We start from the raw sequence: 144,179 nt of genomic DNA on the forward strand, positions 1-144,179 counted from the left end.
ACCAGAAGTGCTGCCACTTCTGCCGCTTGGGCAACTCAGGCTCCGTTGGAAGAAGTCTGCAAAGCAGCCACTTGGGCCTCACCTAATTCCTTCATAAAGCACTACAAAATTGATTCATACGCATCAGCGGACGCTGCCTTCGGCAGAAGAGTACTCCAATCCGTTATCTCTCACGATAGCCATGTACTCCCGCCCTAGGGACCTATCTATTGGGTATGCCCCATGTGACTGCTGGACCCACTCCTTCAGTACGGAGAATAGGCGTTGATATGCTTACCTGAACGCCTCTTCTCGTACGGTGAGTGGGTACAGCAGTCACTTCCCTCCCTTTGTGTGGTCTTCTTCACTTTCTATTCTAACTTCTTTTAACACGGGAGTTGAACTTTAAAGAGCTTCACGACTGAGCCTAGTCTACGGATTCGCGAATTCTGGGGAAGGGGCGGATCCAGCAGTCTTTTTTAATACTAGGCTCAGTTCCACCGGATTGGACAGAGCAAACCCATGTGACTGCTGTACCCACTCACCGTACGAGAAGAGGCGTTCAGGTAAGCATATCAACGCCTATTTAGTGCTGTGTTCCCTGGAATTGTTTGGGATGCTCATAGATTTGTGATTTTTTTTTCCTGTTGCTTGTAAAGGCACAAATATGCTGCAGAAAGGAAAATCTGACACCTGGTGAACTCAAAGATTAGGAATCAGAAATATTAGAGTAAAACTGAAGATTCTCTAAGATCCTAATCAGGGATGGTATTCGCTTAACCCTCCCTACTGGTTCGCAAATGTGAGCTCCACACACGTGGCCAGCCTCCTGCACATGCGCTTTGTTCACACGTGTGCCTTCTGCACATGCGTCCAGCCTTGAAAACATGGCTAAACAGGGTGGCATTACATCCGGCTCACCTGCAGCTGCTGCTACTAGTTCACCCAAATCGATCTGAACCGGCAGAATACCACCTCTGATCCTAACCCTAACCCTTCTTGTGTCCTCCCTCTACACGGCTACATGATAGTGAGCAGAGCTATGGATATGTATGTTTGAATAATCAGCATGGACCAGAGCATAGAAAACTTTTGCCAGACCAATTTATTTATTTTTATTCATTTATTAATTGGACTTACATGCCGCCCCTCTCCATGGATTCAGGGCGGCTCAAATGTCTGGAACCTAATCCGCATTTCGGGTATAAACACTCTAGAAAATGTTCAGACATACTTTACTAGAAGTGCCATCCCCTCCACCACTCGCAACAGAATACGCAATTAGATTCATAATCCTAGGTTTAGAAAGCTTAGAACTACGTTGCCTTAAACATGACATAAGCATAGCCCATAAAATCATCTGCTACAATGTCCTTCCTGTCAATGACTACTTCAGCTCCCACCACAACAATACACAAGTACACAACAGATACAAACTTAACGTAAACCGCTCTGAACTCAACTTCAGGAAATACAACTTTAATAACCAACTAGTTGATGTATGGAACTCACTTCCAGACTCTGTAGTATCATCACCCAACCCCCAAAACTTTACCCTTAGACTATCCACTGTTGACCTCTCCCAATTCCTAAGGGGTCAGTAAGTTGCATGCATAAGTGCACCAGAGTGCCTTCCGTCCCCTGCCCTAATATTTCTTTTTTACTAGCATCATGTATATAAATATTATTGTATCTTTGTATACCACCAATACATACTTGACAAAACAAACAAATTATCCAGCCTGCACTGAGGATTGATGTGCTGATGTTATATTTTAATCCCTTTCTCTAAAATCTGTAGGTCTTTAAAGTTCTTAATTTTAGATATATCATGTCTTATAGTTAAATCAGTACAACCTTCTATGGCCACTAGTCATTAAGGAACAAAGTTCAAACCACACAAACTTGTGGTTACAGTTAATGTGAGCATGGGATTGTCTTTTATTTAGTAAACAAAAAGAGAAGGGCTTTTTAGAGATTAACTCTATGTCTGCCATAGTGAGTATACAACTTTTATTTTTATTTTTTAAGTAGTTTTTGTTGATTTTTCCCTAAAATATCAGAATCATATGCTTTTGTTATTAGATTAGACATTTCAAAAGATATATTAAAATATGTATTAGGTAACATGCATACACAATCTATTACATTTTTAGCAAGGCATTTTGGTCGATATCTTCTCAACCATCAACATTTGACAGGGAATTGGATTGATTTTACGTTTTGTTCAAGTAATTAATGAGGGGGATTTCTTTGCAGAAAATTCCAATAATTCATATTTGATTATGTGAAATTAAGTATGTGTAAGTGATTCAAATACATGAGCTTAGATGCATGTAACCTTTCCATAGATGGATCACAAGGTTGTAGATCTAAGTACACTTACTAGCCAATACACTGAGGTCAGTGGGATTTGTTCTAGAGACAGGATGCACAGGATCAAACCATAAAACTTTAAGATATAATGTTCAAAATAATTTCAATGTTTGAGCTATGGCAACTTCTCAACTGTGGGTGCATGGTAAAAGTATGTACATCTTGTATGCACATGTATATGTGTGATGTTTATTTCATACACATATACACATATTTTTACTAAAAAAAATTAAAAACCAAGAAGGCAAATGAGCAAAAAGAAAAAGAATTGAAAAAAGGAAAATTTTAAAAAGCAAGATGAAAGAGCAAAAGGGAAAAAAAGAAAAAGAATGATTTCCAACTTTCTTTGGTACAGACATAAAGTACATCAAATCTTAAATTCACAATAATGTACAGTACATTATTTCTATAATCCCAATTTCAAATTCAAGATTCCAGCAACTGATGTTGATAACTATGAACTGTAAGTTAAACTTCTGATCAACATGTAAGAGCAGAGAAAAATGTTCCTTCCTATTAATTAATCTCAAAGCCAGAAGATAACATAAAATTAAAAACTAATATTCTACTAAAACTGGTTAGATAAAAAGCACAATGCTATGCTAATTGTGGCTTAGGAAAACAGTTTTTCTATATACAGTGTTCCCTCGATTTTCTCGGGTTCGAACTTCGCGGAACGTCTATACCACGGTTTTTCAAAAATATTAATTAAAAAATACTTTGCGGGTTTTTTCCCCTATACCACAGTTTTTCCCGCCCGATGACATCATATGTCATTGCCAAACTTTCGTCTGCCTTTAAAAAACATTTTTTTTAATAAACTTTAATAAATAAACATGGTGAGTAATAATCTAAATGGTTGATAAGGGAATGGGAAATTGTAATTTAGGGGTTTAAAGTGTTAAGGGAAGGCTTGGGATACTGTTCACAGCCAAAAATAGTGTATTTACTTCCGCATCTGTACATCGCGGAAATTCGACTTTCGCGGGCAGTCTTGGAACGCATCCCCCGTGAAAATCGAGGGAACACTGTAGAGGTAGGCCTCAACTTTCAACCATAATTAAGTCTGCAATTACAAATTCAATCTTGCATAATTAAGTCTACAATTTCAATCATACATTGTGAGAGTTGTAAAGTAGACCCTAATGTAAGCACATCCAATTTTATTACCTTTTTTGTGATGGCCTATAACCAAACCCATTTTTCATTATGGGTCATTTTTTGCTAGAAATGGGAAATTACTACCAGTTCTTGGGGGGTGAGAGTTGTAAATTATAGTCATGTGACTTCAGGATATTGTAAATGGTCGTAAATAAAAGCTAGTGGCCAGGTGCCCAAACTGAGACCACTTGGCCATGGGGGAGGGCTTAGATGGGGTGTTGGTCTGAGCTCCAAACTTGGCAATTTGGTTGCAAACATTTTGTCGCCATTCAATTGAATTGAATTGACAACGCACTGACAATGTCTTCTCGAATAATTATGAAACATATCAAAACAAAACTGCCAAGTTCAGAGCTCAGACCATCAGTTCCACCACCAACTCGAGCTACATATATTCAAATACATTTCAAGGTCTTAGATGTCAAAGCTTCAAGCTTTTAAATCCCGTTTTAGGGGTCTGTTGTAACTTTTAAAAGCCACTAATGGCTGTTTGAAGTTAACGATTATTGGGAAATTCGATAAATATGGCCTCTTTAAATTTTTATACAGAGCATCTCTCAAAAATAATTAGCAATATGAATATAAGAATTGAACACAGATTGCATTCCCAGACCCATTTGTTCAACGGTATTATAGCAGACAACAAAATGCAGCTGATTTTATACTCTAAAATAGATATTTATTTATTTATTTATTTATTTATTTATTTATTTATTTATTTATTTATTTATTTATTTATTATTTGGATTTGTATGCCGCCCCTCTCCGAAGACTCGGGGCGGCTCACAAGTGCAACAAATCATAAATAATCCAATTAATTAAAATATTTAAAGATTTAAAAAACCCCATATACTAACAAACACACACACAAGCATACCATGTATAAATTAAACATGCCCAGGGGGAGATGTTTCAATTCCCCCATGCCTGACGGCAAAGGTGGGTTTTAAGGGGTTTACGGAAGGCAGGAAGAGTAGGGGCAGTTCTAATCTCCGGGGGGAGTTGGTTCCAGAGAGCCGGTGCCGCCACAGAGAAGGCTCTTTCCCTGGGGCCCGCCAACCGACATTGTTTAGTTGACGGGACCCGGAGAAGGCCCACTCTGTGGGACCTAATCGGTCGCTGGGATTCGTGCAGGAATATTCAATTAATCTAAATATATAAACCCAGATGAGAGCTCAAAATCGATACAAAAGCACATATACTCTTAGGCTGATTTACTTGAAGATACATCAAAACCTGTATAATCCTCTTTGTGTACAACACTGCTTCTTTTATTCAAACCAATGCAAGCCGGCCATTTCCACAGATTCACTGTAGACTCAGGAGATGGTAAAACGAGAAGAGTAAACAATATCTATTCATAAGTGGTAGTGAAGGGAATCTTACCCTGTCATCATCCTCCCACATGAGGATGTTTAAAGAACACCATCAGTTCTGAATTTAAAAAAGAGTTGAGAAACAATGCAAAGTTGATTATAAACTTTATAAAGGCATGTTGATTTGTATGATAATTGCAGTTTTCCAAATAGTCTGAGGAGGACTCAAGTAGCCCACGGGGGATGCATTTTGGCTCCAATGATAATTGAATTTCTAATTACAGGACTGTTTTTGCTTATGCACTATTAATATAGTGTGTAACATGATATATTGTTCAGGGACAGTTCTCATGGCAATACACCCCACCCTTCAAAATGCTTGCTTCTTAGTACAAACATTTCACAAATATTTGTACAGGAATAACTGGCTTTGCAATAACATCTATGTAACTGACCCTCGCAGGGATAGGCAAAGTTGGCTCTTCTATGACTTGTGGACTTCAACTCCCAGAATTCCTGAGCCAATCATGCTCGCTCAGGAATTCTGGGAGTTGAAGTCCCCATGTCATAGAAGAGCCAACTTTGCCTTCCCCGGTTCTGGGTGGTAGCATTTAAACATCTATCAGGGATCTACATTGAGGATTTAAATCAGGAGTGATAATTAAGATACAAATCTTAATATTTGAAAGGTAACTTAAATATTGTTAACTTTCACTTACTACTAAAACGATAAGGATTAGGCTTTCTGGTGACCAAGGTGTAAACAACTCAATGCTTAATAACTCAGCCACTAAAATCTGAAAGCCACTCCAGCCAATTGATGGCTGCTGCTCACTTTATAGCCTTGGTTGCACACAAAACGTTGTTTTGAAATTCAAACTTAGCTTAAGCAACAACATAAACACAAAAATGAAAATAAATAAATACGGTGCTACATCAAAATTAGAAGGGAATGTTTAAGAAAACAAACTTTTGAAAACTTCAGTTCAATCCAAGGGTTAAAATACTAAACAGAAATTAGAAACAAGTGAGAAACAAAGACATCCTAAATTGAATAGGATGCTATTCCCAAGAGTTGGTAACATGATTTGTGTAGTAACCTAGAAATCCGAAGGGGTGGCAAGAGGCAGCAAGTGATGAGATGCATGCCATGATGGTTTTGTGCAAATTATTATTATTTTATTCTTTTTATTTATATAAGTGTCTACATCATCCTATTTTCCAAGGACATGGGATGACTTAAAGTACAGAGTCATATAAATATAGCAATCACTAATTGTACAATCTTGGTAATACCTTTCATCCACATATAAATTATGTTTTTGTATCTTTTTTTCCTCTTCTCCTTGCTTGCTTTTTCTTTTAAAAAATAATAAATAAGAATTTAAGAATACAGAACAGAAAACAAGACAATCATGTGCTTGCATTATGATGTGATTCATAACATAATTACATTTTTTGTAAGATGACATTATGGTGCATGTGTCATCATTATGATAGCACTGTGGTTTAAACCAATGCCTTTCCCAAGGAATACAATTTTAACATTCTAGTGTTATTTTAAAGTCTAAAGATTCGGTTAAAAGATCTAAATTTATATTTTAGAAACAATAACCTGCTCTGTGAGATAGGTATCCTCCAAATTTGATAAAGTTTGATATAAATAATATAACAAGACCTGAATGATATTCAGAGTAACTATGCGGGACATGATTACAAGCACAAAACATGAGGTAAAGACAAGACAGATTATTTAAATTAAGGAATTAATTAGCTAATTTATATATTTGTTAAAATCTCATAAATGTCAAAATAAAATTATTTTCTATTCCATGGATGGCAAAATAAAATTCTAAAATAAAATTTCCTTTATTAAAATGGAGGCAAGCCTCCCCCCCCCCTCCAACATTCATGGTTATATGCTGGCTTTCTGCCTTCTTTATGATGTAACCTATATGTTTTATAATTTTCCCAGGAGACAAACCAGATATTCTGAATGGTATATCAATGGAGAACACTGCAAACATAGGTGCTCCAGGTCACTTCTATTCAGCATGACTATTAAAGATTAATAATGACCTTAGATGCCATTGTATATATCTAAATCTATGGAAAGCTATATTGCTACAACAAGATGATAGCACTGCATGGTTTTTAAGCTTATTATAATAAATTCTTATGAACGAGTTATGCCTGTTATTACTGCAAAGTTTATTAAACAAATATGCTTATTAAATAACTTAATATAATGCTATTAATTCCTAACAATATACTCCAGTCCATCCAATGATTCCTCGGTCACCATGCTTTGAAATTAACAAGCATTTTCCAAAATATAGGAATGCTATTCTATGATTGTATGATGCAATAATTAGCAGTAAATGTTGATTTGATACTATGATAGCTGTGGATATTAGCATAGGAATCAAAATATTTTTAACTTTATATTGTGCCAATGTTTCAGAATTTTATCCCATCATTTTATCAAATGTTTTAGCTTTACTGAATTCATGTATTGGATTTTATTTCTACCATATATGTTCTCAAATATAGTTATCCCTCTCCCCACATATATTAGGCCGTGAGAGAACTTATTTAACTTTTAGGATTTTTTTTTCACAATTGAAAAAAAATTCCAATTGTGAAAAAAAAATACATAATTAAGGGTTTTTTTTAAAAAAAAAAATAGAAATGGTCCCAATCTGCAATTTAAACAGTGAAAAAAAGCGCAAAAATTTCAGGGGCCAAAACAGTTAACAGTGCCAAATCAACATCTGTGAAGGCTCTGAATCACATTAGGATCTCACTTAAAAACTTTCCCTTTTTTTCAATAAATACTCTACTGTATTTATATTTTAACAAGAGCCAAGAAATAACTAATCTTGGGGCACTTTCATAACAAGCAACCTTTTTTCACTTTACAATCTCTCATAACCAAGTTTGAAGCCAAATTTTCAATTATCTTCATTTCTGCCAGCTTCAAAATACTGAGAATAGGCAGGCCACTAGAAGCCAGTTATTATTATTATTATTATTTGCATATCTAGCCATTTATCCCTTCCAAAAAAGTTGCTACAGGTAGAAATTACCATAACTTTTTTCTATTTTAAAAATATATTCTCCTGGTGACCTTTGAACGATAGCATGGTGGCATTTTCAACAGGATGCTTTTTCCAGTAGTTTCAACCATCACTGCAGGCTGAACTATAACTTTTTTTGGCAGAGCGGGGAGAGAAATGAGATTAGAAACCGGAAGAGGCAAAAGTTCAATGAGTTCACTTTTTTCTCAACAGAAAACACAAAGCCAGCAGGGTTTTCTATTACTGTTGTTATTTTACAGGGAGTATGAAACTGACCAGAAGAATTAGAACTGCCCGACTTACTAATACATTTACCTACATTTTTTTCCTAACTTAATTATGGGAAAGCAGTCACTGACCAAGAGGTCACCTGCTTTAGAGAAGCAAGGTGCAACAAGACCAAAGCCAGAAGAAAAAGAGACCCAAGCTGTGCAAAACATGAGTTTGTCTTTGCCCTGGTTTCAGGAAAATCACAGTCCATAAAATATTGACTCATATCTTAAAAGGAGAACCAATGGTGTGTGAAGATGGGATCCTGTATCTTTCCTTATGAGAATGTGATACGCAACCCAGAGCTCCTTGGAAATGCTCTAAGATCCCAGCTTATGTAAGACTACAGCATACACTAGGTGGCAGCACCATGTTAGTTCTCTTTCTTGCAGCCATCTGATTGTTTTCTATGGAGATAGATTCAGGAAGGAAGGAGGGAGGGAGGGAGGATGGATCAGCATTGCTGCATGGAAGCTAAAATCTGTAGCCAATAATACATAAATATGTAGAAGACAAAAAAGACTGAACCACACAATAAAATCATAGGTGAGGCACATTAATGGCAAAATAATTTGGAATTTAAAAATGCAGAATTTTCCTTATTGTAAATCTACTCCTGATATAATATTACACAGTCATTACCCGCACTTCTGCTACTATTCTGTCAGTAGCAGAGCCACCTCCAAAATAATTTGGAATTTTAAATTTAAATTTCAGAATGCTCCGAATAATACTAAGTGATCAGAGAACAAAGGTTAAATCTACCAGGAGTCTTTCTTGCACAGACAGGCTTTAGGAAAATAAAAGATTTGTGCACAAGAAGATCCTAGTGTTCCGATAAGAAGCCAAAACTATCCCATCTTCACGACTCAGGCACATCAAACAGAGGGATGTTTTCTTCTCCAATTTCCATGGAAGTTAAGAACTTTTCAGGGTCATGTTGATGCTTTAGAAAAAGAAAAGGAAGAGTCAGTACAATGGATTGTTATTACATACGTATCCAGGACTTCCTCTAAAGAGCAAAGGGCAGAATACACATATATCTAGCCCTAGTAATATCCTATCTGGTTAATATCCTATTTGGCCCAGGCATTACATATGATAAAATCTGAACCAACTCAAATACCATTTGAAAAAGACAAAAATTTATTTATTTATTTATTACTTAGATTTGTATGCCGCCCCTCTCCGAAGAAGAGTATGCCGTGGAAGCCTCGGGGCTCTCTGAGTTTGGTTGTTTGCTTATGGACAATTCATTACCTGACTTTTGCTTCCTGTTTATATTTTATTTATTAATCAGATTTCTATGCTGCCCTTCTCCTGGGACTCAGTGCGGCTCAGAGTATTATTATTATTATTATTTATTATTATTATTTATTGGATTTGTATGCCGCCCCTCTCCGCAGACTCGTAGCAGCTAACAACAGCAGTAAAACAGAACAGTAATATACAACAGCTTGTTCTGCCAGCATTGGTAGAGGCATACTTTTGTCCTTGGTAGTTCCTTGATTAGGGTATTATTCTCTGCTTTATTCTTTGTCTGGTGCTTATTTGGGGTGTTGACTGTCAGAGAGAATGAACCTCGGTCATTTTGTTAGCACTTTTTGTCTCTTTGGTATGTAAATGTACTTTATCTCTATGTCTATTGATGATGGCATTTACAAAAGACTCAACCCCATACACAGACAGAAAGACCAAAACCCACATTCACTAATGATAATGTTACCTAATCAGCTGATGAAACGTGTAAGAAAACAAAAGGGCTCAGAGAATCAAGAACTCACTGTTTAACCCTGAGCTACATATATCATCTTCTATTCTTCCTGTATGGTCAACAAGATTGTATCTCAGCCAGTTCTGGAGGACCTGCTAGCCAGAGTCTAATTCAAACAGTACCAAGTGATCATTTTTCAATAGATGCCTGAAAAATCCTTACAGGAAATATTTCCCAGGGTCCACTTTACCTCTGCTCTAAGCACACCTAGGAACTATCAATTAAACTTGAGAAGCTTATAGTTTGTAATTTTAACAAGAATCCCATCACTTTATCCTCCATAAAAGCTGGCTATATGGTCAGTCCAACATATCCTGAGAATCTTCTTGTTCCTGAAATATTAAATCTTCTGAAACTTAAGTGTTCATTTGTAACACAATTCTCCATTTACATTACATGATACGGAGACATGGAATGATGCACTGTAGAGCAAACATTCACAGAAAAGCTTTCTTCCTCTAGTAATAGTTACCAGTATTGCACTTTTTTATTAATGGATTAGTCCAAAGTATAATGCCATGCAATACGGTAACTGATAAAAATTATTACCAATAATAGTCAACACATTTTGATCCTCTTCTATTTTAAAGTCCCATTTTCATTTCATTAAAAGAAAAAAATAACTTTGTCAAAAATTAAAATATTATCATTATAGATTAGAATGATATTTTATAATTAATATAATATAATATAATAACTCTTTTAAGGTTCTATAATTTACAGGCCTAATTAAGTTATTAATAATCGTATAGTCATAATTAACTTTCATGACCAACCAACTCTGGACATGACCCTTAATACCTCTTAGTACCTCTTTACAAAATTGAACTGAATACACATTTTAGCATTAGAACAGAGCGGGGGTGAAATGCTCCCAGTTCATTTAAAACCTGCCTTGCTTAGTAATGGGATCTCATAGTCATGGTCCTAAGTTGAGGACTAGCTTGTACTATTCAAACCACAAAGGCAGATGAAAATGCAACTCTGTGAAAGATTTTACAGAGAATATAAAACGGTGACAGGGCAAACAAAAAAAGAAAGTTGGGTAGACTCCAGAAAGATATAGTTTAAAAAAGGTTGTTCCAGTAAAGCAAAGTTGCAAATTATATCTATTGTCTTAAATTACTAATTAAATAAGATGAAAATATTAACATATACTATTAATAGGGTTATGTCATGTGTTACTTATATAATAAAACTGGTAGCAATTTTTACCTGACTATTTTTGTCAAAAATTTAACTTTTATCTAAACTTTTTATCTGCTGGTCTAAATGGCCCATGTAAGTATTTGGATCTCAAAGGAGACTACCTGGAGTTTACCCAATTCTTCAATGTATCTTGCATAATGTTATTATGAATAACACGCATAGATAATGGCTTGTTTATGAAATTCTTACTCCTGTTGGATTGACGTTGTTTCAGGCTCATTTGAAAGACAGCTTGCTCTGAAGGCATGGGAAAATGAAAAATAATAAATACATTCTTGTTACTTATAAATGCATATTTACTTTAAAAACAATACAAAGACATTTCACAAGCAAATATTATCTTATATATATTATGATGTCTTAATAATATATCAATATTATCAATGCTAATTAAGGAATGTCTCCTCAACACAAAATTTTTAAGTTATAGAGTGCTATGAGACTTTTTTTTTTTGCTGTTCACAACAGCATACTAATTGGAATATTGGAATCAATTACTGCAAGAAGTTTCAGAAATAATGCATTTTAAGAATTTATAGTTGAAATGCTACGCCTAAGAAAATGACCTTAGATAATCCTCAAGGTACATACAGAGACTACTTGCCTTAGATAGGATGAAGCTATAAGACAGTCATATGAATACAGTTTCATCCTTAATACTGGCTGGAAAATGTATGATACAAAAATATGTGTACAAACCGTATTTTCTATAATTTAGTGAGCTGTTGCACTGATATCCCCCATTATTACAAAGCATAGCATTGGATATATGCTACAAGGCACAAAGCTTTAACCAGAGCAGTATGAGATTTTGATAGTCATGGCAACTGCTTTGAACAGCTTTGTTGATGCAATATATCAAAATCTTGCTTGTGGTCATTATCAAATGTGCTAGGATTGCAAGCAGATAGGCAGCTTACTAAAATTACTTTTGGGCATCTTTCAAAATAGATGCATCTTCACAACAGTATATTGGAGTTCAACTTCACAGCAGCAGCATATTCAAGCTTTCTGGAATGGCTACTTCGATCCATAAAGTTACCATTATAATCACATAATGAAGTAATAACGTACACATTTTTCAACGTGCTATAAAGCTCATGCAGTTGACAATTGCCAGTCTAGCAAAAGATTATTTAGGCTTGCAGTGACTCGGTAGTGATTTTTTTCTGTCAGTCAACCCCTCATTTTAATAAATTTAATTCAGTACAATTTAGTGGATGCAATGAACAAAATCAGGACTTTTGACAAGAAGAAACTTTGTCCCAAGTAATAGACGAACACTGTTATGAATGACAATTGTACATTTTGAATAGTATGTTTTTTTGCATTCTGGAGGCTTCAGGGAAGCTTTGCTGAATAAGCCATTGCCAGCTGATCAACACGAATACCTATCCAAGAAAATGTGCCTTATGTGAACCAATGTCCCTGATGACTGCCAAAGAAGGGGTGTCACGCTGTGTATTGCCAGCCCCAGAGACATTCAGAGACATTCAGTAATTAAATAGTTAACTCTGTGTATGTTAATCTAGCTCCACCCACTATGATGTAAATCCTGTCTAGATAGCCAGCATCACTTCCCTTCTTCCATCTTTCCTCTAACTCTCTAGCAATGTAGACGTACAGTAAGAGCCTGGGACCAGGCAAAGCTGATTTATTGTTTTTTATTAATAAAAGTAACTTCGTTTTGAAGCCGTTTCTGTAACTTTATCCGTCGACTCCAGATTTGATTCATTGCAGCTCACGCGGGCTGTGATTTATCTCCTATAATCTGACATCCCCAAGGCCAAAAATCATCTGGCCAGTGCATGCATGTGTGCTGGAACTGACTTCGGGCAACTTCGCATGCCCTCTGATGAGGCTTCCCCATCCCTGTCTTAGGGATTACCAATTGTGCACCATGTCTTAAAAATAATATTTTATATAGCAGTTATAATTAAACGAACTAGGATGCTGCTTAAATACAATTTCCAGGATCCCCCAGGCTACTCTGCAGAAGTGCCACTGAGAATAGTGAATACTACTCCCACATATTATGTAGCAGTAATATTCACTATTCTTAATGACACTACTGTGTAGTCCTGTATAGGATTAACATGAATTTTCTTAATGGTTAAATCCTTTTTAAGAATGAAAAAGGAATATAGTTTATTATCAGAATTCTGTCTTACTTTGCTGAGGCCTCCCTGAGCTCTTCATCCAGTCTGCATGAGTAAAGGTTATTGGTGAAGGAGGAGAAGCAAGCAGAACATAAAATAGAAGCAGGGAAAAGCAGAATGTCAATCAAGCAAGGAACGTGCTTTTGAAATTATGCACCAACAAAATATTTTTTTCTAACATGTTAACTGATTTTGATTTTATTGCTTTATAGGTGGGGTGGGTGGGTGTGTAGTCCATGTGTAGGAAGGTCTTGTAAAACTAGCAGGAGTTTGCAGCATGCATGCTGTGCAAAGCTGATAAAGTGATTGAAATTAAATCCGGAACAGGGCAAATTAAGGAAATTTATAACTGATCTCAATAGTTTATGCATGACATTCATTAAAGAGAGCGATGGGATCTTTTTAAATGTCAGCTGCTGAAATCCTCCACTGCCTCAGATATGTTCAGTCATTTTAAAAACATCAGCACAGGCTGCAGCAGAGCAAGGGTTTTACCTTACTCTTCTCTGAATGGATTGCTCTTCATCATACCTTTCAAGATAAAAGTGGGTAAAGGACAAACATATACAAGGTCAAATAATATGCAGACATATTTGTGCCAAATGTATCGCCTTCACATTACAACTATTCCCAATGTCAAGTTGAAGCATAGAGTCAGCATCAAGGCTCTTGTACAGTGGTACCTCTTCTTATGAAGTTAATTCGTTCCGTGACCAGGTTCGTAAGTAGAAAAGTTCGTAAGAAGCAGCAATTTTCCCCATAGGAATCAATGTAAAAGCAAATAATGTGTGCAACCCCATCCCAAAAGTCACCCCTTTTGCCTTGCGCCACTGGGAATCTTCGGAGAGGGGCGGCATACAAATCTAATAAATAATAATAATAATAATAAATAATAATTCCCACCTCCGGACTTCCATTGCCAGCTGAAGCACCCGTTCTTGCATTGCTGGGATTCCGAGCCTCCCCTCGCTGAGAAACCCCACCTCCGGACTTTGTTTGCCAGCCGAAGCACCCGTTCTTGCGTTGCTGGGATTTCCCTGAGCCTCCCCTCGCTGGGATTCAAAGCAGCACTGGCAAAAATGAAGGGAATCCCAGCGAGGGGAGCGTCAGGGAAATCCCAGCAATGCAAGAACGGGCGTTTTGGCTGGCAAAAGAAGTCCGGAGGCAGGGTTTCCCAGCGAGGGGAGGCTCAGGGGAATCTCAGCAACGCAAGAATGGGCGCTTCAGTTGGCAACGGAAATCCAGAGGTGGGAATTCCCAGTGAGGGGAGGCTCAGGGGAATCCCAGCGCTTCAGCTGGCAACGGAAGTCTAGAGGCGGGGTATCCCAGAGGCAGCGGCTCGGGTTTGTAAGTTGAAAATAGTTTGGAAGACGAGGCAAAAAAATCTTAAAACACCGGGTTGGTATCTCGAAAACTTCGTTAGTAGAGGCGTTCATAAGAAGAGGTACCACTGTATATGCATCTTGTGTCAATGCAAATTTAAACTACAATGTCTATTTCATTATGCATAGTATGATCCTTTGGACCTTATTCAATGGGCTCCAGACTCACTTTGATATTAGTGGGTTGGCATGTTCACACTGAGAACTACAATGCACACTGGAAGAACTGGTAACACCATCAAATGTTCTGGATTTTTCCCGCTCTTGGCACTGTCCAGCTACATTGCACTAATATCCTATCACCCTTAGCAATTCTTGAAAGTTTTGGACAGGAGAATAATTTATAAAGCATACAGTCCCCAAATCAGAAAGTGTTATGCTTCCCCAAAGCATCAGTGCTCAGAACATGAACACTTTTGAGAATGTCATCTTCACTTTCTGTGAACAAAATATATTCCCATTCTACAATATCTCATGCAATTCTCAAAAATATTTTGAAAACTATTGATTTTTTTATTCCAAACAGATGGTATGAATAAATTAGTGAGGCAACAACACATTGGAATAGATTGTTGGATCTGTCACAGAATCATAGAGTTGACAGATACCAAAGAAGCCACCAAATGCTACTTCGTTGCAGGATCTATGACAGCATCCTGATAAACAACTAGCCAGCCTCTGTTTTGGAGACTTCCAGTAAAAGGTGGTAGGTGTGGCAATCTGTTCCCTGGTTAACAACTGATGCTGTCATGAGTTTCTCCCAACTTCTAGCCTGAATTTTCTTCCTTATACTGTAGTTTTAACTAATTGGCTCCGCCACTTCTCTTTGAGGTAATTGAGAAGGAGATCACTGATTCAACCTTCAAGTATTTGAAGAATGCTTTATTAGCTTCCTTCAATCACCTCTTCTATAGGTTAAATTTATTCTGCTTTCTTAATCATTCCTTCTTTGCTTTCTTGGCTTGGCTTATATAACAACTTAAATTGTGTTTTTAAATTTTAATTAAGTAAATAAGATAAACAATTATTTCCAGCGCTGTTCAGTTTTAATCACAATGTTGAGTTACTTTGTAAATATTATATATTATTTAGATAAAATTAACCTTTCTTAAAAATAGCAATCCTTTCTTTTTCTAGTAGTAAATTATCTCCTTATTATTCTCCAAATGCTCTTCACTTACTTGACAATACTTTCTGGGACATTTACATATTCCATTGGAATTAGTTCATTAAGCTCTGCCAAAGTGTTGATGTACTGTATCTTATTACTGAATTTTGAACTGAAAGACAAAAAGCACAGTTATTCATCGTGAAATTAAACAAATATATTTATCATTTCAAAGAGCCATATCAGCTGAATCAGAAGCTGATTCTTTCCCCAACTCTTATCTCACAATCAAAGCAGTTCCTGATCATGTAAAAACTCAGCATTTTAGAAAGTCCAAAAGTGATAACGTCTGACCTTATAAATGGCCGTGTGACAGCTAGAATTGTCCTTATAAACCAAGAAGGGTGAACTATGATGAATGATTTCAAATTCTTCCTTAATCTGCGTTTAAAAAGAAAGATTACAGATTAACAGAGTTGGAAAGGGCTTGTAGGTCATCTAGTCCAACCCCCCAACCAAGCAGGAGATCCTACAACATTTCTGACTGTTGGCAGTTCAGTCTCTTCTTGAAAGCTTCCATTGATGAAGTTCCCACAACTTCTGAAGGCAAGCTTTTCCATTGGTTGACTGCTCTATCAGAAAAGTTCTTCTTATTTCCATCCATTATTCCTTGTCTAACCTTCAAGAGTTTTAGAAAATAGCTTGTCCCCCTCCTCTCGGTGGTAGCCCCTCAAACATTGGAACACTGCTATCATGCCTCCCCTGGTCCTTCTTTTCCTTAAACTAGCCATGCCCAGTTCCTGCAACCGTTCATCATATGTTTTAGCCTCCAGTCCCCTAATCATCTTGGTTGCTCTTCTCTGCACTCCTTCTACAGTCTCAACATTTTTTTTACAGTGTAGTGACCAAAACTTAGTATTCTAAGAGCGGTCTTACTAAGGCTTTACAGAATGGTATTAATATCTCCCTTGAGCTTGATTGTATCCATCTGTTAATGCAAGTTAGGATTGCACTGGCTTTTTTGGCTGCCAACGCACACTATTGGTTCATAATTATCCGCTAAGACTCCAAGATCCCTTTCACTGTCACTTTATTAAGTCTGTTTTCCACCCAGTCTATATGTGTACTTTTGATTTTTCTTACCTAAGTGTAATTTCTACATTGAATTTCAATTTGCTAGATAGTACCCAATATTCAAGTTTGTCAAGATCCATCTGGATCTTGAGCCTATCATCTAGGTATAGGGGTAGGCAAAGTTGGCTCTTCTATGACGTGGACTTCAAATTTTATTTTATTTTATTTATTTATTTATTAGATTTGTATGCCGCTCCTTTCCGTAGCTAGCATGATTCCTGAGCTAGCATGATTGGTTCAGGAATTCTGGGAGTTGAAGTCCACAAATCATAGAAGAGCCAACTTTGCCTACCCCAGATCTAGGAGGTTGGCTACTCCTGCCAGCTTAGTATCATCCACACATTTGGTAAGTTTCCCTTATATTCCCTCATCTAAGTTGTTTATCAAGATATTGAAGAGCATTGGGCCTAAAATACTTTAAGTCTTCAGCACTGGTTGAGAAAAATCATAGTCACATGTTCAACAAGTATAGCCACTATCATATACTAATTCACACACTTTGGCATGCATTCTAAAATGTATTCTTAATTTTCAGCGATAATCACACAAGCAACAGCTTGAATTTAAAAAGAATGGGGCAAGAGGATTTAAAATAGTAAACAGACTAAGAAAAATAATAATTAGAAAATATAAGTGATCCACAAACCGCCTGTCAATCATCTGATAGCATCTTTTCATCCATCCGAGTCCCGGCATTCTTCTCCTTGGGGTTGCTCCATTTAAGTAAACAATCATATAGTCTTCAGCAACCATGAGCTCCAAAGTACTTATTACATATCTCAACAAAAAGAAGGAGAAAAAAAAGAAGTGAGGAGAAACAATATTTTCACTAACTTTTTTTTTTTTTTACTTTTAAGAATCTATGCCAGTTTTTTAAGCTTAGGAACTTTAAAATATTAATTTTAAGATAGGTGGACTTCAACTGGCTGGGGAATTCTGGGAGTTGAAGCTCACAAATCTTAAAGTTGTTAAGGCTGAGAAACACTGCTCTATGTTTTAACACTTAAGTAAATACATAATTTCTAGCAACAAAATTGACAGTTGAGAAAGTTCTTTATTAAAAATGTAATTCCACCCATACACTAAGTAACCTACATAGTACAGGTCATACTGTCATTCCTTTGGGTAAGGAACCCATGCAAATTTTACTCTTCATGGCATGATAACTGCAATTTAAGTAAGTGACTACACTCACTCCATTGGCAGAGAATTTAAAAGCACTTCAGGGACACGATTCAAAGCAAGAATATAGTCTAGAAATTGAGACAGAACTCCTAACCTATGTGGTTTTCCCACAATATGAAATGATAGTTTTAAAGGTAGTCCTCAATTTACTACCATTCATTTAGTGACTGTTCAAAGTCACAACAGCACTGAAAAAAGTGACTTATGATCATTTCTCAGACTTATAATTACTGCCACGTTTCCATGGTCACATGATCAAAATCCAGATCACAGCAATTAATATTTCTGACTGTTGCAACGTCCCACCTTTTGCAACCTTCTGACAAGCAAAGTCAAAGGGGAATTCATTTGACAATTGTGTTACTAATTTAACAACTGCAGTGATTCACTTAACCGTTGTCGCAAGAAAGGTTGTAAAATGGGGCAAAAAAGGTTGTAAAATGGGGCAAAATTACTCGACAATTGTGTACCAACATAAATTTTGAGCTCAATTGTAGTAAGCTGAGGACTATCTATATTATGGAATTACATAGGACTTCAGCCATGGAAAGTTAGGAGCAGTTCAAGAAAAACTTCCTTTAAATATCAAACCTCAATTAATTCACTCTTAACGATAGCAAAACAGGAATCACTTCCCTATGGCTTCTTTCCATTGTAGTATATTTTATTTTATTTATAAAAATATTAATTTCTGTTTGCCTTAAAAGAACTAAGCAACAAAGGAACCCATTTCAACTTTACACTTATCTCTTAATGAAAATCATCTATTTCACCACATGAAAAGAGTTTTAGTACAATATTTCCACACTCACAGGAAAAGGTTTTCCATGACATATGTATAATCCACTTGACTGCTATCCGGTAAAAAACACGCAGCAAATACAATGATGGCATTCAAGCCATCACCGTAGTATCCTGTGGAGTCAAAAATATATGTCTCACAAACAGTTCTTAACACAATAGAACTGTCAGGTTTCACAAGCAATTGAAGTTCCCTATAACCAGTTGCATAATTCAGGGCCTGGGGGTATAAGTATCAAATACGCTACAGCAAGTTTGAAAGCAAACCAATTGTATAGCCCCGTGATGGGGAACCTATGGAACGCGTGCCACAAGTGGTACATGCCGCCATATCGGTGGGCATGTGATCTCAGATCCAATGCGTATGCGTGGGCCAACCAGCTGATTTTCAGGCCTTTTGGGCTGACTGAGAGTCAGGAAAGAGCCTGTTTTCAGCCTCCGGGGAGACGGGAAGCCATTTTCACTCTCCCCAGGCTAGAAAGGAGAGGAAAAAGCCAGAAGTTCAACCGGAAGTCAGCAAACAGAATTCTTCCAGAAGTGCAAAGTTATGCACATCGGGGCAAAGAATCCCAATTATACCTACCAACTGATGGGGACCAAACTTTCTGAGATAACCCAAGAAAGGGATCTTGGGGTTTTGGTGGACAGCTCAATGAAGATGTCAACTCAGTGCACAGCAGCAGTAAAAAAGGCAAATTCCATGCTTGGCATGATTAGGAAGGGAATTGAAAATAAGTCGGTAAGTGTTGTATTGGCTCTGTACAAATCGATGGTGAGACCACACTTGGAGTACTGTGTACAGTTCTGGTCACCGCACCTTAAGAAGGATATAACGGAACTAGAAAAGGTGCAAAAAAGGGCAACAAGAATGATCAAGGGAATGGAGCATCTCCCTTATGAAACCAGATTGCAATGCCTTGGTCTCTTCAGCCTTGAAAGACAGCATTTAAGGGGTGACTTGATCGAAGTGTATAAAATCATGCATGGGATAGAAAAGGTGGATAGAGAAAAATTCTTTTCTGTATCACACAATACTAGGACAAGGGGGCACTCCCTAAAGCTCATAGGTAAGAAAGTGAGGACAAATCAAGGGAAATATTTCTTCACCAAGAGGGTCGTTGGTTTATGGAATTCCCTTCCAGAAAACGTCATGACAGCTGTCAGCCTTGATAGCTTCAAGGCAGGATTAGACAGATTCATGGATGCCAAGTGTATTGGTGGTTATTGAAATGGATGTCCATGTGCCGCCTCTATGTTGGTTGAGAAAGGCAGGATTCCCTTGGGTACCATTTGTTGTGGGTCAGGGGAAAGGGAGGGTTTTGCCTTCTCTTTCTGCTCAAGATCCCCATGGACAATTGGTGGGCCACTGTGTGACGCAGAATGCTGGACTCGATGGGCTTTGGCCTAATTCAGCATGGCTCTTTTATGTTCTTATGTTCCAGCCTCTGGAAGGGTGGGGGTGGTGGTGTACCCAGGCTCCTAGAAAGGCTGTGGAGCTTGGGGAGAGCAAAAAGACGGGCTTTCCGGTCCAACTGGAATTTGGCAAATGGGCCATTTTCTGCCTTCAGAGGGCCTACGGGGGGGGGGAGGCTGTTTTCACCCTCCCCAGGCTCCTAGAAAGGCTCTGAAGCCTGGGGAGAGCGAAAAACGGACGTGCCATCACATGCTGGAAGCGGACTGAGCTTATAGAATTATGGACGTGAGCACGCACACGTGTGACACCCCCTCCCCCCCATGCTCCTTCCCTTTTGGTACAAGAACCAAAAAAGGTTCACCATCACTGGTACAGTGGCATATTTGGTAACATTTTAAAGAGAAAAACATCCTGAGAATCTCAATGCAAATAATTCAACAACACTGAACCATAGACAAAGCTAAACCTGAATGTCTCATGACATCCTCCTATTTAATAGGAAAGTGAACACAAGAACAAGGGGGCACAATGTGACGTTAGTTGGTTAGTTAGTTCTGAACAATCAGAAGCAACGTGAGAAAATATTATTTTACTGAAAGAGTAGTAGATGCTTGGAACAAACTACCAGCAGACGTGGTTGGTAAATCCACAGTAACTGAATTTAAACATGCCTGGGATAAACATAGATCCATCCTAAGATAAAATACAGGAAACAGTATAAGGGCAGACTAGATGGACCATGAGGTCTTTTTCTGCCGTCAATTTTCTATGTTTCTATGTTTAGTGTAAAAATTTCCCAGGTGGTTTCTCATTTGGATAATTGATTGCTGCATCTGTTATGAAAGTCCCAGTTCAAAATAATTCTCGAAATTACCAACTCTAATGAGTAGAGTAAATGAAAAAAAAATGGAAAGAACAGGTGCTACTCCTAAAAAGCTAGAACTCATGCAGTTCTGTCATACCTAGAGGGCCCTGCCAGATCCATACACCTGTTGCTTCATTAGGCAAACCACAAGAATTCCCTAAACCTGGATGAAATTATTAGCAGGCTGGCCTAGAGATACTGCTGACAGGAACCATTACTACAGATCCCATCTCTGGCCTAAATTGCAGCAGTTAAGCATTGAAAAAAATAACTTTTCTCTTTCAAGACATGTGTTTTGCTACAAAATAAGTACAGATCCTAGTCTAAGCACATCCATACCTGGTCACCACTATATTGTGACATAGTGGTTTAAATGACATATAGGGAGAAACTTGCAGTGATAGACATCTGTAAACCATACCTTCTAATAGCCTCAGTAAATCTGGCTATGCTTGTGATTGCACATTGTATTAAACATTTTTTTCCAACCATGAATTGTTGAACAAACCACAATGGCTAGATTCACACAACATACAGAGCAATGATAGACAGCTTTTCTAAATGAAGATTATGACTGGTGGGCATTGGATCTGGGCTGGGTTTAATGAAAAACAAATTAGTTAAATAAAATCAATATGCTATTCTCATATTTTAATCATTTCTCTTTTGGAGACAGCTTCTGCAGATTCTGAAGCTGTCCAAGTAGCTTTCAGGGGGCATTTACTGCTATGGGTGCTTACACTCCACCATAGACTATGGCAGTGATGGCGAACCTTTTTTTCTTCGAGTGCTGAAAGAGTGTGTACACGCGCTATCGCACATGTGCGAGTGCCCACACTCATAATTCAATCTTTGGAGAGGGCAAAAACAGCTTTCCCCCCCCCCCCCAGATGCCCTCTGGAGGCTGGAAGTGGCCTGTTTCCCAACTACTGGTGGGCCCAATAGAGCCGTGTTTTGCCCTTCCCAGGCTCCAAAGGCTTCTCTGAAGCCAGGGGAGGGCCCTCCCCCATCCCCCCCCCCCCGGACACTCTCTGGAACCAAAAACGCCTTGCCAGAGCCTCTGTACAAGCCAAAAATCAGCTGGCTGGCACACACATGCACATTGAAGCTGAGCAAGGGTAGCGGCTCATGTGCCAGCAGATATGGCTCCATGTGCTACCTGTGGCACCCGTGCCATAGGTTCGCTATCACTGGATTATGGTATGTAAACCATGGCTGGTTTCACACCACATATTAATTTCAAAGCAAACATTCAATATAATGAAATGTTCCTGTAACACACAGGCCTGGAGTTGTGCCATGAACACTGAATATATTGTGTTTTCATCTCTTATTTTTTTCTTTTTTAAGTTCTCTTTTTGCTTTGAAAGTGTGAATCAGAGAACTGGAAACTGGAGCATATCATACCCAGAATAAAATGATTTAATGACTCATAAACTCACATATTTCACATCAAAAGTATTCCGTTGTAACAGATACATTATAGAGTTTTCAGCAGTGAAGGAATTCATTCAATAATTCACAAATTCAGTTTTATTCAAAGGAAACATATACTAAATGTATGTCCGATGTGCAAGACTATTTACAATTAGGATACTTTCAAATGTTTCCTAATTACTCTACACTAGTATAATTAATAAAACATATATTTTTTCTGTACCTCCGTGAGAAATAACCCTTTTAAAAGGTTCAATTGCTTTCATATCAATCCTCTGCTCCTGGTCTCCAATAACAACAGTTCTCCATAATCTGTTGTCTTCCCGCTCCTCTTCAGCAGTATATTCTGGGATGGATTCAGATTCTTCTTGAGAAGGTTCTTTAACAGCTGGTTGCTCTTCTGAAAGTACAAGAATAGAGGATTTAATGTTCAGCCATTAATATAAGAAAAGCCTGTTTCATCCAGTAACAAAACTGAATTTCTAAGTTTAACTCTGAAATCAACTGTACAATTAATTGCATGACATTTTTCTCAAAAGTTCCATGATTAATTGTTCTTTTCAAATTTTATTAAAGCATATCATTTTCTATGTTGATAGATTTGTGTATGTGTGTTGTTTTCTGATATTTCCCATTCATTTTCTGAATATAAAGTTAACTTATATATGGTGGGAAAATTAATTTCTAATGAGAGACCCAGAATGAGTGGGTGGCGGGGTGAAAGAGAGAGCTGGGGTGGCGCAGCAGGTAGAGTGTTATACCGCAGGCCACTGAAGCTGACTGTAGAGCTGTAGGTCAGCAGTTCAAATTTCATCACTGGCTCAAGGTTGACTCAGCCTTCCATCCTTCCGAGGTGGGTAAAATGAGGACCTGGATTGTAGGGGCAATATGCTGGCTCTGTTAAAAAGTGCTATTGCTAACATGTTGTAAGCCGCCCTGAGTCTAAGGAGAAGGGTGGGATAAAAATTGAATAATAATAATAATTAATAATAATTTATTAGATTTGTATGCCGCCCCTCTCCGAAGACTCGGGGCGGCTCACAACAATAATAAAAACAATATAATAGTGAAACAAATCTAATGTTAAAAGAAAAGCTATATAAAACCCCAGCAATTAAAACCATACAACACATACATACCAAACATAAAACATAAAAGCCTGGGGGACGTGTCTCAGTTCCCCCATGCCTGGCGATATAGGTGGGTCTTGAGTAATGAATGAATGAATGAATGAATGAATGAATGAATGAATGAATGAATGAATGAATGAACGAACAAACAAACAAACAAACAAACAAACAAACAAACAAATAAATAATGCATTGTTAAACCTGACCACATAAAGTAATATTCAGTAGTTCTTCCATTACAATGATAGCAAGATCATAAGCAGTAAACATGGTCTTGAATATTTGTGTTTAACTTTATATTCATAAAATGAATGGGAAATATCAGAAAACAACACACATACACAAATCTACCAACACAGAAAATGATGTGCTACAATAAAATTTGAAAAGAACATTTAATCATGGTATGTGATTTGGTTTATTTGTGGTTCAAGACAATAAATCTGGAATAACCCTAACTTTCTATCAATTGGAAATTTTTGCACTTTTTTGTGCTCTAAAGACTGAGGAATTCATTACTCATTATATAACAACAATTAAATGTCAAGTTTTTGGTTGCTGTAATAAACTTAGTTACATTATAACAATAATCTTAAAGATATTAAATCTAAATTAAGTGTCTTCCATTTAATCCTTCTAACATAATGAAGTTAATAATCAATAGACAGGTTGGATTATTTATAGAAACAATGTAATATGTGAAAAAATAATTATTGTAATGTATTTCAAGATTGACGGTATGTTTATTTGCATATGTGATTGGAGTGAAAAATTTTAAAAATCTTGCCTCAAAAAAAGCTGTTCATTCTTTTACTACATATATATCTTCATGAGCTGACAGAGAAAATTGTAAAATTTCATGCCAAAGTGTTCAACCCTGCCCACACACACAGATAATCACTAACAATTCACTTTTACCATATTGAATTTATTACCATGTCCAGCATATTCTAAAGAATCTGCTTCGTCCGGCGTGTCAAGATCATCTACATTAATATCAATTTCATCTGGAGTGTCCAAGTTATCATCAGAAAGGACAGATCCTTCACTTTGGTCCAAAGAGAGATTGATATTTGGAGCAGTGAGCTTTATCCTTCTAGGATGAGCGCCATTAAGGTCTAGCGAATTGGGAGGTTCTAAATAGGCATGAAAAGAGAAGAATTTCTGTTTTAGATTAAAACTATTACTTTAAATAGCATTTAAATTAATTCAACTTTTGAAAAATTACTCAACCTCTCTAATAATTGTATGTGACTTCAGAAAACAAGAAAAAGGCCTAGGTCTGGGGTAGACAAAGTTGGCTCTTCTATGACTTGTGGACTTCAACTCCCAGAATTCCTGAGCCAATCATGCTAGCTCAGGAATACTGGGAGTTGAAGTCCACATGTCATAGAAGAGCCAACTTTGCCTACTCCTGGCCTAGCTGAAGTGGGCCTGGGTTTAACTAAATGAAGAGCTTCATGATATGGAAGGAATGAGGTACCAATCTGAGCTACCTATCTTGCTATGCCAAGGATCTTCTCCCCATTATCAGGATATAGCGTTCCTTCGATTTTCGAGGGGGATGAGTTCCGAGACCACCCGCAAAAATTGAATTTCCGCGAAATAGAGATGCGGAAGTAAATACACCATTTTTGGCTATGAACAGTATCACAAGCCATCCCTTAACACTTTAAACCCCTAAATTACCATTTCCCATTCCCTTAACAACCATTTACTCATCATTACTACTGGTACTCACCATTGAATAAGACACTTAGTTATCCTGATATTTATAAACATAATTATTTATTAACAATATTTTTTTTTTGCGATAACAGCACTGATTGGTCGAGATTTCAGCCAATCAGCAATGACAGACAAAAGTTTGGCGATGACGTATGATGTCATTGGGTGGGAAAAACTGTGGTATAGAAAAAAAACACCAAAGTATTTTTTAATTAATATTTTTTGAAAAATCGTGGTATAGGATATTCGTAAAGTTCGAACCCATGAAAAGCGAGGGAACACTGTGAATTGCACCATTTGTTCTAATGGATGAACCCATTTCAGAGAGAAGAGGAACAAGATTCCTTTTGTCAGCACAAAAAGGCAATGTACAGTATTAGGTGCTTCTCACAGCTATATCTCCCTTGATGGGTATTTGTCTTGAAGCCCCCATCCGCTACAGCTGAAGCGGTGAAGGACCAAAGTGAAATAACACAGCCACTTCATCCTTAGAAATGCATGGTCTGCTTCCCTGAAGCCCTCATTATCGCAAAGCATTCTTATGAAGACCTGGACCTAATATTTAATAGCAGATACAGAAAATACTGTACAGTATTTACAATTCAAGTAAGGATAACATTTCAATTGGAGCAGAATACTGTTGCCAGCCAACCTATGTCTATTTTTGTCACTTCTGAGAAGACATCAGTTCCCCTCTAATTAACAGAACAAATATGAAGATTTTATACACAGCTGTAAGATGTCCCTTCCCCAGTGCTGATGGTATCCTTTTTCTGAAACATGGATTATTCAAATCCTAGGCATTTGCCATTTGTATCTTCCTTGGTCTTGGATGTAATGCAATAGCTGAGGAATAATCTAATATGTCAAAGACTTCTTTTCTAACTGATGACACCTTAGGCAGCTATTTTAATTGTGTTGTTTTCACTGGCAAATAGAAGCTAAATCTGTACAGGCTGAAGTGAGGAAAGTGCAGTGTAGCTAATTATCATATGCAGCAACTTCATTTGCAGCCTAATGAAATTAGGCACGATAGAAAGTGGATGAGAGCTGCAAATGATGATCAAGGGAACCATGAAATTAATTAAATATCAAAATTGAACCATTTTTATTCCAAATAAATAAATAATATTATCACAGTACAGAAATAGTTTAGTCGGTGAATAATTAAATGCCCCAGGAGAGAATGAAACTTTTAAAAAGACAATTAAAATGTAGACTCACCAGGTCTCATCTCTATTGCGGTGGAATCTAGCATGGCCTCATTTAGGATATCCATCCCTACATCCTCTGGTACCAATCTAAAACATCAAGACAAAGACATATGTTGTCGTTTTCCATATTTGAAGAATCAAAGCTTTGTAAGTAAAGATTTAACTCATCTCAGTCTGGCCTAAGGGCAAACAGATGCAGAAACCCGAAGAAGTTTAAAGAGAATTTGGCTTTGCTAAAGAATAGACACTTTTTGAGATGATTAAGGTTCAAAAGATATCATGCTGTCTCCAAACTTCAGTATTTGCATGCAAAATCAATTATAATTTTTCTGACAATGAAGACTGTATGAGAAAATTCTTCCACAAATGAGAATAGTGTTTTGTTCTGAGCTTACAAAATACCCCTGCGGGTTGTTTCTTCCCCCAGGGACTATTTAAAAGCAAATGATATATAATGGGTGAAAAAATTACCTGTCTAAAAAACTTTTTAAAAATCTTATCTATCGTAACACATTTTTTCCACTAACCATCTAAAGCAATTGTGAGTCTTTATTTAATTTTCGCAAAGCTTTTCCAAAGACAAGGTGAACAGAGTAAAAATAAAATAAGCCTTGCTCCCAATCAGATTATTGTAAGGTTCCTTATTTATGAATTCTAGTGTGACTCCCTTCTCTTTTCTATAGAAGATCAAGATGACACCATGTCATAATCATCCACCTGAAAGAAGAAAGCGAAAAGCTAAAGCAAAAAGACAACTTGAATTGTGCAAGTAGCAAGATGCTTTAGAGAACTAAATGTAATTGTTACACAGAAAAAGGAAAGCACCGGGGCGCCCCTGCATGTCCACGCATGATTTTGCTACCTGCCCAGGTGCAGTACCATAATTGCACTGGACTCCACCAACACTCAGAGCCACGGGGACGAGCACACATCACCGTTCCACCTTAGCAGCCCATCTCTGGTCTTTCTCTGTCTTTTAGACCAGTGTTTCCCAACCTTGGCAACTTGAAGATATTTGGACCTCAATTCCCAGAATTCCCCAGCCAGCATTAGCTGGCTGGGGAATTCTGGGAGTTGAAGTCCAAATATCTTCAAGTTGCCAAGGTTGGGAAACACTGTTTTAGACCATTTACTTCCTTTGTGCATTTAATTTTACACTGTGGATCTCATTCATACTCTCTGTACGACCAACCTCTTCTATTTACAGGGAGGCATCAGTTAATGATCATAATCAGGACTGGCAGCTTTGTTGCTATGCTGCACAGTTGTAAAGTCAAAAACCACATGACCAGGCTGACGTATTACAGCAATTCTGTTTGTGATCATTAAGCAAATTATGAACAGTTGTTAAGTGTGATATCACAGGACTGTGACTTGTGATTCCCTACGAGCTTCTCCTCTTGACTCGGAAGTCAACGGTGAAGATCACAAACTGCAATTGCATGACCACAGATACTGAGACCATCACAACTGTACAAGAACCCAAATCTAAATCAGCTGAGTACAGAGACGAGTGATAGCTACAACTCTGAGGACCACTTATAAGTGTCCTTGATCATCACTGGCATAACTTTAGGTGGTCACTGAACAAAGTAGTTGCTAAGAAAGGTTCGCCTTTCATAATGATCTTTCATAATTGTAGTAAATGCAGAGAAACTTTCAGACACTGAAAATGTTAAGCAGCTTAATTCATCCAGATGAAACTGAAGAGCCAATCACAAAGCAGGAGGATTTTTATAAGACGCAATAATCTATGAGCCTAGCTAAATTGAGATATGTGAAGAGTTTTGAATTGGAGAGCCCAATAGCTTTATTGCTCAATTCCATCAGTATGGGAGAAGCTTATGATTTAACTCAGTGGTTCCCAAAGTGGGCAGTACTGCATGGCAAACTACCTTCCGCTCTCTTGGCCCCTCTTAGCACCCCCTGCTGCCAGCCTGCCAGTACTGTATGGCAAACTACCTTCTGCTCTTTTTGGCCCCTCTTAGCACCCCCTGCTGCCAGCCTGCCAGTACTGTATGGCAAACTACCTTCTGCTCTTTTTGGCCCCTCTTAGCACCCCCTGCTGCCAGCCTGCCAGTACTGTATGGCAAACTACCTTCTGCTCTTTTTGGCCCCTCTTAGCACCCCCTGCTGCCAGCCTTGCCTCTTAGTGCTCCCCTAAGTCATCCCACTACCCTGGGGGGTAGTAGGATGACTTAGGGGAGCACTAAGAGGCAAGGCTGGCAGCAGGGGGTGCTAAGAGGGGCCAAGAGAGCGGCAGATAGTTTGCCATAGAGGTAGCAACAGGTGGCTGGCCACGCTCCCAAACCGGTCCTGTCCACACGCCTCCACCACCCATGTACACCCAATCGCCTACTCGCTGCTTTTCTTGCCATGTAGCTCTTCCTGTACACCCATCCCTGGCCTATATAAGTTGTTACCCTCTGCACACAGGCACTTGTTTCGCTGACTCCTCGACTTGCCTACGCCTTGCCTCACCAATGTCCTGGTTGCTGCTTGCTCACGCTGCCCTGCCCAGTCTCTCCTCTGCAGCTTGCCTATCTGAAACGCTGCGCCCCTGATCTGCCTGCCAGATAAACCTGCGAAGTCACTGCCTACCTAGCTGCCCCTGCAACCCTCCACCGTCCTAGCCTGTCTTTCCTACTCTTCCCGTAGGCCCCACCAGCTGGCACTGCTTAGCTGACAGGACCTGGAGAAGGCCAACTCTATGGCACCTGACGGGCTGCTGGTACACTTGGCACAAGATGGTCCCGTAAGTAATATGGTCCTAAGCCATGCACAAATGCTCTACCTATTGAATCTATCTAGCCTCTTGTTAGAATTTAGAGTATTAATAGCCACCTCTATCACATAGGCCTCAATATAAAAGTATTCTAAGATATTTTAGTTCCTGTGTCCACAAGTGAAGCCCAGAACTGGATATCTGTTTCCTGAAAAGAATGCACTGATAACAAGGGTCAGTGCATCATAGCATTTTTAGATGCCTGCATGCATTAGACCTTCTTCCTTTCATATTTACTCCAGAGTCTGACTGTCAAAAAAATTTCTTCTCTCAGCTCAAAGTTAGGTTTGCATTCAGATAGATTTTTCCTGCTTTCTTACAATTAAGAAAGTTTAAGATAAACATAATTATATTTATTTTATTAATGCTACAAAAATTCAGATGACTATTGGATAGCAGCAAAAGGATTAAGGTGAATAAAATATATTCCAACTTTATGTGTTTATCCAGCTTATTGCAGGACAGATAGAATAGGCCTAAACACTATGATCTAGATCAGGGGTGTCAAACTCAAGGCCTGTAGCCGCCTCCTGTGGGGTTGCCCTGAAAACAGCAAAATATCAGCTTTCTGCCAGCAAAAACAAGCTTAGGATGGCCACACACAGCCTTTCCGGGCTCCATTTTCACTGGCAGAGGGCTGCAGGCCATCAAGGCCAAAAACGGAGCCTTGATGAGTGACGTCGAGCTGGCCACGCTCAACCTGGCCATGACCTCATGGCCCCCCGAGGTAAAATCCAACCCTGATGCAGTTCTCAATTAAATCAAGCTTGACACTCCAGATCTAGATAATGCAATACAATTCAGGTTTTCTTTATTATTATTCATTTACAATCCAAGGCTGTAAAATTTTAAAAGCATAACAATATCAGATATCAAATATAAAAGGCAATAAACATGTATAGGAAAGCCTGAAATAATGCAAAAAATCATCAGGTGGATTCCATAAGCCATGACTACCTATTATTAATTTGGGAAATAGCTTTTTTGGGAAACAGCTGAGGCTTGATCTTGCTGAAGGAAAAAAGAATCTCCCTCTCAGAAGAACAATTAACATTTCTTACAATTGAAACTGTGAGTTCTAGCCTCCATTGAGTAAAGAGCAAGCACTCTAACATAGTGAAAAAAACAGGCAATCATTATACATGAACATATTCAAATATGGCTTTCATAGGGAATGTAAAGTATTGCCACCCTAATAGATTAATTCGGCCAAGGAGGACAGCCTCCAATGTGAAATGCATAGGATGCTTAAGTGGAATCTAAAAATGGAACAAAAATTAGTGATATTTGAATTATAATTATTACCTATAAAGCCCTACATGGCTTAGGATCAGATTACCTATGGGACCGTCTCCTGCATCATGTATCCTAGCGGCCGGTCAGGTCTCACAGAGTTGGCCTTCTCCAGGTCCCATCAGACGGGGTCGAGGAGAAAGGCCTTCTCTGTGGCGGCTCCGCTCCTATAGCATCAACTCCCCCCAGGGATTTGCACTGCCCCCACCCTCCTGGCTTTCAAAAGATTTTAAAAACACACCTTTGCCAGCAGACATGGGGCTGTTGAGTGCTAACACTCTGCTCTGGCTGATAGTATGTTAGTGGTATTGGATGAATTTTGGATGAGTGGTTTTTTAATGTTTGGAGTTTTTAAGATTTTATATTTGTTTTATCTTGTACGCCACCCTGAGTCCACTGGAGAAGGGCGGCTTACAAATTTGAGTAAATACATAAATAAATAATTGAAATTTAAAAATCTGGTTCTCTCTTTGAAGATCTAGGTTCTAAACTTTAGACTTATTTTTATTTTTGTCAGGAAAAAACAGCTAGCATCAGGAAAGTGAGCTGAATTAAGATTGGCTTGTTTTCTTAAGAACAACTAAATCCTGATAATGTAAAGAGAACCAAGGATGTTTTCCAAAGTTGTTTCAACCAGGACCTATGACAACATAGAGTCCTTACATCCTGAAGAAGATACTGCAAATTCAATTTGAATCAGAAAGATAACAGTGCAATGTAAAAAGCAGGTTATTGCCTTTAAGAATTTATATTGAATAATGTCTAAGCTGGAAGTATCCCTATATAGATACTCATCTGTGTTCTATATAGAACCTGAATGATTATTAGGATAGATACTGGCTACATACAAACAAGATACTGGCTACAAACACATACACACACACACACACACACACACACTAAGCCCAGTCATTGTGATTCACAAAACATATTTTATGACAGGCATTATAGGTGAATCTAGTTAAAACTGGGTAACAAGTCTTGGCTTATTAAGATGTGTTAACCTAGATACAATTTCATGCTAAACAATATTGTTTCTAAATATGGATGGGTTCATATTGTACTTTGACAAAACCAAACAATTTAGGAGTTAACAGCACAATATGCCTCTAGCCCATTAAAGAACAAATCTTATGTGAATATTTTACAATGAGTAGAATCTCAGAATATCCTTTCAGTGAGACTTACTCCAAGGTTAAAACTTTTATCTTCATTGCCGGCAAAAAAAATTCCCTATGAAGCTTTTCTCTCAAGCTGAAATCCTGGATATATTTAGTGAAATGAAAGTACAGTAGACTTCACTTCTGCACGAACATGCATAGATCTGTTATTCACTCAAAAACAGATTTGCACAACATGCTAGATTAGACTAATGGGGTTATATAACTTTTTCAGAATAATATAGAAACTCAAGCATAGTTTTAATATGTTGTGTAAACTAAAGCATTGTGCTATCTAGTTTGTTTTATGCATAATATATACATAAAATACATGATATTTTATGTACACATATGTATATGTGAGTGTGCACATATTATGAATGTATAGGGCAGTTGAGAGTGAACACTATGCTCCGTCTGCTAGTATGTTTAGTGTTCAGGGTTTTAAATTTTGTAATTGTTTTTATCTTGTACACCGCCCTGAGTCCATTGGATAAGGGCGGCTTATAAATGTAGACAAACAAAGTACAGTATAATATATATAACGTATATACAATATACACAATGCTTAAAAATAATTTAAAAGTAATATCTAAACAAGATTTAACATAATATTGCTACATTCACATTACATGTTATGCACAAACGAGATAGTATTTTTTATTTATATATTTATTTGTCTAACATGTATTAATACAGTACATGAAATGGATATGAATAAAAAGAGGACATTAGGACAGGGACGGTAGGCACATTGGTGCACCTATGCATGCCCCTTATAGTTCTTAATGTCTTAGTATATAGAATTCTTTATTGGCCAAGTGTGATTGGACACACAAGGAATTTGTCTTTGGTACGTATGTTCTCAGAGAACATAAAAGAAAAAAATACATTCATCAAGAATCATAAGATACAACACTTAGTTATAGTCATAGGTTACTAATAAGCAATCAAATCATATTAGGAAACAAATAAAATAACATAAGTCGTAGAGATACAAGCAACAAGGTTATAGTCGGAAGTGGGAGGAGATAGGTAAAAGGAAGGATGAGAAGAATAATAGTAATACGATTCAAAGTGTTGGTTATGACCTATAAAGCCCTACATGGCATGGGACTAGATTACTTATAGGCCTACCTTCTGCCGCATGAAGCCCAGCATCCAGTTAGGTCCCACAGAGTCGGCCTTCTCCAGCTCCCGTCAACTAGACCAGTGATTTTCAACCTTTTTTGAGCCGCGGCACATTTTTTACATTTACAAAATCCTGGGGCACATCACCAACCAAAATGACACAAAATGACACTCTAACGCAGTACATATTATACATATAGTTAATAATACAGTTTATAAATGTATTTATACTCACTAGTGTGAAACCTGGGCCTGTTTCAATGAACACAAAAGAGATATTCTGGCAGGAATGGTAGTTTGGGGACCCATGTTTAATTTCCCCACGGCACACCTGACCATGTCTCACGGCACACTAGTGTGCCACGGCACACTGGTTGAAAAAAACTGAACTAGACAATATCACTTGGCAGGTCCTAGGGGAAGGGCCTTCTCTATGGGGGGCCCTGCCCTCTGGGATCAGCTCTCCCCAGAGATTCACACTGCCTCCACCCTTCTTGCCTTTCATAAGAATCTGAAAACTTATCTATGCCGCCAGGCTTGGGATCATTAGATCCCAGCCTCTGCCCAGCGAATGTGTAGGGTGTTTGCAGTGTGTTTTTGAATGATTGATTTTTAAATGTTTAGCTCTTTAGAATATTTTAACTAATTATTTATGTTAATTGGATTTAGATGTGTTTTATGTATGGTGTTTTATTGATATATTGTGAGCAACCCCGACTCCGAGTCCACGGAGAGGTGCGGCACATAAGTCCAATCAATCAATCAATCTATCTAAATAAATAAATAATCACTTAGTAAATAATTTGAAAGTGTTGTGGGAATTAGTTGTAGCGTTGTTTTGAGGGTATTAATTTATGTCCAGGATGTGAGGGGTCTGTAGATATTTTCACAGCCCTCTTTTTGACTCGTGCAGAATACACAAATCATATGAGTATGGACAAAGATATATATATTATATATTCAATATGATTCAAGTCCCAGTGAGGGTATGGCTAGCTGATGAGGCCAAAATAAGGCCGAAATAGATCTATCCTAGTCTCCCTTAATTTTCAAATTCAGCAAAAAAACATGTGACACATACAGATAGAATTGTCGGCTATCAATAAAATTAACTGCCTTGGAAATGGCCCTGGGTTGGGCCGAGAGGCAAAAAAGGAGCTGTGAGGTTCCTTCAATACATCAGGGTGATTCGACACAAAAATATGTAACCCTTCCCTGATGCAGAGCTGAAAGGATTGGATACTGTAGCCTAGAGGTTAATTCTCTGCCTTACAAGGAAAAGGTTTGCAGGTTCAAGTCCCAGTGAGGGTATGGCTAGCTGATGAGGCCAAAATAAGGCCGAAATGGATCTATCCTAGTCTCCCTTAATTTTCAAATTCAGCAAAAAAAACATGTGACACATACAGATAGAATTGTCGGCTATCAATAAAATTAACTGCCTTGGAAATGGCCCTGGGTTGGGCCGAGAGGCAAAAAAGGAGCTGTGAGGTTCCTTCAATACATCAGGGTGATTCGACACAAAAATATGTAACCCTTCCCTGATGCAGAGCTGAAAGGATTGGATACTGTAGCCTAGAGGTTAATTCTCTGCCTTACAAGGAAAAGGTTTGCAGGTTCAAGTCCCAGTGAGGATATGGCTAGCTGATGAGGCCAAAATAAGGCCGAAATAGATCTATCCTAGTCTCCCTTAATTTTCAAATTCAGCAAAAAAACATGTGATATATATATGATATATATTATACAGGGCATCTATAAAAAGCATAGCCAGTTTAGATTTTACAACAGTCACTCTCTGTTAGCCCTAGGAAAAAAGAAATGACAAACATTTCTAAAAATGCTGCGAGAAAACTTCAGAGACTAGTCCAGACAACAATAACTACATGGGTCAACAAAAAATAAACCCCGTCTTTTACTTACAACTTACATTACAATCATGTGAGAAGACCTAATTAATCTGATAACCTACAGGGAGATATAATTTACTAGCTACTATCTATTTAATTTGATGAATTTGCCACAAACCAATGTAGATACATACACACACACACTATTTAATTAACAAATTATAATTAAAGTATTCCATGTAAAGAATAAGAGCCAATTTGGTGTAGGGGTTAAGGAGCCAGACTAGAAACTGAGAGACTGAGAGAAACTGAGAGACTGTAACTTCTGAGTCCTACCATAAGCATGAAACCAACTGGATATCTTTGGCCTGGCCACTCTTTATCAGCCCTAGGAAAATAAATTAATGGCAAACACTTCCGAATAATTTGACAAGAAAATTTCAGGTATTACTCCAAGGTATCCTGACTTGAATCTGTCCCCTCCCCAAATTGTAAAAAATGCTTTACCTTGGACATATTTCTTAACATGGACATTTTAAATCATGTGTCAGTATCCACAATCAATTGCTGTATTAGGAAATTGCTCTGTAAGCACATATTTATATATGCGGTACAATATGGGGTTATAAATATTGTCTGCTAATGTTTGTACTACAGCTGAATGGGGGGGAAATCATAACTAATAATGACTGCTATTTTTGACTTGCTGATCATCTAAAGGAGACTTTTCCACCAAACTTGGCATTCTGATCATATTTTGGGCTTTGGTTCCCACAATACTAAAAAATACTGCCAAACAGTCACACTGCCTGGGAAACCATGGTAGCTGTAGTTTAACAGAAGGCAAAGCTTCTGTTAAGCTTCTGTTATACTTCCTTAAGAAATCCTGTCCTCGGCTTCCTTTTTCTTAGCCACAATGATGGATGGATGGATGGATGGATGGATAGGAGGGAGGGAGGGACGGAGGGAGGAAGGAAGGTACAGTAGGTCACAGGTTTATTATGTTCAATTATTTATTCAACTTATATAACTGTCCATCTAATCCAGTGATGGTGAACTTTTTTTGTTTGGGTGCCAAAAGGGGGGTTATGGGCGAGCTACCATGCGTTCACATTCCCACCGCCTTCCATCCTTCCCATACGCTGCCCCCCCCCTTCATGCATGTGTACAGGCCTTTCTGAAGCCCCGGAGACAGTGGCGGGTTCCTACTGGTTCGGTACAGAGATCCACACTGGTAGGAACAAACTTGATGGTAGGAACGCAATTTTCCTCAATTTTTCCCCGACTTCTCCTGAGAAGGAGCTTTTCTGCTCTGTTTCAGATGAAGAATAAGGATCAGCATTAAGACAAGGGTGGGCAGGAGGGCTTCTTCCCACAGAGAGAAAAAAATTGCATTAGTTTTTGCACCTACCAGTTCAACACTCTGGATCATACCAGTAGGAACCCACCACTGCCCGGAGGTGGAAAAAAAATCACCCAACGGGCAAACCGGAAATACATTTTCCGAACTTCTGGTTTGTCCGTTGGGTAATATTTTTTGCCTCCAGGGCTTCAGGGAAGCTTTCCTGAAGCATCCGGAGAGTGAAATGGCCTTTCCCAAGGCCGAAAATCAGTTGGCCAGCGTGCACATTCACACTGGAGCTGACACAGGGCAACAACTCATGCACTCTCTTATATGGCTCCGCATGCCAGCCGTGGCACCTGTGCCATAGGTTCACCATCACGGATCTAGCCTGTGGCTTACAACTTTTAAAAAGCTGATAAAAACGTTAAAACATCAAAGGAATCAATATCTTAAAATTAACAAAGATGGAGAAAAGTAGCAAAAGGGAAGGGAAGGTGGGATCTTAGGTTAGTCTGTTAACCACCTGCAGAATGATGCACTCCCACTGGGATCTCAGGCCAGATCTTAATACCCTTTCAGAAGGCCAAAAGGGATGTGCGGCTCTCACCTTGGGGGGGGGGGGGCATAATGTTCCAGAGATCAAAAGCCATGTTGAAAAGGCTCTTCTCTGGGACCCTTTCAGCTGGAGTCCATAGCATGCCTTATCGGCCAGTATGGGTGTGTGGAAGGCCAATTTCTTTGGGGTGAGACAGTTCTTCTGATAGATGGGATCCATGCTATGAAGGGATTTAAAAGTAAGGACCAACCTTCAATTGGAGCCGGAAGGATATAGTACTACCATAACTTCTGTGGAGGGGAGATAACTTTGGGATGAATAGATAGCTAGACAGATAGATAGATGATCAATAAGCCAACATTAATTAGGCATGAAAGAAATCTTACTCAATTAACTATATTAGCTTTAGGTAAAACTCCATGGATTGATTTAAAACTCACATGGTTAATTGACTACAATGGCTCTAATTTCTCATTAAGTATAACTGTAATTTGGAAAAAGCAATAATTGACAAGAAGAAACATTTTCCTTAGTTTTCAATTGAGATATAGACCATATTTTCTCACTTCCGAAAAAAATCCATAATCTGTTCTATCTCATGAACGATCAAATGCTTCTTTGCAGAAGGGAATTTCAAGCTACCGGTATCACAAAGATTGGTGCTTTTAAAAAAAGCAAACAATTCATAATTTGCTAACAGATTAATTGTAGGCAATTTTAGCTGATTAAACTGCTTAAGCGGTACAGGTAATTATTGTTGTGTACATTTATAAAATTATTCAAAGTGTTTTAGACCTCAGTACCTCTGGGCTAATCATGAAAGCAGCCTCGCTTTATTCAGGCTTTCACTGGGTCTGAGGGGGGAAATGATGTTTTAAAGAGTCGCATTAAACTTAATGAGTGGATTACTTAAATCACTGGCATCTATTTTTCAGGCATGCACAGAAGCTTGAAAAAAGATGGGTTGTTGTAATGAACATCAGAGTAGCACTGCAATTATGCCAGAGCCAAAAAATTTCCAAACCATTTTCAAATGGTTTATTAGAACTCTTCATGCAAATCTAAAACTGTTAAATACCAAGACAGTTAAGAAACAAAAGGTAAAATACATAAAGTATACCTTAAAAAGATTTCAATGCCAGCAGTTAAATAGTACTGAATACAATATTGGAAGACTTGAAAGACCAAGTTAGAAATGGATCATTTATGGTAAAAAATCTATCTATGTGGTCACCATCAAGACAAAAAATGACTTGATCCCAACTAATAAGTTGTGGGAAGACTCCCCCCCTCCCCTCCTAGAAGAATGAAATATTTTGAGGAATATATTTTTTAAAACATAGAAACATAGAAGATTGACGGCAGAAAAAGACCTCATGGTCCAACTAGTCTGCCCTTATACTATTTCCTGTATTTTATCTTAGGATGGATATGTGTTTATCCCAGACATGTTTAAATTCAGTTACTGTGGATTTACTAACCACATCTGCTGGAAGATTGTTCCAAGCACCTACTACTCTTTCAGTAAAATAATTTTTTCTCATGTTGCTTCTGATCTTTTCCCCAACAAACCTGAGAGTGTGCCCCCATGTTCCTGTGTTCACTTTCCTATTAAAAACACTTCCCTCCTGAACCTTATTTAATCCTTTAACATATTTAAATGTTTCGATCATGTCCCCCCTTTCCCTTCTGTCCTCCAAACTATACAGATTGAGTTCATTAAGTCTTTCCTGATAAGTTTTATGCTTACACCTTCCACCATTTTTGTAGCCTGTCTTTAGACCCGTTCAATTTTGTCAATATCTTTTTTGTAGGTGAGGTCTCCAGGACTGAACACAGTTCCAAATGTGGTCTCAGCAGCACTCTATACAGAGGGATCACAATCTCCCTCTTCCTGCTTGTTATACCTCTAGCTATGCAGCCAAGCATTCTTCTTGCTTTCCCTACCGCCTGACTGCACTGTTCACCCATCTTGAGACTCTCAGAAATTACTGACAGGCAGGATAAAATATTTCCCCTAAAAGAGAAATAAAAAAATCTAAAGGGAGACAGAAACTCAGAGCCCCAGCTCCTGCCCCCAAGCAGATTTGATAATCCATTACTCCCTGTAGCAAAGTCTGAACAAAGGCACATTAGCCCTCACCCAAGAGGCTGAACAGGGCAAAGTCATTAAGTCAAAATAGGAATTACTGCATCACCTTCAAAAACTTCAATCAAACTTAGCTCAAACACCTAGAATTTGTATTTTGCCTTTAGAGCCAGCTATGATCCCTACATAACCCTTACATGGCCCCATGGGAGTCTGACCACAGCCAATAGAATACATGTTCTTGCCCAAGAACAGGAAGCTCAAGTGCAAAGCCCACACTCTCAACTCCATGTGGTCAGCTGCTCAGAATCACCCCTGGGGTTCAGCTGCATTAAGCCATCTTTCCAATCCGCCTCCAGCCTCCATCTTGTCACCAGTGCCTTTCTCCTGGTTTGGAACTGGAATTGAATATTTCTCCCCAAAAAGTCATATTTTAAAAAAAATCCACATAACTTTTTAAAATTCTGAAGCTAGAGAGAATGGCCCGGGAAAACAACCTTTTCCTGTATTATAAGCCAGCAACTGCATTGGATTGAAGGTTCTTTTTATAGAACTTCTGTAAAAAAATGTTTATTTTTAAATGTACTATCACCTTCATGAATCAACTATTAGAATTTGATGCTAAATGTTACATATTATAAAATGCCAATGGCTTATTCGTGAAACTATAATATTCAAAGATTTGGCAGCAACTGAGGCACCATAGCAGAGCTCAGAGTGCCAATCCCCCATTACAGGGTTCACTGAACTGAAGCAAAGAACATTTTGGATAAATACAATTTTAACAGGCTAGTGTAGCCTAATGAGCTTGATTTACTAATTAAATCAAGAATATTGACATTGAAATTCTCAGGTGACAAAAAATGTAAAATTATTTCTAAAGGGAGGCAGGGATCATAAAGTAAGAAATATCAGAACTGAGGACATAAGCATTAACCAGTCAGATCTTAGCAACAGAATTTCTATGGATTCTAAGTGGGTCATATTGGGATTTACAAAATCTAAAAATATGGTGGCCATGAGACAGGAATTTCAAAGAGATGGTGCAGCATCAATGGAAGGGAATTATAAGTTATACACACAATTAGCTGAATGGAATTTACAAAAGACAAGGAATTAATGATGGGAAGGCTGCTTCCAACTAACTTATTCAATATAAAACTGAATACATTTTCTAACCCCTTGATTTAATATAGAGCAAGAAGCTATACTGTAGATTCTTGGCAGCCTGGATGGGAAATAACTATAAAGGTTCCATTTTTCTCAAGCATAGAAAACACTTCGTTTTTCTTCAGAAGCAATAAAAAGTAATAAAAGGAGATGAGGAAGAGGACCCCACGAAAACAGTCAACTTCCTAAGTATTTTTTTTAACATGCAATGCTTTACAATTTTATAAGCTCCTTCTTTTTCAACCAGCCTCACGAGGCAAAGCATTACAAGTTCCATCTTACAGACTCAGGAGAATAAATGAGCTGTGCAGAGTACATGGCTGATGTGAGACTTACACTCCAACAAAGCTCCAATCACATCAACCTCTCGTGGCTTTAAGAAGACACAGCACTGATCCTCCATCCTATTCCTACATTTCTATTAAATCCTCCTCTTTAAGTGTTTTGTTTTCCGAAAGCTGTTGTGCATGCGGTTATTTCTTGAACTGCCCAAAGCATTTTCTGAAATCAAGTTTCCCACAGAAATATTTTTTTTCCTGGCAGACAAAACTAAAGAGCCACAATTCTACGTGTATTTGAAAGAAATGCTTGCTCCTTTTTTTCAAGCTTTGTGTTCTCCACACTTTGTCCACTTGAAACCCAATTCCTTCTGAACAGCCAGAGAGACACTTCAAGAAAGAAACCTTATATGCCTCTCACTGACAGAAAAGGACCTAAAACAGCACAATCGCCTCTTCTACTGCTGTTAAGATTGATAACAATCTCAAGTGCATTTAGTTGCTTCCCCTTAGTTAAGCAAGATTTTAGATAGGGCAAGTGCCTTTCTTTGCTCTTCAAAAGGCTATGCAGAGTATCCTCATACTAATGAGGATTATGCAATTAAAATACACAGTAAAAGTTCATATCGTTAATTACAAAAAATCACGTCATCTTGCACAACTCGACCTATCTCTGAAAAGAAGGTAGTTTCCTAACCAGATGTGACTGAATTTCAAGTCACAGCTGCTTAATTTCCTTACGAGACAAGCAAAGGTTTTGCAAATCCTGCTGATGCATATTCCCTTCTCCCTCGCCTCCCTCCCAATGAACTGCAACAATAGAGCTGTTTAAAATAGAAAAACCACCCATCTTTGCCGATGGCTCCGTGCAAACGGCGTACTTACCTTCCTCGGGTTTTTTTTATAAGCAGTTTTGCAATAGGACAAGTGCAAAGCTGCTTTAGGACTTCGTTTCAGGCTCTCCTTCCCATAGCAGCTTACTAGAAACGGAGATCTTCACCATTTTTCTGATCACATGACCGATCCCAGTTCTAAATAAGGAAGATGATCACCTGCTTTTTGGATACCACGCTGTGCATAGCCAATCAGCCATTCTAAATGGGCGCTCAAACCCGAACAGACTTCTATTAAGAATAATTGTTAGTGACAATAACAGAGTTCTGAAAGCCAAATAAAATAAATCTCATATAATCAGTTACAAAAAGATATTTCACCAGAAGAGCTCTTCACTCCTCCATTCGAAACAGAATACCCTACGAAAATAGACTAACAATCCTGGGTCTAGAAAGCTTAGAACTACGACGCCTAAAACAGGATTTAAGTATTGCCCACAAGATCATATGCTGCAACGTCCTACCTGTCAATGACTACTTCAGCTTCAACCACAACATAAGAGCACGCAACAGATTCAAACTTAATATTAACCGCTACAAACTTGACTGTAAAAAATATGACTTTAGCAATCGAGTTGTCGAAGCGTGGAACTCATTACCAGACTCAATAGTGTCAACCCCTAACCCCCAACATTTCTCCCTTAGACTATCCACAATTGACCTCTCCAGGTTCCTAAGAGGTCAGTAAGGGGCGTACATAAGTGCACTAGTGTGCCTTTCGTCCCCTGTCCAATTGTCTTTCCTTTATCTCATATATATTTTCTTCCTTTCATATATCTTCTCCTCTTTTATATTTTTCTTTATATATATTACCTCATGTCTATTCTCTTCTATATGTATTGTGTATTGGACAAAATAAACAAATAAATACAAATAAACAACAAGATATTGACAAAATTGAACGGGTCCAAAGACGGGCTACAAAAATGGTGGAAAGTCTTAAGCATAAAACTTATCAGGAAAGACTTCATGAACTCAATCTGTATAATCTGGACTCTGGAGGACAGAAGGGAAAGGGGGGACATGATCGAAACATTTAAATATGTTAAAGGGTTAAATAAGGTTCAGGTGGGAAGTGTTTTTAATAGGAAAATGAACCCAAGAACAAGGGGGCACAATCAGGTTAATTGGGGGAAAGATCAGAAGCAACATGAGAAAAAATTATTTTACTGAAAGAGTAGTAGATGCTTGGAACCAACTTCCAGCAGACGTGGTTGGTAAATCCACAGTAACTGAATTTAAACATGCCTGGGATAAACATATATCCATCCTAAGATAAAATATAGGAAACAGTATAAGGGCAGAGTGGATGGACCATGAGGTCTTTTTCTGCCATCAATCTTCTATGTTTCTATGTTTCTAAGTTTGAAGCTGTGCGTTGGATAGCTTCTTATAATCTTCAATCACTTAAATTGAAATTGAAGCCATATAGTGGTGGAGAAAAAACAACGCAAAAGAGGGCAGATTCAATGGGTATCTTCAGGCAGAATAGAGATTTTTTACTGGGATCTCTAGGCAAACCCCCCCCCCCTTTTTTTAAATTATTTTTAATTATCCAATTAATTAAAAGGTTATTTATTTTCCTTCTGAACAATACCATCTTGAGCAATACCATCTAGCTTCAGCTAGAAATAAAGAATGCTTAACTTCCAGGAAGTAAAAGCTGAATGCTAGATTTTCCCCCTGACCAACGAATGTCTTTAATGTGATCTATTGAGTGAATGTTAATGAATGTTTTAAAATAATAATTTTTAAGAATCTTTTAAGTATATTAATTGAGTAAACTGTATTGTTATGTCTTTTATATATGCTGTGAGCCGCCCGGAATCCTCGGAGAGGAGCGGCATACAAATCCAATTAAACCAAACTAAACTTTTATTTTAGGGATTTTACATTGTTTTTACATTGTTTTTACTTGATGTATGCTGCCCAGAGTCCAGAAGGACTTGGCCAGCTTATAAATTTAATAAATTAAATTAAATTCCTTGAAAAGTATCTTTAAATATGTGTCAGTGTGTAGAAAATAGCATTAAGAGATATGTAGTCATTTCCATACAGAGTTATATCTGTCATATCATCAAAAATAGCCTTTCCCATTTCAGAGACTTGCTAATGCTAAAATTCCTGCCAGTTGATTAAAATTGACCTATGGAGCAAGCTAGTTCCCATTCAGTTCTCAGCTTTCAAAATTAAAATCATTTTGTATATCTGGGATTTTGATTGTAACCAGTACATACAATTATATTTTGGTTCCAGGGTCACTTATAAGAAAGGACTAGTAACATAAACCCAAATAAATTCTTTGAACCTCCTGTTTCTGTGCAAGAACATGTACGCTATCGGCTGTTGTAGGGGGGCATAGCTGTCTCTGTAGATTGTCTGAGCTACATTTGGTTGGAGCTGATGCAATTAAGGGCAATTCCTATTGTGGTTGAGGGCAAACCTATCTTTGCTGCAGAGAATTTGCTTATGAATAGAGCTATCTATTTCTTTATCCTTAAGAGCTATTAAGAAAGGTGGGGGCTTCCAGCTTCTTTTAAAAAAAACCTCGTTTCTCTATTTCTCATCCAGGGAAATATTACATATACACATCACACACACACACACACACACACACAATATAGTCTGTGTATATAAGTAAAAAAAGCCATGAACAAATGAGATGTTAACTTTCATATTTTATGTGGATTGCAAAAAAATGGCTTAAATGCATAAGTTTATCTCAAATTAGTAATCTAATGTTATGAAATATTTGCTGAGATCTATAAAAGCAAGATAAGAGATAAAATTGCTTGATAAAGTTAGCTGTCTTTATATGGGGAAAACCTACTCTAATAGACCAGGTTAGGTGCAGAGATGGGTTCCTACTGGTGCGCCCTGGTGCGGTAGTCCGGTAATGGCCGGCTGATTGCGCAATTTTCACACGAAAGCTCCAGTGCTGTCTTTGTCAGTCTGTACGCAGCGCCTTTTTTTTAATACTAATTTTTGGCTTTTTTGGCTTTTGTACATGAGCAGAAGTAAAATTGCACAAGGAAACAAGCAATTTTCAGCGGGTTTTTTGCTTCTGCACATGCTCGAAATGTCACGATGCACATGCAGTGCACCAATATGGAGGTAAGGGGAACCTGCCCCTGGTTAGGTGGTGCAGTTTATGCAAAATATAAGAGGAAGGAGAAAAACCAAAAATGTTTATATGCCTCAAACATTGTGGTCATCTGCAGCTAAAAGGGACATCCTCAAGACGACAAATTAAAACATTTGCAATATACAGTGGTACCTCTACTCTACCTAAGAATGCCTCTACTTAAGAACTTTTCTAATTAAGAACCGGGTGTTCAAGATTTTTTTGCCTCTTTTTAAGAACCATTTTCTACTTAAGAACCGGAGCCTGGAAAAATTTCCCAGGAAATTTGAGAGTGGCACGAAGGCTCGGGCAGTTTCTTGCCATTCCCCCTTTAATCCCGGCCATCAGGGTTGCCAGAGGAGCCTTTCGGTGGTGGTTAAGGAAGCTTTGGCAGTCCAGAGCGAACAAAGCATTTTTCTTTCTCTGGGCAGGGAATAAACCACTGCCAGCACCCAGAGAAAAGAAACTCTCCCTTCGCTCTGGGCAATGACTCTCCTCCTCCTCCTCTTCTTCCTCCTCCTCCTCCCACCCAAATTCCAAGCTTTTATTTCTTTCCTAATGGGTTTGCACGCATTATTTGCTTTTACTTTGGTTCCTATGGGAAAAATTGCTTCTACTTACAAACTTTTCTACTTAAGACCCTGGTCACGGAACGAATTAAGTTCTTAAGTAGAGGTACCACTGTATTTTGCAAGAATTACATAGCATTCTGAGAAAAGACATCAATGAGTAATGCACGGAAGCACAGGAGTGCAGAAAAAAGTGAAATCACAATTAACTTGTTATAGCAAGCTTTCATGCTCCAGTGAAATCACTTCATGTTTAACATATCCACACAGGACTCACAGAACTGAATGAATGGATATGTAAGAGTCACATCAGCATTTCTTCCTCTGCAGTATCTCACAGGTAAGCCACATCCCAAGCTTGCCCAAATTCTACCCAAGAATCTGTGAAGGTTGAGAACAATGGTCAAGAAGTCTATACTGTAGATCAGTGATGGCGAACCCAGTGATGCGCATATGCCCACACCCATTCCCTCCCCACAACGTGTATGTGTGAGCATGCGCAAAGCACACATGCACCCATGAGGCGCGAGAGGAAACAAACCGGCAGGGAGGTAAGTTAGAATCCGCCCCTGTCTGGCACAGTGTCTATTGAATGGTTAGTTGGTTGATTGATTGATTGATTGATTCGATTGATTGATTGATTGGACTTTTATGCCACCCCTCTCCGAGGACTCGGGACGGCTGACAACATACAATAAAACAATATGAAACATCTTAATCCAATTAATCACTTTAAATTTTTTTAAAAACCCAAACCATAAAAACAGTTGTTTCATTCAATCCACTTTCTCTCAATACATCCACTGGCCAGGGGGCAAAGATATAATAGCCCCAAGACTGGTGGCATAAATGAGTCTTAAGACTCTTACGGAAGGCAAGGAGGATGGGGGCAGTACGAATCTCCGGGGGGAGCTGATTCAGAAGGCCAGGGCCCTCACAGAGAAGGCTTTTGCCCTAGGTCCCGCCAAATGACATTGTCTAGTTGATGGGACCTGGAGAAGGCCCACTCTGTGTGACCTGACCGGTCGCTGGGATTTATGCATTTGATGAAGTGAACTGAAGCTCACAACATCTTATGCCATTTAATAATACTGTTACTTAGAAAAAGTACCACCAGGCTCCATTTGATTTTGGGATACCTGTTATTTTCTTCCTACAACATGTACAACAAGACTATACAACTCTAAATGTAATTCAAAAATTGAATATCCTTTCAATAGATGCAGTCAGTACCGATCATCAATGCTTCGTTGTCAATGTCTTCATTGCATACCATCACTTGCTGAAATTGTTTATTTTATTTATTATTTTTGTCAGCCATGTATTAGATAACAGATATAAGTAGAAACATAATTATGAATACATGAAATGGATACGAATAAAGGGGAACATTAGGACTCGGACGGTTTCATAGAATTGCTTTATACTGGATTGCTGCAGAATATAGGAGAGGTTGGTAAAAGTTAGATATCTGCCTTGCATAAAAGGAAGCTCAGATACTGTACATGTGCAGCACTGCAAACTACTTCAGCTAACTGCTAGCTGTAGTTCAGCAGTTCAAGTCTCACCACCTGCTCAAGGTTGACTCAGCCTTCCAGTGTTCCTAAGTGGGTAAAATGAGGGTCCAGATTGTTGTGGGCAATATGCTGATTCCGTAAACTGCTTAGAGAGGGCTATAAAAGCACTATGAAATCTAAATGCTATTATTGCTATCCACCCCCCTTGCTTTGGCATGAGCAACCTTCTGAAATGTACAAATACATTCATCAATAATAAACTCATTAATGATATTTATAGGCCTTAACATTTATAGCTCTGTTCTTACCCTACTGTTTGATGGAGAAGTCTTTCATTGTCCGCAGATGGAATCTCATCTTCTGTTTCTTGTTCTTTAATCATGCTCTCTCCAGGAGGTTGTTGTGGATGATCACCCAGTTCAACATCAGTTGCAACCACTTGCAAGAAAGGAGCATCTGTTTTGGTATCACATGCAATCTTGTCCTCTTGTTCCCAGGCTTGGTAAGAGCTTTTATCTAGTGGGATTTCAATTTGGGTCTCAGAGGTCAGTTCCTGGCTTAAAACATGGTCTAATTCGTTAATAGATTGTCTGCAAAGTGACTCTATTGTGACTGGCTTACTACAATTCTCTTCAGATGATACCGCATGCTCTCTATTTTGGCCTACTATAGTCCACTCCTGGTCTTGTACAAGGATGCTGGGCGATTTCTTTTCACCTTCCCGTTTTTCAGGCACAACATCATAACTTTTCTCTTCTAAGTAAAAAGAGTCCCATTCATTCTCCAGACTAGACTGTCCTTCGCTTTCATTTATTATGGAAATTGACTGTAATGTATCTGCTGAAAACGTTTCAAGAGAATCCATTTGTTCAGCAACTGCTGAAGGGAAATTGCTTTCTTGTGTTACCAATAAGTCCTTTGTCAAAGATACATGTTCTTCACCACTAATAAGGACATAATCCATTTCTAAAGAAGACTGTTCTTCTGCTTCCTGTAATTGTCTATCTTCTTTTCTTGTCCTTTCTGGGAACTTGGTCTCTTTACTATCAAAATTAAACACATCACAGACAGCTTCTGAAATTAAACAAAAAAAGTTTTAGTTAAAGCAGTCAACGCCACTCTACTAAACAAATAATTCCCTCAACACTGTCAGACTTTCTAATAAATCTGCACTTCTATTCTACTAGTTTTCCTCATCATTCCTTTCACCCATTTCCTCCCATGTTGACTGTATGACTGTAACGTTGCTTATATCCTAAGATTTTTATTAATATTGCTTCTTCATTGCTTATTTGACTCCTATGCCAATCATTAAGTGTTGTACCACATGATTCTTGACAAATGTATATTTTATTTTATGTACGCTGAGAGCATATGCACCAAGACAAATTCCTTGTGTGTTCAATCATACATGGCCAATAAAATTCTATTCTATTCTTCTATTCTATTCTATTCTAAATTCTATTCTATTCTATTCTTCCTGCTAATTTTAAGCATGAAAGCAGTTATCAATTGATTTGTACAGCCTCTTATTATTTAATTTTATGTTTTACTTAGCATAGTTTTTCACTTAAAATAAGACATGCTAGACAATTCACAGGTGGAAAAGAATATTGCATCTTTAGTGTGTGAGAGTAAATGAATGTCTCTAAAAATACTTTTAATGTGTTATTGATTTTGAATATTTATTTTTAATAAAGTCTTTTTAAAATAAATAAATAAATATATATATATATATTAAAAAGTATCTCCATTTTTACATTTTACTTAGAAAAGTTTTCATAATTTATTTCTAAATCATGGTTATAATATATGCAAAAAATATTTTATTTGCCTAGAAAAAAAATCTTACATTAATAAATGTGCTAATTTTACTCACCATTGTCTATGCTTATGACCCCATCTGGTGGTGAATCGCTATGAGCTGATTTTGCTTTGTATTCACATTTACTCAAATGTGTTGACTCGGGAATTACTTCAGAGTCCAGCAATAAAGAGCCCCAGTTTTCAGAACTTTCTCCAGCCTTGCTATTTACATCATCAGCTTTCTTTTCTAAAAGATTATCTTCATCTTCCCTAGTTGGCGAATCAATACTATTTGAATATATTTCATCCATAGTTTTTTCAAAAACACACGAGGGTTGCGATTTCTCATCAGATTCTACTAAAAATGACTCCCAGCCTTGATTTTCTTGATCTTCTGCAACCTCATTTTTTGAACAGGTAACTTTAGATTCCAAAATGTCCATTTCACTACCAGCAACTGGGGATTCAATATTACTTGAATCTGTTTCAAACTCAAATGCTTTCAAAGTACATGAAGATCCAGGAGTCCCATCGGATTCTAATAACAGGGATCCCCAACCCTGTTGAGAATATTCGGCAGCAGTATCTTTTATGACAGTAGCATTAGATCCTAAAATGCTCATGCTTTCTTTTTGAAGAGTGTCCAAACCCAAAGGAGAAACACGTGCTAGTCTTAATTGTTTATGGGGTGATTCTATAAACTCTGGGCTATAGTTTTCCTGTGTATTTTGAACATTTTGTAGACTATCTGAAGAATGTTGTATTTCTGAATTATACAGGACCTCTTCCTTTTCCTCTAATGAGGCTTGTGGTGATTGTTTCTTTGTAAGTGTTGGATGAATTTCTGTTTTCTCCAATTCGTCAATGACTGTTAAAGGATTAATTTCATTCAGCATCATACATTTGTTGTTCAACATTGGTAGGTTATTCATACTGTATTCTTTTTCATTGTCATCGAGTGCAGTATGCATTGTTTTCAGCTGGTCCACTGGTCTTGTTACATGGCCAAAGGCTGAAAAATGATCATTTCCAGGAAAATTATCACACATAAAATTATCTGTGGCCAAAAGAGATTCCTGATTAATATTTTCTTTTTCAACTTCAGATAGTTTGTCCTTTGGAGATGTTCCTTGATAGATGTTCTTATTCTCATTTGAAGGACATGAGTCATTCTCTTCAGGAGATGATTCCACCCTATCAATTGCCTGTTGCTGATTAAAATGAAAATCAGTGTCTTTTAACAAAATGGGGGACATCATGTCAAGCTCCTCGTGTTCAGCTAGGACAGAGGTTTGTGCATATGTTTCTTTGCTTTCATACTGGCAAACATCAGGACTGCTTGAAGCCTGGGAACTGCTATCTTGATCAAAGTGATTTAATATATCTGGGTTTTCTCTGCTGGTTTTCAAAATGAAGGGCTGGTCTACATCAGTCCACAAATCTGGATCAATACTAAATATCTGTCCGTTTTCTGAAGTGCTGTTCTGTAATATGTCAGGAACAAATGAGTTTCCTTCGATAATTCTTTCTTCAGTTGGTGTTGAGCCCAAAGGTAGGGAAGGATCAGATGGAGATTTGTCAATAGTTTCTTGCTGCATTTCATTGTATTGATTTATTATTCTAGGGACAAATCTATTTCTAGTTATCATACTTGTATCAAGTTTTAGATCTTCCTGAGCAACAGCATTTAACAGGCTTGTCTGCCAGTGTTCTGAACCAGTTTGTTTAACAGTATTAAGAGACGGTTCTTGTTTTCTTTCTGTTTCATCAGTATGTGACCCCGGTAACCCATCATATTCTCCAATGTTTGCGCAGGCTCGATCTGATCCTTCATACCAATGAGTCAGCACAGGCTCCTCATTTTTATATTCATGTATATTGTTAGATTCTTTTTCATACGTGGAAGTACCTGTAAAACTTGGTTCTTCAACATGTTTGTTCGTTTTTGGATTCACTGCCCATGTGTTATTAGGGGTAACTCCTGCATAGTTTCTTTGTAAACCATTCCCCGAATTCAATCCCAGTGAACTCTCATTTGGTTTTTCCAAATTCCACCATTCAAATGTGTCATCTGGAAATCCAAAACATTCCTCTATGGATTTTTTATTTTCATCTAATGCACTTTTTGCATTATCTTGCAGCAGAATATCCCAGGCATCTAAATTTTTTGGATGAAACATTTCTTCATTATTTACAGTAGATGTTTGTTCAATGTGATTCTGTACATCTTCCTGATCGACTTCCTTTTCTATAAAATATTCAGATATTTCATGGGCATAGTCTTCTGTTATAATATCTTCATCTTCAGAGGTTTTATTTAATGCATCCATGTGAATATTTTCCTTCAACTCAGGTTGACCATTTGAATTTTTGGAACCAACTATAAGATTGGTTTCGTGGAAATGCGAAGATTCATTCTCTCTCGTAGCATCCTCCAATTTGTCAGAGTCTAAATCAGATTCTATTCCTCCCTGATGTATATTTGAACATTCTGAAACTTCATCTGTTCCAGGACTTGATAACGAAGATGTATCATCATCCACATGAGCATTCCAAAGAACTAAATTTTTAGGAACTTTGTGATCAGTGTTGGTTTCGAAATCTTCTTGGCTTTTATTTTCAAGGGATTCCTTTCCAGAGCCATCTATTTTGATATCATTTGGAACATCCCATACACCTTCACTTTGAGTATTACTTCCTTGAAAATTCTCCCTGGTATGTATATTAGTTGAAGAATCACTTATATCTGGGCTTGTTGGACCTGAGTATATATCATTATTAATGGACCCACCACTGCTATTATCTTCCTCACCAGTAATTTTGAAGGAAGTGTTTGCTGGGGAGTTACTTGATCCTACTGATATTTCATTCTTCATGGAGCTTAATCCAGCAAACTGCAGTTCTTCACTCATTGATGTATTCCAAGCATCAAGGATTTGGGACAATTCATGATGCAGTATAATATCAATACAGTTTTCATGAGTGAACTCATTATCACTGTCCACACTTTCAGGAGTTTCACTTAATTCACAAGAATCAAATTTATATGGTAATAAATTATTTGTTTGTGGCTTATCTGTTGCATCCAGTGGTTCAATATCTTCTGCATCTAGATTCTGTGAAATTCTTTGATATTCGTCAATTGAAGTTGTGTCTTCAATGTCAAGCATTTCTGAAATATTGTCACAACTTTCCAATTCAAATTTATCAGTATTCAAATTAGGGGTTGACTCTTCTCCTGTTGATGGTGGTTCTTCAGTGTGCAAAAGAAGATTTGATTGTCCTAGCTCTGAAGCATTCATTTCTGATCCATTAATCATGTTTTGATCTTCAACCGTCATTGGATAATGGTTCCTCTGATTAAATTCTTCTCTGGGAGAAATTGAAGAGGGACTTTCCATATCAGGAATATTTTCTTCAGACAAATCTTTTTCAAAAGGTTTAGAAACTAGTGTAGACCATCCCCCTGAATGGTAGTTTTTATATTCAATTGTGTTAAAATGATCCAGATTATCATTATCTTCTTTGGGAGATGTAACAACACATTTTGCATTACCGTCTTGGGTTACCTCATTTTTTTCCTCTGTGATAAGGTGATTCCAATTGGAAAATGGTATATTTACTTCTGGTGGTTCTGCTGCTACTTCTTCTAGGCTTCCACTAGTTATTGTTTTTTCTGGTGAACTGGGATAATCAGAAATTGTTCTGCTTTCTTCTGAACTATTAGCATATGAAAGAGGTAGTAAAAGTGACAATGGCATGTCATTTTGCATTGTTTCATTTCTAATACCATTAAGAGGGAGTGACTCTACAATAGTTTTATTTTCAATGACTTCCAATGTTGAGGAGTGAACTAAGCTGTCATCCTCCAATGTAACTTCTTGATCGTGCTGAAGATGTTGAGCCTTTTGGTCAAATTGCTTATTTGGAGGTTTATTTTCTTGATCTGATTGATTGTTTTGATAATTAACTAAAATGTCATTTTCTGTATCATTTGGTTCAAAATGAGGAGATCCTATGTCTTCAAAAATGATTTCATTATTCCTCTCACCATTTTCTTCTATTGTGCACACAATACTACTTAGAGGGGAATTATTAACTTTTTGCGCAGGGATCAACATCATTCCACTATTTTCAGAAGCACTACTGTCATCAACATCATAGTCACCTGATAAAAACTCTGCAACTTTTTGTTCTGAATCATATACAACAGCATTTGTTATATTAAGATCAGAATATTCAATTTCTACTTGTTTCTCATTATTATGGGTTAGTTTCCAAGCTTCACTGTAATCAGATGAACATATAGGAAATGTTTGTGGCAATGACTTATTATCAGATAAATCATATATTTCTGTTTCAGTTTCATCTGAATTTGAGTTTCTTATTTGGTCAAAGATTGGCTTTTTGTCAGAATATTTGTCTTCACTTTCTTTTTCATCTCCAACGCCTGTGGGTGACACACATGAATCAGATGTTGAATAGTTTGTATCTGGTGGAGAAACAATCAGATCTTCACCTGTATTTGATGTAACAAATTCTGGATCTTTGTATGACAGAAAGGGATCTTCCCAAGAACCAAGCATATCTTTCCTGATATTTGAATCACAGGGATCCCATATGGTGGTATTGTCCGACTTGGTGTTACTATGATTTTCTGTAATTAATTTAACATCTTTATGCACAATGCCAAAACTAGATTGTGCATTTTTATATGGTGTGTGATTTTCTAATGAACTATCCTGCCTGTTGTTTTGAGAATTGAAATCAATTTGGTTTTTTGGATTGTCACTTAAATTATCTACAGAGAATTCCAGCAAAGGTTTAGACATGGAATATTTATCAAAATTTTGTGAAAAGTGGTCAAAGTCCACTGGAGGAACATTCCATGGATGTTCTGTGGGTCTTGAGATATCATGATCAAACTCTGCCCAAACATTAGGCTGGTTTGTCTTTATATTTCCACTATTATTCCACTGTCCACCAACTGGTTGACTGGAATTCCACACATTAGCATATTCTTCTATTTGCTGTTCATCATCTGTCTGTTGATATTCAAATGTATTTTGGGCAGGACTAAATGGTTTTTTCCAAGCATCTGTTCTTGAAAATTCCATATGTTTTGGTTGCTTTTGTATACATGCCGAGTCCGATGCTCTTCTATCAGTTTGCGGTCTCAGCAACGTATTTACTTTATAACCTTTCCATGAATCAGGACTCTGAAATACAGATTCTGGCTCAGTTGAATTCCACGCATCAACATTTTTGGAATCTAATTCAAAACCTTCCCACCAGCTCCCATATCTAATGCGAGAATGAGGATTTTTAATGTGATCGATTTCATTAATTCTTTCAATTATATCTTGTGGATAAAATAAAGGTGGCCCACTATCTAAAGGTGATGTTTCTACAAGGCTATTCATTGGGGTTGGTGGAGTTCTTCTCTCATCATTTTTCAAGATTTCTGGACAAGAGGAAAATTCATTTTCCAAGTCAACCACATTTGATTTATTATCAGAGAAACTTCTGTGATTTTCTTCTTGGTGGCCAGATTCATCCAATGTTACTGTATCATCACCCTCATTTCTTCTTCTAAAGTCTATTGAATAACTTGCAATATCACATTCCGATAGATTTATCTTGTCATCTGCTTTTGAACTAGCTGACAACTGTTCCTCTGATGAACCACTGTCATGGGAGAAATCATCCACAGAACAGTCCACCAAATGTGAAGACAATGTCTCAACTGATGGCATAGGCACTAAATCAAAATGGAAAAGATCATAATTGTCACTGCTATTTCCAGATGGAGGTTTTTCTTCTTCAGCAACTGCTCCTTCAGGAATGGGACTGTAAGAGTCAAATCCAGAAAGAAAACTGTGATGAGATACACCCCCTTCTGCTACTGGACTATCATCACTAAGAAAAACTGAGCTCTCCTTAGATGACCTGCTGCTTCTAATAGTAGCAAGGCCACTGTCAGGACTCACAAGATCTATGTTAACATCAGCATGGGCTTGCACTGATCCATTATGATCTTGAGGGTTTTCTATAAAGTTCACAACATTTGGCTGTGGTTCAATATCCGAACCATATAGTTCCATAATGCCAGAAGATCCTTGCGAAAGTGGAGCACTTCCAGCCACAGCTTCAGTGGAAGAAGTTCTACTATTTGGTGCCATTTCAGGATGTCTTCTGCTGATAACATCTTTCATTAGCAAAAAAATTTCATCCCCATTTGCTACGTAATTCTCTTGCTGGTAAATAAGAAGTTGGTCACATCCATATTCCATAGGATCCAGTTCCAGGCATGGATTCTGACACTCTTCTAATTCACAGCAAATCTATTAAAGGGGGGAAAAACATTGAACACCAGAGTTTTGTTTGATGAACAGTATGTAATGAAAGTATGTTTGGTAAAAATTAATACTGATTTAATAAGTCTACTTCTTTTTCACTTTGTAATATTTTCCAGGTTCTAATATAATAATAATAATAATAATAATAATAATAATAATAATATAATAATAATAATAATAATTTATTAGATTTGTATGCCGCCCCTCTCCGAAGACTCGGAGCAAGTGTTTTCTGCTTAAGCAACAGGAAATAAAACTTTAGCCTATGGGTCTCAGAGAGTGTAATGTTACTGATCTTGGTCCCTAATATTCCCTTTCCCTTAGAAGAATTTTAAAAAAAAATGTTATGCAGCATTCTCAGCCCACCGTTATTTAGAAGCACTAGCATAAGAACAATAGGTTAGGTCCCACAGAGTGGGTCTTCTCCGGGTCCCGTCAACCAAACAATGTCGCTTGGCGGGACCCAGAGGAAGAGCCTTCTCTGTGGCGGCCCTGGCCGTCTGGAACCAACTACCCTCAGAGATTAGAATTGCCCTCACCCTCCTTGCCTTTCGAAAGCTGCTTAAAACCCACCTCTGCCGCCAGGCATGGAGGAACTGAAATACACTTCCCCCTAGGTCTTTACAATTTTATGCATGGTATGTCTGTATGTATGATTGTTTTTTATATAATGGGCTTTTAACTGTTTTTAGTATTGGATTTTGTTATATACTGTTTTATTGCTCTTGTTAGCCGCCCCGAGTCTGCAAGGAGGGGCGGCATACAAATCAAATCAAATCAAATCAAATCAAATCAAATCAAATCAAATCAAATCAAATCAAATCAAATCAAATCAAATCAAATCAAATCAAATCAAATCAAATCAAATAAATAAACAAACAAACAAACAAACAAACAAACAAACAAACAAACAAACAAACAAACAATAGCCTTCCACCATTCCCAGAATTCACCAGAACCTTACCATATTAGAATGGGGCAAATTCTGGGGAAGAAAGCATTGGTTTAATATATTTCTATGGTTTGATGAGGGCTGAATTCAGTTATACAGTGATCCCTCGATTAGCACGGTCTCGATTAGTGCGAAACGCTGCAACGCGGTTTTTCAAAAAATATTAATTAAAAAATACTCCACGGTTTTTTTGCTATACCACGGTTTTTCCCACCCGATGACGTCATACGTCATCACCAAGAGTCACTTCTCTGTCTCTTTCTCTTTCTTTCCTGTCACTATGCTTCAATCATTTTCTCATTTCTCTTTTTTCTCCCCTTTTTTCTATCATTTCTCTCTCTCTTTCTTCCTCTCTCACACTCTCTTCCTCCCTTCTCTCTCCCCCCCTCCACTTGCCCACGAGAAGAAAAAAAGCAACCTCTGCCGGGCAGCTCCCCTTGTGCCCCCGCTTTGTGCCTGCCTCTTTTGGGGATTTCTTTTTCTTTTCTTTTTTGCGCTGGCAGCGGGAGCTGTTGGGGAGGGCTCTGCCGGGAAGGCCTCTCAGCTGCAGAGCCGAATGGGGGCGGAGGCAACAGCGGAGCCCGGCGCTGGGGCCATGCAAGGCTGTTCATCCAGGGGGGCGTGGACTGGCAAGTCGCCCTCCTTTCTCTCTCTTTCTCAAGATCGCTTGCCGCTTGCCGCTTGCCTATTGCAGCGAAGGAGGCGAAGCAAGGCTCCAAGCTGCAAAGCGGCAAGCGGCAAGCGATCTTGGAGTTTCCCCTTTGCCTGGGCGGCAGGAAGACCAAGGGAAGGTTCCTTCAGCCGCCCAACACCTGATCCGCTCCGCAGCGCGGCAGCAGCGAGGAGCCGAAGATGGGGTTTCCCCTTTGCCTTTACCCCATCTTCGGCTCCTCGCTGCTTCCGCGCTGCGGAGCAGATCAGCTGTTGGGCGGCTGAAGGAAACTTCCCTTGGTCTTCCCCGCCACCCACACGCAAACTCCACCATCTGCGCATGTGCGGCCATGAAAAAAATGGCGCACATGCGCAGATGGTGGTTTTTACTTCCGCATCCAGTATAACGCGGAAATCGGTTAGCGCGGGAGGTCTTGGAACGTAACCCCCGCGCTAACCGAGAGATCACTGTAGCTAATCGCTGCCCAATAAACCTACGTGGGACTTGGAGGCATAGAATGCTAGATCATTTCAATGTCATTCAAAAGCAAAGGCAAATGAAATGCTTAAGAAAAAAAAACTAAATTCAATATTGGGTTTATTTAATTACTAATTAGCCCTCTAATTAATGGACCATGAAATATGTACCCTGAAGAGTACATGATGCACATATTAGTGATATTTGCATCATTGTTACATGACTTAACTATGTTATTGAAAATTTTTAATAATAATAATAATAATAATAATAATAATAATATCCTATAAAGATACAAGTCAGACCTGCTGGAACTATGAGTCCCAGGATTCCTAGGAGCATGGGCAATTTTAGACAGGCTCATCATATTCTTTCCTTAGTGTGAATAAGCATTTGATCACAGCAGCCTATAACTTTAAAATGTTAATAATAATATTTGATGTTAATTTATTCTTTAGGATACGAATAGATTTTTATATGTGATTTTTTAATATATATTTCAAAGACTGAATTACACAAAAAAGCTATATAAGTACTGTACTCCTTGTTGTGAGTGCTCCTTGTCCATCTCAAAGTCATGTCAGATTCTGAGGAGTCTGAGCCAGGCCTCTCTGGATACTCTGGGCCAGGGGGTTGACAGATGAAGCAGAGAGCGATAATGAGGGAGAAAGTGACTTGAGTGAGCCTGAGGAGCCACTAGAGGGGGCTGATGTGACACTGGGGGAGTGGTCCTAGTCGGAAGATGAGGAAGACATGAGAGTGGAAAGTCAATGGATTGACCCTTGTTATAGAAGAGTATTGAGATTATTGATTATGGATTGGCCCCAAAGATTTGCGGTAGCTAGATTAATTTTAAGGGAGATTCAGGTTAGTGTCAGGGTTCCAAATAGCATCCAAAACTAAACCAGAGTCTAATGCAAAGTATTTCTCAAAGTTCCAATTTATTAGCAAACCCATGTTAGCACATCTGGGAGACAACTGAATCTGAAGTCTCGGGGTTTATCCACCCAGTTGAAAGTTCAAGCCTTTGTCCCTACACCCCAAGTCCATCACGTTAACCAATCTTCAACTGCCATCTGGCAAGAATTCACCCATCTCCTTCCATGCAGGTGCAGCAGTGCGAAGACAAAGGATGACTGTGACTATCTTGAAAGAATTTGTTATGGCTACATACAGATAGCCTTGATGCAATTTCCCTTCTCAATTTTCCACAATGAAGAATACCTTCCTTCCTTCCTTCCTTCCTTCCTTCCTTCCTTCCTTCCTTCCTTCCTTCCTTCATTATTTATTTATTTATTTATTTTTATTTATTTAATATTTGTCAAGTTGATATTGGTAGTGTACAAAGAAATAACACTGCTTATATACATGATAATGGTACTAATGAGAGAGACGTTTAGGATAGGGATGGTAGCCATGCTGGTGCACTTACGCATGTCCCTTACTGACCTCTTAGGAATCGGGTGAGGTCAGCAGCAGATAGTCTAAGGGTAAAGTTTTGGGAGGTTGGTGATGAAACAAGAGAGACCAGTAGTGAGTTCCATGCAACTTGGTTGCTGAAGTCATATTTTCTACAGTCAAGTTTGGAGTGGTTTACTTTGAGTTTGTATCTGTTATGTGCTTGTGTATTGTTGTGGTTGAAGCTGAAGTAGTCATTGACAGGAAGGACAATGTAGCCGATGATTTTATGGGCTATGCTTAGGTCATGTTTAAGGCAACAAAGCTCCAAGCTTTCTAAGACTAGGATTTCAAGTCTGGTTGCGTATGGTATACTGTTGCGAGTAGAGGAGTGGAGGACTCTTCTCGTAAAGTATCTCTGGACATTTTCTAATGTATTTATGTCTAAAATGCGGTGTGGGTTCCAGACAGGTGAGCTGTATTTAAGGATTGGTCTGGCAAAGTTCTGTATGCTTTGGTTAGTAGAGTGTTATTACCGGAGAAGAAGCTACATAGGATTAGGTTAAAAGCTTTTGAAGTCTTTTTTGCAATGTTGTTGCAGTGGGCTTTTTAAATTAGCATAAAGTGTGGCAGACCAAAGACCCCAACTAAAATGGCTTCAGCCTGACACAGATATAGTATAGGTGATACCTGGCTCAATAGTAGTAAGTGTGTGAGGAATCTTTGAATCCTAGTAAACAATCACTTGAATATGAGCCAGCAGTGGCCAAAAAGCCAACAAAGTTCTAGCCTGCATTAACAGAGGGATAGAATCAAGATCATGTGAAGTATTAATGCCACTTTATAATTCCTTGGTAAAACTGCCCTTGGAATAGTGCATTTTTAAAAAAATGTTGAGACTTTAGAAAGAGTGCAGAAAAGAACAACAAAGATGATTAGGAGACTGGAGACTAAAACTTATAAAGAACGGTTTTGCTGGAATTTGGTATGTGTAGTTTAATGAAAAGAAGGACTAGTCTGACATGATAGCAGTGTTCCAATATCTCAGTGGTTGCCACAAAGAAGAGTGAGGTAAACTACTCTAGAAGCAATAGATGGAAACTAATTAAGAGGAAAAGCAACCTAGAAATAAAGAGAAATTTTCTGAGAGTTGGAACAATAAAACAGTGGAGCAACTTGCCCCGAAAAGTTGTGAATGCTTCAACACTGGAAGATTTAAGAAGAAATTGGACAACCATTTTTCTGAAATGATATAGGGTTATCTGCCTGAGCAGGGGGTTGGACTAAAAGACCTCCAAGGTCCCTTCAAACTCTGTTATTCTGTTATATTCATACATACAAACAATAACTTTTTCCATGTGAATTTAGAAAATTATTTTTATAACTTTATCACAAGATAGAGTGATAGCAATCAAGCAACAGTGAGTAGTATACAGTGATCCCCCGATCATTGCGAGGGTTCCGTTCCAGGACCCCTCGCAATGATCGGTTTTTCACGAAGTAGCGCTGCGGAAATAAAAACACCATCTGCGCATGCGTGTTTTTACTTCCGCCGCAGCAGCGAGGAGCCGAAGATTGGGGTTTCCCCGCCGCCCACGCAGACTTCTTGCTGCCGCTCGCCCGCCCTTCGCCCGCCCACGCCGTTCGCTCGCGCCGCTTCCCAGCTGAGTCCTGAAGCCAATTCGCTTCAGGACTCAGCTGGGAAGCGGCGCGAGCGAACGGCGTGGGCAGGCGAAGGGCGGGCGAGCGGCGGGCGCGCGGGCAGGCAGGCGGCGGACAAGCCGTTCGCTCGCGCCGCTCGCTCGCGCCGCTTCCCAGCTGAGTCCTGAAGCCAATTCGCTTCAGGACTCAGCTGGGAAGCCGCGCGGCTGTTTTAAAACATCGCCGCCGGCATGGGGGGCTTCCTAGCAGCCCCCCAAACCCGGGTTGGGGGTCCGGGGGGTGCTGTCAAGCCCCCCATGCCGGCGGCGATGTTTTAAAACAGCCGCGCGGCTTCCCAGCTGAGTCCTGAAGCGAACTTCCGTGTTTGGCTTTGGGACTCAGTTGGGAAGCCGCGCGGCTGTTTTAAAACGTCGCCGCCGGCATGGGGGGCTTGACAGCACCCCCCCGAACCCGGGTGGCCAGGCGAGCAGCGAGCGAACGGCGGGGGGCCGGGCGAAGGGCGGGCGAGCGGCGAACGGCAGGCGAGCGGGTGCTGGGGGGGCTTCTCGCCCTCCCGCCAGCAAGAGGGGGAAGACCCAGGGAAGCCGCCCAGCAGCTGATCTGCCCGGCGCCATCTACGCATGCGTGGCCATAAAAAAAAGGGCGCGCATGCGCAGATGGTGTTTTGACTTCCGGGTTGAAAAATCGCCATATAGCCGTTTCGCAATGATCGGGATCGCAATACCTGGGGGATCACTGTAATATACTGTAGAGAACCCTAGAGTAGGGGACATTCTAGGACATGGAGAAGAAGCATATCTTTTATTCAACCAAAACAATAAATACAAATATGCTTTCATTAAAAAATAGTAATTATTGTGGCATGAACTTTAGATAGCAAAAAATACAGAAACTGTGTTATTTCCAATATATTATATTTATTACTATTCTATCCAAATATGCAAATTTAAAAACTATACTGAGAAATCCATGCACATTCATGATTAGGTGTTAAATGGGAGAAAATAATGACAAACTATTAAAAGACAATTTAATTTTTAAAGTTAAGAATTGCTTTTCTTCTTTTCTTCTATCATTTAACCATCTAATGATGTTTTATTTTTTCCTCAGATCATTGTAGAACCTACTGTTCTATTCTTGCAATATTTTAAAAGAATTTAACATCCTGTATTATTACAAAAATAATAGCAAAATATGATATAATATTGCATCCTCTATGACAATGCTAGTTTTTACATTATTTCATCCCTTTTTCCAGAATACATACCTGATTTCCTAGTTCCATGTTTTCTGAATAAACTGCTATTTGCTTTTTTTCTCGTCCTTCTGATAAGTAGCTGGCCGAAATGACAAGGACATCAAAACCATATTTATCTACAAATGCTTTCAGGTCTTCATTGATATTTCTGTGAAACAGATAATCCTGTAATATGACAAATCAACTATTTATTGAAGAAATTAATCGAATTAACAACTGAGATTCTCATGTCCATACGTACAAAGTGATATTTTAAGTCATTTGAAAACCTGGAGTAATGATAGGTCTCTCAAGTTTTTATTATGTTGAGCAAAAATAAAAGCACCTTAGGCCTTACAAAGTCTTTATGAGCCGGGGTGGCGCAGCAGGTAGAGTGCTGTACTGCAGGCCACTGAAGCTGACTTGTAGATCTGAAGGTCAGCGGTTCAAATCTCATCAACGGCTCAAGGCTGACTCAGCCTTCCATCCTTCCGAGGTGGGTAAAATGAGGACCTGGATTGTGGGGGCAATATGCTGGCTCTGTTAAAAAAGCGCTATTGCTAACATGTTGTAAGCCGCCCTGAGTCTAAGAAGAAGGGCGGCATAAAAATTGAATAAATGAATGAATGAATGAATGAATGAATGAATGAATGAATGAATGATCGGGATGTGTGATATGATATGATATGATATGTTATGAAAGACTGAACTTTCAAACATTAATTAATAAGGTACAACATGAACTCAGCTGCATTATTCTGGCAATCTCTCTTCTGCACTGTCCTGTCAAACTATTCTTTGAAATCAGACACGTTGAACTATGGAAGAATTTATCTTTTTTAAAAACCTGTTTGTCTTTATAGAAATCCTCAGATTTTATTTTAATTCTTCACCCAATTTTAAAATCTTCTTTGGGTTTATTGGGCTTACAATAAATAGGAAATGCTGTCAAACATATTTCACCATAAATAATGCATGTAATAGATTTATCAAATATATAATAAAAATTACTGTTCATAATTGTTCATAATAATTGTTATTAACATAACAGCTGCAACTATTCTCATAGCAATTATGTCAAGAAAGATCTTAAAATGGGGCAAAATCATTTTAAAAAGTCTTAGTAATATAAATTTTGGGTTCAAATGTAGTCATAAGTCAAGGACTACCTCTTTGAGGCAGAGATAAGCCAATAAATAAATAAATAAATACATATATTCAAACAATCTAATATGCTAGAGCTCTTAGGGCTGAAGGTTGTTCCATATACTATTTTGACTAGTAGATATGCTAAATATAACCATTCCCATTTCATGTTTCATATTTCCAATGTATTTCATATTGTAATTTAACCTCTATCAAATTTAGAAAACAAATACCAATTAGAGAATGTCTTAAAACTGAGCTTCAATAAATTACATTTTGAATCATTCACTCACATACTGGAACCTAAATCTGTAATAAGTTACAGTCACATTTTATTTCTAGAGAGAAATCTACTTCAATTCCTTGAATCATAAATAATTTCAATTTGCTTTGCCACTCCTAAACTAATTAGGCAAACAAAATATGGAACTAATCTTACTATTAAAAAATACTGGTTGTTTCCATTCTTTTGTGTGTGACAACTTGTGCTGCCATTATTTTCATAAGAATAAGTCCTTTAAATTATGCTCAGAAGCAATATGGTAATTTGCATTTTTTGTTATTTTATCCTGTAAAACCTGAATATGTTTAAAGTACTGAAAGGACAGGAAAAAATTCTACTAACTTGCAATTCAAGTACAACACAGAGGGATATAGAAGAAAATAGGCAGTCAAATCTACAGTTACATTTCTTTTTCTGAAAGAAAGCTGTGGTAAACTTACGTAATTAATAAGCACAGGGCTAAAATGAAATTTGTTTTGCTTTTGTTCTTCTCAATAGTTAGAATACTTTCTGATTGTCGTATATGACACTTGATTGATGGTATATGACACTTGATTACTCAAGTGAGCCCTGTGTAAATGTTCATTGTTCATACATCAGACTCTCTGGAGAAACTAACTGTGTCAATATTAACCTGCCCAAATTAAAAATAAGATGTCTTTTTTTTTTTTTTGTTCTCCTTGCATAGGGAGCACAATATGGCATTTGTCAGAAGCTCTCCATCATTTTGGCTCAAAGAAACTGTCACTACAGTGTGGGGTTTGTTATTCATGGCCAGATATCCTGATGGGTCTAATGAAGCCTTTCTGCTGATAACTCATTTGCTAAAAATATCCAACGATCGCAAAATATAAATGAGGAATATATTTCTTTCCTCATTACTCTGCGTTTCCCTCACGTTGACAATTATGTCATGAACCCCAATGATCTTCAAGCTGGGATAAATTCAACTCTGCTCAGTAGCAGAAAGGTGAACAGTCCCTTCACGGCCAATGCTTCAGTTTGATCTTTTCTGTTTTATGAACTCTTGGGCAAACTTTATGACATCTTTAAATTGCAATATAATAGGGTAAACATCAGTGTTTTTGCACACATGCCGTGCCAACAGCCTGTGTACTGTTTGTTGAAAAATGTGTGCTAATTACTGCAAACCCCCTCCCGAACCCAAACATGGATGACTTTTTTTGTAGAGATAGAGGTCATGTCGAGGTTGTGTGCAGCAAACTGCCTGCCTCAAGCAGGCCTCACATACCTACATGATCTCACCCAGTTCACATTGCCAGGATGATGTAGAACACTATCCCTGGCTGGTATGTGATCTCATCTAGGTTGTATCAACAGGATGTTCTTAAGGATTGGGAGGAGAATTCATCGATAAAAATGCTGCTGCTCTTTGTTACCTTTTGCTGCTTGGAAAACAATATAAAAGCAATAAACACTGTGAAGGCAGTCAGACATCTTAACATTCCGGCAATGACTGGTCTCTAACTCCATCACTTTTTGATAAAAGTTTTCAGGTAATTACACTGATTTGTTTTGTTGTGAAAACAAAAGGAAGTTGATATTGATCTTCCCAGACTCCATTCTTCTTATCGTTGTTTTCTTTCTAAAAAGTTTTGTGTGTGCATTCTCACTGGATGCCTATTTTATCTACAGTAGTCCCTCACCTATCGCTGGTATTACGTTCCAGACCTGGCCGCGATAGGTGAAATCCGCGATGGGGAATTTATCGACTGATAGTACTTATTTAAGTATTTATATTGTAATTGTTTGGTAAGTTTTCATTGTTTTAAGTGTTTATAAGCCCTTCCCACACAGTATTTATTTTAGATACAGTATTTAAATACAGTATTTACAATTTTAGATATTATTTTTTTTAAAAAAAAAAAACCTGCCGATCGAGTTCGGCGGGCTGTTTAAATCTGCCGATCAACTTACTCAGAAACCCGCGATGAAGTGAAGCCGCAGTAGGTGAAGCGCGGTATAGCGAGGGACTACTGTACTTACCTACAGTTGCTGAAACCATCGTCTTTCCCCCCCAACCAGTTAAGACAAAGTAATTGGTTAACAGTAAGGTGAGGACAGGGGCAGGTTCCTCTACTGCTGCTACCGGCGCACTGTATTGAGTGTCTTCCATGCGCGCTCTTACGTCCCAGTGATATTTTACTTCTGCGCATGCTCAGGAAGCAAAATCTTTCAAAGGATGCATGTGCAAGATTTTAGTGATTTTTTTGCTCCTGCGCATGTCTTATTTTGGGGAAACAAGGCAGATAACCTGTGACCAATTGAGTCATCTTTTGAGATAAATGTAATGCAGCCTAATGTGACTAGAATGAACTTTTAGGATGACCATATTTTTTATCCAGTGCTAGAAAGTCCCATGATCATCTATAAAGAATATACATTAAAAGTTTTAAAAAATTATGATTGTGGCAAATGAAGTTCAGTAACATCAATATTTATTTATCTAAAAAGATGCACAGAATGACCAAGGATACACCAAAAAAAAGTAGTGAGAAGAAACAACTTTGGACTTTCTGTCAGTTTCCCTATTGACTTTACTTGTAGGGAGCATTGGAGATCATGGTCATGTGACTCTGGAGATGGTGCAGTGGCCATAATATTGCAGTTAAAACTGGTCTGACCATCATAGAAATTTCAATTGAACAGGATTAATGGAACTGATTAATTTTTCACACATTATATATTTTAGCAAAGTTTAGGTGCCTCAATTCAAAAATTGTTGCAACATGGGGGGGAAACAGACAAACAGATATACACGATAAGAGTTTCAATAGTACATAAAAAAGATGAACAACCATATAAAACTTTCAAATAAATTAAGTAAATACATAAATACTTCTGTTTTTAAAAATTATCCATTATATGACTGTTTTTTTAAACAGCAGAAGTTTGCTTTCATGAAGTTATTCGCTACTAGGCTCAGAATTCTTTCCTGGTCAATTGTATCAACTCGAACCATATACATATTAAAGGGTTTTTTGACACAACATTCATAATTTTACGCCACATTTCCCCTTTTAACTTTACTGCCTTCAGACTGGAAAATTCTTCACTGCCCCTTTTTAACTATTCTAAGTTCCTACCATCCCTGTCCTACTGTCCAAATGTACCTATACCTACTTTGCTTTTGTTTATACCATACCTATTATCTTGTACACGTTTTGACAAACAAACAAATAAAACAAAAGATGAGACCAAATGTCAATTCTCAATCCTAGGTAATTTATGAACAAGCAAAAGACAGTTTTCCATAATGATCTTTTGCTATGTACTGTCTTGTTTATTTTGGTATCTAAAGTACAAAAGCACTTTCAGTATGGAACGTCTACAAACTTTTGTTGTCTTATACTTAAAGCCTTTTTCTTGAAAAGTTGCTCAAACAGATCCATACTATGCCCTTCTCTCTCTCATTATCTTCTTATACTTAAGACACCAAGAGAAATGTACCATGGCCAGACTGCAAGTAATAAAGGGTAGAACAAGCAACAATGGGTGGAAACTAAATAAGGAGAGAAGTAATTTAGAACTAAGGAGAAATTTCCTGACAGTTAGAACAATTAATCAGTGGAACAGCTTGCCTCCAGAAGTGAATGTTTCAACGTTTTTTAAAAGTTTTTAAGAAGATGTTGGATAACCATTTGTCTGAAGTAGTGTAGGGCTTCCTGCCTAAGCAGGAGGTTGGACTAGAAGATCTCCAAGGTCCCTTCCAGCTTTGTTGTTGTTGTTGTTGTTATAATTATTATTATTATTATTATTATTATTATTATTATTATTATTATTATTATTATTATTAAACTCTGCAGAGAAATGACCAGCATAGTCCAAGAGCTGGTCATTTCTGCAGAGAAATTACCAGCAATTCCAAGAGCTGTCTATTAGGAAGACCGGTCCCAAGTGTAAATTTATATTCAGTAATTTGTACCATCACCCATGCAGTATCACTGTCATGCAAACATGGTAATAAAGAAACACATTTCTTGCTGTCAAGAAAATGTCTAGGAAAATTAATCGACCATTCATCCATCCAGGCTCTTAGCATACCCTTTTCTCAAAGAGAGAAAGCTAAGAGATTCTTTGCCTGTTTCATGCACTCATTGCAATAGACTATCGAATCCATCAAGCTTGAGTTGATTTATTGAACTGTCTCTTGGCACAGCAGTACAACTACAGCAAATGAACTGATAACAACTTTAAAAAAAGACTCAGTAATGTTCAGCAGTATCTGATGCATTAAGTTCCTTCCCACAGATTAAAGATTTTTTAAAGGTCTTGAATCGTGGCTCAGCAAACCACTGAGTATTCCAAAATGATAAAGTTAGAATATTTGGAAAACAATTTGAAGGCACTGCTAATGTCTTTCACATGCATATAGAAAAAATAGATTAATACATTTTAGTATGGATGAAATTATGTTCCAGTACATTGTGCCATTCTGCAAGTTTGCATTTACACAGTTGTGCTGATGGCTAAATTGTTTTAGCAATAGAATAAAATAGTTCTCTGTGTATCTTGAATAGATGTAAAACTATTTAACTCTCCCAACAATATTGCTACCCTTTAAAAAGGCCTTGACTTTCTGTCAGAATGGTCAAACAACTGGCAACTCCAAATCTCAACCAACAAATATTCTGCATCACACACTGGCACAAAGAATCAAAACACAAAATACAAACTGAGTGGACATGACCTTGTAGATGACCCTCACTCTGCCAAGGACTTTGGAGTACTCATATCTAATTATCTAAGTGCCAAACCCCACTGTAACAACATCACCAAAAAGGCATTAGGAGTTACAAACTAATCTTTCATAGCTTCTTCTCTTGTAATATTACACTACTTACCAGAGCATACAAAACATTTGCTACACCAATTCTCAAATATAGCTCATTTGTCTGGAACCCGCACTGCATATCGGACATTAATACAACTAAACGAGTCCAGAGATATTTCATGAGAAGAGTCATACACTCCTTTGCTTGCAACAGAATATCTTATACCACCAGACTTGAAATTCTGGGTTTAGATAATTTAGAATTATGCCGCCTTTAGTCTGACCTAAGCATAGTTCATAAAATTATCCGCTACAATGTCTTATCTTTCCATGACTACTTCGGCTTCAACTACAATACAGTATATGGGCACACAATAGATACAAATTTAAAGTGAACTACTCCAAATTGGATTGCAGCAGAAAATATGACTTCAGCAACAGAGAGGTTAATGCCTGACTACCCGACTCTGTGGTTTCATTCCCAAACCCCCAAAGTTTTAACAGAGAAACCTAGAAGATTGATGGCAAAAAAAGACCTCATGGTCTATCTAGTTTGCCCTTGTACTATTTCCTGTATTTTATCTTAGGATGGATATATGTTTATCCCAGGCATGTTTAAATTCAGTTACTGTGGATTTACCAACCACGTATGCTGGAAGTTTGTTCCAAGCATCTACTACTCTTTCAGTAAAATAATATTTTCTCACGTTGCTTCTGATCTTTCCCTGAACTAACCTCAGATTGTGCTTGTTCTTGTGTTCACTTTCCTATTAAAAACACTTCCCTCCTGAACCTTATTTAACTCTTTAACATATTTAAATGTTTCCATCATGTCCCCCCTTTCCCTTCTGTCCTCCAGACTATAAAGATTGAGTTCATGAAGTCTTTCCTGATAAGTTTTATGCTTAAGACTTTCCACCATTTTTGTAGCCTGTCTTTGGACCCTTTCAATTTTATCAATATCTTATTGTAGGTGAAGTCTCCAGAACTGACAAAAAGATATTGATAAAATTGATTAAAATTAACCTTAGACTGTCTACTGTTGACCTCACCCCATTCTGAAGAGGTCTGTAAGGGGCGTGCACCTATGCGCCTACTGTCCCTGTCCTAATGTTCCCTTTTACTTTTATTCATTTCATGTATTCAAATTATGTATATATTTATATGTATTATCTAATATGAGACTGACTAAACAAACAAAATATATTGTTGAATTCATATAACTTCTGAGACAGTGTCCCATATAAATTAGGGTTTGAAGTTGAACCCAAACGTGCTGTTTCAAGAGGCAACTGGACTTTCTGATTTATTTATTTTTTAAAGACGTTTCACTTCTCATCCAAGAAGCTTCTTCAGCTCTGACTGGATGTTGGGAAATAGAAGGATTGACTGGAAGGATCAAGTTAGAGCTGAGGGAGCTTCTTGAATGAGAAGCGAAATGTCTTCAAAGAAAAAACCAGAAAGTCCTCTTGAAATAAGCACCTTTGGGACAACCCTGACCTGGATGACTGAGAATCTCCTTAGATGTGAACTTCCTGAATGAGATACGATGTTAAAGATAAGCTATGTTGCTAATCTTTGACATATTCAAAGCATCTCTCTCTCATTATTTTGAATGATAACGTTGTCTTTATTTTTTCTTTGGAGGAAAAATAAGACAGATCATCTGTGGGAAAGCTAGTAGAAAGCAGGTGCCTCTACTCTGGTGCACTCTAGCCAATGAGGCTGTCTGCTTTCTCAGGAGATACAGTGTTCCCTCAATTTTCACGGGGGATGCGTTCCGAGACCGCCCGCGAAAGTCGAATTTCCGCGAAGTAGAGAATTGGAAGTAAATACACCTTTTTTAGCTATGAACAGTATCACAAGCCATCCCATAACACTTTAAACCCCAAAATTACCATTTCCCATTCCCCTAACACCCACTTACTCACCATTATTACTGGTACTCACCATTATATATAAGACACTTAGTGATCCTGATATTTATAAACATAATTATTTATTAACAATAATAATTATTTTTTGTTATTTGTTTGCAAAAATTATTAGTTTGGTGATGACGTATGACGTCACCGTGCAGGAAAAACCGTGGTATAGGAAAAAAACGGTGAAGTATTTTTTAAATTAATATTTTTTGAAAAACCGTGGTATAGGCTATTCGCGAAGTTCGAACCCGCGAAAATTGAGGGAACACTGTAGTCCTATTTGCTCAGACTGGATATAAATTCCACCTAAATCCATAGGTATAAGAGTCTGCAGCGGAGAGTCAAAAGCAACAGGATGGCAAAGACAACGTCGCAATGCAAGTCCTATCCTTTTCATATGTGTATTGGTTATCATCACACACAATCAAGATACTTGGGGCTTCTATCCCTATTCTCCATTTGCCATCTTGCCTTTTTTGTCATATGCATAAATGCAGCTCTTGGAGAGGGAAACTTTCTAAGTGGATATGCATACGATCGACTAATAATCAAATATCCACATGCTTAGAAAGAGTTCTTCTGGCAAAAATAGCAGTCTGCAACAATATACAAATGTGCTACAACCCACGGAGTCCATTCATCACTCGGTAGCTTTGGTTCTTTTTCATAAAGAAATGTGACCTCTGCCCATTAGATTTCATTAGCAGGGCACCATGCAAGGCTCCTTCCGCAGATGACATACTAGAAAGCTAAACATCATCGCCTAAAGGATTCGTGGGAACAAGCCCATCTTCAATCTTCGTCCCTGGGAGGCACTTTTAACACCTGCCAACCACAGCACTATCATCAGAAAAACATTTAGAGATTTATCTTCAGGCTGGTGATTATAAGAGATAATTTGTTTGGAGTATGGATAAAGTTGGTCTAGCATAAACAAACTCGACACTCAAATTACATGATGAACATCATTAACTATTGGTTTAACCGCTACTGATCTGAAAAAAATGAGACATTAGCTCAAAATTATAGGGCTTTTTTTGTTGTTGTCCTTGTTGCTTTAAACTATTAGTCACAAATAGATGAAAATTTGATTGGGGTATTTTGCTTTTCCTACTTAGCAAATCCTTTATTTTATATTGCTTAAATATTTTAACTCATATCTAAGTATGAATCTGCACACTGATACTTGAAAATTTTTTATCACTGATTTATTTTATGGCTCTGAATAGTTATTCTTAAATGCAAGTATATTTGTTCAAAAATAGATTAATTTTTTTAAAGCTTTACTGTAGGTATCAATTAACATAGTTTAAAAACTCACTCCTGTCACACCAAAATAACTTTTTATTTTTTCTACTGATGTTATCTTTCCCATTACGAGCTTTTTCCCCAATATAGGTAGTCCCCGGGTTACACCCTCTCCAACTTACAGTGTTTCGTGGTTACGACACGAATCCGGCCCCCTCCTCCTGCCACACTGCACTCGCTTGGTTTGCTCTCACCACCCCAAATTTTGGCAGCTGGCTCCAGAATCGCTGGCATTCGCTGGCTCCTGTGCTTTCTGAACCACAGGAGTTGGAAGAAGGCATGAATGAAGCGCTTTAGTAAGCAGGCAATTTTTTTAGTCGCCACTGTGACAACATGATGTGATAACCCAGGGGCAGCAAGGCCCTTCAAATTTGCGTATTCAAAGCTCAAATCGAGCTTTAGAGTAGCTGGCCATGCTACAGGCAATTTATATTGACTTCTGCAAAGCCTTTGATTCAGTGGTCCACGACAAACTACTCCTAAAGCTCAAATCCTATGGCATCTCAGGATCCCTCCACAGATGGATTACAGCATTCCTGTCAAACAGACAACAAGTGGTCAAAATAGGAAGCACCATATCCACCCCCGTCCCAGTTAAAAGCGGTGTTCCCCAAGGTAGTGTACTGGGACCAACGCTCTTCATTCTCTACATCAATGACCTTTGCGATTACATCACAAGCAACTGTGTCCTCTTCGCCGATGATGTAAAACTCTTCAACACCACCGATAACACAACTACTCTCCAAAAAGACCTTGACGCTGTTTCTGAGTGGTCTAACACATGGCAACTCCAAATCTCAACTAGCAAATGCTCTGTCCTACACATTGGGAAGAAGAATCTGAACACCAAATACGAACTGAATAATCAAATTATCACAGATAATCCCCACTCGGTTAAAGACCTTGGTATACTAATAACAAAAGATTTAAGTGCCAAAGCCCACTGCAACAATATAGCCAAGAAGGCTTCAAGAATTGTAAACCTAATCCTACATAGCTTCTGCTCTGGCAATCTCACACTACTTACTAGAGCTTACAAAACTTTTGCTAGACCCATCCTCGAATACAGCTCCTCTGTTTGGAACCCATATCGCATCTCAGACATTAACACCCTTGAAAATGTTCAAAGATACTTCACCAGAAGAGCCCTTCACTCCTCCACTCGAAATAGAATACCCTATGAGACTAGACTTTCAATCCTGGGCCTAGAAAGTTTAGAACTAAGACGCCTTAAACAAGATCTAAGTATTGCCCACAAGATCATATGCTGCAACGTCCTGCCTGTCGGCGACTACTTCAGCTTCAACCACAACAACACAAGAGCACACAACAGATTTAAACTTAATATTAACCGCTCCAAACTTGACTGTAAAAAATATGACTTCAGTAACAGAGTTGTCGAAGCGTGGAACTCATTACCGGACTCCATAGTGTCATCCCCAAACCCCCAACACTTTACCCTTAGATTATCTATGGTTGATCTATCCAGATTCCTAAGAGGTCAGTAAGGGGCGAGTACAAGTGCACTGGAGTGCCTTCCGTCCCCTGTCCTATTACTCTCCTAAGACAGCGTTAGAGCGAAATGGAGGAAGATTACGACTTACACCGAAATTCAGCTTACAATCCACCATAGGAACGGATCGATGTCGTAAGTCGGGGACTACCTGTACAGGCATGTTATGTATATTGCATCACATATTTACCCAAAGAACAAGTTGTTTTTTAAAGCATTGCCTACAGAAATTCTTTTGGGCTGGAAAAACTCCCAAACTAATAAATAAATAAAATTAGATGATAATAAGAAATATTCAGATACTTTCAGCAAAATATATTCTATATCCTAACCGATTATTTCCCAAATGTTATGACTGAATTTTTTTTTTAGTATGTCAAGATTTAAAATTTCTTTGATGTCACAGGAATAGAATAGAATAGAATAGAATTCTTTATTGGCCAAGTGGGATTGGACACATAAGAAATTTCTCTTTGGTGCATATGCTCTCAGTCTACATAAAATAAAAGATACATTTGTCAAGAATCATGAGGTACAATACTTAATGATTGTCATAGGGTACAAGCAGAATAAAATTAATAACCAACAATGGCATCTGCAGAAAGGACGGTGCTTGTTCAGGTTTTGTCCCTACACAGGCTATACATAAAGTATTCTCTGCACTTTTTTCACAAATCATGCATAATTGCAATCCAAAATATATTAAAAACAAAGGTTGTTGCACCCAAAGCATTAAAAAAAACATTGCAAATCTTCCTGTTCATCTCCCTAAATTAATGTTTCCCAACCTTGGCAACTTGAAGATATCTGGCGTTCGCTGGCTGGGGAATTCTGGGAGTTGAAGTCCAGATATCTTCAAGTTGCCAAGGTTGGGAAACACTGCCCTAGTTTAAAATCTGTCTCTTCCAACCTTAATTCTGAAAGATTCTCCTTTCAGAGTCTTTTTTAAAAATACTGTAGTATTTATTTTGTTCTCTCCTCTTAAGCCTCTCAAGGCTTTCTGCAAGTCTAGCTTTTCCTTTGTGAAGATTTATTTCCAGCCAAATTAACAATCTCCCTTTCATTTCAAGGAAATTAAGTGCAAATTCCTTCCTTTTTTGAACATTTCAAACCATTGCTTTCATTCAGACAGTGTCAAGGTGTCATTACCATAGGCATAATTCAGAATAAGCATAAAATCAAAATATTGCCATAAATGCCTGGTAATAATATTGTGGGATAAGAATATCAAGGAAACAGAGTTTGAAAACAAGGGTAAAAATATACGTTCTCCATTAAATCCTCCTGAAAGTGAAAAAACACTCCTCTTTTCACTTTCCTGAGAAAACAATGCGATTTTAACAGAAATGTTTTATTATTAACTGAAACAAATTAATTATTTTGCTCATTTACATATTTTTACCTAGCTATACATTAAAAAGTAAAATCAAAACAATGTTTTTATGCCAAACATTGGAAATTACATTGGAAAAATATAAAACAAGTATTCTAATCATTCTTTGTAATTCTGCTGATGTTTTGCTAAAGACCTTAGCAAACACTCATGGTTATGTGAATTAGAAGATGCCTTTAGCAACTCATTTATTAAACAGTCAGTTCCTTCAGAGGAAATGGTAAGAGTCATTATCCTATCAATGATGAAAAAATAATCCAGATGTCCATCCTATGCAAAATGTTCCAATAGTTGTTGTTGGACATTCACCAGCTGTAAACACATATTTCCCCTGAAATACAGCAAGTAGGACTGATATGTCTAACTGCATAATCAGTCAATTATTTTTAAAAAGTAGATTCCAAGCATAGAAACCTATCACATGCAGTGAGAATAATGGGAAATATGAAGCTAAAAATAATGCATTTCTTGAGGACAGCTAATAATGGAAGTGTTCCTATTACGAGGGAGATTATAATTTATGAACTCAACAATTTACATGTTGCTTCTCAATCCTACTCCTTTTACCAATGGAATAGTAATCATCACAAGATTGTATACTTGCATACTGTGTATTTTATATGTTGTGAGCCGTCCCGAGTCTTTGGAGAAGGGCGGCATACAAATCTAATAAATAATAACAATAACAACAACAACAACAACAACAAAACAACAACAACAGTAATAATAATAATAATAATAATAATAATAATAATAATAATAATAATAATAATTTTACATAGAAACATAGAAACATAGAAGTCTGACGGCAGAAAAAGACCTCATGGTCCATCTAGTCTGCCCTTATACTATTTTCTGTATTTTATCTTAGGATGGATATATGTTTATCCCAGGCATGTTTAAATTCAGTTACTGTGGATTTATCTACCACGTCTGCTGGAAGTTTGTTCCAAGGATCTACTACTCTTTCAGTAAAATAATATTTTCTCATGTTGCTTTTGATCTTTCCCCCAACTAACTTCAGATTGTGTCCCCTTGTTCTTGTGTTCACTTTCCTATTAAAAACACTTCCCTCCTGAACCTTATTTAACCCTTTAATATATTTAAATGTTTCGATCATGTCCCCCCTTTTCCTTCTGTCCTCCAGACTATACAGATTGAGTTCATTAAATCCAAGAACTTTAATCCAGTTTAGTTTACCAGAACTAAACTGGATTAAAGTTCTTGGGTTTAATATCATGGCATATGTTGCACTGACACAATCACAAGGATTTATGTACCAACTTCAGTTAAGGATGCTGAGCTCCCACTGATTCTATTTCATAATTGCTTTTTGTCCTACCCTTTTCTAGCAGAGGAAATAATTAGGTACTTCTGCACGGAAGCCAGTGCAGCTGTATGTATTAATGCTATAACATAAATCTACATCAGTGGTGTCAAACTGACATCATCCTGGTGGTGGTGGGACATTTTCCCTTTCGCTAAACAAACTAGTTTATGTTTATGATGGTTTCAGTGTCATGGGATCATGTGTAGAGCTTTTGCGGCGGAACCCAGATTCGCTTAATCGCTGTGCTACTGACTAACTTAACAATCGAAATGATTCACTTAACAACAGTGGCAATAAAGATCATAAGATAAGTCAAAACTCAGTTAACAAACATTTCACTTAGAAACATAACTGTTGGGCTCAATTATGGTCGTACGTCGAGGACTACCTACATGAGTACAATTGAAGAAACATCTGTATTTCCCATCACTTACAGCCGCCGCCACCAGGTGGCGGTGTTGAACTATCTGTGCTCTATTAGAGCAATCTTGTTTTTCTTCTAGAATTAAATACTGTAGTCAGATTGTTCTAGGATTCTCCATTCCATTTCTTCTTTAAAGAACGGAGAGCAACTGAGAAGTAAGGACGTGAGACAGAAGTAGCAATATCAAATTAAGTGGCTTAATTAAGTACCAAGACAACTAGACACAAGAACAGTTTTTTCCGAACGCCATCACTCTACTAAATAAATAATTCCCTCAACACTGTCAGACTTTTTACTAAATCTGCACTTCTATTCTACTAGTTTTTCTCATCATTCCTATCACCCATTTCCTCCCATGTTGACTGTATGACTGTAACTTGTTGCTTATATCCTAAGATTTTTTATTAATATTGCTTCTTCATTGCTTATTTGACCCCTATGACAATCATTAAGTGTTGTACCACATGATTCTTGTACGCTGAGAGCATATGCACCAAGACAAATTCCTTGTGTGTCCAATCACACTTGGCCAATAAAAAAAAAAATATTCTAAATTAAGCCCAGCCCTGCTTTATATAAAACATAATTCCCTTTAATACCATATAATTAAGTCACGTTTCTCAATTTTACACATCTTTTTTCCCTTTCTACTACTTTCATTTAACAGAACAGATCCATGATGGCCAACCTATGGCACACGTGTCACAAGTGGCATGTAGAGCCATATCGGTTTCCACGAGCTCAGGTTTCCCAGCTTGAAATGGGCCATTTCTGGCCTCTAAAGTTAGGGGGGGGGTTTAGCTCTCCCCAGGCTCCTAGAAAGGCTCTGAAGCCCAGGGAGAGCGAAAAACAAGCGTGCCATTGTGCGCTGGGAGTGGTGGGGTCACGTGTGCATGCAGGGGGGTGCATGGAATTATGGGTATGGGCATACATGTACATGACCCCCCCAGCCCCCCCTCTTTTGGCATGCGAATCAAAAAAAGGTGTGCCATCCCTGGAACAGACTATGCAAATTCTTAGACAAGGAATATGTTTGTTAGTGAAATTGGAAGATGTAAAGAGACAGATGAGTGTAGTCAGAGCAGAAAATACCAAAATGAGGCATTCAACCGTATACAAATAGTAAGTCATCAGTTCACATATGAGAAACACAAGAGTTTTAATCTCAGGGTAGAGAATGAGTAGAACTCTAATATATTCTGAAAATGAAGTAACATTTTCCTTAAAATCTTGGGGGGGGGATTTTCAGAGTAAAGGAAGAGTCAAACTCAGGCCATCGAGGTTGCTAATGGATGTTAATAGCAGCTATTGCAGCATAATGCTACTTTTGCTATAGCTATTTGTTGGATAGAGATAGATAGATAGATAGATAGATAGATAGATAGATAGATAGATAGATAGATAGGTAGGTAGGTAGGTAGGTAGGTAGGTAGGTAGGTAGATAGATACATAGATACATAGATAGATACATAGATAGATACAGATAGATAGATAGATAGATAGATAGATAGATAGATAGATAGATAGATACATAGATACATAGATACATAGATACATAGATACATAGATAGACATAGACATAGACATAGCTATATAGTTTACAAGACCTCTATAACTAATTATTAATTAATAATCATTTGTTTCAAACTACAAATAAATTCCATGATATATTCATTTTTCTAGCCAGATTGGCAACCCAAAAAACTATGCAAAAACTGGAGGAATAGCATGAGTACATGGACTCAGCTGCTGGAAACAGATGAGGAGCACTGGGAAAACTCACCAGCAATCATCAATGAGTTGTATGCGCAGCAAAGAAAGAGACAGATAAGCACTGGGGAAAGGGTACAGCCTTTCTTTGCTTCTTTGCCACTGATATTTATATGCAGTGGTAAAGATTGTGGGATAATAAAAAGTTCCCCACAATATATGTTATGGGACAAACAACTTAACAACCCCCCTCAAATAATATATTCACTCAAAATAAAAATGAGGGTGATAACCTCTATAACTCTGGTTCGGTTCTGCAACCCAACAAAACAGACACAGATTTCAGAAGATAATCAGAACTGCCAATGCACCTTCTATTGAAGACTTCCCACTTAACTGTAACTTGTTGATTGTATCCTTATGATTTATATCAATATTGATTGTTTCCTGTTTATTTGTACCCTATTAAGTGTTGTACCTCATGATTCTTGACAAATGTATATTTTCTTTTATGTACACTGAGAGCATCTGCACCAAAGACAAATTCCTTGTGTGTCCAATCACATTTGGCCAATAAAGAATTCTATTTTATTCTATTCTATATTTTGAAACTCTATTATTTCTAAATATTAGACTCTAATATTTCTAAATATTTCATGCATTCTGATGTCATTACAATGGCTCCTTAGCTTGACATTCAGACTCATATGCATCCATGTGAGTTGGGTTTTTAATCCTCTCAACAAAATGTCATGTTTGCTTTCTTAATCATTTACCATTTCTACAAATGAGGGAAACTGTTCAAACTCATACAAAAGATACAACTTTTGGCAAAATACTTTAAGCAATGAAACCTAAAAGACATTGTGGTTTTTTGGAGGGAAGGTTATTTGCAGGTTGTCATACAGTAAAAATAATTCGCTTTAATTTTAAAAATGTAAACCGTTGAATTGCATCAGCCATGAATCACTGGATTAATGTTAATAGTTTAATAATTTGATCCTGTATATTTAAAATTAACTATTTAATTTTAAATTTAATTTATAATTAATATTAATGTTCATTAGATAGTCAATGAGTTGTTATTTTTCATATGAAAACAGTTTGAAGTGCCTTTGTGCATTTCAGGTTATTGTTTGACTATCTCTAGATACGAAGATTTGCTTTGAAATAATGTTTCCTGGCCACTGGGTGGCTGCAACTTTCCAGAAAAACATTATTTTACACAGTATGGGTTTTTAGATACTTTTTAAATATTACATTTGTTTATTGTATACTGTTTTATTATTGTTGTGAGCCGCCCCAAGTCTACGGAGAGGGGCGGCATACAAATCTAATAAGTAAGTAAGTAAGTAAGTAAGTAAGTAAGTAAGTAAGTAAGTAAGTAAGTAAGTAAGTAAGTTCCACTGACACAGCAGCAGACTTAAAAGGCATAAGTTGCATTGCATTAATATAATGCGTGGTCATAATAGGCTGGGACCATCTCCTGCCACATACCTCCTAGAGACCAATAAGATTTCACAGGGTTGGCCTTCTTCAGGTCCCATCAATTAAGCAATGCAGATTGGCAGGACCGCTGGAGAGGGCCTTCTCTATACAGTGATCCCTCGATTTGCGCGTTCTCGATTAGCGCGAAACGCTGCAACGCGGTTTTTCAAAAAATATTAATTAAAAAAATAAAATATTAAAAAATAAAAAATAAGTCCACGCTAGTTCTCTCTCTCTTTCTCTCCCTGTTGCCGGCGTGGTATATGAGAGAGAAAGAGAGAGGCAGAGGTCGGGCGCATTACCGGGAGGTGGAGGCGGCGTGGGGACGCTGGGTGCCGGGGACTCCGAGGAGGGGGTGGACGTCTGTTCCCTGAATGGAGACCGCCGGCCGCTCAATCGGGCCGGCAGGGAACAGAATGGAGCCTTCCGCGGCGGGGCTGGTAAGGGGGGGAGCCGAGGGGGGAGCCGAGCCCAGCCCCGTGGCATTCGCTTTCCTCCCGCCCGCAGCCGACTGATCGTGGGCTCCTTCGCAACCTCGGAGAGCTTCCTGGTTTTCGTGAGCTTTCATGCCCTGGAAGCTCTCCGAGGTTGCGAAGGAGCCCACGATCAGTCTCGGCTGCGGGTGGGAGGAAGGCGAATCCCCCGTGGGCTCCGTTACATCTTCCGCTGCCAGCCAGGCCATGCTGGCGGCAGCGGAACAATCGCTGGCTGTCAACTTTTCTTTTTAAAACTGGGCAGGAGCTGACTTGCCTCCCCAGTGCTAAAAAGAAAAGTTGACAGCCAGCGCTGCGACTGACGGAATGCTGAGCCTCCCGTTTTCTCTCCCCCCCCTCGCCCCTTCGCCTCCCTGTGTTCCTAGGAGAAGTGCTGGGGATTGAGGCAAGACAGACCTTCTGCTCCTCACCAGCACTTCTCCTAGGAACAAAGGGGGGTGAAGGGGCGAGGGGGCGGAGAGAGAACGGGAAGCTCAGCATTCCGTCAGCCGCAGCGCTGGCTGTCAACTTTTCTTTTTAAAACTGGGCAGGAGCTGACTTGCCTCCCCAGTGCTAAAAAGAAAAGTTGACAGCCAGCGCTGCGACTGACGGAATGCTGAGCCTCCCGTTCTCCCCCACCTCGCCCCTTCCGGTTTCGGCGTTCGGCAACGGAGTCCGGCGCTGGGGCCATGCGGGGCCGCTCATCCAGGGGGGCGTGGACTGGCAAGCGGCAAGCGGCAAGTGATCTGGCGGGAAGACCAAGGGAAGGTTCCTTCAGCCGCCCAACACCTGATCCGCTCCGCAGCGCGGCAGCAGCGAGGAGCCGAAGATGGGGTTTCCCCTTTGCCTTTACCCCATCTTCGGCTCCTCGCTGCTTCCGCGCTGCGGAGCAGATCAGCTGTTGGGCGGCTGAAGGAATCTTCCCTTGGTCTTCCCCGCCGCCCACACGCAAACTCCACCATCTGCGCATGTGCGGCCATGAAAAAAATGGCGCACATGCGCAGATGGTGGTTTTTACTTCCGCATCCAGTATAACGCGGAAATCGGTTAGCGCGGGAGGTCTTGGAACGTAACCCCCGCGCTAACCGAGAGATCACTGTACCTGCCCCGGCTCTTTGGAACCAACTCCCCCCTCCCCGATGGTTGTACTGCTCCCACCCTACTGGCCTTCTGAACGGCTGCAAAGACCTGGCTTTGCCGGCAGGCCTAGGAGTTGTGAACATTTACATCTGTCACGGCCGAATTGTGTTAAATGGCATGTGTGTGTGTGTTGATTGGATTGTCTGTGTCATGGGTTTTATAATTGGGGTTTTATTGTTTTAACGTTTATATTTGACTTCTTTTATCATTGTAATTTGTATTTTTATATTGTTGTAAGCCACCCTGAGTCCCATTTGGGATTCAGTGGCATAGAAGTCGAATAAATAAATAAATTGCAGTACAGTGGTACCTCTGCTTACGAATTTAATTCATTCCGTGACCAGGTTCTTAAGTAGAAAAGTGTGTAAGAAGAAGCGATTTTTCCCATAGGAATCAATGTAAAAGCAAATAATGCATGCGATTGGGGAAACCACAGGGAGGGTGGAGGCCCTGTTTCCTCCCAGGAGATTCCTAGAGGCTTCTCCATGCCTTTCCGGCCCTGTTTCCTCCCAGGAGATTCCTAGAGAGGCCCCAAGGAGCCTTCTCCCTACCTTTTCCGGCCCTGTTTCCTCTCAGGAGATTCCTAGAGAGGCCCCATGGAGGCTTCTCCCTGCCTTTTCCCGTTACAGTTTCGGAGGCTTGGGTTTGTAAGTGGAAAATGGTTCTTGTGAACAGGTAAAAAAATCTTGAACACCCGGTTCTTATCTACAAAGGTTCATAAGTAGAGGCGTTTGTAGGTAGAGGTACCACTCTTTTTTGTTTTTGTTATTTTTTTATGAATAGAAAGCCACTCTGATGCCATAGTTTGAATTTTAGAGTTGGGTCCACAGGAATCCTAGACAGTGTGTTTTACCTAACAGCATTGCATTGATCTGGCATTGATAAGGAACTTTCCTGAGCTTCTTGGAAAAATAATTTATGAATAAATGATATTATTATTATTATTATTTATTAGATTTGTATGCCGCCCCTCTCCGTAGACTCGAATGAATGAGTGATAATAAATGCTCACTGATTAATACAAATAGGTAACTTATTAAAAATAAATCTTGATGTTTTTATTTTATATCATTCTTCAATGTGCCCAAGAATGATGATGCTAACTATATTTATACCGATGGAACTAACTACTTATTATACCAAGTCTCAACACTAATGTCAACTAATGAATAAAAATATTATCTTGAAAGGCTGATTTCAATTGCCATAATAGAAGATAACAAAAAATGACTCTGTTATAGTGACGATCAACAATTAACTTCATATCCCGAGATTATTTGCAACTTTTTCTAAAGTGGATCCCAAAATTAGGAATAGTTCTTCATGTGTAGTTGAATTTTTTAATATGCAACCTTAAATTTTTAATTCAACTAAATTGAGTCAGGTTAAACTGGATTGAGAAAGACATAGTCGGTTGCATTGACTAATTTTCTAAATGCTTAAATATTTTTCTGCTACAGTACTTTGAAATTTAACAGGATTTTAAAATTTATTTTCTACGTTTTACTAACTATTGAAACAAAATAAAAATAACAAAAAATCCAAACCACTGTCCTTGATCTTAATAAATGCCCTATTGTCTAAAATGCCTTATTTCAGAAAATACTTGGGATCAGATTATTGTACACTTCATCAACTTCTCAGCATGTTGGATAATGAATGTTTCATTTACATTGCTAATTGACAAGCCACGGTTCCTTCAACCTCTAACCCTTAAGATTTATCACATTATCACCATATGTCAATATAATTGCACTTTCCAGATTTAAACAAAAAAGAAATCTTGCAAAGGAACTTACTAATGTAAAACAATAATACTAAGGGTGGGCATAAATTCACGAAAGGTCAAAATTAATATTTAGCTTTTTTTAAAAAAAATGCTCACATCCTTCCTTAGCAAATATACATTAGAATATTACAATATTATTATAAATATTATTACTACATTATAATATTATAATAAACTTTAACTGAAATAGAAGTATTTCATTAATTTTCAAAGAAAGAATTTTCAAAGAAAGGTGAAAAGAGCGGCAGATTGAAGGTAACAGATGAAAATCTACACTTATACATAAAGTCGTTCAGAATTTAAAGTATGGGTTTCTGTTGATAATACTGGTGCAACCTTAGTGCCCGTTTTAAAAGCCTGAATATCCAAAGCTGAGTATATACTCTTGATGCGTGTTGTTGGACTGTTTTAAAGTTTTAATTAGGATTTTAGAAATCAGTTCGTTTCTCTTGACTTATTTTTATTGTTATTGTTATTTGTAATTTTATACTGTTGTAAGCCTCCCTGAGTCCTTTGGGATTGGGTGGCATAGAAATCAAATTAAATAAATAAATAAATAGTATCAGGTTTGTCAACATGAGTCTACATTCAGCGTTACCATGAGTGTTACCATGAGAGTGTCAGGCTGAAGCCATTTTACCTGGAGTCTTTGGCCTGCCAAACTCTATACCAGTGATGGCGAACTTATGGCTCGTGGAGCCATATCTACTGTTGCCCTAGCTCCAATGTGCATGAGTTTTCTGGCCCGCCTGTTTTTGGCTCGCACAGAGGCTCTGGAAGGGTGATTTTTGCTTCCAGGTAGTCCCTGGGAGGATGGGAGAGAGAGCGTCTTTACCCTCCCCCAAGTTCAGGGAAGCCTTCGGAGCCTGGGGAGGACAAAGCATGAGCCTATTGGGCCCACCAGAAGTTGGGAAACAGGCCATTTTTGGCCTCCACAGGGCCTCCAGGGGACAAGGGAAGCTGTTTTCACCCTCCCCAGGCACTGAATTATGGGTTTGGGCACTCACGCATGTGTGATAGTGCATACCCATTCTCTTTTGGCACCTGAGGGAAAAAAAGGTTCACCATCACTGCTCTATACTATTCTATTGTGCATTTTCTATTGTGGAAAAATGGGAGAGGGGAATTTATTTATTTATTAATTGGATTTGTATACCGCCCCTCTCCGAGGACTCGGGGCGGCTCACCACAGGAGTGGTATGAAGTTGTTAGTACGTAGCCATAACAAATTCCTTCTAGAAAGCCAAGGTCATCCTTTGTCTCTGTGTTTGCATGGAAGGAGATGGGTGGACTTTGCCAGCATGGCGGGGATGGGACGTTTTGCCTCTGCCAATTGGATGAACAGCTGCGGAAGAAAGAGCTTCATCCAATTGGCAGAGGCAAAAAGTTCCATCCCCTGACGTGAAGGCTCTGGAAGGGCATTTTGGGCCTCCAGAGGGCCACCAGGGGGCAGGAGAGGGTGTTTTTGCCCTCCCTGGGCTCTAGGGAAGCCTCTGGAGCCTGGGGAGGGCAAAAAATGGACCCACCAGGCCCATCCAAAGTTCGGAAATGGGGGAGCAGGGGGATTGTGCACACATGCACTGTGGGTGGGGCATCATTGAATTATGGGTGTAGGCACTCGAGCTTGTGCAACAGTGCATTTACACATGTTTTCGGCACCCAAAGAAAAAAAGGTTCGCCATCACTGGTCTATCCTGAATCCAGCTGCTGACAAAGATTTTTTTGTACTGTTCCAACACAATATCCAGTAAGAGGAAACCTGAGTAAAAACCACTGAATCTGAGTAGAAAGCTCTTAAGATCAGTATTAAACAGAGGAAATCAAGGGTTAATATTGCACTTATGTAGCACATATCCTTGATTCTCGGGTACCCCTAAAGGGATTTGCAATCCTGCCTCACAGTCCAATAGAAACATAGAAACATAGAAGACTGACAGCAGAAAAAGATCTCATGGTCCATCTAGTCTGCCCTTATACTCTTTCCTTTATTTTATCTTACAATGGATATATGTTTATCCCAGGCATGTTTAAATTCAGTTACTGTGGATTTACCAACCACGTCTGCTGGAAGTTTGTTCCAAGGATCTACTACTCTTTCAGCGAAATATTTTCTCACGTTCCTTTTGATCTTTCCCCCAACTAACTTCAGATTGTGTCCCCTTGTTCTTGTGTTCACTTTCCTATTAAAAACACTTCCCTCCTGAACCTTATTTAACCCTTTAACATATTTAAATGTTTCGATCATGTCCCCCCTTTTCCTTCTGTCCTCCAGACTATACAGATTGAGTTCATTAAGTCTTTCCTGATACGTTTTATGCTTAAGACCTTCCACCATTCTTGTAGCCCATCTTTGGACCCGTTCAATTTTGGCAATATCTTTTTGTATACTTACTTCATTAAAAATGCACTTGAGTTACAACATAGGGGATGTTTACAGGCAGATCTTTAAGGCAGGCCAAAGGAAATGATAATAAAAAATAAGGCTGCAAAAGCCTTACACGATTTTCCATTTTCACCAAAAGAAGAATTTCACGTTTAAACTCAGGACCAACAAAAGAGGATAGCAGCAAAACTATTATGGAATCAAGTGTATAGGGAGCTAATTCTTCGTGAGCATCTGTCCTGCAGATCCTGACATTACTAGCAGAAAAATGTATTAGGTTAATCATTGCTATCCCCCAACAGTATTTGGAACTAATAAAAATTTCTCAGTTAGGAATGGGTGTTACAAAACCTGTCAATTTACATTAAAAAGCTGCTATTTTTGCTTGGGAAGAACAGAAAGCTATGAAAAGCTTTTAACAACATATATCAAACTGTGCATTTGATGATATGAGTTAGATATATGCATATTTCAGTTGTCCATTTCCAGCTGCTTTGTGGCATCAAACTTTTTTTTATGTTAACAGATCACATTATTATCACATTTAGAAAAGAGTAATGGCATAGGGCGTTGATACATCATTGGCAGCACAGAGCGCTATTTGAAACATGTTCAGTCTTTGCATTTCTAATAGTAGGCCAGAGATGCACGAATTTTAGCATTAAACTGATGTTTTCTGATATAAAATGATTTACCACAATAAATGAACATACTGTACTATAAGTTCCATAGAAACTGTCTTCTGCCATGAAGAATGATTAAGAAAATAGTCTCCTCTCAATAGCTAAAATGGCCCAAATTTTGTTTTGATATTACTTAACTATACATAATATTCTGAAATAGCAACAAGGGCGACAAATGTGATTTTTAAAATAAAATTAAAATATAAAATTATAAATACCCTGAGGAATAAAACTTGAAATCAGCTCAGCAAATATGCATATTGGGCCAGAAATATTAAGTGATTAGAGAATAGAACAGAACAGAACAGAACAGAATTTCAGTTCCCTAAAACAGTGTTTCCCAACGTTGGCAACCTGAAGATATCTGGACTTCAACTCCCAGAATTCCCCAGCCAGCATTCGCTGGCTGGGGAATTCTGGGAGTTGAAGTCCAAATAGCTTCAAGTTGCCAAGGTTGGGAAACACTGCCCTAAAAGACCTAGGCACTGACAAGACTTCAACAGCTTCATATATTAAAAATTTAACTGCAAGGCAGTTCTGTGCACACTAATAAATGGCAGCATCTGACATTCAACGGGCATCATAGAATATCAAATAATTAGGTAGGACTGTGTATGCCTAAAGATAAAGGATTGTGGGAGAGAAGTATCCCAGAACTGGGATTTAGAAAAGACAATCAATAGCTTCTATGAATTTGGTTACAAGTACAGTGGAACCCCGACATAAGAGCTGCTCTACTTAAGAGCAACTCGAGATAAGAGCTGGGAGGGGAGAGATATTTTTGTTCTACTTACAAGCCCAAATTCGAGATACAAGCGCCAAGGAGCTGTCTCCTGAAGCCAAACGCTAACTTCCGCGTTCGGCTTCAAGAGACAGCCGCGAAGCGGCGCGCATGTTTTAAAAGGTTGCAGCCGGCCTGGGGGGCTCGGGGGGGGTGCTTGCAGCTTTCTTTCTTGCTCTTTTTCTTTCTCTCTTTTACCTTCCCTTCCTCTATTTCTTCTTTTCTTTCTCCTTCCCACCTTCTTCCCTCCCTCCCTCCCTTCACTCATTCCTCTCTTACTCTCCCCTTTCATAAGTTTCCTTCCTTCCTTCCTCTGTTCCTGTCCCTTCTCCCTTTCTTTCTTTCTTTCTTTCTTTCTTTCTTTCTTTCTTTCTTTCTTTCTTGCTTTCTTGCTTTCTTTCTTGCTCTTTTTCTTTCTCTCTTTTACCTTCCCTTCCTCTATTTCTTCTTTTCTTTCTCCTTCCCACCTTCTTCCCTCCCTCCCTCCCTTCACTCATTCCTCTCTTACTCTCCCCTTTCATAAGTTTCCTTGCTTCCTTCCTCTGTTCCTGTCCCTTCCCTCTTTCCTTCCTTCCTTCCCACCCTCCGTCCATTCATTCACCCATTCCTTTCTTGATCGCTTAAAGCCGGTCCCTGGTGCAAAAAGGGTTGGGGACCTCTGTCCTACAGGATTGGGTGGCAGAGAAGTTGAACATATGTAAATTTAAAAGTTTAAGAAAGTTTACAAGTTAAGTGAAAGAAACTTCATTATTCATTTATATGTACATGTACATTTCTTCATTAAAAACATGTCTTTCTGCATAATTTAGACTAACTTTGTGAGTTTTTTGAGGGCTGGAACCAATTAAAATTATTTACATTAATTCCTATGGGGAAAAGTCGTTCGAGATAAGAGCTGCTCGACTTAAGAGCCCAGGTCCGGAACGAATTAAACTCGTATCTCGAGGTACCACTGTATACATAAGCCTCAATCTTCTGGCTAGTCAATCTGGGGAAGTTAAATAGAACAAAGGCCTGTTTGCAATTACCTAAAACCACATTACAGTAATTCCGAAGGAAGCTGTGGTGCTGAAAGTTAAGTCTTTTCTAAACTCCTAAAAGCGAGTTCTTGCTAGTGAAATGTCTATGTCGCCAGGCATGGGGGGAATAATTATCTCTTCCCTCCACTACCACCTTTTTTTCATGACTGTAATACATGAAAATGGTAGCAATGTGCAGTAATGATTGTTTTTTATACCTATGGGTTTTAAATTTCGTTTTTAATTTATATTGGATTTTTTACTCTGTATATTGTATTATTGTTGTTGTGAGCGGCCCCGAGTCTTCGGAGAGGGGCGGCATTCAAATCAAATCAAATCAAATCAAATCAAATCAAATCAAATCAAATCAAATCAAATCAAATCAAATCAAATAAATAAATAAATAAATAAATAAATAAATAAATAAATAAAATAAACATACATCATGTAGAATCATAGTTTGTTTAACCATGTTTTATTATATAAACCATTATATCGTTAGGTAGACATACAGTATGTTAAGCTGTAAGACATGGTTTATAACTGTAGTACAATGACGAGGTTCAAGAATGCATTATTTTCACTTAAAAGCTTCCAAGATAGCTAATTTCCTGGTTATGTCACATTAAGTATTGGCAAAGCAATGAAGTATCACTTCATTGTACAGACAAATTAATGTTTCAAGTCCATTGTACTAATTATCTAAATTGGAAACAATCTCATCACATTTTTAAGCCTATGCAGATGTGGTATTTATTATTGCAGATGTGAGTTTTAATTTGACCTAGAGCATCAACAGTATCACTGCTACCATCCTCCATAGTGGTACAAAAGTTTAAATGATAGCCATAGTGGTACAAAAGTTTAAATGAACAGAAGGTATTTCGTAATGGATTTCTGACTGCCCCATTTATTCTTAGTAGGTGATTACTTAACTAGGAATAAATATGACAGGACAAAATCAAAGTATACTTCCTGCTGTACAACACATATATCAAAACATCACCTATAGGCAAAGATTGTCTGATACTTGAAAATAAGTTTAATCTGTTTATGTGTAAAATATTTTCAAGATCCAAAAGTATGATATATGTTCTTTTAGAAAGAATGCAATTAAAATAATATCTATATACACACTGCAAATGTAGTACAGATAACACATTCATTTAAGCCCATTTATGCACATTAGTAACACATCATGTGGCAGAAAGACTAGAACTACGAGAAGACCCCTTGGCGATTTATTTTATATTAAATCCCTAATGGCCTCTCCTTATCTTTGCAAAAATATGCACAGAAGTCCGGACTATGCAACCATTGAAGTGAATGGTTATTTATTTACTAAACAAAAACCCTATGTTTAATGTTCCTTAGACATAAGGTAGTCTGCAAAAGTCACAATCCTACAGCTCCATAAATCATTTATTTTTTGTATCCTATGTCTTCCTCTGGAAAATATTTTTTACAAAGTCTAAAATTAATTTCATGTTTCAATATTAAAATATTAAAGAGTATGTTACTTTTATTGGGTTTTCTAAATTGAAATCGAATTTCTATAATCAGCCTGAACGTAGTCCGTAAAGTAGGTCATTTAAGGCTTTATACAATCTAGAAATTATTCAAAACTCTTCGTCATGATTTTAACTGAGTACCGGTATATCCTAGGACAGTGGTAGAAAAAGAGTACTGTATATCCTAGGACAGTGATGGTGAACCTTTTCTCCCATGAGTGCTGAAAATGCATGCATGTGCGCTATCGCATATGTGCAACTGCTCACACCCATAATTCAATGGCTGGGGAGGGTGAAAACGGCCTTTCCCTTCCCTTGGAGACCCTCTGGAGGCCAGAAATGGCCCATTCCCCAACTTCTGGTAGGCCCGATAGGCCCGTTTCTCAACTTCTGGTAGGCCTAATAGGCCCATTTTTCACCCTCCCCAGGCTCTAAAGGCTTCCCTAGAACTTGTAGAGGGCAAAAATGAGGGCACTCCCCCAGAGGCCCTCTGTAAGCCAAAAACACCCTCCCATAGCCTCCCTGTGAGCTGAAAATCAACTGGCCAGTATGCCCATGCACGTTGGAGCTGAGCTAGAACAATGGCTTGTGCCGTAGGTTCACCATCACTGTCCTAGGGCAATAATTTTTGACCAAAGTACCTCAAATGGGCTAATTTACAGAATACATCCAAAATCCAGAACCCATGGCTCCTATGGAAGTGAAGTTTTGCAAGTTTTACAAAACATTTTAGGACATAAAACATTTAGGACACAATATGAAATATTAGATATATCTGTCTAATCTATCTCTGAAATGATGACCCAATGGATCACAGGTTGTCTAGTTGTGATCTAATACAAGGCCTCTGGTGTGATCAAAACTCTGAAAATTTTAAATCTCCTTATGTCCAGCTCAACTCCTGGTGATTTTATGTTCATATAGTTTTCTTGGCAGCAATTATCTATGTTTTTCTGCAGTGATACTCAAAAAAAATGTTCCACCAGAGATTTTTACTTCTACTTTTCAAAATATCCCATCAATATTAAACAGACATAGCTGACAAATTTATATTTGGTAAGGTCCCCCGTGCTCAAAAAAATGTTTAAAACCAAGCAGAATGGCAGGTATCAACACTACAGTTCAATTTATGATGTTTAGCAACATGCCCAATAACAAATAATTTTAAATTCCTAGGAAATAAATATGCCAATCACAGTATGGGGTGCATATCTCTTACCATGTAGCAGATCCCATTATGATAAGTGTGTATGCAAGAATAATCAATCACTGATATCATGCATTTCTTTAATGGGAAAATTAGAAAAGCTGAAAATAATATGTTATCTGGGAGCACACATAATATTTTTATTTTTTTCAAAGAATATATAATCCACGTTCCCAATTATTTTTAAGCAACTATATTATGGCTACATTGGCAAAGAAGGTTCACTGATACTCATATCTTTCTTTGCTTAATTGTCTTATAGAACATATTCCCCAATAATTAAATAATTGTCTCTGTATAATAGCAGTTGCACTATTACTATAATACAGTGATACCTTGTCTTACAAACTTAATTGGTTCCGGGACAAGGTTCTTAAGGTGAAAAGTTTGTAAGATGAAACAATGTTTCCCATAGGAATCAATGGAAAAGCGATTAATGCGTGCAAGGCCAAAATTCACCCCTTTTGCCAGCCGAAGCACCTGCATTTGCGCTGCTGGGATTCCCCTGAGGCTCCCCTCCATCGGGACGAGGTTCTTAAGGTGAAAAGTTTGTAAGACAAAACAATGTTTCCCATAGGAATCAATAGAAAAGTGCTTAATGCTTGCAAGCCCAAAATTCACCCCTTTTGCCAGCCGAAGCGCCCGTTTTTGTGCTGCTAGGATTTGCCTGAGGCTCCCCTCCATGAGAAAACCCACCTCTGGACTTCTGTGTTTTTGCGATGCTGCAGGGGAATCCCAGTAGGGGAATCCCAGCATCTCAAAAACGAGCACTTCGCTGGCAACGGAAGTCTGGAGGTGGGGTTTCCCAGCGAAGGGAGGTTGATCTGAAGAAGCCCAGTTATTTTATCTTCTTTTAAATAGCAGAGAATAATATACTTCCAGAAAGCCACATGAATTTTAAAGATCTGTAGGAGTATAATATGAAATGTAACAGTGTCCTGTTTAGTATTAAGGTAAGGCAGCTGAGTTAAATCCTGACTTAGTTATGTTTGGAGTAGATCTATTTAAATAATTGGGAGGAGTTAGTGTGACTACATTTAAGAAAACTTGCTGGCATTAATATCCTGCCATAATAGTATATTAATACTATATACCATTATATAGTATAATAGTATACTATTACTATATTTGTAGTAATGATTTGCTATTTCTATGGGTCAGGCACACACATGCACAGAAATACACAGCAAACAGTGTATATCAACTCTACTATTTGCTATTTGCAAATTTCTGAGAGGCAGAGGCAGAATTTTTTTCCCCCTTGTTTTCCTCCCCCAACATTAAGGTGCATCTTATACCCTGGTGCATCTTATACTCCGAAATATACGATACTTTCAAAACTTTAAATGGAGATGATAGAAGTTTATCTGGGACTTCTTACATGGAAACATATAGCCATGTCTCTTTGTAAAATTAGGGTTAGATTACTCTTCTTTGTTACTATCTTGTTATGTGTAGGTAGACAACAGAGAAAATGTTAATAAGATGATAAATCTCAGCCATAAGTTACCTCCTATGGCATGAGTGTCAAACTCGCATATCATTTTGCCATCACATGTTTCATGAAGGTTCTTTCCCTTTGCATAGGCACCTGTTTGACGCCCCTGCCCTATGGCAATGCTTCCTAAACCTAGTTAAATTATAGCAAAACCTGGATAAAGCTGGTTTTTCTTTAGGTAACAATACACAAACCCATTATCTAATTTCTACAGGGACATTAAAGAAGGACTTTCTGATAAGTGATTTTGGATAATGAAGATAAATGTTTAGGAATCATCGCTCTACTGGTTTAATTAGGAAATGCATCTACCATACCTTAAGGGGCTTTCTGCAACTTAGGGTCTTGACAACCATACATAAAATGATTCAGGCCTTGTGTTGTTTGAAGACTATTTGAGTATATATTTCAAATGTCCAAACTAGAAAAAGGATTCTAAAATACTAATACAAATTAAGTCAAAAGAAATCCATCAACAATTTTAAAAGTCCTTATAACAATAAAAAAAAAATAAGAATAACTTTAGGTAATTTCTGGTAAAAGCCTCCAGTTTGATTTTTCCTTACCTCCAAATTGATATATATAGTACTGACTGCTACTTTGATTTCTCCATCTGACACCTCTTTGAGATCCTTGACCAAAGCTTCCTCAATCCTCAGCGCTGTGGAATAGATAGAAAATCATTCATTTTTGTTTAAAATCATTTTTGCTAAATGTAAGAGGGGGGGTGTTTGTGTGTGTGTATGTATGTACAAAGGAGTAACATTTTAAACATGTTAATTCAAAAGCCTTTTGATATCAACAAGATTCATCTATAGTTGGTCAATATGAGATAAAACTAGATAACCAAAAGTATCCATCAATACAATACATAATAGGTACCTGTCAGAATATAGTGCCTTTCTAGTCAAGAAATTTTTTTGTAATATAAAGATTGTGATACAGAGGAATGAAGGAGGGGCAGCGGCTTTAAAGGAACTTCACATTTGCTCTGTAATCAGATCATATTTATTCTTTTGTCTTAATCTAATCAGACATATTTTTTGTGTAGAGATTTGGTGAATAGCAACCCATTGCAGAGAGAGATACAGTAGCATTGGGGAAGACAGAAGGTGGAATCCATGTTGCATTTCAGGACCTTGAGACCTGGCTTTCAATATATAAAATATATGGTCTACTGCAGTGTTTCCCAACCTTGGCAACTTGAAGATATTTGGACTTCAACTCCCAGAATTCCCCAGGCTTGGGAATTCTGGGAGTTGAAGTCCAGATATCTTCAAGTTACCAAGGTTGAGAAACATTGGTCTACTGTATGCTATATCTATCTATATCTACTCCAACTTCCAGATATTCTCCCAAATTACCTATTATCTTCTGGACCTTATATAGTGGAATCATTCTGATACAATAAAAGAACATACACTCTTTTCTAAGCATGTTCAGAATTACTGATTCAAAATCACTGACATGGCTCCATGTGTCACCTGTGACACACATGTCCTAGGTTTGCCATCAAGAGACTAGGAACTAAACCAGAAATAACTACTCGTTATTCTAATGAAGTTAAGAGTCCGGCAGACATTCAATGAAAAGATATCAGACAACTCAAATAAAGAATAAAGAGAAAAATTAAAGCAATGCTGTACCATCAGCATGCAGCTGTGCCTCCTGAAGGAAGGTGATGATGTCTTTTCGGGTTGAAGGTTCTGGGAATTTCTCCTCCAAACATGACAGAACTTCTTCCTGTTCTTCAGGAATCTTAAGGACATCTTCATCCATGACTTTTGACAGAATGCTCCCTGAAGTATTTTTTAAAAATTAGTTTGTTAAAAAAAAGACAACTATTACAATTAATTTATTAAATAATATAAATAACTATTAAAGAAACCAGCTGCTCTGACCTAGAGGTGGAGCATTTGCCTCACAATAAGGAGGTTGTGAGTTCGATCCTAGGTAAAGGCAGATGTAGGGTCTCCTGCTTAGGCAGGGGGTTGGACTAGATGACCTGCAAGGTCTCTTCCAACTCTGTTAATCTGTTAAAATAGCTATCTACACTTTCTTTTCATTCTTTATTATTTCTAGTAGATTCTATCACATTTCTTCATGTTTAATGATTATATTTTTAATATACTTGTTCCTACAAATTATCTTCTTACTGCAAAGAAATCATCCTTTGCTTGTACATCTGGAAAAAATGTATCTTCAAAGCCACAGTCCAGGGAATACAGGTAGTCCTTGACTTACGACCACAATTGAGCCCAACGTCTTTGTGGCTAAGTGAGATAGTTAAGTGAGTTTTGCCCCATTTTGCCACCTTTCTTGCCACAGCTGTTAAGTGAATCAGTGAAGTTGTTAAGTTAATTAACACAGTTAATCTGGCATCCCCATTGACTTTTCTTGTCAGATTTGTTTGTTTGTCTGTTTATTCAAAGTTGTATGCCACCGAACTCCTGAAGGACTCTGGGCGAGATTGCAAAGGAGGATCACATGATCCCAGGACTCTGCAACCATCATAAATACTGCACCAGTGGTGGGTTGCTCCTGCTTAGGACCAGTTTTTAGAACCGGTAACGCCGGCGGTGGGAGACTCTGTCCAGCTGTCCAGGATGCTTCTGCGAATGCTCAGAAGTGCATGCACACGAGCACATGCATGAACTGGTGGCAAAATAATTTACAACCCACCACTGTACTGTACTGCACATGCCAGTGACCAAGCATCTTAATTTTGATCATGTGACCATGGGGATGCTGCAACACATGTGAAAAAAACAGTCAGGAGTAATTTTTTCATGGCTGTTGTAAGTTGAATGGTCACTAAATGAATGGTTGTAAGTAATGCTACAATTAGCTTTTTGTGATCCCAGAAATTTAAAAGTTTTCCCTCAAGCAGAAATGTCTGTATGCTGCTTATTATGCTATGAGACAAACTACTGACTAATTTAAACATATAGTTAGTATAATATTAAAATATCTATACATGCCTAAAAGGGATTGCTTGATATTATAATACCAGTGCTGGGCTATGCATAAAAGTAAAGGGGGCGGGGAGGAAATAAAGATCAAGATTTAGGGAATAATATAGAATATAGCAATGTAAATGTGAAATTAGTAGGCTGATAAAACTAAACTAAAATCAGAAAGCTGCAGCAGCAATGCCAATGAGCAGGTTGGCAAGTGTAAATCGTTGAGTGTTTAAGATACAATTGTAATTATTAATGATATTTATATGTTTGTATAGGTCATGTTTTGTTTTTGTTTATGTCTGTTTTGTGGTTTCTTTTTTTCTGTATTTTTTAAAATGTAAATAATTAATAAAGGTATTTAAAAGGGGGGGGAATCCTTAAAGCTACCTAATAATTAGTCTTTCATAAGTGAACTAAGAGTTTTCCCAAAGCGTAATTTCCCCATCTAATGTATAATGTTATTAAAGTAATTTGTGCAAATAAGAATACAGCAACATATATTAATTGATGACATTAAAAAGCCAAGGGATGTTTTTGAAGGTTAAATACCTGTATTTATATATTATTTATTTATTAAATTTGTTTGCTCAGCTCCAAAATGTCTCTAAGTGGATTAACCTTTGAACTACTAAGAGCTTCTGCATATTAATTGTTTTAGGTTTTCCACAATACTATCAGAAAAAGGCAAGCTTTTCACCCATAAGTATATTTATGACAGATCAGACTATTTTACTACCTTTGGTACCTAGTTCATATCTCCAGGCAGCAAATTCCCCAATTTCTTTCTTTCTTTCTTTCTTTCTTTCTTTCTTTCTTTCTTTCTTTCTTTCTTTCTTTCCTTTCTTGCTTCCTTGCTTCCTTTTATTTATTTAATTAATTTATTCAAATTTCTATACTGCTCATCTCTCTTAAGTGACTCTTATGACATCATTTGCTATTTACTTGTTTTAACTTATAGAGCTTTTGTACTTTGTGCACCATCCAGCTATACATTTCTGTGGTTTAATTTTTATTCATGTTTGAACAGATATACTATCCTCTCAATACTCTCATGGTACACAATGGATCAGTAGTGGGTTCTAAAACCCTTTACTACTGGTTTTGCATGCACAAAAGCGTCCTTAAAGGTGGGTGGAGCCTCCCAATGCTGATGCTACTGGTTCTGGGAGCAACCCACCACTAGGATACATGTATATGCATTAGTGTATCATGAATTAATGAATGAAGGAAGGAAGGAAGGAAGGAAGGAAGGAATGAAGGAAGGAATGAATGAATGAAGGAATGAACTAGGAATTGTTTATATGAATGATCAGTTTTGTAGCGAAGAACCAAAATTAACCATCCCTCATCCCTGTTCAAAACAATTACCATTTAGTGACAGTTCAAATTTATGATGAAATTTTTAAAAAGTGACTTATGACAACTTTTCACACAATCAAAATTCAGACACGTGGCAATTGACATATTTATAATGGCTGTATTGTCCCAGGATCATGTAGTCTCTTTTTGCAACCTTCTGACAAGCAAAGTCAATGGAAACCCCCGATTCACGTAAGAACCATCTTACTAACTTAACTTAAGTCATTCACTTAACAATTGTGGCAAGAAATGTCATAAAATGGAGTCACAAAGTTCACTTAGCAACAAAAATTGGGTTCAATTGTGGTCATAATTACAGCAGCCTCCAGATATTTTGGGACTGCAGTTTCCTATCTCAACAAATTCGGAGGACACCAAGTTGGAGAATATCTTGTAAGAAACAACCACCATTTGAAGCATTTCCATAGTCATTACAAACAAATTCAGGTCACAGAAAATTGTAAGTACTCCAAAAAGAAAACCACAATCAACACCATCAGAAATTCTACCTTCTGAGGTTACCAAATAATTATAAAATATAGCTGAACACTAAATTAGAAACATAGAAACATAGAAGACTGACAGCAGAAAAAGACCTCATGGTCCATCTAGTCTGCCCTTATACGATTTCCTGTATTTTATCTTACAATGGATATATGTTTATCCCAGGCATGTTTAAATTCAGTTACTGTGGATTTACCAACCACGTCTGCTGGAAGTTTGTTCCAAGGATCTACTACTCTTTCAGTGAAATAATATTTTCTCACGTTGCTTTTGATCTTTCTCCCAACTAACTTCATCTTTCCCCCAACTAACTAAATTGGTTGCAAGAGTTCAGTTTTGCTGTGTCTATGATATGTACAATATTGACCAATTTTTTGAATAATGCAATAATGATCATAAATAAGGATGATTTCATATGAACTGGTCTCTAAGTAATTACAAATACTATAAAAAAAGTCTGAGATACTGCGGTTATCATTGTTTATGAATACACATTGATGTCCAAAATTGCTTTAGAATCTTAAACTAGCTTAAAGATCAAAAGGAGTAAATTATCCCTCTACTGGATAATGTTCTTAAAATGTTCTAAGGAGGGAGGGAAGGACATAATATCAAATTATTTAAACTACCGATCCAAATTACCAAGTAAAACAATCAAGGCTCATTACTTTAGAATTAAAGCTGGCACAAACATGGGCACTGATTTGTGAGGTTAATTGTACATTTAAAAAGAAGATAAAGAAGACTCTGGTTCATGCAGCCATGGTGGCACCATGATTTAATTAGTTTTATTTTAATGTATTGCTTGTCAACACAATGTGAGTATGTAATTAATAGTGAATTGAGCAATAATTGAGCTTTTGACAAATCAGTTTAGAATATCAATTGAAAGACATCAACCTCTCCTGTTTTTTTTTTAAAGATCAGGACTAAGTGGCTCTGGATTTTGGGGTCTTCTGTTCCTGGGATGATGTCATATTTGATTGTAAATGTGATTACACTGCCGCATGTAGTCCTGTTATGCAACTTGGGAGTTTTTCTCAACTCAAGAGTCCTGCTCAAAGAGCAGGTACCAGTCATGCCAGGGAGGGCTTGCACAGCTTTGTGTAGTCAGTTGTGTCTGTTTCTAGATTGGAAGACTTTCCTCATAGTCACTCATACTGTAGTCATCTTCAGTGGTATGATTGAGAACTAATGTAATACACTCGATATGAGTCTGCCCTTGAAAAGTATCCAGAAGCTTCAGCTAGAATGGCACCAACCGCTGCTCTACAAATTGCATTAAATGGCTAATTTATTTCTGGGTTCAATTCAAAGTCCTGGCTTTGATCTTTACAGCCCTTCATAGTCTGTGCCAGGTTCCAATCTAACATCTACCCATCCCATCAATTGTGGCAGAAGGGGAATGTTGCAAATCCCTTCTGCTAAAGAGCTACATCTGGCAGGACCCCAGAGGTAGACCTTTCTGTAGAGGCGCCCTCCTTGCGGATCAGTTTTGAATCATTCCTGTTAACTTTTCACACCCTTGAAGATTTGGCTATATCATCAAGCTTAGGGGCTTCAAAATCACACTCCATCTTGTCTTTGTCACTCTCTCCTTCCCTTAATTGTATTGTAATATCCTTGACATTTTAAATAGTAATATTAAATTTTAATTGATTGTTTTTTACATTAGTATTTTTAAAAATTATCATGAACCATCCAAAGTCACATTTTGTTAGAATGGTAATTACACAAATATGAATTAATTAATTTATTAAGTATGTAACTAAAATTCCAGCATAATCATGGAATTTTGGTGCCTTGCAGACTATATTATCTGCATGCCAAGTGAATTTGCCTGACAGCCACAAAGCAATTCTAGTTATTATTAATGTCTTTATAACACAGCAAAACAGAAAATATACTTGTTTTCCTTTCATGTTCCAAAAATACTAAAAACTTAAATTCTTAGTTTTTTAACTTTGGTGCCCACTTTCTGTTCCTGCTTTCCAAGGAATGATTTCCACACATTTTTCTTTAACAATTCAATGGCCCACAGATGTGTTCTTGTTCCAAAGCCTAGATGTTTCTCTAAGCCATCTCTCACCTGACCATTTTGTTTTTTATAACCACATAGAAAAAGTTTAAAACTCTTCTGAATCAATTTCACATTTTTAAGATGCAGGTTGTCTTCCCAAATTTCTTACAAACGTATTAAACACAGAGATTCAATACAAGCTGCTAAAACAATAACACAATCTCTTTCAAATTATTTAATAACTGGATGTCATTTATGTTCTATAGTTTATTTGTATTGTAATATTTTCCTTACTTACATTTGTTTTATTTACGTTACAATCTCTGCACCTTGACAATCAGTTACCAAATTATATCTTTGACAGCTGGCTGCAGCCAAAAATGTAATGATTCAGCAATTTAATGGGTCTTGAGTTTGGCAAGAGTTCGCTACTAGCTACCTCTGGGGAAATAAGATGATACAGGTTCAGGTCTCTGGCAGGTTTTCTAATTGTTTGCTTCTGGCATAAATCCAAAACTGGAGCAGGGATCAAATAACAGTGGAGCCTGTCTTGAAGTACAATGAATCTTGAGGCAGTTTTGTTCAAATCTACTTGGAAGAATTCATTTATGCATAGAATGGAGAACTGGCAAAAGTGCCAGTGATAAGCAGAGGTTTAAAAATATTTTAAATATGAAACTTATCTCACATAATAGTTATCTCTGCAAATACTGAATTGGGTTATTTTCTTAGTTTACAGCACTGTTTGTGCTAATGGCAGGCAAGTCCATCTCTGCGCTTATTTTTCTGAATCACACGATTCATATACATTTGTTTTTGTAAAGGTAAATTGTGTAGGCGGAGGAAGAATGTTCATTCATTTCATTACATGGCTTCCTGTATCTGCTGCAGCTTCAGTACTGCTCTTCTTCCCTACCACAGCTTGTTCAATTTGTTAAAATGATTTAGCCCAAAAGTAATCATACAGTGGATGTAATTATGCTATTCTCTATAACAAATCAAATTTAGCAACTCCTTAACAACATATCCTGGGGGACAGAAGGGAAAGTGGGGACGTGATTGAAACATTTAAATATGTTAAAGGGTTAAATAAGGTTCGGGTGTGTATGTTTTTAATAGGAAAGTGAACACAAGAACAAGGGGACACAATCTGAAGTTAGTTGGGGGAAAGATCAAAAGCAACATGAGAAAATATTATTTTACTGAAAGAGTAGTAGATGCTTGGAACAAATTTCCAGCAGACGTGGTTGGTAAATCCACAGTAACTGAATTTAAACATGCCTGGGATAAACATAAATCCATCCTAAGATAAAATATGGGAAATGTTATAGGAGCAGACTAGATGGACCATGAGGTCTTTTTCTGCCGTCAATCTTCTATGTTTCTAACATATTTTTTTGTTAAAGAGTTATAGTGAAGGCAAAGTTTCCAGAATAAGTTAAACAATTCCTTGGCTCTCCTTTTTACCTTCTGTTTCTCTAATTTTCCAGAAAAAAAGAATCTTGCAAGGCTGGTAAAATTATGGCAATTATTATGACTATATTCTTAGTCCTTCTATGTTTGCTTTGCATTAATGTTCTTCTCACACTTCTTTTTTAAAAGCTAAGTTTCTCAAATAAAAAATATCCCCCACACAACTAGGCAACACATCAATAGAATAGCCCAAAACACACATTCTGGTTCCAACTATGTTGTAAGTTTAGGACAAGAGTCATTCCGTGTGAAGTGGACCAATTTTAAAGATCATCCCACCTTACCATCTCAGATTTTGATGAAATTTGGCACATAGTTTATGATATAAAACTATGCTGTGCAAAATTTTAGTTCAAAAGACTAAAAATTGAGAGCTCTAGGAGACCTCAAATAAAATTTGCAAAATGCTGAGTCGGCAAAAAATGACATTTTGGGCCAACTTCTAGAAGTTGTAAATGCTGCAATTTCAGTAGTATGTTGCAGATATTTGGAGAATCTGCACACCTTGAAAGGCTTTATAAACTGGCAAAACTCCATGTTGTTATTTGAGGTCTCCTGGAATTCCCAATTTTTAGTCTTTTGAACTAAAATTTCGCACAGCCTAGTTTTATATCATAAAGAAACTAATTGCCAAATTTCATAAAATCTGAGATGGTAAGGTGGGGACAACTGGTCCACTTGACACGGAATGACCCACAATCTATATTGTCCTTCTAGTGACATTATTCCCTAAACGCACCATGTATATCAAAAATAGAGCTATATGAGATATACTTTGGTTCTTTCATGTGGCTGCCCTCATGTAACACTGGTATCTAACCATACAACCCACATTCCAGGCATGCCTACTTTTAATATTCTACATAATATGTAGCAAACTATTCTCACTCTGCTTGTTTTTTTGCAGCTTCCTGTGGTTTTTAAAAGGATTGTTAACCAAAGAATGGTTGCTGCATGAGTGGCTCCAGAAGCATTCTATTAAACTTTTCAGGATTTAATATAAAGACCAATCCCTTACCTCTGAGAAGATGAGCCAGTTGCTGAGTGATTAACTCTGGTGCCTTTCGGAGGAGCTCTTTTGCTACAAGGCAGGAAGCAGATTCTAACAACTCATTTTGCTCTTTGGGGATGATGACATTGACAACAGCTGATTCTAAACTTTTATCTTCACTATAAAAGAAAAAAATGTTAAAGTCACTCATTGTTTCATTTGCATATATTGCTCATTAATTCTCGAAATAGAATACCCTACGAGACTAGACTTTCAATCCTGGGTCTAGAAAGCTTAGAACTAAGACGCCTCAAACATGATCTAAGTATTGCCCACAAGATTATATGCTGCAACGTCCTGCCTGTCGGCGACTACTTCAGGTTCAACCACAACAACACAAGAGCTCACAACAGATTCAAACTTAATATTAACCACTTCAAACTTGACTGTAAAAAATACGACTTTAGTAATCGAGTTGTCGAAGCATGGAACTCATTACCGGACTCTATAATGTCATCCCCAAACCCCCAACACTTTACCCTTGGATTATCCACGGTTGACCTAACCAGATTCCTAAGAGGTCAGTAACGGGTGTGCATAAGTGCACTAGAATGCCTTCCGTCCCCTGTCCTATTGCTCTCCTATATCTCCTATACCATTCTTCTTTTCCTATATTTCTTCTATTCTTTCATTGATGTATTTTATTCCTATTTCTTCTCTTCTGTTCTTTCTTAGATATATTTTTCTCTGAGTATACCCTCTATAACCTTCATTATATATTTACTATATGTATACGCAATATAACCCTCATTGTGTAATGGACAAAATCAATCAATAAAATAAAATAAATAACAAATAAATTTTGTGTGTTTCAATTGTGCAGAACTCGTGGTTTTCCAGTTTCTAGACTAGTATTTTAACCACCAAACTGACTCTTAATATAATATTGGATTTAATCTCATTATCATCATCATTCTGGCCATTGCCCTCTATCCACTGTAGGATGTCTATCCCCTTCTGCATGTTTCCGACCCATGTGGTCTTAGTTTCCCTTTGCAAGTTGGGCCTGCAAACCTTGCTGATGTCATTGCTACTTCTTGTTTTCAGTCTCTTTTGTGGACTTTTTTTAAAAATCAAATGGAGATTTAATCTAAATATAGTTAAGTAACATTGTTTTTAAAAATAAGAAATGAATCTACTCTGATACATTAATAATTCCTTTATATTATCCCTTCGGCATATTTATTTATTTATTTATTTATTTGTTAATCAGATTTGTATGCCGCCCCTCTCCGCAGACTCGGGGCGGCTCACAGCAATAATAATACAATGTAAACAAATCTAATATTTAAGTTAATTTAAAACCCCAATTTAGAAACCAATCATACATACTAACATACCATGCATAAATTTTATAAGCCAAGGGGGAGGGAAAGTCTCAATTCCCCCATGCGTGACGACAGAGGTGGGTTTTAAGGAGCTTACAAAAGGCAAGGAGGGTGGGGGCAACTCTGATATCTGGGGGAGTTGGTTCCAAAGGGTCGGGGCCGCCACAGAGAAGGCTCTTCCCCTGGGCCCCGCCAAACGACATTGTTTAGTTGACGGGACCCGGAGAAGGCCAACTCTGTGGGATCTAACTGGTCGCTGGGATTCGTGCAGCAGAAGGCAGTCCCGGAGATATTCTGGTCCGGTGCCATGAAAGGCTTTATAGATGCCATGAAAGGCTTTATAACCAACACTTTGAATTGTGACCGGAAACTGATCGGCAACCAATGCAGACTGCAGAGTGTTGGTGTGACATGGGCGTATTTAGGGAAGCCCATGATAGCTCTCGCAGCTGCATTCTGCACGATCTGAAGTTGAAACCAATGGTAGCCAACAGCATGGAAAGAATGTCATAAATTTATCTGGCTGCTTCCCCCTTCATGGTATTATATGTACTAACAACATTCCCCAGCCAAGCTGTGATAGGAATGACTTAAGCATACAGGACTCTTGTTGGATAAAATCTGATATTTTTTGTTGAGCAGTTCTGTTAAGACTATAACAATTATAAGCTGTGGGACATTGCTGAGAGGGGAAACATTTTGGGAGGTGTTTCGAATTTTTGCTGTGCACAGAATCAACTCCTGAATTTAGCTAATGATAACACTTTGCAAATAGGAGCTGTTAAGACATTACAAGACCAGGGGTGGATTCTAACTTACCTCGCTGCCAGTTCACTTCCGGGGTTTTGATACTGTGCATATGTGCGCACATGCCTATGCAGCACAGCCATGTGGCATGCAATGCCCATGAGCCCACGTGGTGTGGGAGGAAGTGGACTGACAATGAGGTAAATTAGAACCACCCCTGAGTCCAACTTCCTGCTTAGGCAAGAAGTCCTACACCACTTCAGACAAATAGTTATCCAACATCTTTAAAACATCCAGTGTTGGAACATTCACAACTTCTAGAGGCAAGCGGTTCTACTGATTAATTGTTCTAACTGACAGGAAATTTCTCCTTAGTTCTAAGTTGCTTTTCTCCTTGATTAGTTTCCTCCATTGCTTCTTGTTCTACTCTCAGGTGCTTTGGAGAATAGCTTGACCCCTTCTTCTTTGTGGCAACCCCTAAGATATTGGAACACTGCTATCATGTCTCCCCTAATCTTTCATTAAACTAGACATAGTTCCTGCAACCTAATCATCTTTGTTGCTCTTCTCTGCACTCTTTCTAGAGTCTCAACATCTTTTTTACATCCAACTCTAAACACAAACTGCTTAAATATATATGGTAAATGATTATTGTGATTGTTGTGTTCCCTAACATTTCATTATCATTTTAATACTATAAAACTTTATGAATATCAGTCAAATAGTGTGATGCAAAAGCTTCAAAATAAAGAAACCAGTAATTTATCCAAGAATAAGATAACTACAGTGGTACCTCTACTTACAAACTGAATTCATTTCGTGATCAGGTTCTTAAGTAGAAACGTTTGTAAGAAGAAGCAATTTTTCTCATAGGAATCAATGTAAAAGCAAATAATGCGTGCGATTGGGGAAACCACAGGGAGGGTGGAGGCCCTGTTTCGATTCGTAGAGAGGCCCCACGGAGGTTTCTCCCTGCCTTTTACAGTTACAGTTTCGGAAGCTCGGGTTTGTAAGTGGAAAATGGTTCTTGAGAAGAGGCAAAAAAATCTTGAACACCCAGTTCTTATCTAGAAAAGTTTGTAAGTAGAGGCGTTCTTAGGAAGAGGTACCACTGTATCAGGAAAGTGGATTTCTAGAAGAAGCTATAGAAGAAACTGTCTTTGGATGTTCCCCATCATCCAGGTTGTTTGAAAAAGAACCTTTGAGATGTACATTAATCTGTTCAAGCAGGGTTTGATACTAATAATAATAACAATAAATAAGGAATTCAAGACTATACCTTGTCAATGTACTGCTGTTCACTAGCGTAAGAAGCAATTTCCCTTCAGTGTTCAGTTGATATAAATTGATTTCATCACGGAAGATGTGGAGAGACTCTGGGATATTCAGCTCTTCCAAAATAAATCTAGTTTCTGGATGGTAGCAGATTTCTTTTCTTGATATATTCAGTACTGGCAAACATAGGATGTTAGATGGACTGACCTACATCAAGAGAATTCCTGGAAATTAGAAAGCACTCCAATAGTGAGGATAACAATTTCATTATGAACTGACATTAGCTGGATCAAGTCTGCACTTCTATAAAGAGTGTTTGATTCCTTGGGAAATTTTTCATTACACGTGACATTTTTTCACAATCCAGAAATAGATTGCATGGAATATAGATATTATGCAAGTGTCTTCATGAATGAAACAGTGTAGATTTATTATGATACATGAATATTAAAGTACCCAGTGTTCATGTATTGTATCGACCTAAAGTAACTGAAGTTTTTTTCCTCCAACAATAAAGTACATCAACAGATGCAATTTGCTATAAATTCAGAGAATAAATATATCATGGTAAATTATGGTTTATTTTCAACATGATTTATTAAACAAACCTTAGTGACTTGATTCATAGATACAGTGGTACCTCTACTTAAGAAAGCCTCTACTTAAGAACTTTTCTAGATAAGAACTGGGTGTTCAATATTTTTTTGCCTCTTCTTAAGAACCATTTTCTACTTAAGAACCTGAGCTCGGAAAAATTTCCCAGGAAATTTGAGAGCAGCATGGAGGCCCGGCCAGTTTCCTGCCATTCCCCCTGGGTTTCTCTCTGTGGCACAGTGCATGGGAGGCAGCCTCGCGCTGGGTGTATGGGAAGTGCGTGCTCCTCCTCGCTGCCTCAGAGCCCCTCTTTTTTTTTAAAGTCTTAAAGTTTTGGATTTTTTTGATTCACCTTACCTTACCTTCCTTCAGCAGGGACTGTCCTCCTCCTCTTCTTCCTCCTCCTCCTCCTCCCACCCAAATTCCAACCTTTTATTTCTTTCCTAATGGGTTTGCACACATTATTTGCTTTTACATTGATTCCTATGGGAAAAATTGCTTCTACTTACAAACTTTTCTACTTAAGAAGCTGGTCATGGAATGAATTAAGTTCTTAAGTAGAGGTACCACTGTATATCTATGGGCCCAACACAAAGGCCCAAAAGAGATACTACACCAGTCCTGGGAGGTCAGTTTTAACAGAGCATAAAAATATAAGGAAAATTATATAATCAGAATAGAACTCTAAATTATATATAGGCAAAATACTGAATGTTTTGGATAACTGTACTTAGACAAATATCAGAGATTAAAACAAATAGCCTTGCAATGGTTCACAGTCATTAAATAAGTTTTGTTATGCTATAATGATTAATATATGATAATGGCGTTACAAGGATTGAAAATAATGACATTCAAAATATTTACCTTTTCAAGATAGTAGGCATAAGCTAAAGCAGAAATAAGTGAATCCAAATCACAGGATTTCTTTCCAAGGACTACATGTACTTTATCCAAATGTTTGTTGTGACTCTAAAACAAAAGTCCATTTTAAATGGTTAAGAAATGCAGACATATGTTATTTCTTTGAAAAGCAAAAAGCAAAACAAAAAAACCCACCCACATTTATTGGACAGTAGCAGGACATCCTTGCTGCTTAGTACATATAAGACTAGAAATGATATAACAAAGGTGGAAGCCCAGCTCACATGTTAGAGAAACCATAGTTCTTCCTATGTGAACAAGCAAAGAATCTTTATGATCACAGACCAGCCACAGAACAAGCAAAAATAATCCAAGCCATTCCTAATATCCTCTTTCTTCTTTTTAATGTCAGGGACTTGTCATGTCTGTTTCTGGTTCTAATAATTTCTCATTATAATGGTACCTTGCTACTCATCATTAATTGGTTCTGGGATGTGCGATGAATACCAAAAATGATGGGTACCAAACACATGTTTACCATAAGGGATAATGTAGTGAGCCACAATGCAGCTGACACTGACAATTTTAGCTTGTGCATTGAGTACCAGAACAAAAGTGTAATGTCAAATGCATTGAATACCAAATGTATGAGTTTTAAAGAAGTACCCAAGGTACCACAGTATCTCCATGCACAGGCCACCATGGTATGTTAAACATCTAGCTATTGAAGATATGAGGGCGGGAGGTGAACGACCCACATCAAATAAAGTACCGTATTTTTCAGAGTATAAGACACACTTTTTTCCTCCCTAAAAGAGGCTGAAAATTTGGGTGCATCTTATACTCCAAATGTAGCTTTTTCGAAGCCCTTTTCCCCATTCCCTAACAAGGTGCTAACCATCTTTCCAGCTTCCTACTCCCTCTGAAGAAGGTTTTTTTCTCCAGCCCAAAGTCTTTGCAGGCTTGTTTTCATTCTTACTCTCTCTGAAAAAGGTTTTTTCAGCCCTAACACAGTGCTATTGATCTTCCCGGCTTGCAGCATTTTTAAATTCCTACTCCCTTCAAAGTAGTTTTTTTTCCAGCCCTAAGCCTTACAGCCTCAGTTCTATAAGGAATGGTTAATAAATATATGAAACATTAATACTGATTGGTTGACTGGAACATAGGAATATATCAGATATTCTAACTTTTGTTATCTGAATAGATACTTATTTCTTTCCAATATTACTTATTTGGGGGAAATTACTTTTTAATATTCCACACCAGACTTGTTCAATTACCATAGTCTTTATTCTCAATGCTTTCTGTTTCTTAAATTATTTATATTTTTATTCACTATCAAACTATTCAATAACTTCTTCTGGATATGGAGTGAGAGAAAAATAAGTGCTGTTCTTGATTTTACCTATGCCTAGGTACTTATTAGCTCACAGAGTCTATTCCCTCTGACTATACTCACATCCATAAATATTTGTACATATTGCAATAAAGTTACTTGGTGATTTAAATGAATTAAGCTAAGAAGGTGAAGTTCATGTGGACAGGCCAAATCATAAAACATTACAACAGACCGACAAAGTAGACTTGCCTTGTAGCAAACTAAACAGATTCTGAAGAAAACATTAAATGTAACTATGAATGGTACAAGACATAATGGAGATGTTGAAAGAATTACTGTAATGTGTCTAAAGAAGAGAAAAGGACATTCTTTCCTAACTATTTTTAAATTCTCTGTAAAAAATAAAAAAGATGAGAAAGAAATCTGTCCGTCCACTGTATTTCATCTGCAACTTCAAGTATACTTGTGTAAAGATGTAAAAAATTATTATCAATATCACATTCTCTGAATGAGTAATGTTAATAAAAGTAAAAGAAATCAGGCTGTTCCACTACAAGATCTAAATATGTTTGTCAAATAATGCAGGCTAAAAAGTGATCAAAGACAAGTACCGATGAAACATCAAACCGATGAAACATCAAACAATATCTGAGTCTACGGAGAGGGGCGGCATACAAATCTAATAAATTATTATTATTATTATTATTATTATTATTATTATTATTATTAATAATAATAATAATATTTTAAAAATGAAGTGCACTTATTCTTTGATTTAACAAAGCAAAATAAAATGTGATAAAAATAATAGAAATCCTGTAGTAAATTGACTGCCCAGTGCTTATTTCTGCAGAATATCAGCGTAAAGTCCTCAGAATCATGATGGCCAAAACCCAAATCAGCTGTAAGCCGAGCCTGAGATGCAAGCAGGAAATGGGGCATCCTGATTGATCTTTCAGCTGTGGCGAGGAGGGCGTTTGCCCAGGTTCGCCTGGTGCACCAGTTGCGGCCCTATTTGGACAGGGAGTCATTGCTCACAGTCGCTCATGCCCTCATCACCTCGACGTTCGATTACTGCAACACTCTCTATATGGGGCTACCTCTGAAAAGTGTTCGGAAACTTCAGATCGTGCAGAACGCGGTCGTGAGAGCCATCGTGGGGCTTCCCAGATTTGCCCACATTTCTACAACACTCTGTGGCCTGCATTGGCTGCCCATCAGTTTCAGGTCACAATTCAAAGTGTTGGTTATGACCTTTAAACCCCTACATGGCATTGGACCACAATACCTCCGGAACTGCCTGCTACTGCATGAATCCCAGCGACCAATAAGGTCCCACAGAGTTGGCCTTCTCCGGCTCCCATCAACTAAACAATGTCGTTTGGAAGAGCCTTCTCTGTGGCGGCCCCGGCCCTCTGGAATCAACTCTCCACGGAGATTAGAACTGCCCCCACCCTCCTTGTCTGGGCCATTTTTTGTAAAAACAAGAGCATTTTGGCCTTCTCCCAGCCCCCAGGAGCACTCTGCAGGCTTCCCAAACCCTCTGTGTGCCCCATTTTTTGCAAAAATTGGTCATTTTTTTTTTTTACAAAAATGGGATGTGTAGAGGGTTTGGGAGGCTTGCATAGTGCCCCTGAGGGCAGGAGCGGACAAACCCCTTTTTTGCTTACTTTGAAATCTTGGTGGGTGTTATCAACGGTGCATCTTATAGTCCAAAAAATATGGTAGCTAGTAAGATGTTGCATTCCACTACCACCTTCTCAAATTTAAAAAAGCTGCCAACTGAATATAAACATTCTCATAATGGATGCACTCACCAAGTGCCAGCTTTTAGAAATAGGCCAAGTAGGCCCCTTATACCAAGTAAGGAGTGTTCTCTTTCGGTTCTCTTTTACAGTAAACACATTAGTGTGACAGAAATCCAGGAAAACCACCAATCTTCAATGCTACCTCTCTCTCTCTCTCTTTCTCGTGTGTGTTAATTGGTTAATTACTAAAAGGTTTTTCCCTTCGACAAATCATTTCTTCTACTATAAAGTGAATACAGTTGAATCTGATTTCAGATCAGATACTTCTTCAGGGATTTATACATTCTTCTAAAGCAGACCTACACAATGTGTGCCATGCAGTTTTGTGTAGCCTGCAGTCTTTTTTTGGGGGGGGGGGGAAATGCAGTTAATTCACTGCTGCCAAATGTCACCATTGCAAAGAATCTGCTGCTATTGCCTAGCAGCAGATTCTTAGGGTCATGATGGCAAACCTATGGCACCCGTGCCACAGGTGACACTCGGAACCGTATCTGAAGGCATATGAGGCATTGCCCTAGGTCAGCTCCAGTGCGTATGTGCACGCTTGCCAGCTGATTTTCAGCTTTCTGGAGGGTGGGGGACAGGGGTGGGCAGCAGGCAGGACGGGGTGGAACACAGTTCCACCGGCAGAAATGAAGATGCGTGTGCAGCTCCAGCTGATCGGCAGCTGTCCTTTTTTTCTGCTGCTGCTGCTGCTGCGTCTAAGCTGCTTGCTTTTTTCTTCTTTCCTCCTTCCTGGCCTCGGATAAGCTTCCCTCTCTCCTGCCCGGTTTCCCTCCAGCCTCATGTGGCCATCTCCCGCCTGAGATGCAAGCAGAATGCGTGGATGGAAGCGGCGCTGGCAGTATTTATGCTTCTGACAGCACCCCTTTGCCTAGCTACCCAGCCTGAGGAGGGGGGGCCACCCAGGAAGGAGAGCACGGGAAACGCAAAGCAAATTGTCACCCCCAGCGAGCGACACTGGCAAGGTTGTAAGTCAAAGACTTAACATTTCACTTGAATGATGATGATCGTTCAAGCCACTCTCACCTGGTCACATGGCTGACAAGCCACTCCTACCAGTCACATGACCATTAAGCCATACCCACAAAATAAGCCACAACCACAGTGTGGCAGTAAAAGTTTTGGCTGCCCATTACTGGTGGGGGAGGCCATTTTTGCCCTCCCCAGGCTTCAGCAAAGCCTCAGAAGCCTCTGGATTGCAAAATATGGACTCAATGGGCTTACCAATGGGCAAACTTTCAGTAGGCCCATTGGGCTGTTTTTCACTCTCCCCAGGCTTTAGGAAAGCATGCTGAAGCCTGAGGAAGGCAAAAAATGGCCCAATGGACCTACCAGAAGTCCATAGGATTCAGTGAGGCCTGCGCGCATGCCCAGGGGTGGGGTGGGGGTTGTGCATATGGGCAGAAGGGAATTGCATTATGGGTGTGGGCACATGTGCCCTTTTGGTACCTGAGGAAAAAAAGTTCGCCATCCCTGGCTTAGGCTTCCACAACTACCTCCATCCTGAAAGACATGCTTCAAAGCATCTCCAGTGTTTCCAGTTCTCACCAACACCAACGCTGCCAGCAATATTTTTGTTGCTTTTCCACTACCCTCTGGACAATTGATTGGCATGCCAACTCTTCCTTTGTGGCCAGTAAATATTTTAATGTAGCAATGTGACCCTTTCCCCTCTATGAATTGTGCTCTACACCAAGTCATTGGAGCTGAACCAAATTTTATTGGTATATGGCTCTTTGGTGTTTTATTTGTTAATGTGTTTTGGCTTAAACAAAAAGGTTGCTTTGAAGCCTTAAAGCAACAGAACTGATTTCTCTTTTGCAAGTAACACAGGATGCTTGATTGTTAGAATCCACAAACAATCCCTGAATTAACTGGGCCTTCTTCCTAAAATATTAAGCAGGAATATTAATAATTAAAGAACAGTTTACATCTTGGAAATTCTGTATGCAATCAGTTCGTAGAAATTTAATATCTATTTTAGAACAATAAATGGCCAAGGGACTGGAAAATCATGTATCAGAATCCATTGTCCTATCTCATTATTCTGCTGGACTTTTTAGAAGCATCTGTAAGAAGATACTATTGATTGTGTTTATTCTTGTATTGGATTATTAAATTTTAATCTCCATTTTGGCTCTAAGTCTAAATTCTGTTACCTTCTCCCCCCCCAACCTCTATTTTAAAACTCATCTTTAAAAATGATACATGAAAATGAATGTGGTGCTTAGCCCAAAACTGTTTGCTCATCCCAGTTCAATGACTACTATCCTCACTTGCAGTAGGGATTGAAATTCTGAATAAAAATAAGACGCAATAGAGCAGCTGCAGGAAACAGCAAGAAGATCTTAACTAAGCTGCATGAAGAGAAACTGAAAAATTATGCAAAATAGAAAAGGTGACCAGAAGGAAATAAAGTACAATTGAACAACACAAGTCAAAAGCATGTCTTTTTTCTCTCTCCAGAGAGTAAGATATTGGATAATGTCTTTATTTTTGAAATGGCAGGAAGACAGATCCCAACTGAATATGAGGGAAAGGTTCCCAAAAGGATCAGGGTTGGCTGTAAAAACAATTACAGGAGGGTGTGCTTAATTGTCCTGCAGTAGACATATTCAGAGACTAGACAAATACTGTAGCTATCAAGGATATTTTATTCTGGATTCCTGCTTTGAGCAAGAATTGGATTTGGTAGCCTAAATCCCTCCCAGTTTCGTTCTATTTCATTTTTTTAAAAGCGGTTTCTTCTTTTTTAAAAATGAGAAGGTTCTAAGTCAGTGATGGAAAACCCATGCCAAAAATAGGAGCATACACTTGTGCAACCCTCCTATGTGCCAGGCTGTGCATGTACCCTGGGCTGTTTTTCACCCTCAGGGTTCCCTGAAGCCTCCAACGTGCCCTAAATGGCCCAACAGACAAACAGTTTGCCCATTGGCCTGCTTTTCACACTCCGGAGGCTTCAGGGAAGCCTCCTACAGCCTGGGGTGGGTGAAAATGGCTTTCCCAGGGCCAAAATTCAGCTGCCAGCACACACATGCATGTTGGAGCTGAGATAGGGCAACACCTTGCTTGCCCTCAGATATGGCTTCGTGTGCCACCTGTGGCACACGTGCCATAGGTTCACCATCACAGTTCTAGGTTAATAAGGATAGTTAAAATAAATATTCTTGTAATTAACTGGAAGCATTCCAGTCAGCATTACCACTGGAGACAATTGAGGTGAACATCATGAAACCACAGCAACACAATAACATGACAATTTGTGTTAAAAATGGGCTGATGATGAAATAGGGAAGATTTACTTTAAAACTGATAATTAAGTGAGGAAAAGTGGAATACAAAAATGAAGAAGCCATATGGGGTATTTTAGAACTCTATGGTGAGGTTTTGATCAAGAGGATCATAATGAAAGTTGAACTAGCCTAGATGTCAGTCAGTAGAACCTTTCACATTATTTATTTATTTTAATTTATTTGTCATACAAATATAGTATTGTTTAACATAACACAAGTATAAAGTAGAGATATAAAAGATAAAAAGACATTAGGACAGGAATGGTAGGCAGAAAGGTGCACTCATGCACGCCCCTTACAGATCTCTTAGAAAAGGGGAGAGGACTATTGTAGATAATGAAGATTTTGGGATTGGGGGATGAAACAACAGAGTCCGGTAGTGAATTCCAGGCGTTGACCACTCTATTGCTGAAATTGTATTTTCTGCAGTCTAGTTTGTAGCGATTTACATTTAGTTTGTATCTATTGTGTGCTCTTGTGTTGTTGTTATTTATTTATTTATTTATTTAATTTATTTATTATTTGGATTTGTATGCCGCCCCTCTCCGAAGACTCGGGGCGGCTCACAACAAGTGAAAAAACAATCCAATACATAATCCAATTAATTAAAATATTAAAAGTTTAAAAAACCCCTATACTAACATACACACACACAAGCATACCATGTATAAATTCAGCGGGCCCAGGAGGAGATGTTTAGTTTCCCCATGCCTGACGGCAAAGGTGGGTTTTGAGAAGTTTACGGAAGGCAGGAAGAGTAGGGGCAGTTCTGATCTCCGGGGGGAGTTGGTTCCAGAGAGTCGGTGCCGCCACAGAGAAGGCTCTCCCCCTGGGGCCCGCCAACCGACATTGTTTAGTTGACGGGACCCGGAGGAGGCCCACTCTGTGGGACCTAATCGGTCGCTGGGATTCGTGCGGCAGAAGGCAGTCTCGGAGGTATTCTGGTCCGATGCCATGAAGGGCTTTAAAGGTCATAACCAACACTTTGAATTGTGACCGGAAACTGATCGGCAGCCAATGCAGACTGCGGAGTGATGGTGAAACATGGGCATACCTGGGTAAGCCCATGACTGCTCTCGCAGCTGCATTCTGCACGATCTGAAGTTTCCGAACACTTTTCAAAGGTAGCCCCATGTAGAGAGCATTACAGTAGTCGAACCTCGAGGTGATGAGGGCATGAGTGACTGTGAGCAATGAGTCCCGGTCCAGATAGGGCCGCAACTGGTGCACCAGGCGAACCTGGCAAACGCCCCCCTCGCCACAGCTGAGAGATGGTTTTCTAATGTGAGCTGTGGATCGAGGAGGATGCCCAAGTTGCAGACCCTCTCTGAGGGGGTCAATAATTCCCCCCCCATGGTAATGGACGGACAGATGGAATTGTCCTTGGGAGGCAAAACCCACAGCCACTCCGTCTTATCCGGGTTGAGCTTGAGTCTGTTGACACCCATCCAGGCCCCAACAGCCTCCAGGCACTGGCACATCACTTCCACTGCTTCGTTGACTGGGCATGGGGTGGAGATGTAAAGCTGGGTATCATCCGCATATTGATGATACCTCACCCCATGTCCTTGGATGATCTCGCCCAGCGGTTTCATGTAGATGTTGAATAGCAGGGGGGAGAGGACCGACCCCTGAGGCACCCCACAAAGGAGAAACCTAGGAGCCGACCTCTGACCCCCCACTAACACCGACTGCGACCAGCCAGAGAGGTAGGAGGAGAACCACTGGAGAACAGTGCCTCCCAGCCCCAACCCCTCCAGCCGGTGCAGAAGGATACCATGGTCGATGGTATCGAAAGCCGCTGAGAGGTCAAGGAGCACCAGGACAGAGGATAAACCCCTGTCCCGGGCCCGCCAGAGATCATCCATCAACGCGACCAAAGCAGTTTCCGTGCTGTAACCGGGCCTGAAACCCGACTGTTGGGGACCTAGATAATCGGCTTCTTCCAAGGACCGCTGGAGCTGGAGTGCCACCACCTTCTCAACAGCCTTCCCCATAAAGGGAAGGTTGGAGACTGGACGATAGTTATTAATTACGGCTGGGTCCAGGGAGGGCTTCTTGAGGAGGGGGCGCACGAGCGCTTCTTTATAGAGTGATGGAAAAACTCCCCTCCCCAAGGAAGCGTTGGTAATCTCCTGGGCCCAGCTCCGTGTCACCTCCCTGCTGGCCGAAACCAACCAGGAGGGACACGGATCCAGTAAACAGGTGGCGGAACTCACAGCTCCAATGGCCTTGTCCACTTCATCAGGTGTCACCAGATCAAACTCTTCCCAGACAGGTGGACAAGTACGTGCCCCAGTCACCTCGACTGACTCGTTGTCAGTCGACTCTGTCTTACAATTGGAGTCGAGGTTGGCCCGGATCTGAGCGACTTTATCAGCGAAAACGTGTTAAAATCCTCGGCACTACTCTGCAAGGGCTCCCCAACTCCCCCCTGGTTAAGAAGGGAGCGGGTCACCCTAAACAGAGCAGCCAGGCGGGATTCCGCTGATGCAATCAATGCGGCATGGTACGCGCATCTTGCCGCATTGAGCGCCACTTTGTAAGTCTTAATAAAAGCTCTTACAAGTGTTCGATCGGATTCAGACCTACTCTTCCTCCATCGCTTCTCTAGACGTCTCTTTTGGCGTTTCAACTCCTGGAGCTCCTCGTTGAACCATGGGGCTCTACGGGGTCTAGCGCCGCAGAGAGGTCACAAAGGCGCAATCCGGTCGAGAGCCTCCGCAGCAGCCGTATTCCAGGCCTCCGCAAGAGACTCCACCGAACTGTGGACGAGTGCCTCTGGAATAACCCCAAGCGCCGTCTGAAAGCCCTCTGGGTCCATCAGGCGTCTGGGGCGGAACATCTTAATTGGTTCCGCCTCCCTGCGGGGAAGGATTGGAGCCAGGAAGTCAAGCCGTAGTAGGAAATGGTCTGACCATGACAAAGGCAATGTTTCTAAGCCCCTTAGTCTCAGAACATTACTCAATTGCTCGGAAAGGAATACCATGTCAGGTGCGTGCCCTCCCTCGTGAGTCGGACCCTGTACTACTTGAGTCAGATCCATGGCTGTCATGGTGGCCATAAACTCCTGTGCCAACCCAGAGGTTTCGCCGAGTGATGGCAGGTTGAAGTCCCCCAGGACAATAAGTCCGGGGAACTCCACCGCCAACCCAGCTACCTCCTCGAGTAGCACAGGCAGGGCTTTTGACACGCAGCTGGGAGGCAGGTACGTGAGAAATAAGCCCACCTGAACCCCTAAGTCCAACTTCATCAAGAGAGACTCGCAACCCGCAATTTCCGGAGCAATGAGTCTACGTAGGCAAAGGCTCTCCCTGGCTATAATAGCCACTCCTCCCCCCCTTCCCTGGGGTCGAGGTTGATGCCATATCTGAAACCCAGCTGGGCAGATTTCAGAGAGAGGAACACCCCCCTCTGGGCCCAGCCAGGTTTCAGTAATACATGCCAGGTCGGCCTCCTCATCCAGGATCAAATCCCGGATGAGGAGAGCTTTATTTACCACCGACCTGGCATTGAGCAGCAGCAACCTGAGCCCAGGGCCAGAGTTACACTCATCACCAGTACCCAAGATTGGGCTCACAGAGCCAGAACAAGGGATCGTTATTAAGCAACGATCCCTCGTTCCCCTCAACCTTAAAAATCACTACAATTTTTTTTTCTAAGAAATCAAGCACATAACTCAAGTGGCCATTCTTCTACAAAAATGTTATTAACTACTTATAATCTTTCTAACAATCATTGAAGCCTCTGAATCTAAATATGATAAATTCATGTGGACATGATACATTCATAGCAATATGAATGTAACTATATTGTTAAAGGATTATTTCAGTTTCCCATCGTTTTCTGTTTTGAAATTTTAAAATATTGTTAATGCTGATATGGAGGTTATTGGCCTCACCTAAAGTCCAAAGATTTTATATGCTCTTCTGCACTTGCAACTAACCACAGATGTGTCTTTCAAATAGATACTAATATAATTGTTTCAGCAAAACTTTTTTGTCAAGACCCTTAAAAATGTGGCTGCTTTGCTTTTTCATTAAATGCTTTAAAAAGAACTGGAGTGAACTTTAGTTCATTGCAGATTATTAGTATTTTTAAAACGCATTGTTGTCTACACTAAGTAAGTTAATAATCACATTTAAAACTAAATAATCGACCAATATTTACCAATAATTGGTAAAACTTACAAATTTCTAATCAGATATAAAACAGAAGAGGAGATAGTGATAGACACTATGATTAGTTGGGCAAAAAAATTTGGACATCCAATTGATTTGTACAAATGAGAACAATTATGGATGTTTAATTGGCAAATTACTAGATCCACCACATTCAAGGAAAACCAGTGCAAAATGTTTTATCGCTGGCATCTGACCTTGTTAAGAATATCAAAGATGTTTCCAAATACATCACCTAGGTGCTGGAAATGCAAAAAATAACTTGGAACATTTTATTACCTATGGTGGACTTGCCTGGAGACAAGAATGTACTAGAACAGGGTATCTAGATAGTTAAAAGAAATCACAAAATAAGAAATTGAGAAAAAACAAAAAAAGTTATTTTTGTTAGGTATTTTTAACAAGGTTTACAAAAAAGAAATTCAATACCTTATTATTCATCTTTTAACAGCAGCAAGGATGGTTTATGCGCAGCAAGGCAAAAATGAAGAGATACCAAAAGAGGGAATGATAATTTTAAAAATTATGGATTGCGCAGAAATGTATATGCTTACAAGGAAATTGAAAGGGAAAGAGGATACTGATTATTACAAAATAGGGAATCAATTTTATAACTGGTTAAAAAAAAGAAATGACAAATGAAGTAAAATTACCGTTATTGTTTAGTAGTTCAATAATAGAAGTACTTTTATTTACAGTAGAAGTAAAGAATGAGCAATCGTAACATTAATAAAGTAATGTATAATGTACATATATCCGATAAAAACTTCTGACAGAAACGGGGTTGTAAATATTTATTTTTATTTATTTATTTATTTATTTATTTTGTCCAATGCACAATACATATTGAAGAGGATAGACATGAGTTATTATATATAAAGAAAGGATATAAAAGTCCAATACACAATGAGGGTTTTAGTGGGTATACTGTATATCAATATACACATAGTAAAATACATGATGAAGGTAATAGAGGAGATACTCATAGTAAAATATATCTAAGAAATAATAGAAAAGAAGATATAGGAATAGAATATGTCAATGAAAGAATAGAAGAAGAGATATAGGAACAGAGGAAAGGTATATAGGAGATATAGGAGAGCAATAGGACAGGGGACGGAAGGCACTCTAGTGCACTTGTACTCGCCCCTTACTGACCTCTTAGGAATCTGGATAGGTCAACCGTAGATAATCTAAGAGTAAAGTGTTGGGGGTTTGGGGATGACACTATGGAGTCCGGCAATGAGTTCCACGCTTCGACAACTCGGTTACTGAAGTCATATTTTTTACTGTCAAGTTTGGAGCGGTTAATATTAAGTTTAAATCTGTTGTGTGCTCTTGTGTTGTTGTGGTTGAAGCTGAAGTAGTCGCCGACAGGCAGGACGTTGCAGCATATGATCTTGTGAGCAATACTTAGATCTTGTTTAAGGCGTCTTAGTTCTAAACTTTCTAGGCCCAGGATTGAAAGTCTAGTCTCATAGGGTATTCTATTTCGAGTGGAGGAGTGAAGGGCTCTTCTGGTGAAGTATCTTTGGACATTTTCAAGGGTGTTTATTGTATGTCAGTTTGTGTTGTGTATGTATTATTCAAAAATAATTTAATTTTTTAAAAAAATGAAACTAAAGCATATTAAAATATATTATAACAAATACAAGTCAGCATTTTCTATACCATATGCTTGTAAATCTTATTCTACAGGGAACCAATTAAAAGTATGGAAAATTTGAAACAACAAACATATGGAGCAAGACAGAGCAACTTATCTTATTACCATGCTGCTTGCTAAGTACCTTGATCAAGGACCTGATAATATTGTATTATGGCAGAATTGACTATTAGTTTAATTAAAACCAATTTAAAAACAATGTATCAAAACAATGGACTGATACTGATATAATATGTATGTATGTCATTCAAATTTTAGATGTTCTTACTTTGTTGATATTAATAGTTTTAGTTTGTTGTAATTTTAGATGTTATCATATTTCATATAATTTTAGGATTTACATTATGATTTAATATAGGTTATATTTCACATATAGTTGTTAATAATGCACGAAAGGAAATATACCTGTCTCAGAATAATGTTGCAGAATCCAAGAACCAGAGGTTTTTGGACTCAGGATGCTGGAGAACATCTTCAGGGATGGCATTTATATGGTTTCTGTTCTATGTAGCGTTTTAAATGTAGATTAGGGTGTTTAGATATGCAGTAGATTGAAGAGGGGCTCCCACATGAATCCAAAAGTGTGGGAGACAAAACCTCTGGTCCCAATGACCAACTCATTAGATCATGCAGATGTTTATTGCATTGTAAATGTATTTTTAACTCTGCCTTAAATTTTGTTTTGTTCTGTATTGGACTTTGACCATAAAAAATAATGAAATTAAATTGATATTTCATTTAGCTCTTCTGCTTAATTTTCTACTAGCCTGAATATTAAAGATTCTCAGAACGATTCTACATATCAGTGTCATCTGCTTCAAATATGCTTTGTGAAACAGATTTCTTAAGCTACTGTGTATAAATTGTTTGTTCTGAAGGTTAGGGCTTCTTATATTTCAAGATGAATGATCTTTCATTGCAAGAGAAAGGTAAATGTGACATCCAGTCACTTCTTACATTAATTACAGATGTGTATTCATTCTAGGTCACAGGGGAACATCGCTTCAACATTACTTTCTGTTAAAAGAGGCAATCAGCTAACCCTACATGCATTATCAAGTGCTTCTGATTCACTTCTTAATGACATCCTCATTAATCTTAAAGTTTGCAAAATATTAATATGTCAGGAAATAAATCTAACGGAAGCCCACTTTCTTCTTATTTCTGAATATTTTGAATATGTTTGTTACAAGTTGTCCATTATGGAAAGAGTAATCTTATGCTGTTTATCTGGTTATGTTTTAGTTTAATGCTAGAAAATCCAATAATTGTTTCAAGAATTCTACAAGACATACTGTTAAGGAATTAATTGGCAATATATAATATGTATAACATTGAGGGGGAAATAATGGACGTTTAAGAATTAGAAATTGAACTGAGATGATAGAGAAATATTTTTCATCCTTTTTCACTCAGTGAAAATGGTCATCAAATAGTTTAAAACAAAATAATTTTCTTTCAATTGGTTCATCAGAATTGTTGTGATTCAGCCTGAGGCTGCTCAGGGACCAGCTGTGTCTCTGCTGGCTCCATGCCCGGAGGAGGATGACAGCACAGAGGAGGGGGCTGAACAGTCAGACGGAGGAGAGGAGAGTCAGGAATGGGATGAAGGAGAACAGCATGAGAGCCCCGGGGGGGGGCTCTCCCCAGCCAGTAGCTTGGAGTCATTAGGTGATGACGCACAAGCTGTCATTGACATGAGACAGAGACGTTCAGAGCAAGGAAAGGAGCAGTTAAAGAAATATTTTCACCATTGAATTAGAAACAGCTGGGTTTGGGTGTGGTCCTGATCAGCAGGATTTAAAAGGCAGGCAAGGCCTTGAAGCCATGTGGAGTGTTATCAATTGGATTTGCTGTGACCTGTTTTGATTCTCAGCGTCTCTGATCTTGGCTTGTGGCCTCGCAGTCTGGAAGACTCGTGGGAGGCGTCTGTTTGCTATCTACAGCTTCCTCTTGGCAACAAGAATCTGGTATTGTTTCATGGACTATTCCCTTCGTGTACATATTTGAAGTTCCAGCGTTTTTCCTGTTTGTAAGGACATTTTCTGTTCCCTGTGTTTTCCTTGAATTATATAAACTGCCTTTGCCTTTAACCTTTTTGGGTTGGTATTGGCTTCTGGAGTGACCCAGACAGAACAAGAATGAAGAAGATTTTGGGCACATAACTCCATTCTGACTTTTTTTCATTAAATACAAAGATGTCAACATTGAAACATAAAAACAGTTTTGTTGTGTACTTTTGTTGTAAATTATTATTAAATTACTATTTATTCAGTAGTAAACTACCATTACCAAAAAAGGGGGGGAGGTCACTAATTTGGTGAAAAACATGCCAGCACATGTTTTCCTCCCAAATTCAGTGCTTTGCATTCTAGAAAAATGCATGGATTGCAAAAAATAAAAGCAAATTTAAAATATTCTGCTTTGATTATAATTGAGAAATGGCATGCATTGAATGGTATTATAAGGAAATGTTATAGAAGAGTCATTATTCCACTATCAATAGTCAGTGAAATGAAAGCTCTTATTGCGTTTCACAGAACTATTCTTTTGGCATGGCTAAGAATGAATTAGCACAATTAAGATCATTACAGTAGAGCCATTAAACTTGCCAGGTCAGTAACTGCATTTTAAAAAGTGATCTAAGCTCTTATGTTACAACAGTAAATCAATAATGTACATTGTAAATTCTCACAACTTAGATCAGTATTCAATGATTTTCTCTTCAAGAAAGATCCAAATTGTAGCAAGCAGAAGGCTGAAGTTAACTTTCTATATTTATGCATAAAATTAAAAACGCTACATGTAGTATGATTCCGTCACTTTCAGTCAGTAAGACCTATTGGTAAGGAAATCTATTCTGAAATTTTCTGAGAAATTGTTATAGCAATAGCAATAGGATTTAGACTTATATACAGCTTCATAATGCTGTTATAGCCCTCTCTAAGAGGTTTACAGAATTGCCTCCAACAATCTGGGTCCTCATTTTACCCATCTCAGAAGGATGGAAGACTGAGTTAATCTTGAGCAGGTAGTGAGATTTGAACTGCTGAACTACAGCTGGCACTTTAACCACTGTGCCACCCCTGCTCTCTCTCTATATATATATATAGAGGACATGAAATTGATTTTGACAGTACTAAATTAATTTCCAAAACAGAACACTACAGCAAAAGAATAATCATGGAAGCCATCGAGATAGAAGAACATCCCCAAAATATGAACAAGCGGGATGATACCTCCCGCCTACCAGACATCTGGAAACCAGCCCTCATTAACAAATGTATCCCAGCCATAGAAACTGAACCAGACTCAGAACACACATTGCAAAACAACCAAGTAGCCTGCAAGCTCCAACTACTCAGGATATCACCCCTAATCCACAATCATTAACTAATCAGCATACCTCAGTTAAATCAAGGATCCCAGGTGTTACCCCACTGACTCACCAGGAAGTTTCTACACAGCAGGCAATTGCTGAGCCATAAAATCACACCCAGCCACCAGTATTTATAGAAGGAAGGCAGCTCAGGTCTCACTGTGTTTGCCCTAGAACAAGGACAGAAGCACCAGCCTGAAGATGACGAGTGGGACCTCGTCGAAACGTCGCCAGAAATTTCTAAATCCTACACGGGAAGAAACCCGAATACAGTGATCCCCCGAGTTTCGCGATCCCGATCATTGCGAATCGCTATATCGCGATTTTTCCACCCAATGACGTCACTCCCTTCCTTTCTCATCTTTCTTTCTCTCTCTCTTTCTCTATCTTGCTTCTTCCTCTCTCACACTCTCTTCCTCCCTCTCTCATCTCTTTCTTTCCTTCTCTCTCTTTCTCTATCTCTCCCCCTCTTGCTCTCCAGCGATGGGGAAACCCCATCTTCGGCTCCTCGCTGCTGCGGCGCTGCAAGCAAGCAGCCGGGCGGGCGGGCGAACGGGCAAGCGGCAAGCGATCTTGGGGTTTCCCCGTTGCCCAGGCAAAGGGGAAACCCCAAGATCGCTTGCCGCTTGCCCGTTCGCCCGCCCGCCCGGCTGCTCGCTTGCCGCGCCGCAGCAGCGAGGAGCCGGGCGGGCGGGCGAACGGGCAAGCAGCAAGCGATCTTGGGGTTTCCCCATTGCCCAGGCAAAGGGGAAACCCCAAGATCGCTTGCAGCTTGCCCGTTCGCCCGCCCGCCCGGCTGCTCGCTTGCAGCGCCGCAGCAGCGAGGAGCCGGGCGGGCGGGCGAACGGGCAAGCGGCAAGCGATCTTGGGGTTTCGGGAAACCCCATCTTCGGCTCCTCGCTGCTGCCGTGCTGCGGAGCAGATCAGCTGTTGGGCGGCCGAAGGGGTCTTCCCCGCCGCCCACACGCAAACTCCACCATCTGTGCATGTGCGGCCATGGAAAACAGGACGCGCATGCGCAGATGGTGTTTTTACTTCCGTGCCGCTACATCGCGAGTTTACGATTATCGCGCGGGGTCTTGGAACGGAACCCTCGCGATAATCGGGGGATCACTGTATACCAAGACCGTCATATATAGAGTAGTTTATATATATATGGATTCAGATCGGATGGGTCTAATTGCTAGCTCTCTGCTTTACAATGCAGAAGCTTCCCAGATCGAATCCCAGTAAAAGAATGGGTGTGGCCAGCTGATGAGGCCTAATAAGGCCGAAATAGATCTATCCTGGTCTCCCTTAATTTTAAAATTCCAGCTATAAACATTTAACATATATATATATATATATACACACTGTATATTAGAAATATATAGCCCTTAGAGAGGGCTATAACAGCATTATGAAGCTGTATATAAGTCTAAATCCTTTTGCTATTGCTATAATGATTGTTCTTTCCAAGAGAACAGTGTGTGTGTGTGTGTGTGTGTGTGTGTGTGTGTACACACACACACACACACTGTTCTCTTGGAAAGAAAAATCATTTGTATATAAGAACGTAATACTCTAACATTTTTATCAGCTAAGAAATATTTTTTATTTAATTTGAATATTATTAAATAGGAGTAGTATTTCAAACTCTTGGGCTAGGTAAGAACACATAGTGATATAAATCTAGTGAACAACTAGAAAACACACACACCACTCTTTCCCTTTTCTCTAATTGCATATCAACAAGAAAATGCTTATTGAAAAGTAAGAGAATTCACTATATTTATCCCTGGACCATAACTGGCATATTTCAAAGGACTTAACACACATTTGTTTTTATGCTGTACTGTAATCTGTTTTATAACATGATATATAATATATTAACTGTCAGATTAGGTTGTGAAACTAGCCTTTTTTGTTACTGATGATGTTATTCTTGGATTTTAACAGATCTTTATATTGTAAGACTCTGAGTCACTTTTTTTTAAAAAAAACTATCCATACCTAATATTTTCTGCCATTATTTTCATTCAAGACTTTTATCTTCCCACTATAAAGAAGTTAAACAGAATATCATGGTAGGGAGGAACCTTGGAGGTCTTCTAGTCCAACTCCCTGCTCAGGAAACCCTATACTATTTCAGACAATAGTTGTCCAATCTCTTCTTTAAAACTTCCAGCATTGGAATATTCAAAACTTCTGAAGGCAAGTTGTTCCACTAATTAATTGTTCTCACTGTTAGGAAATTTCTCCTAAATTCTGAGTTGCTTCTTTCCCTGATTAATTTCCATCCATTGCTTCTTGTCCTGCCTTCGTGTGCTTTGGAGAATAAACATCTTATAATCACAGTAATTAACAGCTAAATATTTTGCCTAAGTGTTTCACAAAGGAAAACTAATTTCTGACAAATGAGCTATACGCTATATTTCTGCAAATTACTTTTGAAAGTCTAAATAAAAATAAATACAATATGACAGAACAATTCAGGAAAGGGAATTCCCTTAAACTAAATGTGGCTTTTAGTCACAAGTAGATTAAAATAGAAGACACATTAAATGTTCTCTTTGGGGGCATTCAATATTAAATCATTACACAAACAGGATGTTAAATAGAAGCTGTTATAACTTCAAAGTGGTTAGCTTACTAATTAAAATCTACTCATCAATCAAAATGCAAAAATATGCATTTTATCCTGCATGTTTTAAAATTGTGCAGGTGGTAACTATGTTTAAACACAGCTGTTATTTTTGAATCATTTATGCAGAGAGATTTGTATTTTATTATTTCAAGAAATAACACGTTGAAGATAGCCATGAAAAATATTTTCATAATATTTTTAATGGTTATGTTCAACGTGTTATTTCTTGAAACAATAAAATACAAGCAAAACATCATATTTACTATTTTATCTTCATTCTTGAGATCATACTGTTTTTCAGAACAATGTTTTCCAAACACGCTTTAGAATGGAATGGAATGGAATGGAATGGAATGGAATGGAATAGAATAGAATAGAATAGAATAGAATAGAATAGAATAGAATTTTATTGGCCAAGGGTGGTTGGACACACAAGGAATTTGTCTTGGTGCATATGCTCTCAGTGCACATAAAAGAAAAGATAAGTTCATCAAGAAATATAAGGTATAATTCCTCTTTAGAACTGTATCAACAGCTCCTTGGGCAGTTTGAGCTTTCTGAGTTGGCATAGAAAGAACATTCTTTATTGTGCTTTTCTGATGACCTTTTTGATGTTAGGTGTCCATTTTAGATCTTGGTCGAACCTAGAAATTTGAAGGTCTCTACTGTTGGTATCGTGTTATAAGAAATGGAGGTATGGGTGGGTTTCTCCTAAAATCTACCACCATTTCTACGGTTTTGAGGGTATTCAGTTCCAGATTGTTCCAATCGCACCACAAGTTTAGTTGTTCAATCTCCCATCTGTATGCACATTCTTCATTGTCTCGAATGAGTCTGATCACTGTTGTGTCATCTGTGAATTTCAATAGTTTAACAGATCGATCGCTAGAGATGCAGTCATTGGTATATAGAGAGAAGAGAAGTGAAGAGAGCACACAGCGTCTGAGGGGGGACTGTGCTAATTATACAGGGATATGATGTAATTCTGTTTAGCTTCACCTGATGCTTCCTGTTTGTTAGGAAGCTTATGATCCACTTATAAGTGTGTTCAGGTACTGCTACCTAATTCAGCTTAGTTAGAAGAATGTTAGGAATGATGGTATTGAATGCTGAACTAAAGTCTACAAAGAGGACCCTTGCGTAGATCTTTGGAGATTCAAGATATTGTAGGATGTAGTGCAGAGCCATATTAACAGCATCATCTGTTGATCTGTTTGCTCAGTATGCAAATTGCAGAGGGGTTTAACAATGGCTCCGTGATGGTTTTCAAGTGGGACAGCACTAGCTTTCAAAGGTTTTCAAAACTACAAATGTTAGAGCAACCAGTCTGAGTCTGTAGTTGTTCAGTTCCTTGATCGTGAGCTTCTTCGGCACTGGGATAGTAGAGCGTTTGAAGCAAGAAGGAACAAAGCACATAGCAAATCTCTAGCGATTTGAATGGTTTCTTAAGAACAATTCAAGATTGAAGTCAATTCTGTAGGACTAATAATTTAATATTAGTTACATTTTTATTAAACTAAAAGTATTATATCTGGCACTTTTAAGCTAACCCCATTGGTTTGAAACATTTATCCATGGAGCCCCTACAAATTAAATATAAATGGATTCAACAATGAATCATCTTAATTCATCTTAAACTAAAAGAAGCTTGAAAAATACACCATACTTTTTCATTTAATTATCAGTCAGTTGATAATAAGCCAAATGAACACAGAGTTGCTACCAACAATCTTTGTTTCTAAGAAGACAGTAAGTCTTCTAAGAAATCAATAGTCTCTTATAATAGAAGGTTAAAAAGCTGATTTTGCAGAATGTTAAGTTAAATATTTAGTATCCAAATTATCAGAACATTTCCAATGGAATCACATTTTTTTATGCATTTGCTTCTGAAGATTCATGGCAAGAAATATTTCACAGAGTGCTCAACATGCCAGCGAAGCATGCAACAAATCTACTGTGTAAGCTCCGAGCCTTCTAATTGACAGTTTGACTTGAAACATAAATGCAACATAAAATTGGGCACGATGTATATAACTCTAAGCATAATATTAAGAGAAATATTTCATTCTAGGTTTTATCATTGCTCTTCTTTCTGACCAATCCCTAGTATGCATAGTATTTTATTAAGAAACTGAATCTGTAGAGAATCAGGCAACTTAGAATTAAGGATATGCTTTCAATCTTTACTTCAAACAAAATCATAACATGAACTGATGTGACAAGTCAATGTATATTGGATCAAGCCTGTACCACTTATCACTGGTACCATGTTAAATCAATAACTCACATGTATACACTCATATTTTAATCCAAAATTACTAGTAGAGTTAATAAGTGTATCATTATAAACATGTCGAATTTTTATATGTATATTAGGCATTTTATACAAAAGTCATGTTCAACATGAAATCTGATTATTTCCAAGAAACAAAATTTTATATCAATTAGAAGTATGAGGATAGAAATAACATACTTCCGGTTTCTGGAAAGTCTTGTTTTTAAGCCTAGTTAAATGTGACAATATATTTTTGTGCTTGCTATCTAGCTAGCGTGTTAGATTAGATTATTATATGTTTATTTTAGAATAAACATTTCACCAATATTCCCTTCTTTTCTTTATCTGGAATAGTTGTTGTAACCTTATTACATTGACTGCATTTTGCCATAGGATAAAAGCATCAACAGATAATGTTGCATAATGATACTTAGTTGATTTAAGAATCAACTTGAGCCCAAAATATACAATAGCTGTTACTTCTGTGTTTTAACTGACTGGATCAATATTTATTTTATGTAAAAATAAAAAGACATAAAGCTCAATATAAAAAACATAGGTGCATACATAGTTCATATATAAGATGTTAGAAATAAATACATGGAGTTTTTACTGGAATTTTTAAATCATATAATACATTGTGGACTTGTATGATGCTAAATGTTCTTAAATTCATATCAGATTTCTAAGAAGCTGAAAAGCTCTTTAAAATATGAGACACGCCTATACAACTAGTTCTTGAGCTATGAGGGGCCTCTTAACAACCATTAAAAGTTATAGTAGACACCCCAAATTTACATTCAATTCTGCTTTAAGGCTACAGCACCCTTATTAATTATTGACCCCTATTAATCATTGGTTATAAGGGTCAATTTCCCTTATTATCAACCACAGGAATGCTGGAGCCACCCCAGATCTCTCCCCATCCTATGCTGGGACCCCACAGTGCTTGGGCCTGCTCCCCACACACCCATCACATTTACCTTTTGAAGCTCTCTGGACCTCATGTTAGGAACATGTTCCTGGGCTGCACAGCGACAACTGGAATACATCTGCCATTTTGTCCTACCTCTTTGTGCAGACTTGGCCAAGATGCAGCCCAGGGGCCAGATGCGGCCTGCCCATTGTCTGTGACCGGCCCGCAGAGGTCAATGCGACCTGTGTGCGGGCACATGCGCACACAGGCAAAAACCAAAAGTCGCGCGGCATTTCCAAAAGTGCACAGTGGAGTTGGACAGCCTCACCACCTGCGCACAGAAGCAAAAAGCAAAAAAGTGGCAGTTGCGTCATGCGTGTTGCTTGGCTGACGGCGCTGCCTACACCAGAGCTCTCGCCTCGCCCACTCCACCTTTCCCGTAAATTGACTTAACCTTCTTTGGGAATTCATGGCGGAGCCTCTTCCACTGGGGGCTAATCAGGTTGGGGAGCAGGGAGAGAATTGGAAGACTGAGTATGGAGGGAAGGAAGGAGGAAGGGAAGGGAGGGAGGGAGGGAGGAAGGAAGGAAGGAAGGAAGGAAGGAAGGAAGGAAGGAAGGAAGGAGAAATGGAGGGAGGGAGGAAGGAAGGAGAAATGGTATTACTCTGGAAATATAAAACTATTAAATATGAATCTCTCCCCTTTTATGGAAAGCAAATAAGTTCCTTGATAGATAAAAATAGAAGTAGAAAGAAACTAGACAACTTTAGGATTTTTTTAAAAAAAAATGAAATAATCAGGTAGCATTATATGAATTGGATGAATTATTAACTTAAAATTGGATAAAGGAACTTTCCAGGATCATAATGTTTCAAAATTTGGAATTATAGGGAAGTGATAATGACCAAATGATTTCAGCTTTTTTCCTTTAACATCTGTTACCAGCATATGTATACTATATACCAGGGGTGGGCAATTAATTTATAATATATAATATATAATATATAATATATAATATATAATATATAATATATAATATATAATATATAATATATAATATATAATATATAATATATAATATATAATATATAATATATAATATATAATATATAATATATAATATATAATATATAATATATAATATATAATATATAATATATAATATATAATATATAATATATAATATATAATATATAATATATTACATATTACATATTACATATTACATATTACATATTACATATTACATATTACATATTATATAATATAATATATAATTATAATATATAATTATAATATAATTAACTCAGTTCTACCAAATAATATGTAGTATTGGGTAAAACTGAGTTAATTATATTAGTCCGGCCCTCTAAAACCATCCCAATTTCTCATGCGGCCCTATGGCAAAATTAATTGCCCACCCCTGTCCTTGTGGATGGAACAAAAATGGTGGCTGACAAATGAACTGTTTCATTTTTATGCCTTAACAAAGTCTGCACAGTGCTGAAGAAATTTTTGAATACCAACAAAATCTTCTGCATTGCTTTTGAAATCTTGTTAAGGGGGCAAAACCAAGCAGTTTGTCTCTGGACTCTGATGATTCAAATGTAGCCGCTATTTGTGGGTGGGGCACAATAGTGGCCAGTTCTGGAACCACATCACACCTGCAGCTAGTCAAAGCCACTGGGTGAAATCATCCATCACCAGAGCTTGAGATATCTTAAGTATGCCGATGATACTCAATTCTGTATTTCTACCCTGATGATCCAAATGATGTCATTGCTGCCTTCTCATAATGCCTAGAGACTGTGGATGAGGGAAAACAGGCTTCGACTGAACCTTAGTAAGACCAATTGGCTTTGAGTGCATGAACCCCAAGATGTGGGATTTTGACATCTTTAGTTCTGGATGGGGTGGCACTACTCTATACAGATACAGGCTGCTTCTTCTTGATGAATCCAAGATCAGGTGGCAGTTGTGGCTAGGAGAACCTTCACATTGAGCACCAGTTGTGGCCTCTCCCGGATCAAGAGTTCCTGTGTTTGGGCAGGAAAGGGCATTCAAGCCCTATTCAACTTGTGTTTGGACTTTTGCAACATGCTCTACCTGGGACTACTCTTAAAAAGCATTCAGAAACTACAGGTGGTTGCAAAATGCAGTGGCACAGGAAGTTTTTGGAGTCCCAAAAGTGGCCTATGTCACATCACTGCTCTGTGATTACACTGAATGCTGGTTTGCCTCCAGGTGCAATTGAAGGTGTTGGTAATCAGCTTTAAAAGTATTCATGGCATGGGTCCAAGTAATTTGAGGGACCATCTTATCTAATGGGATTGGTCTGCTTCACCCATGATAGAAGAGGAGACCTGCTATGGGCCCCATTGGCCAGGATATTCTATTGGGGGGGGGGGGCGCTAGCAGAATTTTGTTCCTTGCCCCGTCAGAGTGAAGTCAGCTGCAACCGTCCTGACCTTCTGCAAGAGTTTAAAGATATGACTCTGCCAGTTGGGGGAGGGTCTTTACATTGGGGGTGATTAACAGATTAATAACAGATTCCACCGCCCCCACTTCGGCTCATCCTACTCCCTCCATTCCCAACTTATAGTTAATTATTATTATTTATTATTTATTAGATTTGTATGCCGCCCCTCTCCACAGACTCGGGGCGGCTCACAGCAGTGATAAAACAATATACAATAGCAAATCTAATATTAAGTCCAAAATAACAATTTTACATTAAAAAACTAAAAAAAACCTTATATAAAAACATACACACAAACATTCCATACATAAAACTACATAGGCAAGGGGAGATGTCTCAGTTCCCCCATGCCTGACGGCAGAGGTGGGTTTTAAGAAGTTTACGAAACGCAAGGAGGGTGGGGGCAGTCCTAATCTCCAGGGGGAGCTGGTTCCAGAGGGTTGGGGCCGCCACAGAGAAGGCTCCTCCCCTGGGTCCCGTCAGCCGACATTGTTTAGTTAACGGGACCCGAAGAAGACCAACTCTATGGGACCTAACCGGCTGCTGGGATTCGTGTGGCAGAAGGCGGTCTCGTAGATATTCTGGTCTGTTGCCATGAAGGGCTTTATAGGTCATAACCTTAAAAGTTAAGGTTGAGTATTTATATTTTTGTTGTACTTTATATGGGTTTTTATATAATTTTATCTTTTTTATATTGTAAGCCACCCATAGTTACCCACCACATAGTAAAATTTAATGTATTGACCTCCCATAACAAACTGGAAGGCCAATAAATTTAATAAATAAAATAATAAAATAAGAAGAAACAAGCCATTTCAATGCTCTGGAAGACTTGGAGCTCTTCAAAGGGTGAGTAGGTGGGTGTTTGGCCTGGTGATGTAGGATTCAAGGGACCCAAGGAGCAAGAAGCACAGCACAGGGCATCTCTGGAGGTGGAGAACTTGGGCAGGCAAGGGCAGGCAGGCCTGGGACTGTGCTGGGCCTCTAAGTACCTTCTCCATCCTGAGACACCCCATGATCCACTTAACAACCTACAAGTTCATTTAGCAATTCATAGGGACAGCAGGGATGACAGGATGTTTGTGAGATGCTTCATGTAATGGCCATTGCAACATGCAAACATAATTGGCAAGCTCCATTATGGTCCATCATGTCTCAAGAGTACCTGTACAGACCATGATATATCAGATGGCATCGATGACATGATTCCCAGTGTTTTTTATTTGGTCCAAATCTTTCAAGTGCACTAGCTAGGTATGGCTCTTTGTCTTTTATATTATTGGCTATTATTTATTTATAGATTCATTTGGTTAACATGCCCACATACAAAGCTATCAGCAGTCGCATTGAATATCAGGTGGCTTTTTCTTGTTTTATCATGTAAACCACTTAGAGTCAGTGAAATTGTGCAGGATGCCAATTTTTTGGTAATGAATATATACAATGTAATATTGTTCATTGGTGCCTGGCATCAAAAATATTGCTAATCTATGCTGTAAAGATTATTTACATATGCATACTTAAGAAATGCCTATTTGAATATTCCCATCGAATAGCAAATAATTTTTCCATAGTTGTTTCTTCCCTCTTTGAAATTCTTACCACGAGCAAAATTTATCTGGTACTGTATTGTTTTTCTGGTTGATATTAGGAGATGTCTATACTCTTCATCCATGCTTTGAATAATCAAAGCCTGATTTTATTTTGCTACTTTTAGGTTTTATTCATTATATTAATTATTATTATTTATTATTTATTAGATTTGTATGCCGCCTCTCTCCACAGACTCAGGGTGGCTCACAGCAGTGATAAAACAATATACAATAGCAAATTTAATATTAAAGTCTAAAATAACAATTTTACATTAAAAGCCTAAGAACCCCATTATATAAAAAGCATACACACAAACATACCATACATAAAACTACATAGGCAAGGGGAGATGTCTCAGTTCCCCCATGCTTGATGGCAGAGGTGGGTTTTAAGAAATTTACGAAAGGCAAGGAGAGTGGGGGCAGTCCTAATATCTGGGGAGAGCTGGTTCCAGAGGGTTGGGGCCACCACAGAGAAGGCTCTTCCCCTGGGTCCCGCCAGCCGACATTGTTTAGTCAACGGGACCCGGAGAAGGCCAACTCTGTGGGACCTAACCGGCCGCTGGGATTTGTGCGGCAGAAGGCGGTCTCGCAGATATTCTGGTCCAGTAATTATAATTATATAATTATATAATGGCCTGGTTAGTATCAAATGAGACATCACTACAGACTTCTAGCATTGTAAACCAAAGTAAGACTTTTAAAACTTTAAAAAAGGCAGCTGCAAATAATTCAGGTCTTGTTGCCACAAATCAGTCACTAAGAGTTAAGTTTAATTCAAGGGCATCTTTACCTTTAGTTTGTAAAAAAAAAACAACCTTACTGTATCTTACAAAGTAAGCCATTAATTATGAAAGCTTTTGCTTCAATCAATAAATGCTCTTCTGTAATTCCATTGCACTTTTTGACTCCTTGCTGAACAAACAGATTCAGAAACTCATCTGGAATTTGTTCTTTAGCACAATATGCTTACTTAAGAATCTATAGTGGTTGTATTTTATATTCACTGTGGTTAGCAATCCCAAAGAGAAGTTTTTAATACAAATCTGTGCCATCTTCCAATTCTCATCTAAAGCTAGCATGGGAAGATCTGGTGTTTAGCATAGGGAAAATTAGCAAGATAAATCTTAGCAGAGCTTTAAAAATGGAATTCAACTTTCTTAATGTTCAATTTCTGTTACAATGGCATAATGTTAATTTAAACTTTGAGTGCTTATTTTCTGGGTCTAGAGCTAAAAGAAAGTCCTCAATTATTCATGCTTTCTGTGCTTTGTCATTAGCTTTTGCTCTATTTTCCTTTGAAGAAAACTTAAGCAAAAGCTGAGCTTTTTTAAAAAAAGAGGTATAACATTATTCACTGTGAATATTATTCTATTAAGTAATCTTATCTAGGACTTTTTCAAATAACATATCTGTTTAAAGATATTTAAAAATACAAAAATAAAATGTTTGGTTAAAGAAAACAGATAAGAAGTCTGGGGATGGCATATTATGTATCCATCCCCATGTAAAATTGCTTATGGCATTATTTGGAGATATTTATTTTAATGCATTTGAATGGCATCTAAGAATAAATTTATTTCAAGTGGCATGGATTTTGATTAATAACCATATGCTAAGAAAGTTTTAAGCATAACTTTAAATGTTAGATGACATGCTAAAACGAAGCAGTTTGTGGCTTCTGGCCTTGCACTCCTTAATATATTCTCAACTGAACTTTCCTTAGAAATATTACAGAACCAGATATTGATTTGCATAGCTTTATTGTGCCAAAATTACATTTGATTCATATCAACAGTCATTTTAAGTTAAAGTGATCTCAATGGTGGTGAATTTGTTTTGGTATTCTGATGCTTTCATAATATGACATTGATCAAACTTCCACCTTTTCACTGTGGAGAGGGGCGGCATACAAATCTAATAAATTATTATTGTTGTTGTTGTTGTTGCTGTTCACTTCCATAATTTAACCCACAGAATCAAAAAGAGTTTCATGCACTTTTATAAAGTATTGAACACATTATCCTGGGCACATTTTCCTAAGAGTATATTTAACTTAATACAGTGGAACTGTTTTCTGAATAAACATGGATTGGATTGTCTTACAAACCACATAGTATCATTTCGACTAAGAGAAGTTTGCCAGCTCTTTGGGATCCCTTCTACCTACAGACCAAGTTCTTCAAATGAGTGGGTGAGAATTCAGCTGTTTTATGTTGTTGTTGTTTTTTAAAATGGTCTACACACTTGAGAAGTAATTGATTCCATCAATAACATGAAAGAGTCAACACTCTGGTGCCCTTGTTAGCTATTTCATATCATTATTCAAAATGCTGATTCATACAAGCTCATCTGGATGGCTTCCAAAACTTTTTTAAAAAAATAAACCGTGCAGGAAAGTGTAGCAAAACAAGCTGGAATGGTTAAAAAATAATAAATATCTCCAAATAATGCCATAACCAATGTTACATTTATCTTCAATAATATGCATTCCAAATGTAGTGAGATGGCATGATATTCCATCTCCAGACTTCTTATCTGTTTTTTTAAACCAAACATTTTATTTTTGTATTTTCAAATATCTTTAAACAGAAATCAGTTATTTGAAAAAGTCCTAGATAAGATTATTCAATAGAATAATATTCACAGCGACTAATGTGCCCCAGCGTGCCTTCCATCCCCTGTCCTAATATTTCTCTCTTACTAGCATCATGTATATAAATATTGTTATATCTTTCTATACCACCAATACATACTTGACAAAACAAACAAACAAATAAATAAAAAATAATTGGTTTACTATAAACATATGTACATATTTATAACCTTAATTATTCTTCTATTGTTTCTATCTCTTTTAGATTGAAGTGAATTTATTTTTTACTGAAGTAAAAACAAACTACAAAATGTATATAAAATGGGAAATGATCTGCAAGAGATCTTTTGAGACATTTCTTTCTTTTGAATGTATTTGAAAACAATCAATAAAACTTTTTAAAAAATGTTTTACCTCTTTAAAAAAAAACAACCCAGCTTTTTGCTTAAGTTCTCTTCAAAGCAAAATAGAGCAGAAGCTGATGACAAAGCATGAATAATTTGAGGACTTTCTTTTGACTCCAGAACCAGAAAATTCTTCCCAAGACTTTCCAAACCAAAAAGTCTTTCCAAGACACCCTCGGTTTTGTTTAGTTATTCTGCAGAGAACTTACCAGCTTTGTTTTGGTGCGTTGCAAAAAGTCTTCCATGGTGCGTTTTGCTCGGCCTGCGGAGGGGTCCGTTCAACCGGGGTGAGGAAGCCCCATGCCAGTGCTTCTCCTCAACACTGCTTCTCCTCAGGGCGGCTCCTGCCTTCCCCGGCGTCGGCCGTCCTGCTGCCTCGGCTTCTGCCTCTGCCGCCCACGCGGCTGCCACACGTCTTCCCCCTCACAGCCGCCGGTGGACTCTCTGCCTATTTAGGCAACAAAGTGGATTCCGGTACTCCCCCCCCCCCCCCTCACGGCACGGGAAGGGGGGCTAGGGGCGGGCGGGAAGAGACTTTACATGATTCCACAGGCCGGCCGAGCAGCTCCACCAATGGCAGCGAGGCTCGGGCGGTCTGACGTCACGCGGACAATTGCTGCAACCATGGACAGCGCCCAAAAGTGAGGCGAAAAGGCGAGCTGCGGAGATCTGCGGCAGAGGGAAGGAGCCACCTTATCTCTCCCCCTTCGGGCCCGCTCGCCTCCCAGCAGCGCTGCAGAGCCCTCACATGGGATGCCTGAGATGTGGGAACGAGGAGGGAGCTGTATCCCGGAGCCGGGAAACGTTGTTTACTGTCTTCCGCAATAAAAATGTTGTTGACTGGGTTGTGAGGCACCATCCCTTCCTTGTCATTAAAGTTTATGAGGACTGGAAACTTCCGATTGCCAGATGCAGCACAAATTTCACCCTGCTTTGCTTAGAAGTAAATCCTACGGCTGTCAATGAGATTGCTGAAGAAAAATATTTTTTTTAATGGTAACATATTTTTCTGTAGATTATCACGACTGTGATGGGTGTTTATCCTTGGCCGGAACCTGAGCAAACAATATGTCTTACTTACTCTAGTGAAGCATGGCAGCCACTTCATAGACACTGCTCAAAAAAATAAAGGGGACACTGAAACAACAGAATATAACTTCAAGTAAATCAAACTTCTGTGAAATCAAACTGTCCACTTAGGAAAGCAACACTGATGGACAATTTCACATGTTGTTGTGCAAATGGAATAGTTGTGCAAATATTCAATGAGAATATTTCAGATCTAGGGAGAGGGGCGGCATACAAATCTAATAAATTATTATTAATAATATTAATATTATTATTAATAATAATAATAATAATAATAATAGTGTTCCCTTTTTTTTTAGCAGTATATTTCAGTGTTTTTCACAGAAGTAAAGTGTAGATGATTGTTCAAATCTTTCTAACATACTGCCGTAAAATAAACTCCCAACACATCTCATGTGTACATGCGGTACAACACATATAAATGACCGAAAGTGCTAGATAAGTACAAAGGAATACTTGGACATACTAAATTTCAGCTTATTTATAAAATGGATCCAAATCATAATATTTTGATTGTGATTAGATTTCTTTTTTCTTCTTCTTCTGGACTTTGTACTTTGTTTCCAATTCTGGAAACTTGGCTGGCTTTCAGAAGGATACTTCTGCCGTACTCTGTTAATGGACTGGATCAGAATTAATGCATTGTAGAAATATTTGTTTATAAATACAATACACAAATTTCTTTTTTTTAATGCTTTATTTATTTTTTTCATTTTTAAAACATCACAGTAATTTTACACAGATCAATACAAAATCTCTATATTGTATCAGTTCTATAATCTACTTTGTTGCTTATAGTTACATAATTCTATTTTCATACATTCGTTCCCATTATGTCACATTGTTTTAATTTTATATACAATTTTCTCATGTGTACTTACTGTACATTTAGGTACTCTGTGTGACATTTCTCAAACAATTGCATTAAATACAAAAAAGATATATAAAGAGGTTTCTTTGCCTATTGATAAATGAGTCTTTAAGCCAGAATAGTTCATAATTTACATAGAATATCCATATTTGTAGGGGGGAGGAAACATAATATACTCAGTGTATATTGAGATAAATATTGTTTACCTGTTGGCAGTGACTTGTATTGACACCATGACATCTACTAGAACTGATCACCAAATCCTATGAAAGAAAATATGTAGAATGCATTACCAATTAGTTTATCTGATATGCAAATTTTAAAACCCGTACTAAAAAGAAATTTGAGATCTTCATTTTGTCTGAACTATAGGAAACTGCCTCAGTGCCTATATCAAAAAGGTGAATAGTTTTTAGACTTTGTCAAATTTAGCAGAAAAATAATCTTTCAGATTTATTGGGCCACATTTGAAAAGAAGTATATTGAGTTGTTAAATATGCAATATAATAACACTTCATTAACACAAGTTTTTAGAAAGCCTAAAATTGGAATGGGATGCCACTCTTAGAACCTGTAATTACATTTATTAATTTTGAGATAGTGTTTAATTTTTTTAATATATCCATACTCTTCACTACACCCATTTTGTATGGAATTGATCTATGAGCAATGAAAATGGATTCTCCATGGCACATTTTTCCCCACTAAGAGACTCAATATTCAACTTTATTATGGTCCTGGTTACTCCAGAGATAGAAGGCCTGATGTCACTTGCAACTTATTGGGATAATTATTTACATCTGGTTACGGATGGATAGTTAAGTGAAATATGGTTGAAATCACTGAGTGAATGGAACCATTCTGTAAAACTTTATATAGATTTGCATTAATTATATGTTTTAACTTTTTTTTTTCAGTTGTTATTGTTGTTTCCGATCCTTTTTAAACCTTCTAACAAATTTCCAAGAACACAGATAATAAGATGCTACTTGTAATTGACTAATAATGGCATTGGAGATGAACAATTTAGCTGTACAAATTATATTCCACCATTCTGCTTAATAATGAATTCAGTGATACATTGACTTTGCTTTGAATATTTTTCCTAAGGTTAATTATAATAATGCTTACAGACTTACTTCTTCCAGTGTCAGATATTAACTTAGCAAATTGGTGACTTATTTCCTAAGTCTGAAAAATTGGATTATTTGTGCCAAGATAATTTAAATATATTGTACATTAAAAGATAAAGAAGAAAAATCAGGTCAAAAAGCATTCTGAATACCATCCAGCTGTCACGTTATGATCAATGTTGACTAGGTAGAAAAATAAAATTGACAGAGAAATTCTGGTGGCCATAAAAGAATTGTTACATAGATGGGTTTTTTAAAGAAAAAAAGATGGTTTGGAGAAGGAGAAATTGAGATAACACAGCTACAGTTTCATTTATTATAATTTCCAGGTCAGCACGGGGCGACCCAGGTCAAAGTAAAACATACATTCCCATTTCTCAGCCACAACTGGATTTAAAAAAAACATTTAATGAGATCTGTGTAATTGCTATGCATTGCTTTGAAGTAAACCTGCAAAGGTCACTAAGATTTACTTCTTAGCAAACATGCATAAAGTGGAAATACTATTGCTGTCTGATCACCAGAGAGTTGTGCAATTTAACAACCCAATGTATTTAGAGTGCCATTCTTTCTGACCACTGGAAGTATCTAAATTCCTAAAGTTGACTTTTACCAGTATCCAGGGTTTTGAAAGGCAACTGTTGTTTAGGTTCATTACTAAACATAATTCAAATTGGCATAGACTACTCAGATTACTGGCCAAAATCTTTAATACTTGCTAGTAAGCCAAGATCCTAGTCTCCCATGAGCCAACAAGGTAATATATCTTTTTTTTCTCCTTCACTACAGTATTCAATTTAGCTTAGGATAATTACCTAGTAAAAGAGATTAGCTTGGAAGCGAATCACTAGTTTGAATATGATTTTAAGATTCCACTTTTTATATTCCAGTCAAAGGGGTGCATGTTTATTATGCATAAGCATATGTTTGTATGAATTTTGTGCTCAGTTTACTTTAGCTCTCAAAAGCATAAGTAACATTAGACTACTTTTTTCCTTCTGTTCAATCATGTCTATTTGAATTTATTAGATTTGTATGCCGCCCCTCTTCGAAGACTCGGGGCACCTCACAACAAGAGACTACCTGGACCAATCCATACAGTTTTTGAGAAGTGGTTTGCCACTGCCTACTTTCCTAGAGTAAGTTAAAGTGACTGGCCCAAGGTCACTCAGCTGGTTTTGTTTGTTTGTTTGTTTGTTTGTTTGTTCATTTGTTCGTTCGTTTGTTCGTTTGTTCGTTTGTTCGTTCATTCATTCATTCATTCATTCATTCATTCATTCATTCATTTATTTGATATGCCGTCCCGAGTCCTTACAACATATAAAAAGAAACAATGGTATACAGTAAACTAAATCTAATTAATTAAACCAAATAAACTAGTCTAAAATCCCGAGCTATCATAAAAATCAATCATACCCATTCAGACAGCAATCATCCATACCATTCGTTGGCCAGGGGGCTATGATCTAAATGAGTCTTAAGACTCTTGCAGAAGGCGAGGAGGGTAGTGGTGGGAATCTCTGGGATGAGCTGATTCCAGAGGGCCGGAGCCTCCACAGAGAAGGCTCTTCACCTAGGCCCCGCCAAACATTGCATGTTCTATGCATTGTCTAGTTGACAGGACCTGGAGAAGGCTGACTCTGTGGGACCCCTATGGCAGAAGGTGGTCCCGCAAGTAATCTCACCCAATACCACATAAGGCTTAATAGGTCATTACCAACAGTTTGAATTGTACAGTATCTGGAAACCAATCCACAACCAATGAAGTCCATGGAGTGTTGGGGAAACATGGGCATGTCTAGGAAGGCCTATGACCGCGCGGGTGGCTGCATTTTGTACGATTTGTAGTTTCCAAACACTCTTCAAAGGTCATGCCAAATGTACAACAAAGGTCATTGTATCTTGGCCTAACTCTAAAAAATACTAAGTTTACTGTCTTACAATAAGTACAAGTTAGAGGGATCAACTTACAGTTCTTTGATTTTAACACATATGTTGACTGAAGTGACAGATGAGATGGCAAAATGATAACCGATTATAGGAACGTAACAAATATTAAGTTTGAAAAACTGTAGCTGATATACAGTTGTGATATTTGGAGATTACAGCTAAATAATTGGGAATCCCAGGATTTTGGGTAAAAGTAAACATGCTGGGGTCTCCTAGTACTGTATCAGGTTTCTTCAAGGTTTGAGTAATTACCAGAAGATTTAAAGTTTTAAGTAGTTGTGGGGTAAATGGCAATGACCATTAAAAGGTAATGGGTAACCAGTGGTAGGCAGGATGGGTTATATATCTGAAATAACATTACAGAACATACTCAATAAAATATCATCGACAAATTTATACATTAAATTTAACAAACAGCCCAAATACCTGGGCATACTATTACCTTTTCATGAAAACATTTTACATATCAAAATCCATTGTGAAAATTGATTGATGGGGCAATAAAATATAGGCAGCTTATTACCTAAACCATCTGCATATTGTTTCTATTTCTGCTTACCTTAGTACATTTTCATTAAATTGGCCATTATTTGAACAGTATGTTAATGACTTTCCAGATGTCAGACAGTATATTCAAGGATTGTAACCTATAAAAGGAATGTGAAGCCAGATTTTTTTTAAAAAATATTTTTATTAAGCATTTTTGAAAAGTTTTTAACAATTTACTTTTTTATAACATTTCCTTATTGGTATACATACATTTAACTATACATATGTTTAATTTGTTTCTATACATATTACTCTGTATTTTGGTTTCATTAATTTGTTTCTATACATATTACTATACCCATGTTTCCACAAAAATAAGATCCTGTGTTATATTTTTTTGAACCCTGCAATAAGCGCTTGACCTTATTGCTATGCACTCAAAAGCCCAATTGGGCTTATTAAAAGGGATGTATTATTTTGGGGAAAATAGGGTATTTATACTCCTTCATTGTGTGTTGATTCCTTTTGTCTGAGTATATTACTGATTTTTAACTCCTATTTCTTCTTCCACTTATCTTCCTTAACATTGACATCCATCTTCCAAACATTTATACCAACTATACTATACCAACAGAGTACTATACTACCATATAGTACTCTGTTTCTCTTTTCTCTTATTTTTTTGTGAATCTATTCACACTGGAGTTTTTAAAGAAAATGTTGGATAACCATTTGTCTGAAGCCATGTAGGGTTTCCTGACTAAGCAGGGGTTTGGACTAGAAGACCTTGTAGGTCTCTTCCAACTCTGTTGTTGTTGTTGTTGTCGTCGGCATCATCATCTCTGCATACTCTAAAACTTTCCTAATCACATTATCCTCTGATGGTATGTTGTTGTTCTTCCAATTTTGTGCATAAATTATTCTCACTGCCGTTATAATGTGTAAAATTATATATTGAATTTTTTATAGTTCCCTGTAAATATTCTCAGTAAAAACAGTTCTTGAAACCAGATATTTTTATTATTCTACATTAGGTTCAGTGAGGCCAAACCAGAGTCATTATAACAACCTAGAACATTGGTTCCCAACTACATCTATTTTTTTCTTAATGGTAGCTGAACATAATTCATCCATGAGAGAACTGTGTATAATATTAACAAACTGAATGTTCTTCCCCAGGATTTTTTTTAACTTTTGCCCCCATTTAAAAAAGGAAAAGTGCATAATTGGTAGAACCAAATCATATGTAGCACCAAAGTAATTAGGAAAATAGAGAAAGGAAGGAAAGAAGGAAATCTTTAATCAAGATATAGAAATTGCAAAGTACTCAATGAATTATCTGCATCTGTTTTCATTATGGAAATTGTAAGACAAATTTCTAAGCCTATTGAATTCCTATGTGATGGAATTAAAACAATTAAAACAAAATGAAATTGTTTAAATTATTTTTTTTTAAAACACACACCTATGCACACACACTACAAAACAAGCTTTGCAGAAAGGAAATCTACTTTGACAAAAAACTTTACAAAAGGATCTTGGGAAAATATAGCAATTATCATATGATTTGTCTTTTTAATGGCTTGTTAATTGGTCAATTAAGAAATGTAGGTACCGTAATCTAGAGGTGAAAAATCTAGGCAGAAGGATATTCAAACTTATACAAAGATAATGGCTATAGCTACAAAAAAAAGAGGTATATGCTCCTTGGGAGAAAATTTATGAAAAATGCAGATGAAATATTAATATACCGAGACTAGCATTGACCACAAATATATGCATTTTAAGGATATAGTTTTCCCAGTTATAACATGTGTCTATGAATGTTGCATCCTCAGAAAGACTAGTGAAGAAAAAGGATTGCCTTTTAATTTTGGTGGTATTTAAAAGTGCTGAGAATGTTTTGGACTATAAATAATTCCATATTTCATGAAGAAAGCCAAACAGCTCACTGGGAAAAAATAATAATAAAGCTAAAGCTAAGATATTTTGTATACATAATATAAAGGAAAGGGTGTGATGCTGGTGGAAGGATAAAAGATTTTAAACAGACAGAAATAAGTATTTTTTCCACACAATGATTAATTAATCTGTGGAATTCGTGACTTGGCAATGGCCACTGACATAGATGGCTTTAAAAGAGACTGAACAAATTCATGGAGGACAAGTCTATCAAAACTATTGGTCTTTAAGTTTCAGTCTTCAAGATTCCAAACCCAGTAGGCTCCAAATACTGCTTTCTGGGCAGTAAAAATTGGACAGTATCATGCCACAGTTTCCTATTTACAAATAATCCAAAGGCATCTGAATGGCTATTCTGAGAAACAAATGCTGAACTAAATTGGACCTTGATCTTTCCAAACTGGATGGAGATGGATGCTCTCATGGCCCTTCTCTACACAATAAGAGGTTGTGAAAATCATGCTACAAATCTGATTATTTAAGTCTGGCCATCAGTGGAAGATAAAATAGTTATAGATCATGCAGGGTGGGCAGCAGGCAGGACGAAGTGGAACGTAGTTCCACCAGTGAAAATGAAACTGTATGCCCAGCTCCAGCTGACTATACCCCCCTCCCATTCTTCTCCTCCTCGGAAAGCAGCAGGGAGACCAGCACCGACAGAAGTTGCAAGAAGCCCATTTCCTCCCCCCTCTTTTCTCAACAGCTGATCAGCACCCGTTCGCCTAGCTACCCAGCCTGAGGCAGGGGGCAACCCAGGAAGGAGAGTGTGGGAAACACGAAGCAAATTGTCACCCCAGAGAGCGACACTGGTGTAAGACGAGGACTTAATAGTTCACTTGAACGATGATGATCTTTCAAGCCACTCCCACCTGGTCACATGACCATCAAACCACACGCACAAAATAAGCCACGCCTCCAGTATGGCAGTAAAAATTTTGACTGCCCATTACTGAGATCATGTGAAATATCTGTATACATGATTAGTTGCATATAAATGATAACATCCATATAAATTAGTTAAAGACCGTGAGTTCTAATCCTATCTAAGGTACAAAGCCATCTTTGGACCAGTTACTTGGAGGCAGGAAGAAGGCAATAGCAAAACACTTCTGAAATTTATTTATTTGTCTGTCTGTTTGTTTGTTTGTTTGTTTGTTTGTTTGTTTGTTTATTTGTCTGACTTATATGCCGCCCCTCTCTGTGGACTCGGAATCTTGCCAAGAAAACGGCAGAGATTTGTCCAGTCAATTACCAGGAGTCAAGACAGACTTGAAGAGACAAAAACAAAAAAATAAATAAATCAGTCTACAATGGTGCATAAATTAGAAACCACATAATCAGATATAAACTTGTTGCATTGCAAGGCCTTGGGAATTTTTTCTCTCACTCGTGCTATTTTACAGTTCATTGACGATATTACAGCTACACTCCGGAGCATTTGTTTCCTTATTAGCAAATCTTTTCATAAAGATCCGCTTTACTCCCATTTGATTTAGCAGCTCTTGATATTCTGTACAACGTACTACGGAGCTGCCTGTCAGGAACAATTTGTTCTACTGGGCAATCAGCTTCTGTTTTGAAGAACACCTTGAAGCAAGTAATATGCATTGCTGAATGGCACAACCTTACATGACTACTACTAATTTTCATAATAATTGAGAATAAAAAAAAGAAAATAAAGCGTTTATATTAATGAATGAAAATTATGGTACTTAATATGTTACTGTATTTTATTGAATGTTTATAAAATATATGCATATTAAATTTGCTTAATAAATAAGCAAATTTAATCTGTATATATATAAGTATGTTTATATGTCTTGTTTTGTTTGTATTATAATCAAAATAAAAAATAAATTAAAAATATATAAAATATGTGCACATATAGAATGCCATTAAATGGATAGTCAAAAACTAGTTATTGTTATCCCTAACTTTCTTTATGGGCTTATGTATGTTTGTTTGTATGTATGTGTGTATGTGTTCGTGTGTGTGTCTGTCTGTTTGTATATATGTATGTATATATGTCAAGTACATATTTGTAATATACATAGATATAACATTGTTTATATACATAAGATGGGTACTGATAAGAGGGAACAATTGGACAGGGATGGTAGGCATCCTGGTGCACTTATGCACACCCCTTACTGACCTCTTAGGAATCGGGTGAGGTCAATAGTGGACAATCTAAGGGTAAAGTTTTGGGGGTTTGGTGATGAAACCACAGAGTTAGATAGTGAGTTCCAGGCATTAACCACTCTGTTGCTAAAGTCGTATTTTCTACAGTCAAGTTTGGGGCAGTTCACTTTTGAATTCTTGTCTATTGTGTGCTCATGTATTGTTGTGGTTGAAGCTGAAGCAATCGTTGACAAGTAGGAGATTGTAGCAGATAATTTTATGAGCTATGCTTTGCTCATGCCGAAAGCGATGTAGTTCTAAGCTTTCTAAGCCCAGGATTTCAAGTCTGGTTGTGTAAGATATTCTGTTGCGAGTAGAGGAGTAGAGGGTTCTTCTAATAAAGAATCTCTAGACACTTTCTAATGTATTTATGTCCAATATGCAGTGTGGGTTCCAGGCAGAAGAGTTGTATTCAATAATTGGTCTGGCAAATGTTTTGTATGCTCTGGTTAGTAGTGTGATATTACCGGAGAAAAAGCTATGTAATATTAGGTTAACAATTCTTGAAGCCTTTTTGGAAATATTGTTGCAGTGGGCTTTCGCACTTAAGGCATTTGATATGATTATTCCAAGATCTTTGACAGAGTAAAGGTCATCTACAAGGTCTTGTTTATTGAGCTTCTATTTGGTGTTCTGGTTCTTTTTGCCAATGTGTAGGTCAGAGCATTTGTTGGTTGAGATTTAAAGTTGCAAAATGTTTGACCATTCTGATACAGAGTCAAGGTCTTTTTGGAGGGTAGCAGTGTTGTCGGTGATGTTGAAGAGTTTTGCATCTTTGGCAAAGAGAATGCAGTCACTTGTAATGTGATCGCAAAGGTCATTTACTGTTGGTCCCAGTATGCTGCCTTGGGGTACACTACTGTTAACAGGAACAGGATTAGATAGGGCGCTCCCTATTTTGACCACTTGTTATTTGACAGAAACACAGTTATCTAGTCATGTAGGGGTTC

General features: G+C 38.1%; 1 protein-coding gene across 4 annotated transcripts; it reads right to left on the reverse strand.

Annotated features, from left to right (window-relative positions):
- Positions 1 to 4,986: 4,986 nt before the first annotated feature.
- Positions 4,987 to 107,828, reverse strand: PRUNE2 (prune homolog 2 with BCH domain). Of its 4 annotated transcripts, XM_070742697.1 has the most exons (20): positions 107,790 to 107,828; positions 105,000 to 105,104; positions 103,543 to 103,745; positions 100,156 to 100,307; positions 92,465 to 92,617; positions 91,385 to 91,479; positions 61,050 to 61,205; positions 48,356 to 54,626; positions 46,785 to 47,550; positions 26,733 to 26,809; positions 24,716 to 24,916; positions 22,874 to 23,050; positions 18,946 to 19,048; positions 17,595 to 17,726; positions 16,169 to 16,255; positions 15,888 to 15,986; positions 13,820 to 13,855; positions 13,337 to 13,369; positions 11,355 to 11,402; positions 4,987 to 9,128 (listed from the first exon to the last, which is right to left on the reverse strand). In XM_070742697.1, the coding sequence occupies exons 1-20, from the start codon at positions 107,826 to 107,828 to the stop codon at positions 9,101 to 9,103; spliced, it is 8,961 nt and encodes a 2,986-aa protein (XP_070598798.1). In that variant the 3' UTR covers positions 4,987 to 9,100. The 4 variants fall into 4 exon arrangements, with proteins under 4 accessions (XP_070598798.1, XP_070598799.1, XP_070598800.1 ...); XM_070742698.1 differs by lacking the exons at positions 46,785 to 47,550; positions 48,356 to 54,626; positions 61,050 to 61,205; ... (4 more) ...; positions 105,000 to 105,104; positions 107,790 to 107,828 and adding an exon at positions 41,259 to 41,367; XM_070742699.1 differs by lacking the exons at positions 13,820 to 13,855; positions 46,785 to 47,550; positions 48,356 to 54,626; ... (5 more) ...; positions 105,000 to 105,104; positions 107,790 to 107,828 and adding an exon at positions 41,259 to 41,382.
- Between the last annotated feature and the right edge of the window lie 36,351 nt (positions 107,829 to 144,179).

The sequence above is a fragment of the Erythrolamprus reginae genome, chromosome 2, assembly GCF_031021105.1.
Source record: "Erythrolamprus reginae isolate rEryReg1 chromosome 2, rEryReg1.hap1, whole genome shotgun sequence".
Lineage (NCBI taxonomy): Eukaryota > Metazoa > Chordata > Lepidosauria > Squamata > Dipsadidae > Erythrolamprus > Erythrolamprus reginae.

What these genes read in the sequence shown, in the direction of transcription:
- PRUNE2 (XM_070742697.1), bottom strand. Translation starts at nt 107,828, where the DNA reads ATGCTCTTGTTTTTACAAAAAATGGCCCAGACAAGGAGG. An exon ending in GTCACACGGCCATTTATAAG is followed by an intron (nt 15,987 to 16,168) that starts GTCAGACGTTAT and finishes TTTGTCTTTCAG; the next exon opens with TTCAAAATTCAGTAATAAGA. An exon ending in ACAACGTCAATCCAACAGGA is followed by an intron (nt 9,129 to 11,354) that starts GTAAGAATTTCA and finishes CTTTTTCTAAAG; the next exon opens with CATCAACATGACCCTGAAAA.